The sequence below is a fragment of the Rhodnius prolixus genome, unplaced genomic scaffold (genome assembly GCF_049639745.1).
Source record: "Rhodnius prolixus isolate KJV_2025 unplaced genomic scaffold, Rpr scaffold_3, whole genome shotgun sequence".
Classification (NCBI taxonomy): Eukaryota; Metazoa; Arthropoda; class Insecta; order Hemiptera; family Reduviidae; genus Rhodnius; species Rhodnius prolixus.
In genome coordinates, this window is record NW_027411603.1 from 45,482,885 (window position 1) to 45,604,780 (window position 121,896).

At 31.9% G+C, this 121,896-nt stretch overlaps 11 protein-coding genes and 1 long non-coding RNA gene across 12 annotated transcripts; 5 read left to right on the forward strand and 7 right to left on the reverse strand.

The window, feature by feature from the left end:
- Positions 1-37,989: 37,989 nt before the first annotated feature.
- On the forward strand, positions 37,990-40,363 carry Polr2F (RNA polymerase II subunit RpII18). Its single transcript, XM_074125878.1, has 4 exons — positions 37,990-38,168; positions 38,274-38,337; positions 38,407-38,504; positions 39,539-40,363. Exons 1-4 carry the CDS (start codon positions 38,140-38,142, stop codon positions 39,747-39,749), a joined length of 402 nt encoding a protein of 133 aa, XP_073981979.1. The 5' UTR covers positions 37,990-38,139; the 3' UTR covers positions 39,750-40,363.
- Positions 40,364-41,389: 1,026 nt separating this feature from the next.
- Positions 41,390-44,357, forward strand: LOC141453108 (ribonuclease H1-like). The gene is made up of 3 exons (XM_074125871.1): positions 41,390-42,049; positions 43,590-43,887; positions 44,014-44,357. Exons 1-3 carry the CDS (start codon positions 41,602-41,604, stop codon positions 44,309-44,311), a joined length of 1,044 nt encoding a protein of 347 aa, XP_073981972.1. The 5' UTR covers positions 41,390-41,601; the 3' UTR covers positions 44,312-44,357.
- A 963-nt stretch (positions 44,358-45,320) lies between these two features.
- Positions 45,321-59,122, reverse strand: Obp73a (Odorant-binding protein 73a). The gene is made up of 7 exons (XM_074125873.1): positions 58,944-59,122; positions 49,134-49,230; positions 47,912-48,024; positions 47,679-47,714; positions 47,407-47,563; positions 46,407-46,471; positions 45,321-45,614 (listed from the first exon to the last, which is right to left on the reverse strand). Exons 1-7 carry the CDS (start codon positions 59,031-59,033, stop codon positions 45,594-45,596), a joined length of 579 nt encoding a protein of 192 aa, XP_073981974.1. The 5' UTR covers positions 59,034-59,122; the 3' UTR covers positions 45,321-45,593.
- A 1,727-nt stretch (positions 59,123-60,849) lies between these two features.
- Positions 60,850-65,268, forward strand: LOC141453106 (NAD(P)H oxidoreductase RTN4IP1, mitochondrial-like). Its single transcript, XM_074125868.1, has 6 exons — positions 60,850-61,638; positions 61,740-61,972; positions 62,434-62,631; positions 63,372-63,484; positions 64,461-64,743; positions 64,828-65,268. Exons 1-6 carry the CDS (start codon positions 61,368-61,370, stop codon positions 64,978-64,980), a joined length of 1,251 nt encoding a protein of 416 aa, XP_073981969.1. The 5' UTR covers positions 60,850-61,367; the 3' UTR covers positions 64,981-65,268.
- Positions 65,269-66,079: 811 nt separating this feature from the next.
- Positions 66,080-70,088, forward strand: TrpRS-m (Tryptophanyl-tRNA synthetase, mitochondrial). The gene is made up of 9 exons (XM_074125870.1): positions 66,080-66,517; positions 66,602-66,763; positions 66,853-66,951; positions 67,084-67,247; positions 67,348-67,469; positions 68,640-68,753; positions 69,016-69,175; positions 69,472-69,743; positions 69,826-70,088. The coding sequence occupies exons 1-8, from the start codon at positions 66,422-66,424 to the stop codon at positions 69,695-69,697; spliced, it is 1,143 nt and encodes a 380-aa protein (XP_073981971.1). The 5' UTR covers positions 66,080-66,421; the 3' UTR covers positions 69,698-69,743; positions 69,826-70,088.
- A 1,264-nt stretch (positions 70,089-71,352) lies between these two features.
- Positions 71,353-72,391, reverse strand: ATPsyndelta (ATP synthase, delta subunit). The gene is made up of 4 exons (XM_074125877.1): positions 72,240-72,391; positions 71,951-72,073; positions 71,711-71,878; positions 71,353-71,635 (listed from the first exon to the last, which is right to left on the reverse strand). Exons 2-4 carry the CDS (start codon positions 72,071-72,073, stop codon positions 71,438-71,440), a joined length of 489 nt encoding a protein of 162 aa, XP_073981978.1. The 5' UTR covers positions 72,240-72,391; the 3' UTR covers positions 71,353-71,437.
- A 140-nt stretch (positions 72,392-72,531) lies between these two features.
- On the forward strand, positions 72,532-106,747 carry LOC141453116 (uncharacterized). Its single transcript, XR_012457787.1, has 11 exons — positions 72,532-72,657; positions 73,098-73,175; positions 77,200-77,283; positions 82,646-82,852; positions 85,145-85,277; positions 86,003-86,169; positions 91,294-91,491; positions 94,421-94,621; positions 101,582-101,725; positions 105,724-105,938; positions 106,623-106,747. It is a non-coding gene; the product is annotated as an uncharacterized lncRNA (long non-coding RNA).
- LOC141453101 (myrosinase 1-like) lies at positions 74,310-81,011 on the reverse strand. The gene is made up of 11 exons (XM_074125864.1): positions 80,161-81,011; positions 78,801-78,934; positions 78,587-78,721; positions 78,059-78,181; positions 77,704-77,884; positions 76,592-76,686; positions 76,324-76,471; positions 76,084-76,232; positions 75,194-75,328; positions 75,012-75,118; positions 74,310-74,887 (listed from the first exon to the last, which is right to left on the reverse strand). Exons 1-11 carry the CDS (start codon positions 80,333-80,335, stop codon positions 74,779-74,781), a joined length of 1,491 nt encoding a protein of 496 aa, XP_073981965.1. The 5' UTR covers positions 80,336-81,011; the 3' UTR covers positions 74,310-74,778.
- LOC141453100 (myrosinase 1-like) lies at positions 81,162-87,232 on the reverse strand. Its single transcript, XM_074125863.1, has 13 exons — positions 87,050-87,232; positions 86,567-86,830; positions 85,540-85,673; positions 85,326-85,460; positions 84,698-84,820; positions 84,359-84,539; positions 83,958-84,052; positions 83,555-83,702; positions 83,316-83,464; positions 82,360-82,494; positions 82,178-82,284; positions 81,411-81,521; positions 81,162-81,342 (listed from the first exon to the last, which is right to left on the reverse strand). The coding sequence occupies exons 2-12, from the start codon at positions 86,739-86,741 to the stop codon at positions 81,413-81,415; spliced, it is 1,491 nt and encodes a 496-aa protein (XP_073981964.1). The 5' UTR covers positions 86,742-86,830; positions 87,050-87,232; the 3' UTR covers positions 81,162-81,342; positions 81,411-81,412.
- On the reverse strand, positions 88,387-95,740 carry LOC141453102 (myrosinase 1-like). The gene is made up of 13 exons (XM_074125865.1): positions 95,478-95,740; positions 94,998-95,258; positions 94,102-94,235; positions 93,888-94,022; positions 93,353-93,475; positions 93,016-93,196; positions 92,616-92,710; positions 92,221-92,368; positions 91,987-92,135; positions 90,940-91,074; positions 90,758-90,864; positions 89,020-89,130; positions 88,387-88,951 (listed from the first exon to the last, which is right to left on the reverse strand). Exons 2-12 carry the CDS (start codon positions 95,167-95,169, stop codon positions 89,022-89,024), a joined length of 1,488 nt encoding a protein of 495 aa, XP_073981966.1. The 5' UTR covers positions 95,170-95,258; positions 95,478-95,740; the 3' UTR covers positions 88,387-88,951; positions 89,020-89,021.
- On the reverse strand, positions 96,893-106,233 carry LOC141453104 (myrosinase 1-like). The gene is made up of 11 exons (XM_074125866.1): positions 106,055-106,233; positions 104,403-104,536; positions 102,781-102,915; positions 102,370-102,492; positions 101,754-101,934; positions 100,986-101,080; positions 100,676-100,823; positions 99,724-99,872; positions 98,873-99,016; positions 98,027-98,133; positions 96,893-97,159 (listed from the first exon to the last, which is right to left on the reverse strand). The coding sequence occupies exons 1-11, from the start codon at positions 106,134-106,136 to the stop codon at positions 97,045-97,047; spliced, it is 1,413 nt and encodes a 470-aa protein (XP_073981967.1). The 5' UTR covers positions 106,137-106,233; the 3' UTR covers positions 96,893-97,044.
- A 938-nt stretch (positions 106,748-107,685) lies between the features above and the next one.
- Positions 107,686-120,682, reverse strand: LOC141453109 (uncharacterized). The gene is made up of 3 exons (XM_074125872.1): positions 120,526-120,682; positions 115,382-115,687; positions 107,686-108,141 (listed from the first exon to the last, which is right to left on the reverse strand). Exons 1-3 carry the CDS (start codon positions 120,631-120,633, stop codon positions 107,776-107,778), a joined length of 780 nt encoding a protein of 259 aa, XP_073981973.1. The 5' UTR covers positions 120,634-120,682; the 3' UTR covers positions 107,686-107,775.
- Positions 120,683-121,896: the final 1,214 nt, after the last annotated feature.

Sequence of the window (121,896 nt, forward strand, 5' to 3'; positions counted from 1 at the left end):
AAGAAATAGCAGTATTCCATTGAAATTAGAGGACAACTTCCAGTTTTTCCATTGGTTTTTACTTCTTGTTTTTCAAAATAGATCGATCAAACATCTACAATCTAGCATTGACCTTTTTATCAACTATCAAATGAAGAAATAGCAGTATTCCAGTGAAATTAGAGGACAACTTCCACTTTTTCCATTGGTTTTTACTTCTTGTTTTTCAAAATAGATCGACCCAACATCTACAATCTAGCATTGACCTTTTTATCAACTATCAAATGAAGAGATAGCAGTATTCCATTGAAATTAGAGGACAACTTCCACTTTTTCCATTGGTTTTTACTTCTTGTTTTTCAAAATAGATCGACCCAACATCTACAATCTAGCATTGACCTTTTTATCAACTATCAAATGAAGAAATAGCAGTATTCCAGTGAAATTAGAGGACAACTTCCAGTTTTTCCATTGGTTTTTACTCCTTGTTTATCAAATTAGATCGATCAAACATCTACAATCTAGCATTGACCTTTTTATCAACTATCAAATGAAGAGATAGCAGTATTCCATTGAAATTAGAGGACAACTTCCACTTTTTCCATTGGTTTTTACTTCTTGTTTTTCAAAATAGATCGACCCAACATCTACAATCTAGCATTGACCTTTTTATCAACTGTCAAATGAAGAAATAGCAGTATTCCATTGAAATTAGAGGACAACTTCCAGTTTTTCCATTGGTTTTTACTCCTTGTTTATCAAATTAGATCGATCAAACATCTACAATCTAGCATTGACCTTTTTATCAACTATCAAATGAAGAGATAGCAGTATTCCATTGAAATTAGAGGACAACTTCCACTTTTTCCATTGGTTTTTACTTCTTGTTTTTCAAAATAGATCGACCCAACATCTACAATCTAGCATTGACCTTTTTATCAACTATCAAATGAAGAAATAGCAGTATTCCATTGAAATTAGAGGACAACTTCCAGTTTTTCCATTGGTTTTTACTCCTTGTTTATCAAATTAGATCGATCAAACATCTACAATCTAGCATTGACCTTTTTATCAACTATCAAATGAAGAGATAGCAGTATTCCATTGAAATTAGAGGACAACTTCCACTTTTTCCATTGGTTTTTACTTCTTGTTTTTCAAAATAGATCGACCCAACATCTACAATCTAGCATTGACCTTTTTATCAACTATCAAATGAAGAAATAGCAGTATTCCAGTGAAATTAGAGGACAACTTCCACTTTTTCCATTGGTTTTTACTTCTTGTTTTTCAAAATAGATCGACCCAACATCTACAATCTAGCATTGACCTTTTTATCAACTATCAAATGAAGAAATAGCAGTATTCCAGTGAAATTAGAGGACAACTTCCACTTTTTCCATTGGTTTTTACTTCTTGTTTTTCAAAATAGATGGACTCAACATGTACAATGTACACTAAGTCTTATTAATAACTATCAAATGAAGAAATAGCAGTATTCCATTGAAATTAGAGGACAACTTCCAGTTTTTCCATTGGTTTTTACTCCTTGTTTTTCAAAATAGATCGACCCAACATGTACAATCTAGCATTGACCTTTTTATCAACTATCAAATGAAGAAATAGCAGTATTCCAGTGAAATTAGAGGACAACTTCCACTTTTTCCATTGGTTTTTACTTCTTGTTTTTCAAAATAGATGGACTCAACATGTACAATGTACACTAAGTCTTATTAATAACTATCAAATGAAGAAATAGCAGTATTCCATTGAAATTAGAGGACAACTTCCACTTTTTCTATTGGATTTTACTCCTTGTTTTTCAAAATAGATCGACCCACCATCTACAATCTAGCATTGACCTTTTTATCAACTATCAAATGAAGAGATAGCAGTATTCCATTGAAATTAGAGGACAACTTCCACTTTTTCCATTGGTTTTTACTCCTTGTTTTTCAAAAGAGATCGACCCAACATGTACAATGTACGCTAAGTCTTATTAATAACTATCAAATACAGAAATAGCAGTATTCCAATGAAATTAGAGGACAACTTCTACTTTTTCCATTAGTTTTTACTCCTTGTTTTTCAAAATAGATCGACCCTACATGTACAATGTACGGTAAGCCTTATTAATAACTATCAAATGAAGAAATAGCAGTATTCCAGTGAAATTAGAGGACAACTTCCACTTTTTCCATTGGTTTCTACTTCTTGTTTTTCAAAATAGATCGACCCAACATCTACAATCTAGCATTGACCTTTTTATCAACTATCAAATGAAGAAATAGCAGTATTCCAGTGAAATTAGAGGACAACTTCCACTTTTTCCATTGGTTTTTACTTCTTGTTTTTCAAAATAGATGGACTCAACATGTACAATGTACACTAAGTCTTATTAATAACTATCAAATGAAGAAATAGCAGTATTCCATTGAAATTAGAGGACAACTTCCAGTTTTTCCATTGGTTTTTACTTCTTGTTTTTCAAAATAGATCGATCAAACATCTACAATCTAGCATTGACCTTTTTATCAACTATCAAATGAAGAAATAGCAGTATTCCAGTGAAATTAGAGGACAACTTCCACTTTTTCCATTGGTTTTTACTTCTTGTTTTTCAAAATAGATCGACCCAACATCTACAATCTAGCATTGACCTTTTTATCAACTATCAAATGAAGAGATAGCAGTATTCCATTGAAATTAGAGGACAACTTCCACTTTTTCCATTGGTTTTTACTTCTTGTTTTTCAAAATAGATCGACCCAACATCTACAATCTAGCATTGACCTTTTTATCAACTATCAAATGAAGAAATAGCAGTATTCCAGTGAAATTAGAGGACAACTTCCAGTTTTTCCATTGGTTTTTACTCCTTGTTTATCAAATTAGATCGATCAAACATCTACAATCTAGCATTGACCTTTTTATCAACTATCAAATGAAGAGATAGCAGTATTCCATTGAAATTAGAGGACAACTTCCACTTTTTCCATTGGTTTTTACTTCTTGTTTTTCAAAATAGATCGACCCAACATCTACAATCTAGCATTGACCTTTTTATCAACTGTCAAATGAAGAAATAGCAGTATTCCATTGAAATTAGAGGACAACTTCCAGTTTTTCCATTGGTTTTTACTCCTTGTTTATCAAATTAGATCGATCAAACATCTACAATCTAGCATTGACCTTTTTATCAACTATCAAATGAAGAGATAGCAGTATTCCATTGAAATTAGAGGACAACTTCCACTTTTTCCATTGGTTTTTACTTCTTGTTTTTCAAAATAGATCGACCCAACATCTACAATCTAGCATTGACCTTTTTATCAACTATCAAATGAAGAAATAGCAGTATTCCATTGAAATTAGAGGACAACTTCCAGTTTTTCCATTGGTTTTTACTCCTTGTTTATCAAATTAGATCGATCAAACATCTACAATCTAGCATTGACCTTTTTATCAACTATCAAATGAAGAGATAGCAGTATTCCATTGAAATTAGAGGACAACTTCCACTTTTTCCATTGGTTTTTACTTCTTGTTTTTCAAAATAGATCGACCCAACATCTACAATCTAGCATTGACCTTTTTATCAACTATCAAATGAAGAAATAGCAGTATTCCAGTGAAATTAGAGGACAACTTCCACTTTTTCCATTGGTTTTTACTTCTTGTTTTTCAAAATAGATCGACCCAACATCTACAATCTAGCATTGACCTTTTTATCAACTATCAAATGAAGAAATAGCAGTATTCCAGTGAAATTAGAGGACAACTTCCACTTTTTCCATTGGTTTTTACTTCTTGTTTTTCAAAATAGATGGACTCAACATGTACAATGTACACTAAGTCTTATTAATAACTATCAAATGAAGAAATAGCAGTATTCCATTGAAATTAGAGGACAACTTCCAGTTTTTCCATTGGTTTTTACTCCTTGTTTATCAAATTAGATCGATCAAACATCTACAATCTAGCATTGACCTTTTTATCAACTATCAAATGAAGAAATAGCAGTATTCCAGTGAAATTAGAGGACAACTTCCACTTTTTCCATTGGTTTTTACTTCTTGTTTTTCAAAATAGATCGACCCAACATCTACAATCTAGCATTGACCTTTTTATCAACTATCAAATGAAGAAATAGCAGTATTCCATTGAAATTAGAGGACAACTTCCACTTTTTCCATTGGTTTTTACTTCTTGTTTTTCAAAATAGATCGACCCAACATCTACAATCTAGCATTGACCTTTTTATCAACTATCAAATGAAGAAATAGCAGTATTCCAGTGAAATTAGAGGACAACTTCCACTTTTTCCATTGGTTTTTACTTCTTGTTTTTCAAAATAGATCGACCCAACATCTACAATCTAGCATTGACCTTTTTATCAACTATCAAATGAAGAAATAGCAGTATCCCAGTGAAATTAGAGGACAACTTCCACTTTTTCCATTGGTTTTTACTTCTTGTTTTTCAAAATAGATCGACCCAACATCTACAATCTAGCATTGACCTTTTTATCAACTATCAAATGAAGAAATAGCAGTATTCCAGTGAAATTAGAGGACAACTTCCACTTTTTCCATTGGTTTTTACTCCTTGTTTATCAAATTAGATCGATCAAACATCTACAATCTAGCATTGACCTTTTTATCAACTATCAAATGAAGAGATAGCAGTATTCCATTGAAATTAGAGGACAACTTCCACTTTTTCCATTGGTTTTTACTTCTTGTTTTTCAAAATAGATCGACCCAACATCTACAATCTAGCATTGACCTTTTTATCAACTATCAAATGAAGAAATAGCAGTATTCCAGTGAAATTAGAGGACAACTTCCACTTTTTCCATTGGTTTTTACTTCTTGTTTTTCAAAATAGATGGACTCAACATGTACAATGTACACTAAGTCTTATTAATAACTATCAAATGAAGAAATAGCAGTATTCCATTGAAATTAGAGGACAACTTCCACTTTTTCCATTGGTTTTTACTTCTTGTTTTTCAAATTAGCTCGATCAAACATCTACAATCTAGCATTGACCTTTTTATCAACTATCAAATGAAGAAATAGCAGTATTCCAGTGAAATTAGAGGACAACTTCCACTTTTTCCATTGGTTTTTACTTCTTGTTTTTCAAAATAGATCGACCCAACATCTACAATCTAGCATTGACCTTTTTATCAACTATCAAATGAAGAAATAGCAGTATTCCATTGAAATTAGAGGACAACTTCCACTTTTTCCATTGGTTTTTACTTCTTGTTTTTCAAAATAGATCGACCCAACATCTACAATCTAGCATTGACCTTTTTATCAACTATCAAATGAAGAAATAGCAGTATTCCAGTGAAATTAGAGGACAACTTCCACTTTTTCCATTGGTTTTTACTTCTTGTTTTTCAAAATAGATCGACCCAACATCTACAATCTAGCATTGACCTTTTTATCAACTATCAAATGAAGAAATAGCAGTATCCCAGTGAAATTAGAGGACAACTTCCACTTTTTCCATTGGTTTTTACTTCTTGTTTTTCAAAATAGATCGACCCAACATCTACAATCTAGCATTGACCTTTTTATCAACTATCAAATGAAGAAATAGCAGTATTCCAGTGAAATTAGAGGACAACTTCCACTTTTTCCATTGGTTTTTACTTCTTGTTTTTCAAAATAGATCGACCCAACATCTACAATCTAGCATTGACCTTTTTATCAACTATCAAATGAAGAAATAGCAGTATTCCAGTGAAATTAGAGGACAACTTCCACTTTTTCCATTGGTTTTTACTTCTTGTTTTTCAAATTAGCTCGATCAAACATCTACAATCTAGCATTGACCTTTTTATCAACTATCAAATGAAGAAATAGCAGTATTCCAGTGAAATTAGAGGACAACTTCCACTTTTTCCATTGGTTTTTACTTCTTGTTTTTCAAAATAGATCGACCCAACATCTACAATCTAGCATTGACCTTTTTATCAACTATCAAATGAAGAAATAGCAGTATTCCATTGAAATTAGAGGACAACTTCCACTTTTTCCATTGGTTTTTACTTCTTGTTTTTCAAAATAGATCGACCCAACATCTACAATCTAGCATTGACCTTTTTATCAACTATCAAATGAAGAAATAGCAGTATTCCAGTGAAATTAGAGGACAACTTCCACTTTTTCCATTGGTTTTTACTTCTTGTTTTTCAAAATAGATCGACCCAACATCTACAATCTAGCATTGACCTTTTTATCAACTATCAAATGAAGAAATAGCAGTATTCCAGTGAAATTAGAGGACAACTTCCACTTTTTCCATTGGTTTTTACTTCTTGTTTTTCAAAATAGATCGACCCAACATCTACAATCTAGCATTGACCTTTTTATCAACTATCAAATGAAGAAATAGCAGTATTCCATTGAAATTAGAGGACAACTTCCACTTTTTCCATTGGTTTTTACTTCTGGTTTTTCAAATTAGCTCGATCAAACATCTACAATCTAGCATTGACCTTTTTATCAACTATCAAATGAAGAAATAGCAGTATTCCAGTGAAATTAGAGGACAACTTCCACTTTTTCCATTGGTTTTTACTTCTTGTTTTTCAAAATAGATCGACCCAACATCTACAATCTAGCATTGACCTTTTTATCAACTATCAAATGAAGAAATAGCAGTATTCCAGTGAAATTAGAGGACAACTTCCACTTTTTCCATTGGTTTTTACTTCTTGTTTTTCAAAATAGATCGACCCAACATCTACAATCTAGCATTGACCTTTTTATCAACTATCAAATGAAGAGATAGCAGTATTCCATTGAAATTAGAGGACAACTTCCACTTTTTCCATTGGTTTTTACTTCTTGTTTTTCAAAATAGATCGACCCAACATCTACAATCTAGCATTGACCTTTTTATCAACTATCAAATGAAGAAATAGCAGTATTCCAGTGAAATTAGAGGACAACTTCCACTTTTTCCATTGGTTTTTACTTCTTGTTTTTCAAAATAGATCGACCCAACATCTACAATCTAGCATTGACCTTTTTATCAACTATCAAATGAAGAGATAGCAGTATTCCATTGAAATTAGAGGACAACTTCCACTTTTTCCATTGGTTTTTACTTCTTGTTTTTCAAAATAGATCGATCAAACATCTACAATCTAGCATTGACCTTTTTATCAACTATCAAATGAAGAAATAGCAGTATTCCAGTGAAATTAGAGGACAACTTCCACTTTTTCCATTGGTTTTTACTTCTTGTTTTTCAAAATAGATCGACCCAACATCTACAATCTAGCATTGACCTTTTTATCAACTATCAAATGAAGAGATAGCAGTATTCCATTGAAATTAGAGGACAACTTCCACTTTTTCCATTGGTTTTTACTTCTTGTTTTTCAAAATAGATCGACCCAACATCTACAATCTAGCATTGACCTTTTTATCAACTATCAAATGAAGAAATAGCAGTATTCCAGTGAAATTAGAGGACAACTTCCAGTTTTTCCATTGGTTTTTACTTCTTGTTTTTCAAAATAGATCGACCCAACATCTACAATCTAGCATTGACCTTTTTATCAACTATCAAATGAAGAAATAGCAGTATTCCATTGAAATTAGAGGACAACTTCCACTTTTTCCATTGGTTTTTACTTCTTGTTTTTCAAAATAGATCGACCCAACATCTACAATCTAGCATTGACCTTTTTATCAACTATCAAATGAAGAAATAGCAGTATTCCAGTGAAATTAGAGGACAACTTCCACTTTTTCCATTGGTTTTTACTTCTTGTTTTTCAAAATAGATCGACCCAACATCTACAATCTAGCATTGACCTTTTTATCAACTATCAAATGAAGAAATAGCAGTATTCCAGTGAAATTAGAGGACAACTTCCACTTTTTCCATTGGTTTTTACTTCTTGTTTTTCAAAATAGATCGACCCAACATCTACAATCTAGCATTGACCTTTTTATCAACTATCAAATGAAGAAATAGCAGTATTCCATTGAAATTAGAGGACAACTTCCACTTTTTCCATTGGTTTTTACTTCTGGTTTTTCAAATTAGCTCGATCAAACATCTACAATCTAGCATTGACCTTTTTATCAACTATCAAATGAAGAAATAGCAGTATTCCAGTGAAATTAGAGGACAACTTCCACTTTTTCCATTGGTTTTTACTTCTTGTTTTTCAAAATAGATCGACCCAACATCTACAATCTAGCATTGACCTTTTTATCAACTATCAAATGAAGAAATAGCAGTATTCCAGTGAAATTAGAGGACAACTTCCACTTTTTCCATTGGTTTTTACTTCTTGTTTTTCAAAATAGATCGACCCAACATCTACAATCTAGCATTGACCTTTTTATCAACTATCAAATGAAGAGATAGCAGTATTCCATTGAAATTAGAGGACAACTTCCACTTTTTCCATTGGTTTTTACTTCTTGTTTTTCAAAATAGATCGACCCAACATCTACAATCTAGCATTGACCTTTTTATCAACTATCAAATGAAGAGATAGCAGTATTCCATTGAAATTAGAGGACAACTTCCACTTTTTCCATTGGTTTTTACTTCTTGTTTTTCAAAATAGATCGACCCAACATCTACAATCTAGCATTGACCTTTTTATCAACTATCAAATGAAGAAATAGCAGTATTCCAGTGAAATTAGAGGACAACTTCCACTTTTTCCATTGGTTTTTACTTCTTGTTTTTCAAAATAGATCGACCCAACATCTACAATCTAGCATTGACCTTTTTATCAACTATCAAATGAAGAAATAGCAGTATTCCAGTGAAATTAGAGGACAACTTCCACTTTTTCCATTGGTTTTTACTTCTTGTTTTTCAAATTAGCTCGATCAAACATCTACAATCTAGCATTGACCTTTTTATCAACTATCAAATGAAGAAATAGCAGTATTCCAGTGAAATTAGAGGACAACTTCCACTTTTTCCATTGGTTTTTACTTCTTGTTTTTCAAAATAGATCGACCCAACATCTACAATCTAGCATTGACCTTTTTATCAACTATCAAATGAAGAAATAGCAGTATTCCATTGAAATTAGAGGACAACTTCCACTTTTTCCATTGGTTTTTACTTCTTGTTTTTCAAAATAGATCGACCCAACATCTACAATCTAGCATTGACCTTTTTATCAACTATCAAATGAAGAAATAGCAGTATTCCAGTGAAATTAGAGGACAACTTCCACTTTTTCCATTGGTTTTTACTTCTTGTTTTTCAAAATAGATCGACCCAACATCTACAATCTAGCATTGACCTTTTTATCAACTATCAAATGAAGAAATAGCAGTATTCCAGTGAAATTAGAGGACAACTTCCACTTTTTCCATTGGTTTTTACTTCTTGTTTTTCAAAATAGATCGACCCAACATCTACAATCTAGCATTGACCTTTTTATCAACTATCAAATGAAGAAATAGCAGTATTCCATTGAAATTAGAGGACAACTTCCACTTTTTCCATTGGTTTTTACTTCTGGTTTTTCAAATTAGCTCGATCAAACATCTACAATCTAGCATTGACCTTTTTATCAACTATCAAATGAAGAAATAGCAGTATTCCAGTGAAATTAGAGGACAACTTCCACTTTTTCCATTGGTTTTTACTTCTTGTTTTTCAAAATAGATCGACCCAACATCTACAATCTAGCATTGACCTTTTTATCAACTATCAAATGAAGAAATAGCAGTATTCCAGTGAAATTAGAGGACAACTTCCACTTTTTCCATTGGTTTTTACTTCTTGTTTTTCAAAATAGATCGACCCAACATCTACAATCTAGCATTGACCTTTTTATCAACTATCAAATGAAGAGATAGCAGTATTCCATTGAAATTAGAGGACAACTTCCACTTTTTCCATTGGTTTTTACTTCTTGTTTTTCAAAATAGATCGACCCAACATCTACAATCTAGCATTGACCTTTTTATCAACTATCAAATGAAGAAATAGCAGTATTCCAGTGAAATTAGAGGACAACTTCCACTTTTTCCATTGGTTTTTACTTCTTGTTTTTCAAAATAGATCGACCCAACATCTACAATCTAGCATTGACCTTTTTATCAACTATCAAATGAAGAGATAGCAGTATTCCATTGAAATTAGAGGACAACTTCCACTTTTTCCATTGGTTTTTACTTCTTGTTTTTCAAAATAGATCGATCAAACATCTACAATCTAGCATTGACCTTTTTATCAACTATCAAATGAAGAAATAGCAGTATTCCAGTGAAATTAGAGGACAACTTCCACTTTTTCCATTGGTTTTTACTTCTTGTTTTTCAAAATAGATCGACCCAACATCTACAATCTAGCATTGACCTTTTTATCAACTATCAAATGAAGAGATAGCAGTATTCCATTGAAATTAGAGGACAACTTCCACTTTTTCCATTGGTTTTTACTTCTTGTTTTTCAAAATAGATCGACCCAACATCTACAATCTAGCATTGACCTTTTTATCAACTATCAAATGAAGAAATAGCAGTATTCCAGTGAAATTAGAGGACAACTTCCAGTTTTTCCATTGGTTTTTACTCCTTGTTTATCAAATTAGATCGATCAAACATCTACAATCTAGCATTGACCTTTTTATCAACTATCAAATGAAGAGATAGCAGTATTCCATTGAAATTAGAGGACAACTTCCACTTTTTCCATTGGTTTTTACTTCTTGTTTTTCAAAATAGATCGACCCAACATCTACAATCTAGCATTGACCTTTTTATCAACTGTCAAATGAAGAAATAGCAGTATTCCATTGAAATTAGAGGACAACTTCCAGTTTTTCCATTGGTTTTTACTCCTTGTTTATCAAATTAGATCGATCAAACATCTACAATCTAGCATTGACCTTTTTATCAACTATCAAATGAAGAGATAGCAGTATTCCATTGAAATTAGAGGACAACTTCCACTTTTTCCATTGGTTTTTACTTCTTGTTTTTCAAAATAGATCGACCCAACATCTACAATCTAGCATTGACCTTTTTATCAACTATCAAATGAAGAAATAGCAGTATTCCATTGAAATTAGAGGACAACTTCCAGTTTTTCCATTGGTTTTTACTCCTTGTTTATCAAATTAGATCGATCAAACATCTACAATCTAGCATTGACCTTTTTATCAACTATCAAATGAAGAGATAGCAGTATTCCATTGAAATTAGAGGACAACTTCCACTTTTTCCATTGGTTTTTACTTCTTGTTTTTCAAAATAGATCGACCCAACATCTACAATCTAGCATTGACCTTTTTATCAACTATCAAATGAAGAAATAGCAGTATTCCAGTGAAATTAGAGGACAACTTCCACTTTTTCCATTGGTTTTTACTTCTTGTTTTTCAAAATAGATCGACCCAACATCTACAATCTAGCATTGACCTTTTTATCAACTATCAAATGAAGAAATAGCAGTATTCCAGTGAAATTAGAGGACAACTTCCACTTTTTCCATTGGTTTTTACTTCTTGTTTTTCAAAATAGATGGACTCAACATGTACAATGTACACTAAGTCTTATTAATAACTATCAAATGAAGAAATAGCAGTATTCCATTGAAATTAGAGGACAACTTCCAGTTTTTCCATTGGTTTTTACTCCTTGTTTATCAAATTAGATCGATCAAACATCTACAATCTAGCATTGACCTTTTTATCAACTATCAAATGAAGAAATAGCAGTATTCCAGTGAAATTAGAGGACAACTTCCACTTTTTCCATTGGTTTTTACTTCTTGTTTTTCAAAATAGATCGACCCAACATCTACAATCTAGCATTGACCTTTTTATCAACTATCAAATGAAGAAATAGCAGTATTCCATTGAAATTAGAGGACAACTTCCACTTTTTCCATTGGTTTTTACTTCTTGTTTTTCAAAATAGATCGACCCAACATCTACAATCTAGCATTGACCTTTTTATCAACTATCAAATGAAGAAATAGCAGTATTCCAGTGAAATTAGAGGACAACTTCCACTTTTTCCATTGGTTTTTACTTCTTGTTTTTCAAAATAGATCGACCCAACATCTACAATCTAGCATTGACCTTTTTATCAACTATCAAATGAAGAAATAGCAGTATCCCAGTGAAATTAGAGGACAACTTCCACTTTTTCCATTGGTTTTTACTTCTTGTTTTTCAAAATAGATCGACCCAACATCTACAATCTAGCATTGACCTTTTTATCAACTATCAAATGAAGAAATAGCAGTATTCCAGTGAAATTAGAGGACAACTTCCACTTTTTCCATTGGTTTTTACTCCTTGTTTATCAAATTAGATCGATCAAACATCTACAATCTAGCATTGACCTTTTTATCAACTATCAAATGAAGAGATAGCAGTATTCCATTGAAATTAGAGGACAACTTCCACTTTTTCCATTGGTTTTTACTTCTTGTTTTTCAAAATAGATCGACCCAACATCTACAATCTAGCATTGACCTTTTTATCAACTATCAAATGAAGAAATAGCAGTATTCCAGTGAAATTAGAGGACAACTTCCACTTTTTCCATTGGTTTTTACTTCTTGTTTTTCAAAATAGATGGACTCAACATGTACAATGTACACTAAGTCTTATTAATAACTATCAAATGAAGAAATAGCAGTATTCCATTGAAATTAGAGGACAACTTCCACTTTTTCCATTGGTTTTTACTTCTTGTTTTTCAAATTAGCTCGATCAAACATCTACAATCTAGCATTGACCTTTTTATCAACTATCAAATGAAGAAATAGCAGTATTCCAGTGAAATTAGAGGACAACTTCCACTTTTTCCATTGGTTTTTACTTCTTGTTTTTCAAAATAGATCGACCCAACATCTACAATCTAGCATTGACCTTTTTATCAACTATCAAATGAAGAAATAGCAGTATTCCATTGAAATTAGAGGACAACTTCCACTTTTTCCATTGGTTTTTACTTCTTGTTTTTCAAAATAGATCGACCCAACATCTACAATCTAGCATTGACCTTTTTATCAACTATCAAATGAAGAAATAGCAGTATTCCAGTGAAATTAGAGGACAACTTCCACTTTTTCCATTGGTTTTTACTTCTTGTTTTTCAAAATAGATCGACCCAACATCTACAATCTAGCATTGACCTTTTTATCAACTATCAAATGAAGAAATAGCAGTATCCCAGTGAAATTAGAGGACAACTTCCACTTTTTCCATTGGTTTTTACTTCTTGTTTTTCAAAATAGATCGACCCAACATCTACAATCTAGCATTGACCTTTTTATCAACTATCAAATGAAGAAATAGCAGTATTCCAGTGAAATTAGAGGACAACTTCCACTTTTTCCATTGGTTTTTACTTCTTGTTTTTCAAAATAGATCGACCCAACATCTACAATCTAGCATTGACCTTTTTATCAACTATCAAATGAAGAAATAGCAGTATTCCAGTGAAATTAGAGGACAACTTCCACTTTTTCCATTGGTTTTTACTTCTTGTTTTTCAAATTAGCTCGATCAAACATCTACAATCTAGCATTGACCTTTTTATCAACTATCAAATGAAGAAATAGCAGTATTCCAGTGAAATTAGAGGACAACTTCCACTTTTTCCATTGGTTTTTACTTCTTGTTTTTCAAAATAGATCGACCCAACATCTACAATCTAGCATTGACCTTTTTATCAACTATCAAATGAAGAAATAGCAGTATTCCATTGAAATTAGAGGACAACTTCCACTTTTTCCATTGGTTTTTACTTCTTGTTTTTCAAAATAGATCGACCCAACATCTACAATCTAGCATTGACCTTTTTATCAACTATCAAATGAAGAAATAGCAGTATTCCAGTGAAATTAGAGGACAACTTCCACTTTTTCCATTGGTTTTTACTTCTTGTTTTTCAAAATAGATCGACCCAACATCTACAATCTAGCATTGACCTTTTTATCAACTATCAAATGAAGAAATAGCAGTATTCCAGTGAAATTAGAGGACAACTTCCACTTTTTCCATTGGTTTTTACTTCTTGTTTTTCAAAATAGATCGACCCAACATCTACAATCTAGCATTGACCTTTTTATCAACTATCAAATGAAGAAATAGCAGTATTCCATTGAAATTAGAGGACAACTTCCACTTTTTCCATTGGTTTTTACTTCTGGTTTTTCAAATTAGCTCGATCAAACATCTACAATCTAGCATTGACCTTTTTATCAACTATCAAATGAAGAAATAGCAGTATTCCAGTGAAATTAGAGGACAACTTCCACTTTTTCCATTGGTTTTTACTTCTTGTTTTTCAAAATAGATCGACCCAACATCTACAATCTAGCATTGACCTTTTTATCAACTATCAAATGAAGAAATAGCAGTATTCCAGTGAAATTAGAGGACAACTTCCACTTTTTCCATTGGTTTTTACTTCTTGTTTTTCAAAATAGATGGACTCAACATGTACAATGTACACTAAGTCTTATTAATAACTATCAAATGAAGAAATAGCAGTATTCCATTGAAATTAGAGGACAACTTCCAGTTTTTCCATTGGTTTTTACTCCTTGTTTATCAAATTAGATCGATCAAACATCTACAATCTAGCATTGACCTTTTTATCAACTATCAAATGAAGAAATAGCAGTATTCCAGTGAAATTAGAGGACAACTTCCACTTTTTCCATTGGTTTTTACTTCTTGTTTTTCAAAATAGATCGACCCAACATCTACAATCTAGCATTGACCTTTTTATCAACTATCAAATGAAGAAATAGCAGTATTCCAGTGAAATTAGAGGACAACTTCCACTTTTTCCATTGGTTTTTACTTCTTGTTTTTCAAAATAGATGGACTCAACATGTACAATGTACACTAAGTCTTATTAATAACTATCAAATGAAGAAATAGCAGTATTCCATTGAAATTAGAGGACAACTTCCACTTTTTCTATTGGATTTTACTCCTTGTTTTTCAAAATAGATCGACCCACCATCTACAATCTAGCATTGACCTTTTTATCAACTATCAAATGAAGAGATAGCAGTATTCCATTGAAATTAGAGGACAACTTCCACTTTTTCCATTGGTTTTTACTCCTTGTTTTTCAAAAGAGATCGACCCAACATGTACAATGTACGCTAAGTCTTATTAATAACTATCAAATACAGAAATAGCAGTATTCCAATGAAATTAGAGGACAACTTCTACTTTTTCCATTAGTTTTTACTCCTTGTTTTTCAAAATAGATCGACCCTACATGTACAATGTACGGTAAGCCTTATTAATAACTATCAAATGAAGAAATAGCAGTATTCCAGTGAAATTAGAGGACAACTTCCACTTTTTCCATTGGTTTCTACTTCTTGTTTTTCAAAATAGATCGACCCAACATCTACAATCTAGCATTGACCTTTTTATCAACTATCAAATGAAGAAATAGCAGTATTCCAGTGAAATTAGAGGACAACTTCCACTTTTTCCATTGGTTTTTACTTCTTGTTTTTCAAAATAGATGGACTCAACATGTACAATGTACACTAAGTCTTATTAATAACTATCAAATGAAGAAATAGCAGTATTCCATTGAAATTAGAGGACAACTTCCACTTTTTCTATCGGATTTTACTCCTTGTTTTTCAAAATAGATCGACCCACCATCTACAATCTAGCATTGACCTTTTTATCAACTATCAAATGAAGAGATAGCAGTATTCCATTGAAATTAGAGGACAACTTCCACTTTTTCCATTGGTTTTTACTCCTTGTTTTTCAAAAGAGATCGACCCAACATGTACAATGTACGCTAAGTCTTATTAATAACTATCAAATACAGAAATAGCAGTATTCCAATGAAATTAGAGGACAACTTCTACTTTTTCCATTAGTTTTTACTCCTTGTTTTTCAAAATAGATCGACCCTACATGTACAATGTACGGTAAGCCTTATTAATAACTATCAAATGAAGAAATAGCAGTATTCCAGTGAAATTAGAGGACAACTTCCACTTTTTCCATTGGTTTCTACTTCTTGTTTTTCAAAATAGATCGACCCAACATCTACAATCTAGCATTGACCTTTTTATCAACTATCAAATGAAGAAATAGCAGTATTCCAGTGAAATTAGAGGACAACTTCCACTTTTTCCATTGGTTTTTACTTCTTGTTTTTCAAAATAGATGGACTCAACATGTACAATGTACACTAAGTCTTATTAATAACTATCAAATGAAGAAATAGCAGTATTCCATTGAAATTAGAGGACAACTTCCAGTTTTTCCATTGGTTTTTACTTCTTGTTTTTCAAAATAGATCGACCCAACATCTACAATCTAGCATTGACCTTTTTATCAACTATCAAATGAAGAAATAGCAGTATTCCAGTGAAATTAGAGGACAACTTCCACTTTTTCCATTGGTTTTTACTTCTTGTTTTTCAAAATAGATGGACTCAACATGTACAATGTACACTAAGTCTTATTAATAACTATCAAATGAAGAAATAGCAGTATTCCATTGAAATTAGAGGACAACTTCCAGTTTTTCCATTGGTTTTTACTCCTTGTTTATCAAATTAGCTCGATCAAACATCTACAATCTAGCATTGACCTTTTTATCAACTATCAAATGAAGAAATAGCAGTATTCCAGTGAAATTAGAGGACAACTTCCACTTTTTCCATTGGTTTTTACTTCTTGTTTTTCAAAATAGATCGACCCAACATCTACAATCTAGCATTGACCTTTTTATCAACTATCAAATGAAGAAATAGCAGTATTCCAGTGAAATTAGAGGACAACTTCCACTTTTTCCATTGGTTTTTACTTCTTGTTTTTCAAAATAGATGGACTCAACATGTACAATGTACACTAAGTCTTATTAATAACTATCAAATACAGAAATAGCAGTATTCCAATGAAATTAGAGGACAACTTCTACTTTTTCCATTAGTTTTTACTCCTTGTTTTTCAAAATAGATCGACCCTACATGTACAATGTACGGTAAGCCTTATTAATAACTATCAAATGAAGAAATAGCAGTATTCCAGTGAAATTAGAGGACAACTTCCACTTTTTCCATTGGTTTCTACTTCTTGTTTTTCAAAATAGATCGACCCAACATCTACAATCTAGCATTGACCTTTTTATCAACTATCAAATGAAGAAATAGCAGTATTCCAGTGAAATTAGAGGACAACTTCCACTTTTTCCATTGGTTTTTACTTCTTGTTTTTCAAAATAGATGGACTCAACATGTACAATGTACACTAAGTCTTATTAATAACTATCAAATGAAGAAATAGCAGTATTCCATTGAAATTAGAGGACAACTTCCAGTTTTTCCATTGGTTTTTACTTCTTGTTTTTCAAAATAGATCGACCCAACATCTACAATCTAGCATTGACCTTTTTATCAACTATCAAATGAAGAAATAGCAGTATTCCAGTGAAATTAGAGGACAACTTCCACTTTTTCCATTGGTTTTTACTTCTTGTTTTTCAAAATAGATGGACTCAACATGTACAATGTACACTAAGTCTTATTAATAACTATCAAATGAAGAAATAGCAGTATTCCATTGAAATTAGAGGACAACTTCCAGTTTTTCCATTGGTTTTTACTCCTTGTTTTTCAAAATAGATCGACCCACCATCTACAATCTAGCATTGACCTTTTTATCAACTATCAAATGAAGAAATAGCAGTATTCCAGTGAAATTAGAGGACAACTTCCACTTTTTCCATTGGTTTTTACTTCTTGTTTTTCAAAATAGATGGACTCAACATGTACAATGTACACTAAGTCTTATTAATAACTATCAAATGAAGAAATAGCAGTATTCCATTGAAATTAGAGGACAACTTCCAGTTTTTCCATTGGTTTTTACTCCTTGTTTATCAAATTAGCTCGATCAAACATCTACAATCTAGCATTGACCTTTTTATCAACTATCAAATGAAGAAATAGCAGTATTCCAGTGAAATTAGAGGACAACTTCCACTTTTTCCATTGGTTTTTACTTCTTGTTTTTCAAAATAGATCGACCCAACATCTACAATCTAGCATTGACCTTTTTATCAACTATCAAATGAAGAAATAGCAGTATTCCAGTGAAATTAGAGGACAACTTCCACTTTTTCCATTGGTTTTTACTTCTTGTTTTTCAAAATAGATGGACTCAACATGTACAATGTACACTAAGTCTTATTAATAACTATCAAATGAAGAAATAGCAGTATTCCATTGAAATTAGAGGACAACTTCCAGTTTTTCCATTGGTTTTTACTCCTTGTTTATCAAATTAGCTCGATCAAACATCTACAATCTAGCATTGACCTTTTTATCAACTATCAAATGAAGAAATAGCAGTATTCCAGTGAAATTAGAGGACAACTTCCACTTTTTCCATTGGTTTTTACTTCTTGTTTTTCAAAATAGATCGACCCAACATCTACAATCTAGCATTGACCTTTTTATCAACTATCAAATGAAGAAATAGCAGTATTCCAGTGAAATTAGAGGACAACTTCCAGTTTTTCCATTGGTTTTTACTCCTTGTTTATCAAATTAGCTCGATCAAACATCTACAATCTAGCATTGACCTTTTTATCAACTATCAAATGAAGAAATAGCAGTATTCCAGTGAAATTAGAGGACAACTTCCACTTTTTCCATTGGTTTTTACTTCTTGTTTTTCAAAATAGATGGACTCAACATGTACAATGTACACTAAGTCTTATTAATAACTATCAAATGAAGAAATAGCAGTATTCCATTGAAATTAGAGGACAACTTCCAGTTTTTCCATTGGTTTTTACTCCTTGTTTATCAAATTAGCTCGATCAAACATCTACAATCTAGCATTGACCTTTTTATCAACTATCAAATGAAGAAATAGCAGTATTCCAGTGAAATTAGAGGACAACTTCCACTTTTTCCATTGGTTTTTACTTCTTGTTTTTCAAAATAGATCGACCCAACATCTACAATCTAGCATTGACCTTTTTATCAACTATCAAATGAAGAAATAGCAGTATTCCAGTGAAATTAGAGGACAACTTCCACTTTTTCCATTGGTTTTTACTTCTTGTTTTTCAAAATAGATGGACTCAACATGTACAATGTACACTAAGTCTTATTAATAACTATCAAATGAAGAAATAGCAGTATTCCATTGAAATTAGAGGACAACTTCCAGTTTTTCCATTGGTTTTTACTCCTTGTTTATCAAATTAGATCGATCAAACATCTACAATCTAGCATTGACCTTTTTATCAACTATCAAATGAAGAAATAGCAGTATTCCAGTGAAATTAGAGGACAACTTCCACTTTTTCCATTGGTTTTTACTCCTTGTTTATCAAATTAGCTCGATCAAACATCTACAATCTAGCATTGACCTTTTTATCAACTATCAAATGAAGAAATAGCAGTATTCCATTGAAATTAGAGGACAACTTCCACTTTTTCCATTGGTTTTTACTTCTTGTTTTTCAAAATAGATGGACTCAACATGTACAATGTACACTAAGTCTTATTAATAACTATCAAATGAAGAAATAGCAGTATTCCATTGAAATTAGAGGACAACTTCCAGTTTTTCCATTGGTTTTTACTCCTTGTTTATCAAATTAGATCGATCAAACATCTACAATCTAGCATTGACCTTTTTATCAACTATCAAATGAAGAAATAGCAGTATTCCAGTGAAATTAGAGGACAACTTCCACTTTTTCCATTGGTTTTTACTTCTTGTTTTTCAAAATAGATGGACTCAACATGTACAATGTACACTAAGTCTTATTAATAACTATCAAATGAAGAAATAGCAGTATTCCATTGAAATTAGAGGACAACTTCCAGTTTTTCCATTGGTTTTTACTCCTTGTTTATCAAATTAGCTCGATCAAACATCTACAATCTAGCATTGACCTTTTTATCAACTATCAAATGAAGAAATAGCAGTATTCCAGTGAAATTAGAGGACAACTTCCAGTTTTTCCATTGGTTTTTACTCCTTGTTTATCAAATTAGCTCGATCAAACATCTACAATCTAGCATTGACCTTTTTATCAACTATCAAATGAAGAAATAGCAGTATTCCAGTGAAATTAGAGGACAACTTCCACTTTTTCCATTGGTTTTTACTTCTTGTTTTTCAAAATAGATGGACTCAACATGTACAATGTACACTAAGTCTTATTAATAACTATCAAATGAAGAAATAGCAGTATTCCATTGAAATTAGAGGACAACTTCCAGTTTTTCCATTGGTTTTTACTCCTTGTTTTTCAAAATAGATCGACCCACCATCTACAATCTAGCATTGACCTTTTTATCAACTATCAAATGAAGAAATAGCAGTATTCCAGTGAAATTAGAGGACAACTTCCACTTTTTCCATTGGTTTTTACTTCTTGTTTTTCAAAATAGATGGACTCAACATGTACAATGTACACTAAGTCTTATTAATAACTATCAAATGAAGAAATAGCAGTATTCCATTGAAATTAGAGGACAACTTCCAGTTTTTCCATTGGTTTTTACTCCTTGTTTATCAAATTAGCTCGATCAAACATCTACAATCTAGCATTGACCTTTTTATCAACTATCAAATGAAGAAATAGCAGTATTCCAGTGAAATTAGAGGACAACTTCCACTTTTTCCATTGGTTTTTACTTCTTGTTTTTCAAAATAGATCGACCCAACATCTACAATCTAGCATTGACCTTTTTATCAACTATCAAATGAAGAAATAGCAGTATTCCAGTGAAATTAGAGGACAACTTCCACTTTTTCCATTGGTTTTTACTTCTTGTTTTTCAAAATAGATGGACTCAACATGTACAATGTACACTAAGTCTTATTAATAACTATCAAATGAAGAAATAGCAGTATTCCATTGAAATTAGAGGACAACTTCCAGTTTTTCCATTGGTTTTTACTCCTTGTTTATCAAATTAGCTCGATCAAACATCTACAATCTAGCATTGACCTTTTTATCAACTATCAAATGAAGAAATAGCAGTATTCCAGTGAAATTAGAGGACAACTTCCACTTTTTCCATTGGTTTTTACTTCTTGTTTTTCAAAATAGATCGACCCAACATCTACAATCTAGCATTGACCTTTTTATCAACTATCAAATGAAGAAATAGCAGTATTCCAGTGAAATTAGAGGACAACTTCCAGTTTTTCCATTGGTTTTTACTCCTTGTTTATCAAATTAGCTCGATCAAACATCTACAATCTAGCATTGACCTTTTTATCAACTATCAAATGAAGAAATAGCAGTATTCCAGTGAAATTAGAGGACAACTTCCACTTTTTCCATTGGTTTTTACTTCTTGTTTTTCAAAATAGATGGACTCAACATGTACAATGTACACTAAGTCTTATTAATAACTATCAAATGAAGAAATAGCAGTATTCCATTGAAATTAGAGGACAACTTCCAGTTTTTCCATTGGTTTTTACTCCTTGTTTATCAAATTAGCTCGATCAAACATCTACAATCTAGCATTGACCTTTTTATCAACTATCAAATGAAGAAATAGCAGTATTCCAGTGAAATTAGAGGACAACTTCCACTTTTTCCATTGGTTTTTACTTCTTGTTTTTCAAAATAGATCGACCCAACATCTACAATCTAGCATTGACCTTTTTATCAACTATCAAATGAAGAAATAGCAGTATTCCAGTGAAATTAGAGGACAACTTCCACTTTTTCCATTGGTTTTTACTTCTTGTTTTTCAAAATAGATGGACTCAACATGTACAATGTACACTAAGTCTTATTAATAACTATCAAATGAAGAAATAGCAGTATTCCATTGAAATTAGAGGACAACTTCCAGTTTTTCCATTGGTTTTTACTCCTTGTTTATCAAATTAGATCGATCAAACATCTACAATCTAGCATTGACCTTTTTATCAACTATCAAATGAAGAAATAGCAGTATTCCAGTGAAATTAGAGGACAACTTCCACTTTTTCCATTGGTTTTTACTCCTTGTTTATCAAATTAGCTCGATCAAACATCTACAATCTAGCATTGACCTTTTTATCAACTATCAAATGAAGAAATAGCAGTATTCCATTGAAATTAGAGGACAACTTCCACTTTTTCCATTGGTTTTTACTTCTTGTTTTTCAAAATAGATGGACTCAACATGTACAATGTACACTAAGTCTTATTAATAACTATCAAATGAAGAAATAGCAGTATTCCAGTGAAATTAGAGGACAACTTCCACTTTTTCCATTGGTTTTTACTCCTTGTTTATCAAATTAGCTCGATCAAACATCTACAATCTAGCATTGACCTTTTTATCAACTATCAAATGAAGAAATAGCAGTATTCCAGTGAAATTAGAGGACAACTTCCACTTTTTCCATTGGTTTTTACTTCTTGTTTTTCAAAATAGATGGACTCAACATGTACAATGTACACTAAGTCTTATTAATAACTATCAAATGAAGAAATAGCAGTATTCCATTGAAATTAGAGGACAACTTCCAGTTTTTCCATTGGTTTTTACTCCTTGTTTATCAAATTAGCTCGATCAAACATCTACAATCTAGCATTGACCTTTTTATCAACTATCAAATGAAGAAATAGCAGTATTCCATTGAAATTAGAGGACAACTTCCAGTTTTTCCATTGGTTTTTACTCCTTGTTTATCAAATTAGCTCGATCAAACATCTACAATCTAGCATTGACCTTTTTATCAACTATCAAATGAAGAAATAGCAGTATTCCAGTGAAATTAGAGGACAACTTCCACTTTTTCCATTGGTTTTTACTTCTTGTTTTTCAAAATAGATGGACTCAACATGTACAATGTACACTAAGTCTTATTAATAACTATCAAATGAAGAAATAGCAGTATTCCATTGAAATTAGAGGACAACTTCCAGTTTTTCCATTGGTTTTTACTCCTTGTTTATCAAATTAGCTCGATCAAACATCTACAATCTAGCATTGACCTTTTTATCAACTATCAAATGAAGAAATAGCAGTATTCCAGTGAAATTAGAGGACAACTTCCACTTTTTCCATTGGTTTTTACTTCTTGTTTTTCAAAATAGATCGACCCAACATCTACAATCTAGCATTGACCTTTTTATCAACTATCAAATGAAGAAATAGCAGTATTCCAGTGAAATTAGAGGACAACTTCCACTTTTTCCATTGGTTTTTACTTCTTGTTTTTCAAAATAGATGGACTCAACATGTACAATGTACACTAAGTCTTATTAATAACTATCAAATGAAGAAATAGCAGTATTCCATTGAAATTAGAGGACAACTTCCAGTTTTTCCATTGGTTTTTACTCCTTGTTTATCAAATTAGCTCGATCAAACATCTACAATCTAGCATTGACCTTTTTATCAACTATCAAATGAAGAAATAGCAGTATTCCAGTGAAATTAGAGGACAACTTCCACTTTTTCCATTGGTTTTTACTTCTTGTTTTTCAAAATAGATGGACTCAACATGTACAATGTACACTAAGTCTTATTAATAACTATCAAATGAAGAAATAGCAGTATTCCATTGAAATTAGAGGACAACTTCCAGTTTTTCCATTGGTTTTTACTCCTTGTTTATCAAATTAGCTCGATCAAACATCTACAATCTAGCATTGACCTTTTTATCAACTATCAAATGAAGAAATAGCAGTATTCCAGTGAAATTAGAGGACAACTTCCACTTTTTCCATTGGTTTTTACTTCTTGTTTTTCAAAATAGATCGACCCAACATCTACAATCTAGCATTGACCTTTTTATCAACTATCAAATGAAGAAATAGCAGTATTCCAGTGAAATTAGAGGACAACTTCCACTTTTTCCATTGGTTTTTACTTCTTGTTTTTCAAAATAGATGGACTCAACATGTACAATGTACACTAAGTCTTATTAATAACTATCAAATGAAGAAATAGCAGTATTCCATTGAAATTAGAGGACAACTTCCAGTTTTTCCATTGGTTTTTACTCCTTGTTTATCAAATTAGATCGATCAAACATCTACAATCTAGCATTGACCTTTTTATCAACTATCAAATGAAGAAATAGCAGTATTCCAGTGAAATTAGAGGACAACTTCCACTTTTTCCATTGGTTTTTACTTCTTGTTTTTCAAAATAGATCGACCCAACATCTACAATCTAGCATTGACCTTTTTATCAACTATCAAATGAAGAAATAGCAGTATTCCAGTGAAATTAGAGGACAACTTCCACTTTTTCCATTGGTTTTTACTTCTTGTTTTTCAAAATAGATGGACTCAACATGTACAATGTACACTAAGTCTTATTAATAACTATCAAATGAAGAAATAGCAGTATTCCATTGAAATTAGAGGACAACTTCCACTTTTTCTATTGGATTTTACTCCTTGTTTTTCAAAATAGATCGACCCACCATCTACAATCTAGCATTGACCTTTTTATCAACTATCAAATGAAGAGATAGCAGTATTCCATTGAAATTAGAGGACAAATTCCACTTTTTCCATTGGTTTTTACTCCTTGTTTTTCAAAAGAGATCGACCCAACATGTACAATGTACGCTAAGTCTTATTAATAACTATCAAATACAGAAATAGCAGTATTCCAATGAAATTAGAGGACAACTTCTACTTTTTCCATTAGTTTTTACTCCTTGTTTTTCAAAATAGATCGACCCTACATGTACAATGTACGGTAAGCCTTATTAATAACTATCAAATGAAGAAATAGCAGTATTCCAGTGAAATTAGAGGACAACTTCCACTTTTTCCATTGGTTTCTACTTCTTGTTTTTCAAAATAGATCGACCCAACATCTACAATCTAGCATTGACCTTTTTATCAACTATCAAATGAAGAAATAGCAGTATTCCAGTGAAATTAGAGGACAACTTCCACTTTTTCCATTGGTTTTTACTTCTTGTTTTTCAAAATAGATGGACTCAACATGTACAATGTACACTAAGTCTTATTAATAACTATCAAATGAAGAAATAGCAGTATTCCATTGAAATTAGAGGACAACTTCCAGTTTTTCCATTGGTTTTTACTTCTTGTTTTTCAAAATAGATCGACCCAACATCTACAATCTAGCATTGACCTTTTTATCAACTATCAAATGAAGAAATAGCAGTATTCCAGTGAAATTAGAGGACAACTTCCACTTTTTCCATTGGTTTTTACTTCTTGTTTTTCAAAATAGATGGACTCAACATGTACAATGTACACTAAGTCTTATTAATAACTATCAAATGAAGAAATAGCAGTATTCCATTGAAATTAGAGGACAACTTCCAGTTTTTCCATTGGTTTTTACTCCTTGTTTATCAAATTAGCTCGATCAAACATCTACAATCTAGCATTGACCTTTTTATCAACTATCAAATGAAGAAATAGCAGTATTCCAGTGAAATTAGAGGACAACTTCCACTTTTTCCATTGGTTTTTACTTCTTGTTTTTCAAAATAGATCGACCCAACATCTACAATCTAGCATTGACCTTTTTATCAACTATCAAATGAAGAAATAGCAGTATTCCAGTGAAATTAGAGGACAACTTCCACTTTTTCCATTGGTTTTTACTTCTTGTTTTTCAAAATAGATGGACTCAACATGTACAATGTACACTAAGTCTTATTAATAACTATCAAATGAAGAAATAGCAGTATTCCATTGAAATTAGAGGACAACTTCCACTTTTTCTATCGGATTTTACTCCTTGTTTTTCAAAATAGATCGACCCAACATCTACAATCTAGCATTGACCTTTTTATCAACTATCAAATGAAGAAATAGCAGTATTCCAGTGAAATTAGAGGACAACTTCCACTTTTTCCATTGGTTTTTACTTCTCGTTTATCAAATTAGATCGATCAAACATCTACAATCTAGCATTGACCTTTTTATCAACTATCAAATGAAGAAATAGCAGTATTCCATTGAAATTAGAGGACAACTTCCAGTTTTTCCATTGGTTTTTACTCCTTGTTTATCAAATTAGATCGATCAAACATCTACAATCTAGCATTGACCTTTTTATCAACTATCAAATGAAGAGATAGCAGTATTCCATTGAAATTAGAGGACAACTTCCACTTTTTCCATTGGTTTTTACTTCTTGTTTTTCAAAATAGATCGACCCAACATCTACAATCTAGCATTGACCTTTTTATCAACTATCAAATGAAGAAATAGCAGTATTCCAGTGAAATTAGAGGACAACTTCCAGTTTTTCCATTGGTTTTTACTTCTTGTTTTTCAAAATAGATCGACCCAACATCTACAATCTAGCATTGACCTTTTTATCAACTATCAAATGAAGAAATAGCAGTATTCCAGTGAAATTAGAGGACAACTTCCAGTTTTTCCATTGGTTTTTACTCCTTGTTTATCAAATTAGCTCGATCAAACATCTACAATCTAGCATTGACCTTTTTATCAACTATCAAATGAAGAAATAGCAGTATTCCAGTGAAATTAGAGGACAACTTCCACTTTTTCCATTGGTTTTTACTCCTTGTTTATCAAATTAGCTCGATCAAACATCTACAATCTAGCATTGACCTTTTTATCAACTATCAAATGAAGAAATAGCAGTATTCCAGTGAAATTAGAGGACAACTTCCACTTTTTCCATTGGTTTTTACTCCTTGTTTATCAAATTAGCTCGATCAAACATCTACAATCTAGCATTGACCTTTTTATCAACTATCAAATGAAGAAATAGCAGTATTCCAGTGAAATTAGAGGACAACTTCCACTTTTTCCATTGGTTTTTACTTCTTGTTTTTCAAAATAGATCGACCCAACATCTACAATCTAGCATTGACCTTTTTATCAACTATCAAATGAAGAAATAGCAGTATTCCAGTGAAATTAGAGGACAACTTCCACTTTTTCCATTGGTTTTTACTCCTTGTTTATCAAATTAGCTCGATCAAACATCTACAATCTAGCATTGACCTTTTTATCAACTATCAAATGAAGAAATAGCAGTATTCCAGTGAAATTAGAGGACAACTTCCACTTTTTCCATTGGTTTTTACTCCTTGTTTATCAAATTAGCTCGATCAAACATCTACAATCTAGCATTGACCTTTTTATCAACTATCAAATGAAGAAATAGCAGTATTCCAGTGAAATTAGAGGACAACTTCCACTTTTTCCATTGGTTTTTACTCCTTGTTTATCAAATTAGCTCGATCAAACATCTACAATCTAGCATTGACCTTTTTATCAACTATCAAATGAAGAAATAGCAGTATTCCAGTGAAATTAGAGGACAACTTCCACTTTTTCCATTGGTTTTTACTCCTTGTTTATCAAATTAGCTCGATCAAACATCTACAATCTAGCATTGACCTTTTTATCAACTATCAAATGAAGAAATAGCAGTATTCCAGTGAAATTAGAGGACAACTTCCACTTTTTCCATTGGTTTTTACTCCTTGTTTATCAAATTAGCTCGATCAAACATCTACAATCTAGCATTGACCTTTTTATCAACTATCAAATGAAGAAATAGCAGTATTCCAGTGAAATTAGAGGACAACTTCCACTTTTTCCATTGGTTTTTACTTCTTGTTTTTCAAAATAGATCGACCCAACATCTACAATCTAGCATTGACCTTTTTATCAACTATCAAATGAAGAAATAGCAGTATTCCAGTGAAATTAGAGGACAACTTCCACTTTTTCCATTGGTTTTTACTTCTTGTTTTTCAAAATAGATGGACTCAACATGTACAATGTACACTAAGTCTTATTAATAACTATCAAATGAAGAAATAGCAGTATTCCATTGAAATTAGAGGACAACTTCCACTTTTTCTATCGGATTTTACTCCTTGTTTTTCAAAATAGATCGACCCAACATCTACAATCTAGCATTGACCTTTTTATCAACTATCAAATGAAGAAATAGCAGTATTCCAGTGAAATTAGAGGACAACTTCCACTTTTTCCATTGGTTTTTACTTCTCGTTTATCAAATTAGATCGATCAAACATCTACAATCTAGCATTGACCTTTTTATCAACTATCAAATGAAGAAATAGCAGTATTCCATTGAAATTAGAGGACAACTTCCAGTTTTTCCATTGGTTTTTACTCCTTGTTTATCAAATTAGATCGATCAAACATCTACAATCTAGCATTGACCTTTTTATCAACTATCAAATGAAGAGATAGCAGTATTCCATTGAAATTAGAGGACAACTTCCACTTTTTCCATTGGTTTTTACTTCTTGTTTTTCAAAATAGATCGACCCAACATCTACAATCTAGCATTGACCTTTTTATCAACTATCAAATGAAGAAATAGCAGTATTCCAGTGAAATTAGAGGACAACTTCCAGTTTTTCCATTGGTTTTTACTTCTTGTTTTTCAAAATAGATCGACCCAACATCTACAATCTAGCATTGACCTTTTTATCAACTATCAAATGAAGAAATAGCAGTATTCCAGTGAAATTAGAGGACAACTTCCAGTTTTTCCATTGGTTTTTACTCCTTGTTTATCAAATTAGCTCGATCAAACATCTACAATCTAGCATTGACCTTTTTATCAACTATCAAATGAAGAAATAGCAGTATTCCAGTGAAATTAGAGGACAACTTCCACTTTTTCCATTGGTTTTTACTTCTTGTTTTTCAAAATAGATCGACCCAACATCTACAATCTAGCATTGACCTTTTTATCAACTATCAAATGAAGAAATAGCAGTATTCCAGTGAAATTAGAGGACAACTTCCACTTTTTCCATTGGTTTTTACTTCTTGTTTTTCAAAATAGATGGACTCAACATGTACAATGTACACTAAGTCTTATTAATAACTATCAAATGAAGAAATAGCAGTATTCCATTGAAATTAGAGGACAACTTCCAGTTTTTCCATTGGTTTTTACTCCTTGTTTATCAAATTAGATCGATCAAACATCTACAATCTAGCATTGACCTTTTTATCAACTATCAAATGAAGAAATTGCAGTATTCCAGTGAAATTAGAGGACAACTTCCACTTTTTCCATTGGTTTTTACTTCTTGTTTTTCAAAATAGATCGACCCAACATCTACAATCTAGCATTGACCTTTTTATCAACTATCAAATGAAGAAATAGCAGTATTCCAGTGAAATTAGAGGACAACTTCCACTTTTTCCATTGGTTTTTACTTCTTGTTTTTCAAAATAGATGGACTCAACATGTACAATGTACACTAAGTCTTATTAATAACTATCAAATGAAGAAATAGCAGTATTCCATTGAAATTAGAGGACAACTTCCAGTTTTTCCATTGGTTTTTACTCCTTGTTTATCAAATTAGCTCGATCAAACATCTACAATCTAGCATTGACCTTTTTATCAACTATCAAATGAAGAAATAGCAGTATTCCAGTGAAATTAGAGGACAACTTCCAGTTTTTCCATTGGTTTTTACTTCTTGTTTATCAAATTAGATCGATCCAACATGTACAATGTACACTAAGTCTTATTAATAACTATCAAATGAAGAAATAGCAGTATTCCATTGAAATTAGAGGACAACTTCCAGTTTTTCCATTGGTTTTTACTCCTTGTTTATCAAATTAGCTCGATCAAACATCTACAATCTAGCATTGACCTTTTTATCAACTATCAAATGAAGAAATAGCAGTATTCCAGTGAAATTAGAGGACAACTTCCACTTTTTCCATTGGTTTTTACTTCTTGTTTTTCAAAATAGATCGACCCAACATCTACAATCTAGCATTGACCTTTTTATCAACTATCAAATGAAGAAATAGCAGTATTCCAGTGAAATTAGAGGACAACTTCCACTTTTTCCATTGGTTTTTACTTCTTGTTTTTCAAAATAGATGGACTCAACATGTACAATGTACACTAAGTCTTATTAATAACTATCAAATGAAGAAATAGCAGTATTCCATTGAAATTAGAGGACAACTTCCAGTTTTTCCATTGGTTTTTACTCCTTGTTTATCAAATTAGATCGATCAAACATCTACAATCTAGCATTGACCTTTTTATCAACTATCAAATGAAGAAATTGCAGTATTCCAGTGAAATTAGAGGACAACTTCCACTTTTTCCATTGGTTTTTACTTCTTGTTTTTCAAAATAGATGGACTCAACATGTACAATGTACACTAAGTCTTATTAATAACTATCAAATGAAGAAATAGCAGTATTCCATTGAAATTAGAGGACAACTTCCAGTTTTTCCATTGGTTTTTACTTCTTGTTTTTCAAAATAGATGGACTCAACATGTACAATGTACACTAAGTCTTATTAATAACTATCAAATGAAGAAATAGCAGTATTCCAGTGAAATTAGAGGACAACTTCCACTTTTTCCATTGGTTTTTACTTCTTGTTTTTCAAAATAGATGGACTCAACATGTACAATGTACACTAAGTCTTATTAATAACTATCAAATGAAGAAATAGCAGTATTCCATTGAAATTAGAGGACAACTTCCAGTTTTTCCATTGGTTTTTACTCCTTGTTTATCAAATTAGATCGATCAAACATCTACAATCTAGCATTGACCTTTTTATCAACTATCAAATGAAGAAATTGCAGTATTCCAGTGAAATTAGAGGACAACTTCCACTTTTTCCATTGGTTTTTACTTCTTGTTTTTCAAAATAGATGGACTCAACATGTACAATGTACACTAAGTCTTATTAATAACTATCAAATGAAGAAATAGCAGTATTCCATTGAAATTAGAGGACAACTTCCAGTTTTTCCATTGGTTTTTACTCCTTGTTTATCAAATTAGATCGATCAAACATCTACAATCTAGCATTGACCTTTTTATCAACTATCAAATGAAGAAATTGCAGTATTCCAGTGAAATTAGAGGACAACTTCCACTTTTTCCATTGGTTTTTACTTCTTGTTTTTCAAAATAGATGGACTCAACATGTACAATGTACACTAAGTCTTATTAATAACTATCAAATGAAGAAATAGCAGTATTCCAGTGAAATTAGAGGACAACTTCCACTTTTTCCATTGGTTTTTACTTCTTGTTTTTCAAAATAGATGGACTCAACATGTACAATGTACACTAAGTCTTATTAATAACTATCAAATGAAGAAATAGCAGTATTCCATTGAAATTAGAGGACAACTTCCAGTTTTTCCATTGGTTTTTACTCCTTGTTTATCAAATTAGATCGATCAAACATCTACAATCTAGCATTGACCTTTTTATCAACTATCAAATGAAGAAATTGCAGTATTCCAGTGAAATTAGAGGACAACTTCCACTTTTTCCATTGGTTTTTACTTCTTGTTTTTCAAAATAGATCGACCCAACATCTACAATCTAGCATTGACCTTTTTATCAACTATCAAATGAAGAAATAGCAGTATTCCAGTGAAATTAGAGGACAACTTCCACTTTTTCCATTGGTTTTTACTTCTTGTTTTTCAAAATAGATGGACTCAACATGTACAATGTACACTAAGTCTTATTAATAACTATCAAATGAAGAAATAGCAGTATTCCATTGAAATTAGAGGACAACTTCCAGTTTTTCCATTGGTTTTTACTCCTTGTTTATCAAATTAGATCGATCAAACATCTACAATCTAGCATTGACCTTTTTATCAACTATCAAATGAAGAAATTGCAGTATTCCAGTGAAATTAGAGGACAACTTCCACTTTTTCCATTGGTTTTTACTTCTTGTTTTTCAAAATAGATGGACTCAACATGTACAATGTACACTAAGTCTTATTAATAACTATCAAATGAAGAAATAGCAGTATTCCATTGAAATTAGAGGACAACTTCCAGTTTTTCCATTGGTTTTTACTCCTTGTTTATCAAATTAGATCGATCAAACATCTACAATCTAGCATTGACCTTTTTATCAACTATCAAATGAAGAAATTGCAGTATTCCAGTGAAATTAGAGGACAACTTCCACTTTTTCCATTGGTTTTTACTTCTTGTTTTTCAAAATAGATGGACTCAACATGTACAATGTACACTAAGTCTTATTAATAACTATCAAATGAAGAAATAGCAGTATTCCATTGAAATTAGAGGACAACTTCCAGTTTTTCCATTGGTTTTTACTCCTTGTTTATCAAATTAGATCGATCAAACATCTACAATCTAGCATTGACCTTTTTATCAACTATCAAATGAAGAAATTGCAGTATTCCAGTGAAATTAGAGGACAACTTCCACTTTTTCCATTGGTTTTTACTTCTTGTTTTTCAAAATAGATGGACTCAACATGTACAATGTACACTAAGTCTTATTAATAACTATCAAATGAAGAAATAGCAGTATTCCATTGAAATTAGAGGACAACTTCCAGTTTTTCCATTGGTTTTTACTCCTTGTTTATCAAATTAGCTCGATCAAACATCTACAATCTAGCATTGACCTTTTTATCAACTATCAAATGAAGAAATAGCAGTATTCCAGTGAAATTAGAGGACAACTTCCACTTTTTCCATTGGTTTTTACTTCTTGTTTTTCAAAATAGATCGACCCAACATCTACAATCTAGCATTGACCTTTTTATCAACTATCAAATGAAGAAATAGCAGTATTCCAGTGAAATTAGAGGACAACTTCCACTTTTTCCATTGGTTTTTACTTCTTGTTTTTCAAAATAGATGGACTCAACATGTACAATGTACACTAAGTCTTATTAATAACTATCAAATGAAGAAATAGCAGTATTCCATTGAAATTAGAGGACAACTTCCAGTTTTTCCATTGGTTTTTACTCCTTGTTTATCAAATTAGATCGATCAAACATCTACAATCTAGCATTGACCTTTTTATCAACTATCAAATGAAGAAATTGCAGTATTCCAGTGAAATTAGAGGACAACTTCCACTTTTTCCATTGGTTTTTACTTCTTGTTTTTCAAAATAGATGGACTCAACATGTACAATGTACACTAAGTCTTATTAATAACTATCAAATGAAGAAATAGCAGTATTCCATTGAAATTAGAGGACAACTTCCAGTTTTTCCATTGGTTTTTACTCCTTGTTTATCAAATTAGATCGATCAAACATCTACAATCTAGCATTGACCTTTTTATCAACTATCAAATGAAGAAATTGCAGTATTCCAGTGAAATTAGAGGACAACTTCCACTTTTTCCATTGGTTTTTACTTCTTGTTTTTCAAAATAGATGGACTCAACATGTACAATGTACACTAAGTCTTATTAATAACTATCAAATGAAGAAATTGCAGTATTCCAGTGAAATTAGAGGACAACTTCCAGTTTTTCCATTGGTTTTTACTTCTTGTTTATCAAATTAGATCGATCCAACATGTACAATGTACACTAAGTCTTATTAATAACTATCAAATGAAGAAATAGCAGTATTCCATTGAAATTAGAGGACAACTTCCAGTTTTTCCATTGGTTTTTACTCCTTGTTTATCAAATTAGCTCGATCAAACATCTACAATCTAGCATTGACCTTTTTATCAACTATCAAATGAAGAAATAGCAGTATTCCAGTGAAATTAGAGGACAACTTCCACTTTTTCCATTGGTTTTTACTTCTTGTTTTTCAAAATAGATCGACCCAACATCTACAATCTAGCATTGACCTTTTTATCAACTATCAAATGAAGAAATAGCAGTATTCCAGTGAAATTAGAGGACAACTTCCACTTTTTCCATTGGTTTTTACTTCTTGTTTTTCAAAATAGATGGACTCAACATGTACAATGTACACTAAGTCTTATTAATAACTATCAAATGAAGAAATAGCAGTATTCCATTGAAATTAGAGGACAACTTCCAGTTTTTCCATTGGTTTTTACTCCTTGTTTATCAAATTAGATCGATCAAACATCTACAATCTAGCATTGACCTTTTTATCAACTATCAAATGAAGAAATTGCAGTATTCCAGTGAAATTAGAGGACAACTTCCACTTTTTCCATTGGTTTTTACTTCTTGTTTTTCAAAATAGATGGACTCAACATGTACAATGTACACTAAGTCTTATTAATAACTATCAAATGAAGAAATAGCAGTATTCCATTGAAATTAGAGGACAACTTCCAGTTTTTCCATTGGTTTTTACTCCTTGTTTATCAAATTAGATCGATCAAACATCTACAATCTAGCATTGACCTTTTTATCAACTATCAAATGAAGAAATTGCAGTATTCCAGTGAAATTAGAGGACAACTTCCACTTTTTCCATTGGTTTTTACTTCTTGTTTTTCAAAATAGATGGACTCAACATGTACAATGTACACTAAGTCTTATTAATAACTATCAAATGAAGAAATAGCAGTATTCCATTGAAATTAGAGGACAACTTCCAGTTTTTCCATTGGTTTTTACTCCTTGTTTATCAAATTAGATCGATCAAACATCTACAATCTAGCATTGACCTTTTTATCAACTATCAAATGAAGAAATTGCAGTATTCCAGTGAAATTAGAGGACAACTTCCACTTTTTCCATTGGTTTTTACTTCTTGTTTTTCAAAATAGATGGACTCAACATGTACAATGTACACTAAGTCTTATTAATAACTATCAAATGAAGAAATAGCAGTATTCCATTGAAATTAGAGGACAACTTCCAGTTTTTCCATTGGTTTTTACTCCTTGTTTATCAAATTAGCTCGATCAAACATCTACAATCTAGCATTGACCTTTTTATCAACTATCAAATGAAGAAATAGCAGTATTCCAGTGAAATTAGAGGACAACTTCCAGTTTTTCCATTGGTTTTTACTTCTTGTTTTTCAAAATAGATGGACTCAACATGTACAATGTACACTAAGTCTTATTAATAACTATCAAATGAAGAAATAGCAGTATTCCATTGAAATTAGAGGACAACTTCCAGTTTTTCCATTGGTTTTTACTCCTTGTTTATCAAATTAGATCGATCAAACATCTACAATCTAGCATTGACCTTTTTATCAACTATCAAATGAAGAAATTGCAGTATTCCAGTGAAATTAGAGGACAACTTCCACTTTTTCCATTGGTTTTTACTTCTTGTTTTTCAAAATAGATCGACCCAACATCTACAATCTAGCATTGACCTTTTTATCAACTATCAAATGAAGAAATAGCAGTATTCCAGTGAAATTAGAGGACAACTTCCACTTTTTCCATTGGTTTTTACTTCTTGTTTTTCAAAATAGATGGACTCAACATGTACAATGTACACTAAGTCTTATTAATAACTATCAAATGAAGAAATAGCAGTATTCCATTGAAATTAGAGGACAACTTCCAGTTTTTCCATTGGTTTTTACTCCTTGTTTATCAAATTAGCTCGATCAAACATCTACAATCTAGCATTGACCTTTTTATCAACTATCAAATGAAGAGATAGCAGTATTCCATTGAAATTAGAGGACAACTTCCACTTTTTCCATTGGTTTTTACTCCTTGTTTTTCAAAAGAGATCGACCCAACATCTACAATCTAGCATTGACCTTTTTATCAACTATCAAATGAAGAGATAGCAGTATTCCATTGAAATTAGAGGACAACTTCCACTTTTTCCATTGGTTTTTACTCCTTGTTTTTCAAAAGAGATCGACCCAACATCTACAATCTAGCATTGACCTTTTTATCAACTATCAAATGAAGAGATAGCAGTATTCCATTGAAATTAGAGGACAACTTCCACTTTTTCCATTGGTTTTTACTCCTTGTTTTTCAAAATAGATCGACCCAACATCTACAATCTAGCATTGACCTTTTTATCAACTATCAAATGAAGAGATAGCAGTATTCCATTGAAATTAGAGGACAACTTCCACTTTTTCCATTGGTTTTTACTCCTTGTTTTTCAAAAGAGATCGACCCAACATGTACAATGTACGCTAAGTCTTATTAATAACTATCAAATACAGAAATAGCAGTATTCCAATGAAATTAGAGGACAACTTCTACTTTTTCCATTGGTTTTTACTCCTTGTTTTTCAAAATAGATCGACCCTACATGTACAATGTACGGTAAGCCTTATTAATAACTATCAAATGAAGAAATAGCAGTATTCCAGTGAAATTAGAGGACAACTTCCACTTTTTCCATTGGTTTTTACTTCTTGTTTTTCAAAATAGATCGACCCAACATCTACAATCTAGCATTGACCTTTTTATCAACTATCAAATGAAGAAATAGCAGTATTCCAGTGAAATTAGAGGACAACTTCCACTTTTTCCATTGGTTTTTACTTCTTGTTTTTCAAAATAGATGGACTCAACATGTACAATGTACACTAAGTCTTATTAATAACTATCAAATGAAGAAATAGCAGTATTCCATTGAAATTAGAGGACAACTTCCAGTTTTTCCTTTGGTTTTTACTCCTTGTTTATCAAATTAGATCGATCAAACATCTACAATCTAGCATTGACCTTTTTATCAACTATCAAATGAAGAAATAGCAGTATTCCAGTGAAATTAGAGGACAACTTCCACTTTTTCCATTGGTTTTTACTTCTTGTTTTTCAAAATAGATGGACTCAACATGTACAATGTACGCTAGGTCTTATTAATAACTATCAAATACAGAAATAGCAGTATTCCAGTGAAATTAGAGGGCAACTTCCACTTTTTCTATTGGATTTTACTCCTTGTTTTTCAAAATAGATCGACCCAACATCTACAATCTAGCATTGACCTTTTTATCAACTATCAAATGAAGAGATAGCAGTATTCCATTGAAATTAGAGGTCAACTTCCACTTTTTCCATTGGTTTTTACTCCTTGTTTTTCAAAAGAGATCGACCCAACATGTACAATGTACGCTAAGTCTTATTAATAACTATCAAATACAGAAATAGCAGTATTCCAATGAAATTAGAGGACAACTTCTACTTTTTCCATTGGTTTTTACTCCTTGTTTTTCAAAATAGATCGACCCTACATGTACAATGTACGGTAAGCCTTATTAATAACTATCAAATGAAGAAATAGCAGTATTCCAGTGAAATTAGAGGACAACTTCCAGTTTTTCCATTGGTTTTTACTCCTTGTTTTTCAAATTAGATCGATCAAACATCTACAATCTAGCATTGACCTTTTTATCAACTATCAAATGAAGAAATAGCAGTATTCCAGTGAAATTAGAGGACAACTTCCACTTTTTCCATTGGTTTTTACTCCTTGTTTTTCAAAATAGATGGACTCAACATGTACAATGTACGCTAGGTCTTATTAGTAACTATCAAATACAGAAATAGCAGTATTCCAGTGAAATTAGAGGACAACTTCCACTTTTTATTGGATTTTACTCCTTGTTTTTCAAAATAGATCTACCCAACATCTACAATCTAGCATAGACCTTTTTATCAACTATCAAATGAAGAGATAGCAGTATTCCATTGAAATTAGAGGACAACTTCCACTTTTTCCATTGGTTTTTACTCCTTGTTTTTCAAAATAGATCGACCCAACATGTACAATCTAGCATTGACCTTTTTATCTTATTTTTACTTATTTGTTGCAGAATCGATGCCTTCTAGGAAAATTTAGGAGACTATTTCCAATACTACAATTCCAATTGCTACGACTATTTTTAGCTATTTAGTACAACTAGCGAGTTCTTTTTTGAAAACACTTTTCGATAAACGATGGAAAAAGATACTCTTCTGCTAGTTTAGCTGGATGGTAATATTAATCGTAACGCAGGCTAGATCTAAACATTTCAAGGATTCAGTTCTATTCTATTCTAATTCTCTTTTTAAAGAAAATGTGGTGCAGCTCTCTTTCTCTCTGTAGATTGCTGTTGAAAGGGTAAAAGTTTGGGAGGGGGTCTTCTCATTATTCCATCCAGGAATATTAAAAAAGAACCGAAGAAATTCACTCGCTCATAAGTAAAACAATTTTTACACAATCAACTTATATTTATTAAGGAGCTATCATTCTTTACCATTAAAATCACTATTCATAACTTGTCTTTGGCAGTACAATTATTGTGGCAGAACGTGTGTATTATAGTAGACCTGATCCTAACCTCTACTGTGTTTCTTGTTACTTCTGTACGCTGGGTGAAACTAAGCATTCTTTTGATTTTTGTTTTGAAAGTCTTGCGATATAAATAAGCAGTTCAAGTTCTTGAATTGAAATAAGAATGGCTGACGATGAATTCGAAGGAGATGAGTAAGTTTTTCTTGTAACCGGAAATTTACGTTATGATTAAGTTACTGTTTTAGTAGTTAGCGACATTACGTTTCATTAGATAATTTTAATATTTGTTTTTTTTAGTGTTGGAGAGGATTTTGATGAAGTGGATGATGATGCAGACATGGAAGATATAGATCAACAGGAGGTCTGTTATGTTTTGTTTGTCTCATGCTATAGTTTGTGATTGTATTATTAAAAGACATCTCGTACTTAGGATGAAGGCGAAAACATTGAACTGATGAACGTTGGTGATAGTAGAGCAGGTGGTGGTGTCCAAAAAATTAATAGAATTACATCGAAGTACATGACAAAGTGAGTATTTTTTCCAGATTGAAGTGAGATTTGAAAATTGGTTTCATTCTGCGGTAATTATCAACCATATTTATGAAGTGTGAGATTAAGTAGTCTGATCATATCTGTAAAACAAAAGAGGAATTGAAAAGGAATTATTTACTATTGGCTATTTTGAAAAATGAACAGCATAGAAAGGCGTTCCATTCAAAGCATCCCTTCTTAGCACCATCTAAAAAACTGGAGTTATTTAAAAAATTGCATAATTGGTTTTCATTTAGATTCCTGGCTATGGGCAACAAATTTTGGTGTCATTACTGCTAGCAAACAACTCGATATTTGAACGAACTAATCCTTAAGAGTCTTATTTTGCTATTTTTATAATTAAATGTTTCTTTTTTATCTGGGCGGAAGTACCTTACACATTTACTATAAATTCTCATATTGGCACATTAAATAAAATCAATTTTCAAGAGGTTTATCGAATCTAAGTGCAACGCTATGAGGTCTACTCAACAGGCCCAAATCTCTAGTGCTGCGCGAATGTTTTTTTGGTCGTAGGCTAGATCTGGCTACTGGTCATTCAAACAAAAATTGAACATGTTGAACGTCCGACGGATAGTAAATCAGGTTAGGGACTTCAGTATAGCCTAATGTTGAACTGGGATGCTTGCAAGTTCCAGAAGCAGCAGTTAGTTGACTTGGGTAACGATTCATAAACCTATTTCATACAACCACTTTGGCAATACCCACTCAACAAGACCGGCATATTATTCGCTTAATCTGATTTTGCCCATATTTAATGGAAACATATATTCTATTTATAGGTAACATACTGTAGAAGTCCGTTTTCAGCGGACTGAGGAAAGATAGTTGGAATTGCTCAATATTTAAGTTTATCTAAATATATTTAATTGTTTTAAAGAAGCCAATAAAATGAGCAGCATTTTTACAGTGATAAAGTTAACATTGTTGACGTTTGAGTTGATCCTCAGATTTGTTTCCATTATAACAACTTGAAACTTTTGTGTAAGTTTATTTTTGTACGTTTTTAGGTATGAAAGAGCTCGAGTGCTGGGCACCCGTGCACTTCAAATAGCCATGTGCGCTCCTGTTATGGTAGAATTAGCTGGTGAAACTGATCCACTACAGATTGCCATGAAAGAATTGAAACAACGTAAAATACCTATCATAATCAGGCGCTATTTGCCAGATAACTCTTTTGAAGACTGGGGTATTGATGAACTAACAATTACCGATAGATAAACTGAAGTAAAATACTATTTGTATTGTTTACTTTTATATACAGTGATAATTCCCAATGTTCTTGGACCAACGGTATGAGTGAATTATTCATCAACTTCACTGATAAGTATTTTGTCCTGCCTAGATAGGCATATATTTTATTTTTTTATACCGGCGATACTCCTGTTAACCAATAAAAAAAACTTTAGGCGATGTCTGTTTCATGTATTATTTATCTCGCTTTACAAGTTGTTAAATCTTTCTCTTATTATTTCAATTTTGGTTAACTTTCTTTCAGACTGGAAGAAAAGTTAACTAACAATACAAAATTGACAATTACCTACTAATTAAAAGCATAGCAATAAAAGTTATCACTAAATGATTATGTGCTCTCTAAAAAAAAGGGGTGTTATGTGAATGAATATCTAGTACAAGAATCTCTCAATCCTCAGTTTTGACAAGTTGTAAAATGAATATATGTTTTTTGTACTAGTAAAATAAAATTAGGAAAGTGGAATAGATGGGAGTCAATGGTTAGAATGTAATTTATTAAATATTTCCAATAAATGTTTAGATACATATTCAAATGTTCTTAGAAGTTAAATGTTTAAGCTATTAAATGTTTCGTTACAATATTTTACTTTGCTTAATTTATTAACTTAACCAGTTATGGTTTATATTACTATCTTAATTTTTGTTGTAAACTTATTCTCTTTTAAAATTTAATTGACCGAATCTGCTGCAAAGCTTACATTTATTTATTATTTTATAACTAACATGGATAAAGGTACTGAAGAAGAAAAGGAAAGATAATGTCTTCACCTCAAGTTTTTTTCATTTTCATTTTAAATGACTTTTCGACAATTATCTGAAATACATGACTGAAATAATATCAAGAAGACGAAATCGTATTTTCCACTATGAAGGTAAAGATGAAAAAGTGAAAATGTGCATAGAGATTACATTCAGCTAGTAATAGAATAATTTTGCTTGAAAGTGAGTTTTCATTAGTTAAAATATTATTCTAGTTAGATTTAGCCCTCGTAGGAGCCTATAAAACTCACTCAGACCTGTGATGGGAGTGATGTCTATAAGAAAAATACACTATTTGGAGGGCGACGATGCACGGAGGAGACTCTTATGAATAATTTAATGACCTCTAATGCAACTTTAACAAAAAAAAAAGGTAAGAACATTTCACTTAACTAAGGGAGGTAATAAGTGAAATATATTCAGGGAAGTCCAGCATGTCAGTTTTGCCCCGCCGAATTTATGGGCCAGTAGTATTTATAAAAAGAATATTGTTAAATTTTGCATCGTGTGTCACTGGCCTTCAATCCGGCAATAACTATCATTTTTTTTTTTTTTTTTTTTAATTATGCTTGCAGAGATTACTACTATGAGATTACTTCGTTGGACTTTGATGATAGGATTTACGGTTAGATTATGTTTAAACTATTCAATAAAGTAATTAGGCTTCCAATATTCGGCATGAATTGGCTCAAAGATTACTTTTTACAAATCGGATACTTCTTTCAAGCGTAAATAATTGGAAATATCTCCGTGTCACCATGGTGTTAACCTCCTTCAAGTGTATTCAATCAAAAAATAAATCAATATTTACGTATACTTGAAGCTTTATTTTAGTACAAGATTTCACAATGAATTAAACAAACAAGTTCTTTTTGTTAATTTTTTCATGTTGGAATTAAAGTGAATGTCCAGTTTCAGTTGTCAGCTGTTTAGGGAGGCAAAATCAAAATACTTAGTGAAGGTTATGTAGTTTTTTAAATTTCGTTGTTCGTGGTTTTATAAAACTCCAAATTTGTGGTTTTTGTATTTGTGGATCGATGGTAAAATTTTATCTCAGTTAATGTTGCTTAGTACAAGAGCTTGGCTTTCTTCCACTAACTTCCATTTTGGTTACGTTTATTTATTTATAAATCAGTCTCAGATGCCAAAATACGCTGTAGCTGTTGGGAGAAAAGTTGGTATATACGATACTTATGATGAATGCAAAATGCAGGTTATTAATTATCCAAATGCTAAGTTCAAAAAGTTCAATACTGAAATAGAGGCTGCAGAATTCATCAGAAAAATGTCAATAAGTGTTCCTACAGATTCTATTCCAAATGCTCCTTTAACTAAAGAAAACACATTCAAACCTGAACTCTTCAAAGTTGAGAATATATCGCCAAGTAATACCGCCTTAAATAGTCTCAATAATAAGATATCTATATTAGAGCAAAAACTGGATACTTTTATTGCCAGGGCGACCGAAACGATGGAAGGTCTCTCATCAAGAATGAATAAAATTGAAGGTACAATGATGTGTTAATCTCTGTAATACTATTATAAGTTCATGGAGTCAGAGCACTACAAATTTAGAATTTTTCTTCTTTCTGTTGCTTTAAATAAGCTTTTAATGCAGCTTAAAGTACAGAATGTGACCGTTTTTGTGTATTGCTATGATACTTTTCTAAGGGCGAAGACGAAAGGTGAATTCTGATTTTGACTGCTCATCATCAAGCTTCTCTTGGGTAAATTTTTAGCACTTCCTTATTCAGTATATTCATCAATCATGCCACATAGGTGCAAGAGTAGTGTCTCTTTGATAAAGCTTGGGGAAAATGATTTTTTTTTTTTAACGTTTAGTATGACTTTTCTTTCCGTCATTTTACAGTTGCAAGGCTTTTTAAGGCCAGAAGAAAGCTAACTTCCTGGCTATTAGTTACAGTGGAATGGTACAGTTCTTGACAATGTGCTTGCGACTGTTAAACTATCCGAGATTGTTTACAACCTGAACAGCAGCATTTTTTATTGCTAGAAATCCATAGGAAGCAGTGGAATATTTTATTTTTTTGTAAGTTCAAAGATAACTTGTTGGCAAAGTCAAGAAACCTTTGCAGAACTACTTAAAACAAAATAAAATTGTACCATATGGCTGATGTCAATAGCAATTTCATTCAGAAAGTTTACTCTACAAATTTTCTAATAAGTCCTTTATAATTGAAACTAAAAAATATTTGGTAATTAATTTGATTTTGCTGTTATACTTTAGAGAAGAGATCTATCAATTTTAGTAGTGATCTTAGTGCCCAGATATATTGCTACAGGAACAGCACTGTGAAGGCACAGTATCTGTAAAGATTAGATTGGATAAGAATGTTCGGTGGGTCTTGTTTCCTGAAACTGCACCTTAAAGAAGCTTATACGAGTATGTTGACTTCTAGGTTTTGGTGTATTATCTCCTTTCGCCTTCCGTGCCAATGGTTGCATATTGTAAACATCGAAGGTCATTGGCGCTCGGAGACTTTCGTGCACTGCTGGCATCCTAACAGTATACTCCTGTCACAAACAACACCTAGAAAAATAGCTATCGTTTCGCTATCAATGGATAAGAGAGCGATTCTTTTCAATCTTCCTCACAATGATTCATAGTACATCATCAAGTGATGATTTATCATCAATCTAATTTGCCCTACAAAAAAGCGTAAGAACAGGTAGAATTAACAGCACTTACCTAGCCCGCAGCCAGTAATTGGCTGATGGACTGATTTCTCACATGTTGCCCTGAGCAATTAATTACCCGCCATCCCAGAAGCTGATTCTCGGAAACCGCTATCGAGCATCAAAGATTGACCAGTGCGAAAAGCGGACCACCACATTGTCCCAAAATAGATATAGCAACTATTCCAGACTAAAAATCATAACTCTAAAAAAAACTCCTGCGGCCTCCAGCTGAGTAGGATAGCTGTAAAGAAAACAAATTGATTCTCGAAGTGAATGACCTCTTAGAGGAAAGTAAATCATCTCGAGGAATATTGGCATTACTCTGGATATCAAATATACGTTTTACAGAAAAGCTGAAAAGACGTGGGGATCAAGATGAAGTTGCAGTATCTGAGCCTCCGAAAAAAAAACCTAAAGTGCAAGACCAGACTGGAACTGGGAATTTTTTATATTCAGATATCGGATTTGTTAAGGTGTACACTGATGGAGCTTGCACAAAAAATGGCAAAATGGGTGCAAAAGCAGGAATTGGTGTTTGGTTTAATGAAGATCACCCTTTGAACGTGTCAGCACCTGTAAAAGGACCTCCCACAAATAACACTGCCGAGATCCAAGCAGCTAGGATCGCAATAACCCAAGCATATAGGCAAGCATTTTCATTCTTTATTGTAACTTTAGCTTTTGTTATGTTTTAAAAAATCTATATATTCTTAGGACCTACACTAAATTGTAACTACCAACTTTCGTAATAATTTCTTAAGGTCTTTTTCAGAGCTGGTGTTACAAAACTATCTGTGCACACTGATTCTCAGTTTTTAATAAATTGTATAACACAGTGGATTCATAAATGGAAAAAAAACGAATGGAAACTTGCATCCGGCGGCCCTGTAAAGAACAAAGATGAGCTGATAAAACTTGACACCGCACTGCAGAATATTGAAGCTGTGGAATGGATTCATGTCCAAGGTCATAATGGAATATTGGGTAACGAAATGGCAGACTGCCTAGCAAGAAAAGGGGCATTACAATATAAAACAAATGTTACTTACTCCCTAACATCGGATGATTGATTACAAACCAAAAAAAAAAGCTTTGTGCTCTCAGCTGAGCTAAAACCCACAGACGGTCTATGGTACAAAATACCAAAAAATTCGAACCCAATTCCACAACCTGGTGGACCTTCCAACTTAATGTCGAATGCGTTTTATCGAAATTGTGATTTTTTTTTTTTTTTTTTTTAATTTGTACAATATTGTATATTAAAATTGTTACAAAAATTTCGTTTCTTTTCAAAATCTATTTTTTATTGTTACAAACTAAATAAGCAGAGATAAAAGTGAAACTAAATTATTGCATGGGAGTTCTGAACCTCATGTTCACCATCTTGTAGATATAACTAAACATTTTAGCTTTTGTTTCTTAAAGCAAATTATTATAATTGTTTACTTTTTTACGAAAAACCTTTCATATTAATGGTCCCCTCCGGTTAAGAGACTGATAATGAAGAGGTCAGTTAAAAGAATAATTTTCATTCATCTATAGATAGTGGAGGGTGAAAATAAATTCACTATTACAATCATTTTCTCAAATATTTGTCTAAATATTGCTGTAACATTGTGTGAAATGGAAAAGCGGAGATTCTAGAAAGTCAGTCAACATTTAAGGAGATTTTAAATAAAATTATTTCGTTTTATTAAATGTAAATGGTAATATGGCGAAGGTTCCTAGAATCATATAACGTCTCAAATAGCTTTTTAATCATTTTAATGTGGAAAGTATCCTTTCTGCTGATGCAAACCTTTCTTGAAGTGATCAATATTACTTTAAAATGTTACTGTAATATTTGGATAATATCTGATCAAGTTATTGTAATTGAGAATTTAACTATTGGTTTATTAGTTTAAAAGAGAAAAAGGCCTAGTTAATAATTAAAAATATTTTATTTACATTTGTGAATTTTATCAATTTGATGGATGGTTGATAATTAAAAAAAAAAATACATAATGTGTACTACATTATTACAAATTAAAGCAAATTGCAAACAAAACATTAACTTATACTCTTCACACTGCAGTTGAGTGTTTCAATTTAAAAGAAAAGATCAGTAGAAGTTAGAATTATATAATTATTAAATTTTATTAAAAGATCGTGGCTACTGGATTTGATTAAATTAATTGAATTGAACAAAAATCCTTATACAGTTCATCATTAAACACCTTTATACAGAATTTCAAATTTGATTTATCTTTTAAAAGACACTATTAACGTTAAAATCAAACCACATTCATTATTTAATTAAATAAATAATATACTACTTAGATAAGATGAGGTAGCTTGTTATCTTGACTTAACTTACGGTGTACTGCCGCACAGCTGAAAAAAATATTAAAATTAAAAATTGTAATGTTTATCTACCTAAGGCAGTCATCATTATTTGTAAACAGATGGATAGTAATAATCTACCAAGTACACATGTCTAAATATGAGTTAATGTTATAACAAGAAGATTGGCCGTGACTTCCTCACTCTGTGGATATAGTAGACCCCATATTTATTGTGAGAATAATGGGGATGTCCTTTCAAATGATTGGCAAGAACGCCATTAACCCTGAAAAAGAGGCTGGTCATGAATTCCACTGGTATAATTTCTGCAAAACCTCCACTACTTGAAATGTAGTCCAAAAAAAAATCCACAATTTGCTTAGGAAGTCGAAACTTTTCGTATATTAGATCTTACTGAGACCGTTAATCATATACCGATGCAAAACTTTTTTTGTCAAAGCCAAATCAAAAAGTTATGCCTAGACATTATATGGAGCGGTGTGTGAGAGCAGAACCTGAAAAATGAGGAGCAATGCGGAGCTCAATGAGTTGTACTCCAAGCTGTAAATAGGTTGTGCAAAGTAAGATACACAGTTTGCTGAGGCTGGGACAATTCCCATACATACCAAATGAAAGGATCCCTAAAGGGAAACCAGATGGAAAGAGAAGAGAAAGCAGCCACCAAACCTACGTTGGGCGGGCGTTGATGGGCAAGATTTGGCAACCGAAGAAACGCGTAAGCCCAGGTAAGGGAAGAGTAAGAGGCTAGTGTCTTTGCAGGGACGTACCAAGCAGAAAGGAAATATTAAATCTGATCAGGGTAAAATTAAAAAAAAAACTTACTAGTTCTATTTGATCACTGATGCAGTTGAACATATTGTAAGCTACATCACAGGTGTACCCTTCGGCTGAAATAAAAATTAAATACAATTTTACTGGAACTAGGCAACGTTTTCTCCTAATAAATTACACTACTTAGTCTTTAGGAAGGTTAATGTTGTTGTTAGGTCTATTGTAAAGTAAGAAAAGTATTTTAATAATTCAGTAAACAAACTTAACGTAACTATTTATTTGAGCTAAATAAAATAACTTCAGACCAATAAAAAAAAACTTATTTCAACAAAAAAATAATTTCTATTAAGAATTTATAGAACAGTTTTTTAACTATTAAAAAATTAGCTGCCTCCATGGGAGACACATCTTTTAATACCCGGTAATTTTAACTTTATAACAAAAAGTAAAAATGTAAACGAATTTTTTGGTTTATAATTTTGCTTTCATTTTAATCCCTTTAATCGCAACAAATTCAGCACTGTTTTCGTTCAACAGTAGTTGAATAATCAATGTGAACAGTCAATAATATGTGATTTAAAGAGTAGTTGAAACATTGTATCTAATGGGTTTTGAGAAAGATACTTTTTTAGAACAGACTTAAACGTTCACATATTGAAAGGACTTGGTAGTTTTACTCGTGAGTAAAGAGCAGCATTTTTCCACAAGATGGTGGTAAATAGGAGATTTTTAAAAATTTGTGACCCAACGATGTATGATAGTCTGTTTTTACACGCCTTAAATATGTAAGTAACTAAATAGTTAAAATTCGTCTCCATAAACACATTGAAATTTAAATAAACATGTCCAACTAAGTATCTTCTTTTTAAATAATAATGTAATTAGTAAGAATATTGTAAAATAAATATTTAACAAGTATTACTTTTCTTAATATACACATAAATGTATTATTTGTATTTTCATCAATTTCTTACAGCCAATAAATTAGGCCTGTATGTCAAAATAAATAAATAATGTGAGAATTCCCAAATGTTGATTCTAAAATATTTACCTTCTACAATTTTTGGATCATTATTTTTATTCTGTATTTCACGGGAGAGACATTGTTGTACTGCTTGTATTGTAGCTAGGTAATAGTTTCTATCTTTCACCCCTTCTGAATAGATTTTCACAAGTCCAGTAGCCACCGGAAAACCGCTTTCATCAACCTAAAATAATTATTTGACAATTATAAAAATAAACAGAAACGGAGGTCAAAATATTTCGGATAGATTTCAAGATTCATAAGAACTATGAAGAATGAAAAAAAATTTCAGTACTTACAGCTTTCATTTTGCGGTAAACGCACTGGAGAAGACACTAAAAAAATTTAAAAAAAATGAATAATGTAGAATGTTTCCAGTAAAATGTAACTGAATGATTTAAATAGTTCAATTAGCTGTAAAAATTACTTTAAAGTATATTTTCTGTCGAAATTGTTATGTAAGCTTATTTAATGATCACGTTAAATGCTGTATGTATTCAAGATGATAATATTTTTTCCTACATTCACTTACCCCAGCTATTCTCCTTTCTTCGCCAGTGAAAGCTTGTCTTTTACTTCTCAAATGAGCTGCACTATTTCGAGCTTGACTCAGTCCAACTGATTCTCTTAATACATTCAGCGCTTCTACAAACAAAAAAAATGTGATTATTTTAGTTTTTACACATAATTAGTTTAGAATTAGAGAAAATTACTGTTAACTTTGGAAACAATCTTGTTTTCAGCGAAGAAACTTGGGGTTAAACACTCATAGACGACATATGCATTGATTCAATATTCTATGTGAAAAATATTCTTCAGAATTCAAGTTTCAAAATAACCTTTAGTTTTCTTCAATATTTCACAAGTGGAGGAATCAAAGTCTTATTAAATTAAAATTAGTAATATCGGTAAAATCCTGTTGCACTATCTTCCCAGAACCCTGATAATTTTTTCAAAGTTGTGTGGTGATGTTTTCAGATTGGACAGAAGACCTGGAGCTGCTGATTACTTCAGTCACTGGAGAACACTTTCTTTTTTTTATGACAACCTAGTCTACGTTGCGTCTTTTATTTAAATCTATCTATCTGAAACCTCATTGGTTTCAGGTAATTCTCTTGGATTCTATGGCATTTCTGAGAGAACTGGCAGTTAGGAATAACCACTCTCTTTCTTTAAATATTCTTAAGAGAGTTATAGGAAGGGTACGTATATTCCCCTTCATCACTCAGGTTCTGTGGGAAGCCCCAGATTGGTCAGCTATTGGCATTCTAGGCGAAACAGCTTTGCAGCATTCTTATCTACAGATCAGCTCAGTGACTTGTCAGGAGCTAAGGTGATTAAAAATTGGTATAGTGATATGTAGTGGTTCTTACTTGGACCTCTATTAGGCAGCAGATAGGATTCTTCGATATTATTCACCACTTGATCACAAGGAGACACTGTCAGATAAGGGGACTCTCAATGGTCAATGATGGATTGATTAAGAATACCTTATGAAGGTTGTTTTTGTTGCAAAGAGATTAAGTTCAAGAACTTTGGACGAAACCAATAGAAAATGCTTACTCGTACGGGCTGCTTTAAATTTTAGGTGGCTAAAGTTCGCTTCTTCATTTTTGCCAAAGGAAAATCTATTTATCCCAAATAATGATTAATAAATTTAATTTCTCTACGTATTAACTAAGCATGCAAATCATTAGAAAAATCTAGTGCTTACTTTTTCCAGTTTACAATTTTATAAATATTTGTAAACAAACCTTGAATTAACGCATACTTGATTTCTTCCTGGCACTGTCCTATAACTTTTTCAAGCTTGTGAGGGGCAGCTGTCGGAGGTTGACATAGAGGGGCATTCTGAAAGATAACACATTAACATATGTGTATTTTTTTACATTTAAATCAAACTTAGAGTAACGTAACGCCAACTTTACACTTATTTTCACTATTAAACCAGATATTACTAAATATAATATAATCATCAACATTATGTGGCAAATTATTAATAATATTCACAAATTATTTGGAGCATTTCCAATTAACTATTACATAAGGAACATCAACTATTTGTGTAAAGACCATAACTAATAACACTACACACAAACATTCTCAGTATAATTATAGTTCTTTCCTCTTAATCCCAAGTAGTACATTTCAAATAAGGATGGGAAGGTTGCAGTGCATGTGTTTTTTTAGTCCAAGTTTAATGGAAGCTGAGAAAATTGGGAAACCTATTCAAGAGAATGGTATTTACAATTTACTGATCGCCTTCAAATTCATAATTCTAACTAGGATAGACAACCATAAAAAATATGTAAATGATAGAACGCCCTTTTTACCGAAATGTCATGATGGAAGAGCTACAAGAACCACAATTAAATTAATCAATTCCCTTTTGTCCGTTATGTATTCTATACTCGTTTCGGCGGTACATATACTAAAATTGGAATGGTCTTGAATTATATTTGATTTATTTGTATGAATATTGACATCAAAATATCTTAGCAACCTAACTCCGACAAGACACCTGATCAATAGAAGGACATATAGCCTTCTGAGATTGCAGTCCTTTTGCTACTTCACTAAAAGTCCTCTTATCTATGCATTGAGCACATTTTATTCTTTGAAAATAAATAATAATGTGTATGCTTCTACTTGAAAAAATATTTAAAAAACGAAATATCCCGAAACTGAAGCTGGTTTTATTCTTTTTGGGAACCTCAAGGGGATCTGACGGTTTCATAATGTAGAAAACCCTTCGGGGAGAAGTTCCGTCCTGCTAAGTGGATCTTTCAATTTTCAGAGAAAATTTTTGTAATGGCTGCTAGGATTTCTTAGTTACAGAATTATTTATTTATTTGTTATACTCCTTTCAACTTTAAAGATCTATAATAATTCAAAAGGTACCCGCAAGAGTATACTTTCCATGCATAAGTATATAAATTGAAAACTATTTCAATATAAAATGTAAATAAAAAGGTTAAAGGACAAAAGTGAAAGTTAGTACATTTAATTATTAGTAATTCTGTAATGAAAATTGGTTAGAGGTTGCAATAAAATAGAGGCACTCCGGAAAATTGTGCAATAGAGGATTGCATCCTTCACTTGCATTGATATGAACGGACAAACCGCTCTAACTGCTTGGCAATCCTTTAATTCTGTGCTAGTATTATACCTGTAATGTTGGTAAATGCCTGTTTTATCTGATTTTTTACTACTGGAAAGGGTAATGAAATGTAATCATATCCAATATTTGAGAAATTGAGTTTTCTCTGCAATTAAAACCAGTGGTAGCGCGATTTTCTTTTATCCGAAGAGAGTAGTTAATCTTGGAGATGACTTAGGAAGTGTTACCTCTGGGGTAACTTCCCCCCTCAATTAGTGAGTGTGTAGTTAGTGTCATTTTTACTAATAATAGCGCAGCTAGCATTGGTGTACCTTTTAATTTTTTTTTTTAAGTTATTTCTTTCGAACTTTAATAGCATTCACACCCAGAAACCAAGTAGAAGAACTCACAAAAGATTATTAGCCTAACAAAACTTCATCATCATCTTCTTCTTCTTCATGTTCCTTGCTCGGCCATTCGAAGATGGCAATTAAGATATGAGCATAATTCCACATTGGCCATTCTTAAACAGGTTATTGTCCCTCTGTGAAAAACCTTGGTATCACTTTCGATCAAAACCTATCCTGGAAAAACCATGTTTCCCAAATCTCTCGCCGTTCCATCCATATCCTTAAGCAGTTTCAATAGTTCCCGTCACCTTTTTCCAATTAAGACCCGGCAACTCCTAGTTTCCTCTCTTATATTCCCCCATTTCGACTATGGTTGTTTAGTGTATGGCGGTCTATCTGGTGATATTGAAGCTAAGCTTAAGCGCCTCATGAACTGCTTCATAAGATTTATTTTCAGCATTTCCAGAGACTCTCGCATTTCGCACTGCTACGATGAGTTGAAGTGGCTTTTTCCTGTCTATCGCCGCCAATATTTTTTGGCTTCTTTCCTTTTTCAAGTCATCCAGTCTCAAAGGCCTTCCTATATTTTTCAACTCCTTAAGTTTAAATCCTCCATCCATTCCCGTAACACTAGATCTCGCTCATCTGATCTTTATATTCCCTCTCACCGTACCTCATCCTTTGACAAGTCCTTCCTCATACGTGCTACCTCTCTATGGAACTCCTTGCCTTCATCTGTCCGCCATGCTCCTACCCTATCCATCTTTAAATCCCGTCTATTCAGTTATCTCCTTTCTATTCAGCTTCCTCCGAAATTCTAATTGTTTTAATTCATTTCCTTAATTTCTGCTGTTTTATTATTTTATTTTTACTTTCATTTTCACTTTTTGTAAATACTTATTTATTTATTTAATTTCTCTATAATCACAGGCCAAACTATTAAGGCCTCTATTTGTACCTGTATTTATTCTTAGGGGACAATTGTCCCAGAATAATAAATTTCTTTTCTTATCTATTCTATTCTATTCTATCTGTTCACTAGAGACTTCGTAAGACCGAATTTTGTGCAGATAAGTCAGTGAATTTCTTCCTCTTAAATTAATATTCTCAAATAATTCTAGCCACAAGGTTTTGGTACCGTATTCGTTGTTAAATATTTGAAATTTGGTAGTTTTTCGATTATTAAAATGAGCTTCCATCTTACTGGAGTCCATTTATTTCGTATGTTTTTTTAGGAAAATTCTATCTTCTGGCAAGCATTGATAAACACAAAAGTTTTTTAGAAAAATAAGTATAAAAAAAAAAGAAAAGAAAAACTAACTGACAGATATCGATTTGATTTAACTTCTTAATCTCAGATATGCAACTTTTTCGTGTTTTCCTCTTATAATTTAAGATTATTAATTTCAACTTTCACTTCTGATTCTATTTTAATAAACATTATGAGACAATTCTAGATTTGTTTTATCATAGCATAAAATACTTGAACTTAGGGACAAGATAAATATTCTTAAATTACCTAAAATGTAGGGCCAGATCAAAATTAAATAATAGTATAGTTAAAAATTACCATGTGATTTACATATTTTTATTAACAAACCATCCTACATTTCTTCCCTAAAATGAGCATTTTAACATAGTAATGAACATCTCTTTTCAAGTTCAAATTACTAATTATGCAATAGACTTGTGGGTAATGTGAAAGTAATCTTATCTAAAGAGATGCTTAGTGCTTTGATTACAATACCACTCTTCTTCCGTTACTATTTCCTTTCCTATTAACCGCCAGTAGTATGAAGAGGGGAAAAAATGAGAAAGTTACTTACTTTTGATTAATTGAATTAATTTCCTACATTTCATCAGGTAATTAAATAAACTTTAAATAATGGAATAAGTCAAAAGTCAAGTTTTTTAAATTGAAATTAAAATTTTGTTTAATTAAAAAATAAATGGTATAATGTTCAAAATATAGTTGCGCGCAACAAGTTCTACAGTTGATTCCGTGAAAGAGTAGTTGGATTGCATGCTGCTGTTATTCCTTATAAAATTCTTAACCTGCCACTATGATTCCTTTAAAGTGTTGAATTGTCTACCACATAGGAAATGCATCACTGATTACAACAAATGACGATCCAAGGAAGCTCGATAGGGCTGTATACAAGGTAACAATTACCATGAATGTACTCGGTGCATTATGGAGCAAAAAGGAAGAGTACTCGTTAAATTTATTTTTAGTGTTTAGTGTGTATTTATCCTCAGATCATGTAAGGAGCGTTAAGAGGATGCATGAATTTAACCAAGGAGTCGCTATCCCTAACAGACAACTACCCGCTATTCCCGGTGTTGCTTATCAGTAGTTATCAGGGAGTTTGTTCAGAAGAGCCTAGGAAGAGTTTAGGAAATTAGTGGGAAGGAATGGCGAAGGCAAAATCCACAACTCCTACTGAAAGTCTAACTGAACTTGTTTCTTTTAAATTGATGTACAATCCCATACAACGTCCTCTAAAATTTCATAAATTTTGCTGAGTGCTAGGTTTTAGCATACATTTTCACATTGTGCCTTCATTTAGTAAATCTTTAATAAGCCAATTATTTTAATAATTAATTTTGTTGGGATCTGTTATTACAATAAGAATTGTTTACTATATTTTCCAAATGTAAAGCCATTGAGGGAATCCTATTTAAAATCAGGTCGTATAAGATATTATACTACAAGGCTTTTTAATTTGTCTTAATTAATCAACGTCATATTTTTCATAACTACCAAAGAATTACCATTAAAACATGGCGGTAAAAAAGGAAAAATCTTGATTTCACATAGAGATAGTGCAGGTCTTTTTGTGATGTCTAAAATTAATTATAATACTTGGTTACTTTAAATAAATAACAATGACAAGTTTGTTATTACAGCATCAGACGTGAGACCACAATAGTTGAGGTCCTAAATAACTTAAATGAAACCTAGAACAGAAGCTTAGAACAATCCAGGAATGAAACAGGCTGACTTATTACAGCTCTTCCTGGTAAGTATTTGTGGCTGATTGTGAATGTGTGTTTATTACAATAGCTGAGTCCAGTCATTGGCGAGAAAGTTAGAACAAAATGCCGAAAGCCTGGAAAGCAGAACCAGATGGTCTTCTATCTATGTCTGCAGCAAACCATCTCTGTAAGTTCAAAAGCTCTTAAGAATCGCAACTAAAAGGGCGCCTTCAACAGCTATCATGACGTTTTGATGATGGATATGAGTGTATTTCCAAAACCTAAATACTGGTAAGTCCAACGATCGCCTAAGAGACTCCCATATCAGCTAAATTTAGGTATCAGGCAACCCATTCTAAAAAAAAATCAAACTCTAAAATCTAATCCTTGCAACATCTTCATGATACACCACAGGGCATGGCTTACGGAAATAAAAAAAGAAATTTAGACATGAAAAGAGAATTTATCTTTTATTCTCTTGAAAAATTTAAAAAGCAATGAAGTTATTTAGAATTAACTCAGAACACATAAATTTCCAGTTTGCAACACTATTATAAAATTAACTTTATAACAAAGTCAAATAATGGAACTTTAAGTTTTTTTTTGTTTTAACCAAAACTTAACCAATTATACACTTAGGGGGAACAAAATCTTCCTATTTGCGGTCAAGGATATGGCTCCTTCCACTTTCATTCACAACCAATCTTTAACTGGGTCGCATATAGATTTGTTCTGAACGAAATTATCTCACCGCATATTTAATAAGGAAATACGTATTTATGAAATAGTGTATTATGTGGGAAATATTCCAAAGGAAATGTTTTTCACAATGTTCTGGATAATGATGTATTTATTTAGGAATAATAAATAAAAATAGATTTTTCCTGGATAATAATAATGAGCGAAGTTCTACTTAAAAATCACCTTTCTAAAGCTTCATTGAAATGTAATATTTCCTATACATAATTAGGATCATTTGTTATATAATCTTTTTTTTTATGTAATTTTTCACACTCAGTACAATAAAATGACAAACATAACGATAAGTGATCTTAATTCTGGGTACAAATTATTCTCACGGCTTTATAAGGTAAAAGCTTTAATTAAGAATGAATGGCTTAACTAGATTAAGGTCTAAGAAGAGCTCTTTATTCGTCACGAAAAGTTAGCAGAGTTTGGTATCGTCTGAGTAGAGGTTATCTAATTTTGGGGTCAATAATAGGAGCCACTTCAGACATTTATAGTACTGGTCGAAACTTTGGAAACACTGCCAAAGAACCAGGACTATGTTTCCGAGGGTATACTCCTAGAACGAACGCCCTAAGTGTTTTGAACACTAAGTGTGTTGCTTAGAGCCTGAGTGCGACTTAACAAACTCATCCCTCAAGCCTCTGCTAGCACACTACCTAGTAGTACTTCTGGCAACTACAACCTTATGCAAATTTATGAATCCCGATAAGTTAAAAAAAAAATAACACCCAGGATATGCAACAGAGGGTGAGTAGGTCTAGCACTTCTGTAAACTCATTTATTCCTCTGATACTCTTGTGAAATAGTTGGTTTGGAAAATAGGACATCAGATACATTGAAACCAGTTCAGATTATTCGCCAAAATGATTTTGTGGGAAAACTAAGGAGACTTTGTAGTAAAAAGAAGTAAAAAAAAGAAAAGTATAGGGCTGCCCTGAAGAATACATATTAACTATTGGGAACCAGAAGTGAAGTTGAAGGACATCTAGTCGTCACATTACGGCACTTTTACATTGCCTTCTTATCCTAATAGCTACGCAGATAATGCTCGCTAATATTATAAATTTGATTTGATTGTACACTTCACTAAAGTGGTCCTGTTTGGTCGGAGGATTTTAATATTTAAATTCTCGGATCCTTCAGTAAGTGATACCCAAATATAATACAAGCTTCTATTTTTTTTTGAGCATGAGTGTTAAAAATAAAAATAAAAGATTCATAAGATGTCAAAAAAAGAACTGGAAACGCAATGTTGAAATTTGATACAATATTATCCCATACCAAAAATGAGAAGTAAAAGCTGTTCTAAATTAAGTATCCAACATGAATGAAGAAATGTTTCTCAAAATAGATTTCATTTGATGATTCCAACAAATATTTTAATGAAACTAAAAGTGAAATGTGAGTTCAAAAAAGAGAAGGACTAATAATCTGAGGACTCATTTCACAACTTATTCCTCTTTAATACTTTGGTAGAGAACCTGAAACTGGTCAGAGTTAAAGAAGAATTCTATATTAATATTATTCAACTGAGAAGTTCTCAGTATTATTGCATAAAATATTGATTACTTTTGCATGTAATATTGAATAACACCTGGAAATTATGAGACTTCACAACAACCTAATTCCCGCTGCATAAAGTTAGAAAACTATTGGAACCAATAAAAAAAAGTTCTAGTTGTTTATTAATAAAGTTTGTTAAACCTAATACATATATAAAAAAAGATTGGTTATATGAACATAGCGGCTTGGATAAAGATGGTAGATGTACAGCACACAAACTCTTGAAAGTAAATTTACTTTCAATTAAAATGAAAGACACTTCAGATATAGTTCTGAACGTTCTCTGCTAAAAAAAAAAAGAGTATTAAAAAAGGTGATGATCAGAGAGAACTTTAATTTACATCTGAAGGAAAAGTTTGAGGTAAGATCAGTAGCAGAGTTTGTCGCGTAAGGTTGCAGTTGCTAACTTCCGGACAGCCACGGCTTACGACTTTCTGTAAGGCCATTAACACCGTATCGGGATGCAGGACTCCCCGACTTGTCAGATCTCTTTGAAACCATCTAACTCGTTAGGTACTGGAATTCGAGCGGCTACTGACTCTCACTAATTGTAAGGTAAATTTTTTTTGATCTGTGAGAATACGTCTAATAACCTAAACAGCTTCAAGAATCAGGCATTGGTGGAAAAAAAAAAAACAATGAATAAGATGTTTTGCTGCCGAAGCACAAAAAACATAATAATAATAAATCATGAATAAAATGTATTAATTTCATTTCAAGAGTATAATACCAGAAATCATTTTTTTTCTTTATTGTTTTTCTTTATTTAAGCGTGTTTCTATCAGTCATTCCGTCAGCGTGTCATTCCGTGTTGGTTAGTCGGCCAGCCAAACTTTTCCACCGTGAATAATGCCTATACGATTATCCGAAAAGACCAAAAAAAAAATTAAAGGAAAATCCAACAACTTCGTGTATTTCACATTCCCTCAGTAACTTGCTAAGCTCAAATAAATTAAATTTATAGTAGAAATAAAAATATAAGCATTTAATTAAAATTCATTTAACAATGAATTATAATAACTACTCGGATGAATTAAATTCTTTTTTAACTCTGACCAGTTTCAGGTCCCCTACCAAAGTATTAAATAGGAATAAGTTGTGAAAGCCAATTACTTAACTAATTAGTTGTTAAATTTGCTTAAAGTAAAACCTTAAAACAACAACTTAATTCTGTTTAATAGTAACGTAACGAGATACACAATCCTGTAATGATTAATAGTTCAATTAATGTAAAAAGGTTAACAAACTATTAACTATAATCGATAATTCTCAGGAAGAAAAATGTTAAATTACATGTAGGTTCAGAGCTGTTATTTATTCATTTTTTTTAAGTTAACTTAAAAAGTCCCTAAACTACTTCGTCTTTCTATTTAACAAATGTGTCATTTGCAAAGAAGCATAAGTTTCACTCTGACACCTCTTCAAAAAGAAAAAATGAATGAATGAAAAACAAATATAAATTTGTTTTTTCCTCTATTAAGTCGATTTAAACAACGGATATCAATTTAATTCGAGTATAGCAGTACAGCACATGCCAATCTCCCGATATTGTTCTCTCCACAGGGATTACACTAGTCTCGTCGAGCAGAGGACTGTGTCAAGGAGACAAGGTCAGCAAGCTACCTCAAGCCCAGGGCCTTGTGTACAACACTTTATAGTAAGCATTAAGAGGGGTTACTAATCTCCAGAGAGCTGTTGCAATTCGTGAGATTTCATTTCGTTAATCTCTAAAACCGCTACAATTACATATTTTTAATCTTTGTTTGTTGGTAGGTAAATGTTTTTTTACAATTTTGTTTTTCTTCACGGCAAATACGTTTCTATTCATTTAAACCCTCTTTTCCCGGCAATTAGAAGTAGCATTTAGTTTAGTCTAATTACGTTTACATTTACCTGATAATCCGCTTTAAAGACAAACAAATTATTTTATAAATTAAAGTAACAAAATTTAGCTATAAAATAATAATCACTTATTTTAACATTCTTAACTGTAAATTAAACTGGTTTTGCAAAATTTGCCTAAAAGGCATTTAGGTAAGATACCTTTTTTTTTATTACTAATAATTTTCCAGGGCAAGTGGACTAATTTAATACTCGAAAAACGCTTAAAATGATGTTCCAAATTCACGAAGAGTTTGTAAAGTTAGTTGTATCTATTTGGATTTAACAACCCCAAGAAATTTTATAGCTCACACAAACCTACAAAACACCATCACCTAAAAACAAGTACATTTAACACTCTACAGTCACAGCTCACATTGTATGCATAAACATTGTATTTTGGTGTGCCGTAATGTAGAGGAATTATCTTATAGCAATTAACTTGACAATCCCCCATCCGTATTTAAGTTTAAAGTGCAATACACTATTAGGAGTGCAAGCCAGAAATCGATCCCACTCAATATAGGAACATCCTAAGAAAATAATTTAAAAAATAAAAATAAATCCCACTAACTTATATTTATATGGTTTGGAGTTCAAGTTGAAAAAATTGGATTAGGATAGTAATTACAGTGAATCCGACAAAGTACAAGTTCAGGGGATGGTCGAAATATTTAAACTAATTTTAGTCCTAACTTGAGACTCAAAACCATTTAAACCGTTGAAATTTTATGTTCATTGTGAACAATAGAAGAAATACGTATTAAGAACAATAAATACCCATCTCATTTTCATTTCCTTAAGGGCTACGAAAGAAACAAGAGTAATCTTGCAAATCTTAATGAGATTACGAACATGTAAACCACATGCTTAATGATCGCAAAACTATTACCGACATTAAAAATTAGAACTATTCATAAAATTAATCAGTAATTATTAACCTGAGAAGTCTTGAGTGAATCGACAATCAAGGCAGCCACAGCTAGTAGAACACCAGCTACTATAAATACTTTCCGTTGTATTCCAATCATTTGAGAGATTGTTTAAATGAACTTTAAAGCAGATACTAGTCTGGCGAACCGCAAGAAAGTGAAATCAAACTCCGCCTCTTTAGCTGTTAGTTGGATTCAAGTTTCGTAATGCTTGCAATTTCATTATATTTACTAAAGTGGGGATACATATGCACATTTTGGAAAAACTGTTAGAAAGTATTAATTGCTTTAAACAAAATGTAATTAAAATTTTTCTTTTCTTTACTCCTAGAAGTAATATTAAACGAATTCTCTTCTTGTAAATGAATTCATTTTGACTTCATAGTTCATTCCTCTTGCTTCCTACTAGAGGAAGCCTTGAGATCCTTGATTACAATCAATTTAGAATTGACAATATGGTTTTTACTTTAAGGTTTAAAGGCAATACATTAGGTGATCAATCTAATGCTCATTCTTATAATGTTTAACCCGAGAATGGAAATCCTACAATCGTATCACCAAATTGAACATTTTGTTTATTGTATCAAATTTATGAATAAGAATTTACTAAGAAAATAGTTCAATCTATTAATATTTTTGTTCGTTATTTTATAGAGTGGACTAAGTCACTAGATAATTTACAATTTTGGTAAATCTTTACAATAGCTCCCCAGAGGCGTGGCCTAATTCGAAGTGATTCTGATTCGCTGTTACTATAGAACCCGCCAAATTCAAATGTAAATATAAAAATATTTCTTTATTTTATATTTACATTTAAATCTGGCGGGTTATATGGTAACAGCGAATTAGAATCACTTCGAATTATTAATTCAAGATTGAAAATTTTATTTAAAAAAAAATTTCGTGGGGGCTGTGCCCCCCACACCCCCCCTTTTTGTGGGGGCTTTGCCCCCACGCCCCCTGATCTATTTTTTGTTTTTATGGGGGGCTTCGCCCCCCACACCCCCCTCACTGCCCCACTAATCCACTAACACAACTCTAATTTGTAATTCAGACACATGAAAAACAAAAGAAAAGAAGCCTACCTTATTCAATGCAATCCCTATCCTTCTGTTTCTACACTTTATGCACTCCCTTAAATAATGCTCTCATTTGATCGCCCATGGAAAAATGACTCCTTTTCATACTTATCTCACTTCCACACTTCGGACCTACATATCTATTACTAATTAAACCAACACTTATTCAAAATGATAAAACTTTCATCTCTTTATCCTCCCTCAGACTACATTCATGCTTTAAATTAAAGAAAAACTGTAAATTCAAAACGCTCATCTTTTATGAAGTTTCAAAAAAAAGGAACCTAAAGTTACACACTGGCACTAGCGGGAACTGATAATACGTTGAAAAAGAAGCAGTTACTATGCAGTAAGTGTACTGCGCATGCGCGCTCAACATAAATAGCTAAGAAATTCAAAAAAATTATATACAGCACATTAGCGGGAAGTTGAGAAATTTAAAAAGAATATATTGAACATTGGCGGGAAGTAGTTTAAAAAGTCAACGGTAACTGTGCTGTACTGCGCATGCACCAAAAATAAACAGGCCACGCCTCTGGGGAGCTATTGTAAAGATTAGCCACAATTTTTAATCTCTAGGAATTAATCGATATCTTGATGAAATATTAATTAAATTTCATTTAGAACCATTTTCAGTTAACAACATACCTTCACTTTTTACTTTCCCTCAGTACTGGTTTTTCTTCTGCGACTTTGAATACTCTCCATTTTCAGAATTATTTCGCACCTCCATTTTTTAGATATCTATGTAAAATCAGGTAGTTTAAATTATAAAAGAAGAAGATGAAGAAAACTCAAACACATAATAAGACAGTGAACTTGAATTTACTTACTTTTGAATGTTTAAATTTGGTGATCAACATTTTGTTATTCTATAACTTTTAGTTTTAAATAGAATGTTTCAATTTGATTTTTAAAAAACCCTAACTAATTATTCACTTTATATTAAAAAAAAACAAAAAAAAACAATAAAGTAGCGTAAGTAAATATTTCGGCAATCAGCCAAAAACAATTTCAAATGCACTCTTCCTTTGTCACTGACACCTAGCCTTGATAACTTACATACATTATGTAAGTTACATATAGAATTAGAGCACTTATTTATCGAAAAAAAACATTTATTCAAATTCAACATGAAAAATTAGTGTGCACAAAAATTAATATTTAAATTTTATTTGGAGAACTTCAGGTCTCAAGAACTTATTTCGAGAAAGAAAGAAAGTTGCAATGTAGCAGGTTATTGTTTGGTAGCGGTATGTGCCAAGCGGTAATTGAACGTACAAAGGGGCAAATATTTTTGTACATTTGACTTAATCCTGCAGTCTTGCGACATAATTGTTCGTTCAAGTTAAAAATGGCTCTCTCAAGTAAATTACGACTGCTCTATTGTTCGCCCTACAAAGTGTTTAAAAAGACAGTAACTAGTGTTCCTACAACAACAGCATCGAAAGACCGATTTTATTCCGGTAAAGAACATATGTCAGCTTGGGTGGTACCTTCTTTTGGATCACTTGAACAATTGCAGTTGTCTGAGTCTGTTCCTATTCCAGTGATTAATAATCACAAAGAAGTCGTTGTGAAAGTTCGGGCAGCTTCCATCAATCCTATTGATGTGTCAATGGTTGGTCAGTATTATCTTCTTCTTTTTAATAAAATAAATATTTGACTCATCTTAGATGGTAAAAAGCTTATAAATTCTAATTAAAATATTCATTACTTGTGCCAGGTGGTTATGGAAATGTTTTATTAAGTGCGATCCGACAATGCGAGAGTTTCCTTAACGTGGGTGATGAATCACTTCCTTGCCCATTGATTCTAGGAAGAGACTTTGCTGGAGAGGTCGTTGCTAAAGGAACTAGCGTGCGTCCAGATATTAAAATTGGAGATATAGTTTATGGAGTTGTACCGGCCCAGCAACAAGGCTGCCATGCTGATTTGGTTGTTGCTAGCGATAATTTGGTGAGACATCTAAAATATGAAAACCCTTGTACAACTGTCCTACCGGTCAGTTTTAATTATTGTATGTTTCTTGGAGATAGCTTAGTTTAATTTTTATCCTATTTACGATGCTTATTTATTACGAGCTAAACGAGAGCCGAGTGTTACCACTCATATCAGTCCTACGTCATAATCATTTAACATTTAAACCAAAACTTTTATCGTAGAGTGTTCACTTCGGTATCTTTTGTGTTACCGTATACAGAGGAGACCAACCAGTCTAAGAATAAACTTAATGTTTTATTTTTACATTTCATTAAGGCCACTAGTTAGTACAAATTAATAAAATTTGCGTTACTATCCATACCCTTGATTACTCGCGATGTTAATAACTTTTTTTAGTTGATACCTTATTTACTTTAGTTTATAGAATGATTTAAATTGATGCATATCATAAACAAAAACTCGAAAATATAAACAAGGTGCGACATGTCCCAGAAGGAGTACCTCTCTCAGAAGCAGCCTCGCTTCTATATTGCGGTATGACTGCTTGGTGTGCCCTCTGCATTACTGGTGATCTTTTGTGGTCGAATAAGGAAGGGAAGAAAGTTTTGATAATTGGTGGAGCCGGCGGCGTTGGATCTATAGCTGTACAAATGTTGAAGGCTTGGAATCTTCAGGTAAGCAATATTATTGTTAGAATTAATTCTTAAACTTTATCTACAATATCTCCAACACATTAAGATTGATTTTAAAACAATCTATTTTATATGAAAGTTATTCATTGATAAATAAATCTCGTTTACGGACGCAGACCTCTTATCTTCAACAATTCAAACTCCTGATCTCTTAATGTCATAAGGCAGCTTTAGTAGTTGTTGATTCTTGTAGCATCCAGAGAATGTAGCTTCTCTCCCGATTACACTGAACTTAATGTTGGCGCGAAAGGGCATTGAGTTTCCCCAATTTCCTCATAGCAGTTTTTAAAAAACTCTCCCACTTTTTTTAAATGAGAGGAAAAATGATACATTTTTGGCCACCTTAGCTTGCTTAGAAATGTTTGTTGCATCCTCAAAGAGAAAGAGAGAGATGATCTAACCCTTCCTATTCTCTGTATTGCTTTTCTAATTTCCTTATTCTTTAAATCCTAATAACTTTAACACAAAATTGCTTTGAGATGGCAATCGCTGACTGTTAAAAATTCCATTTAGTAACTCTCATTATCCTTCCCGTCAACACCAGGTTACTCCTTGAAGTTGTCGTTGAGTCTTTTGCTACACCCTCTAATTTGGAGCCCAAACGTGCCGTGCGAGTCTTCTTTATAATCTGAAAGTTAATATTTAAAGTTAATGTTGAAATTTCTTCAAGATTATAATACAATAAATTCTCATCAGTATTTATGTTTAAATGTATTTTGTAGGTCGTTGCAACCTGCAGAACCGATGCTATACATCTACTAGAAAGATTGGGTACCGATGTAGTTATTGACTATACAGCACCAGATGCTATGAAGAATTTAGAACATTCTGGAAAGTTAGTATTTTATTCTAAATAATTAAATTGAATCTTCTGTTTACCCTCTTTTGGGGAATAGAGCAATCGTGCCGGTTTTCATCGGCAAATCATGTTTAGTGTTTTCCTGAAAAATCCCAGATAGTTCACATTTGATATTCAAGTAAAGTGCTTCCATGGGAACTAACATGAGCATTTGGACGACGAGATCAATCAATCGAAAGTACTAATTTCTGAACCGATTTTTCTGTTTTCGGCGGTTTTCCCAAAACGGCTCCAGCGATCCTTAATGCAATATTGATTGCATTTATTTAGACTATAACTTTTACATGTAACATTTTCTCAGAAAAATCATTTAAGGTCATTTTTGGGTTAAGGGTATGCTAGCATACTAGTGGTTTAACAGAATAATCTACAGCTTTATCACATATCTTATTAATAAAACTAAATTTTATGGTAAAATTCCAGTTTTGCAATAAAGCGTTTTTCCTAAAGTGGCTCTTTACAGAACAGAATTTACAATTACAAGCGGTTATTTCATAAAATTGTTCGACTGATTTTGTGAGTTTCGTATTTCTCTCAACATTCATATATGTCTATTACCTTTATGTGCAACATTTTTCAATGGAACTTCATTTCTTTGGGTGGGTCTAAGTTAAACTATCCTCTAATGGAATCGTCCCAATATAATTTCGTTTTTAACTGAGTAATGTAGTATTTATAAGCTTGAAATGTATAACCAAAATTTGTAGGGAAAGAAAAGGTAGGTTTCCTATTGTCCTGTATTTTCGATTAGCTGAAAAGTATAATTTTTATCTTTAAAATTACTTACGCGTGAAACTTTTTCCAAGTAATTCGAGGGTTCTGACCCTCAGAAACAACCCAACAGTTGATGCAGAAACAACCCAATCATTTTGTAATAGTGAAAATGCATAATGTTGAAGTCATTGAAATGAAATCATTGTAAAATCATTAATGAGGCTTCTTTTTTTTTCAGATACGATATAATTCTTGATTGTGCCGGCAATGTAACCCACTACACATATATTCCATTTCTTAAAGATTGGTCAAATTCCAAATATATAACATTGAGATCGCCATTACTAGCCAATACAGATAAATTTGGTTTAATGGCCGGTATGGTAAAGAATGCAACAGAAATAGTGAGATCAAATGTTATAAGCGGAGCACCGACTAGAGGGTCAACTATAAGATGGGCTTATTTTCTTCCATTGGAGACAGGAGTTGAAGAACTTCACACCTTATTCACCCAAAAGAAGGTTATTGTCAATATAGTTGGCAATATTTCTAAAATTATAAGAATTTAGTGACTTTACGCTTGTCCGTCATTTGTTTTGTTGCAGATAAAACCGATAGTAAAAGAAATATTTCCGTATCAAGAACTACCTAAAGCCTATGCAAAAGTAGGTGAAGGGCATAACAGGGGCAAGGTAGTGGTAGTAAGGGATAAAGAAACTTCTACTTCACAGCCGTTCAAGAGTCCATTTGCAATCTGATATTGGCAATGATATTTATTGTTTAGAATTTATTGTGAATACACCGTAAAGTCATCCTTAACATCATCTTTTTTTTTCTTTATGAAGTTAAGAATATTTTTGACGACTTTACGTTTTCTCTGAATTATATATATTTTAATAAATTTTTATTACATTAATTTAACCAGAATTATATCATGGATCTAGTCATATACTCTTGAGAAAGCAAATTACTTAATTTTGTAGTTTTTTCTTGTACTTGTATTATTATGTGATAGCCTTCCTTGATTACATTATTTTCAACCTGTAGTTGTACTTTTCGTCTGTGCTTTCAGTGTACATTTATTGTCGGCACCTATTTCTCAACAAAATGAGTAGTTACTAGTAAGATACAACTTCAGGGCAGCAAAGCTCCTTTAATAAGTCAATAAGCTGAAAATAGAAACATGAAGTGTACCCAATGGTACACTGCCTTAGACGTCGGATGTGGTTGTCAGGAAGTGTTAAGGATGAAAGCTGGTGGATCGAAGACTAGTAGGTTCGAGAGAATGAAATTTTTTCGTTGCGATTGCCAGATCTCATGAGTCTGACGAATGGAATGTTAAGATAATTATGAATTTTAAGTCGAATTTGGATTCAGTAATGTACTCTATGATGTTGGCTGATGCCCATTTCGTTTTGAATATCAAGTTGTCGCGCTAGTAAGTGGAAACGTTTCTTTCATTTGAGTCTTGTTAGCGCATTCGATGTTATTTGTCTATTAAAAGTCCTAGGTATTTTTCTATGTAAGTTCTACTTCTGGGAGTGAACGTTATGTTCTGGCATTTCTTATTTCACTTTAATTTTTCATTTTTAAACCACTTTTCTAGAGTGAGTGTTGTTGCAATATGCGAGGTGACGGAACAGCTCAGAATAATCTTATTCTCAAAGAATAAAAATACAATAAGTAGATTTATTAAAATTTCAATAGTAGTTATGATTATAATCTTGAGACATAAATAAATTACATGAATGCAGAAAAATTAAATTATTTTTATTTTTACTAGAGTACATGATTTACTGGTATTTAAAATGTTCTTCGACTATGTTGAAAGACTTCCTTGACTATCTTTAAAGTGCACTCTCCTGTCATCTAGCGGCAATTATTAAAATTAAGTTCTTTCAAGCACCGCTAGATAAAATTAGCAAGCACTTTTAAACTTTTTCTAACTAGACAAAGACAGTATCGTGATCTTTACAAATCGAGTTTTAGCGCAAATAGCCGATCTCCAGAGCCTAAAAAGTTGTTTTTAAAAATGTTCTTTGAGTGAAAATGCAATTTGATATTTTGAATTGGTCCCAGAACCTTCTGGGAATTGGTAGGTTTTGCGATGGTTACGTTTAAACCATATAGGTTGGTGAATTTAAACGAGGAAAAACTAAAACCTCGAGGTCCCTTTTTAGATTTCGTTTTAACATCCAAATGATTAAGTATTTCCGATGTTATTCATTTCCTCTGAGTCAGAAATCATGGGTTAAATCATCTGAGATTCCATTGAGACGGTATTCCCAGAATACTGTAGGTTGTTTAGTTTGCGATTAGCTGTTTATACTCTTGACGGAAGTTTTTTCTTTTTATTATTCAATTGAAAAACTATTTTAGGATTTTAAACGCCCCAAAACAATATTATCTGGCATTCAGCCTACCGGAACTCTGCATATAGGAAATTACTTTGGTGCAGTTTTGAGGTGGAAAGCTCTACAGGAAAAGAATGAAAACGTAATATTATGTATTGCAGATCTACATTCCATTACATTGCCGCAGGTACTTTATTAATGTTAATTTCAATCGTATCATTGATTTGAAGTATCATTTTTAGAGCATCAAATTTCAATATTTTTTTTTACAATTAGAATCCAGAGGTTTTAAAATCAAGTGTTTTTTTGATGACAGCTTCTCTTCTTGCCTGTGGAATAGATCCATCGAAGTCCACAATATTTCAACAATCTAAGGTAAACAATAATTTAATACTTATAAACGTGCTTTATTGCTCGTTAATAGCAAATAAATGAATACATAATTAAGTTTTCAGCTAATAAATATAAAGTAGTAGAAGCAGTTCACCTCGCATTTTTAATATACAGGTACCTGAACATGCAAGTCTTAGTTGGGTTTTAGGAACATTAACAACAATGACTAGATTGTACCACTTTCCCCAATATAAAGAAAAATCATCTGTACTTAAAGATATTCCACTTGGATTATTTACTTATCCGGTTCTACAAGCTGCTGATATTCTTTTGTATAAGTAAGATAAATAGTTCCAATTGAAGTTTTTTAAATGCATGAGTTGAATTAAATGTTTCCTGGAAGATATATCATTTCCTTGTGTACTTTTTTGTATTTAGAGCAACACACGTTCCAGTAGGAGAAGATCAAGTACAACACTTACATTTAGCGCAACATTTAGTGCATACGTTCAACAATAAGTATGGGAAAACGTTTCCTCTACCGGAGTGTATTGTAGAAGGTAAGGTGCGAATTGAGATTCATCCCTTCTTAGAGAAATTCTGTGATCTGAAATTCATAAAAACATGCTGAAGAGCAAAAGAGAGTTTTAGCTAAGATGCGAAGAGAACTTTGTTTGTTTGTTTTTTGTTTTTTTTTTTTGTTATTATTATTATCACATGATTAGAAATTTTACGAGGTAGCCCACATGATGGTAAATGAGAGGAGGACTTTTGACTATTCTTTAATGGCCTTTATTTTTAAAAATTGCTTGTTGAGCTATTAAAAAATATCTCACATGGTAGTACACTCACTCTCAAGTGGAGAAGTTCGGTTAGGAATAAGTTAAAATATTTTTTGTAGGGTCTTGAAAAGATTCGCCATTCACCTTTGGGCAAAACAAACTCTAGATTAAGGAAGATTGGTCTCCAAGACCTTCGTCCTGCTTCGAAACATCTGCGTTAAATGGAGCTAGTTAAGTTGGTAGGAAACATGGCCAGGAGATAGAAAACATTCCAACTCCTTGAGAAGTATGTCATTGCTGAGCAAACGAATCCTAATGTGTCGCGCCTTTACCTGGAGTCGAACTGAAGATGCTAAGCTCTTTTTCGCTTTTGTTTTCGCATATTTGACAGATACGGATAGTTTTATATAAAAGGGACATCGTGGCCAAAATGTATTTTTTCTTTTAAGGAGTTCTCGGCCCTAGATTAGATTGTATGCTGTTGAATCGTACATTATACATTAAGATTTCAAGATTCCTTTCAGTTCGTGCAAAATGAGTTATTTTAGGTGCCCAATAGGAACAATCGAGCAAGCTTCTAAGGCTTAAAGATTCCGAAATACACTTTTCAAAGATGTTTATCGTCTTATATCCTCTAAAATTTTGTAAAGTCTTGGTTGTTTTTTTATTTTGAAAAATTTCCCAAATAAAATGCGCAGAAAAGAGGCCTAATTATTTTTTTTTGCAAACCCTTTTTTTTGAGATGATTTCTTTCAATCAGAATTTATATAAAATAAATCAAAAAGATTTAGAAGTTGTGAAACCACAAATGCATTCAAATAATGGTTTTAAGGGGTGTTCCTCTTTAGAGCTTCTTCAAAACCCTTTTTAATGTATGAAGGTATGAAGTTTGCCGGAAATTGTTATACTTATTGACTGCTTCTAATATACTCGTATGAACATTTTTAGAGAACATGGGTGGCAGTAGAATTAAAAGTCTCCGAGAACCAGATAAGAAAATGTCAAAATCACACGGTGATCCTAAAAGTCGCATTGAAATTACTGACTCTTCACAAGATATAGGTAATAATTATTTTGTTTTTTTCATACATTTTAGAAAAATCATAACATGGAGTGGTTGATATGTCGCATCATAGATTCATAATCGCTATTTCTTTATAAATATATATATGTACACATATCATTGTCAAATATTAATAATATTAGAAAACGTTCTGTCCAAATATCTTAAGAATTTAATTGAAGGCACTTTTTTTTCATTTAATAAATAATTTTGATTTTGTGCTCGTACATCTCAACATTTTAAGTTGTTTTTTTCCCTTAGCTCTTAAAATAAAGAAGGCTGTAACAGACTTCACATCTTCATTGTCATATGATCCAGAAACACGTCCAGGAGTGTCCAATCTGATAGATATACATGCATTATTAACTGGTAGCCTTCAAGAGGAAATTTGTGAAGAGTATGCACATTTGGATACCGGAAGGTAAATGTTACTTTTAAAAGTCATTTGTATTTAGGATAGAATCTGAAAATGCTCTATTTAAAAAGTCTAGTTCTCATTGCTTTATCTCTTTTTAATTTAAAATTAAAAATATATTGGACTGTTGTCCTCAAATTAGTATAACATGAAGTTCCTCATAATTTATTTTCTTTCACAAAAATAGTAAAAACAAATATATTCTACGGTTAATCTATATTACAAATTCAAAGACTAAAGTCTTATTCACTGATATTTTAAATTCTAGATCACATTTATACCATAGACTTTCCTTTTTCCAGGTATAAATCTGTAGTGGCTGAAGCACTAAATGAAAAACTAACACCCATTAGAAATGAGATAACTAGGTTGCTAAATAGTCCTGATTATTTGGAAAATGTTTTAACAAATGGAAATAATTTAGCAAAGGAGATAGCTGAAGCTACTTGGAAAGAAGTTTGTTATAAAGTTGGTTTGTCCAGAGAATTACCTTCTGCTAAATCCGAGCGACAGATACAATCTGCGTAATAGAAGTTATTATAATAGCTTATTAAAGTTTGTCGCCAAGATTTATGTGAGTTATTTCAATTTATATATTCTAAGTTTTCACTAACTTAGTTGAGCTACGTAAAATGTTTGAATTATTTTTTCCTTAGGGTACGCGATATTTTGGCTTTAAAAAAGTCAGAATAACTGATGATCTCGAAAGTAAAGTTTTACCAGTGTAGTTGAAGACTTCGATCTTGTGTAAGTTTGGTGGACGTCATTCAGGAAGTGGAATTTAATAAACCATTTTTTTTTTTTTATTTTATTTTGTAACTCTGCAATATGCAAAGAAAACGCAAATGGTAAATTACATAAGTTTATGTAAAATAAAATCGATATGGAAGCTCTATAATAAACTGTTTTTCTGTTTGGATTATTTATTTATTTAAGATTAATCTTCCAAATAAGTTTTTAAAAAGATTTACTTAATGTCGATCTTAGTATACAAACATTTTTAGACATTACCTACAAATCGTAAAATAATATTTAAGATTTAGTTGTACAAAAATAAGCACAATTAGTCTCAAAACTCATTTATTTCTTTATTTTTTTACTCAATGAGAGTGTGCAATATAAGCTAAAAATAACAATTAAAACGAACATAACTTAACACTATGACATTATTATTGGTAGTGGAAACACATTTCATTTGGTAGCTTGAAAATAAATATATCTTCTTTTTTAGACACGGTTCGGAACTTTCACGGTTTATTTTCTGTTTAATATTCTGATATTGGAAGTACGTTGTATGTTTGTTTGGATTTTAAGTTGGAGAGAAGTGAGATAGATTTTGTAGTGGAAGAAATGTTAGGGTCAGTCTTTAGCCTGTAGTCCTAGAAGTTAAAAGGATGTTGTAGAATTTGTAAAGAATTTACTAGATCTGATCACGAAGTTGAAGTAAGACTCTGGAAGGTGCAAAAAGAGGTCCTCCTCCTAATCATCACTTGATAATGGTTACTCAAGCGCATCAGAGCTACTGTTATCACCAGATATCTGTGGAGTCGCATGATAGGAACTCGTTTTTAAGGGTGTAAGGTCCTTGCCTGTTTAATTAGACTGCCTCAAAGGACATTAAAACTGAAAGGTGTAGAATAATTTTCTTAAATCCGTTCCCTGGATTTAATGGAGAAGTGATGCCAAAAATAAGATTTTCTTACTTTTTGTATTTGTTAACTATTGAATAGGACCTGGGCCTAGAACATGTAAGTGGACGGTTATTTCACTAAGAACTACTGAGTTAAAAAAGATCAGGATAGAGTAATCGCTAGTAGCAATAAAACCAACCGTAACCTTAATGCAATGGAATACTTCATGATTGTGTCGTTGAAATGAAAATAAGAGTGGCATAAAACGTGGCTAAAATACGAACCAATTAAGCAGAAGAAATAAGGATGTCGAAGAAAGAAAGATTAGTTAGCTATGTTGGAAAGTGCGACAGAGATTGATTTCAAAGAAAAAAGGCTTAGGGCCATTTTACGTGAAATATTATAATGCTAAAAATGACAGAACTTTAAAGAAGGTAATTTTGAACTTTTATTTAATTTATGTTAAGTTGTTACTGTACTCAAACTGTGATTGTACACAAACTTAATTCACCACATAGAAGAATATGAAGGAATATCACAGAAACAACCAAATTATTTTACATTTATATTTTTAATAACTTAAAACAATATTTTTATCTACAATTATATATGAATTGCCACTGGAATCACAAAAATTTTACGTAGTTGCTTGAACAAGAGCCTCTGCTGTTTCAATTGCTATTTGTGCCTCCGCTTTTTCCACATCAGTCGAAGCTCTTGAAAGATCACCCTGAGCTTTACTTAACTGTTCTCTAGCTGCTGCCCCATCTAAATCTTCTACAGGATGGGCTTCTTCAGCCAATACTTGCACTGAAGAGTCATCGTTGATAGTAATCTGCAGCGAATAGAAATCTGTTTAGTTTGTTCTCATGCCAAAGCTATTAAATTAGAAAAATGAAGTAAAACTTACTGTTCCACTGGACACAAATATCTTCTTCGAATTGCCATCATTCTCGAATACAGTGACTACTCCAGGTTTTAGTACAGCAAGTGTCGGTACATGTTTTGGAAGTATACCGAAGGAACCACTGAATGATGGTACATCAACTTGTCTCACGTTAGCGTTGTTGTAATACACCTAAAATTAAAACGTAATTACTAACTGGAAATACAATTACTATCATAAATCATTACGGAAAAGTTGTCTGACCTGATTAGCCGCTGCGAAGGTAAAAGACATTTCATCTGCGTAACCTCTTTTAACTGACACATTTCTTGATCTGGCAGACAATAACATAAAAGTAGTGCGGGATGTTCTAGTAAAAGCAGACATCTAGAAAAAAAAAAATGAAAAATAAGTGTATTTCTCAACCAAACTGACCAAGTCCGTAACCTTTTCTGCACTTCTAAATAAAAAGCGTTGTTCAACATATTATGACTAGGATCTGAAATATCTATCAGTAATGTAAAAATAATTCAAGAATGAACAAAAATATTACCTTTTTTTAAAAAAAATTAATAGTCTAAAGATAGGCAGTAGAAGAGGTTACACAGGCCCGCAAGCAGTCTGAAGTCTGAAAAAGAATACAGTGTGACCAACACTAGAAGAATGAGGTTTAATTTCGTTCAAAAATATATATTTGAATTAGTTTTTTAAAAATGTCTATTCAATAATCCGAAATTACTCAATTCCTTTATTAAATTATCATACAACTCTTCATGATTAATTATTTCTTAAACTTTGAAATTAAAATTTGTCTGCGCCTCCATTAGAAGTTAAGGTTTCTCTTCCTACAATCTGACGATACTGAGTGCTGAGCTCTCGTCCGTACCCCCTAAAAGGCTCAAAATAAAATTTGTTTTTCTAAGAGAACACTGAATAAAAGAAAAAGTTGGTGTGTCGCTTTTTTTGGAAAGGTATTTCAACATTTTTCCACAGCATGACCGTATTAATCTCTTTTAATATATTTAATATAAATTAAGTTGATGAGATTCGTTTTCATAAGCCTCAATTTGGGCCGTACTTATGTTAATACTAAAATATCTTTCTAAGTCAAATAGTTGATTTTTTCTTTGGAACTGGAATAGGTAATTGCCAGAGAACAGTTTTTAAATCATGTTTAGCATTTCCTATCTTCATTTGTCTAAATATTTAATTATAATCTAACAATAAACTCAATCAATTAACTATCATGAAGAACCACTAAAACTAACGTACTTATTTTCTGCAATAAGTAGCAAGAGAGCATAAATATACATAAACTATTACATTTACAGAAAACAAGTAAAAATTTTCAGGTTTATAAGTAAAAAGTATTAATTTTAGCATGATATGAATTAATGTATCAATGTTACAGGGGAAATTAACTGGTGACTGACTTCTCTGGGCATCCATAACGAAAAATAAAATCTTTTTAATACAACACTTGAAAAAGGTAAAGTAAAAAACTACTATCTGATTGTAACATTAAAAAATAAGTTTATATCAAATTTTAGAAAATACGTTGATCGGAGGCCCCGATTGTTCAGACTTCGAAATAAATTCAATTTGATGAAAGTTTGTTGAAAAAGTGGTCAGGCCCGTAGTTATAGATAATATCTTTTGATCTTATCCTTCGTTGTACGCATGTTTATTATTTGCCTGACCTGTTTTAGACTTCCATCGTCATCATTGGTAGATTAATGAGTGTGGTATTTCTACTTCAAATATGTTTCCGTCTTGCACTATAGAGTCAGCCAGGGTAACGCGTTTTCTAATTAATTGTTATCTTAACATCTCTAAAAAAAAAACTAAAAATACATAAACTTTTCAGTACACTATCAGAGAAAAATGCCCCACTACACCTCCTAATTATTAAACTTCTGTAATAAAATGTAAAAAAAAAGATTATTTGATAATGTTTTATCAAACTGTCAATTAGTGCTTGAATTAGAACGAACAGTAATTACATTGCTGACAATGCTTGAATTTATTTTCCAAGGTTGAATGAAGTTAGCATCATTAGTTGTTGATATGTTATAATGAAAAAGTGATATAACTATTCACATGACTTTGTTTTATGTACAGTTTTCTAGGTTTTTTTAAATATTATTTTCTCTTATTAGGGTGAAGTAAAAGTTTGTATCTTCTTTCACTAGGGTTGCTTAGTAACTTTCATTTATGAATTTTTTTCCAGCAGAATTCGATTAAGAAGATTTTAGAAAGAGAGGTGTGGGTATTCTTCCCTTTAAAGTACCATTTCAGTGTAATAATGAGGGTGGCTTGATTGTTTTCGTAAAATTCCATATCATAATGTACTTCATGGATTTTTCACTTTTCTTATTTTTTGTTTGTTTTTTTTCTTGAAAATGTTTCCTATGATTTTCTGATGAAAATAAACTTCGTATATAGACGACGTTTATTTTGAATAATTTTTTTGTGAAAATTCGTTTTTAGCCTTTTGAGATGTTCGTTAAAGATTATTATTTAAGTAAGGACTTCGAGAATTGGAGTGAAAGAAAGACATGTTAACGTGATCTTTTTAATGGTCACAAATAAATTTTAAATCTTTTTAAAAATTCATATTTATTTTTTATCAGTAATGTACATATTATTCCATTGACTTATTTCTCTGATAAAGAAATGATATATTGTATGAGTAGTCATTCGCATAGAACTATGAAGAAAACACGACTATAAATAAACATGTTTTAAATTTACTGCCAACTGTTGATAAGCACTATTATATGCTTAAAAGAAATAGAGTTCCACCTGTAACCTCTAAAGTGCTACTTCAACACTCAATGAACAATTTTAGTAACTACCACATATAATACAGAAATCTCAAATAAAACAGCATATTAATATAAAAAAAAAAATTGTTCACCCTTTAAAAAAGTACATTATGTCAACATTATTTAATTCTTAACAAATATCTACTTTAAAATAAATTGTGTCACTCAAAAACTATAATTTTCACTCTATTTTAGTTAAAAATAATGTTTTCTTAAATTAGTAGTTAACTGTATTAATTTTTTTAATTAAGTCTGGTTTAAATTTTAAATTTTCTGACGCGCTATCAGTTTTCTGAAAAATTCTGCTGAAGCTTTCTTTTTTCTTGGCCTGTTGGGGTCATTAAAGTCGACATGTACAAGCCCAAATTGCTGACTGAAAGATTAATTTAGAGTAGTTTAGCCGTGAAAATATAAATTAACTCTTTTTTTTTTATTTTTAAGTAAAGTATCAAAAATTTCCAATTTATAATATTTGACTTATAACTTAAGAAGATTACCTGTAGCCAGCTCTCCATTCAAAATCGTCTAATAAACCCCAGGCTGTATATCCAATTACATTGCATCCATCTTCATAAATGGCAGCACTTAGATTACTCAAATAGGTCTAAGAAATCAATATATTACAGCTATAAAATGAAATTTATAACTCTACAATTAAATATTATTTATAACGAATTACCTGATAGTAAGAAATTCGGCCATAATCTTGTGTTATATTTAAATCGCTAAAACCATTTTCTGTCACAAACACCTCTGGATTATTGTAATGATCTTTCACCCAATTCAATACTCCTCTAAAACCAACTGGAACAACCTTTAACAGAAAAAAAAAGTGAATATATTCTGGCCTGTTATTTATTTAGATGATAAATTAGGCACTTGGTGTTATAGCGCAATCAAATCAAGCAATCCATACTAACGTTTCTAAATTTGAGTTTAATTGTTAAATAAAATGTAGACTTTCCCTCCTGAGGGATATCTGGTGTGAAACCTTGCACTTTACATGCTCTGTTAATCCATTTTACTTAATTTTCAGTTTCTCTTGAAAGAATCATAGAAAGAGAAAATCGTGTAAATCGTTTCTCACCAGTATAAATTAAAAAAAATATATATATATGGAATCCAATGCGGGAGCTTTAAAGCAATAATTAGAACAATAATTAAGCGGTTCAACGACTTTTCTGTGTTAAGTTTACTAATAAATACGAGTATTATTCAATCGAAGTAACCTGAAGAGACGAACACGACATGAAGGTTATGAAAAATAAACGATATGAAGGCAAGACCTCCGTAGGGTTGTAAAGGTGGAGAGAACTTCCTATGTTATAGATAGGTTTAGGATGAGCAGCTGAATGTAATAGGCACTTATATTTAAGTAGATGTTAGAATTTAGATGATACTATTCGCAATAATAACGAGTGCTCAAAGACAATAAATAAGTGTTGCTGTCAGGATAGAAAAAAAGGTGTTGGCTCAAAAAAATAAGACTATTCTATAATAGTTGAAATCGAAATCATCACATTTATTCTGTTTCTACTATTATCAGATTCAGATAAAATAAAATGTTACCCTAAGCCATGGAGATTGTGACGTTGGCCAATTAATATCAACAAATAGTTTTACATTCGCATCTCTTAATCGAGACGGCTGTTGTCCAGAGACACCATTTGTGGCTAAAGATGACGTGTAATGGTTCAATGCCAGAAAGTCATAGGTTCCTGTAATTTAAGGGAAATATTTAATGGGAAAAGAAAGAAATATTTTGACTAATTGGGTAACTAGAGTTTCAGAGAATTCATCCACCAATACCTTGTATTTCATTAATTTCTTGTTCAGTAAAGTAAGGTAATCTGGAGATTGGCAATCCTTCATAAGCGCTGTTTCTGTCAACGTAGTCGCGCATTACCGGAGGGTAATCTCCTGTTACACTGTACACAGGATGGAGAAACCATCCTAACTGTTGCAGACAGAAAAAAATAAAAACTCCATTAATGAATAATAAGTAGAAATAAATAAATAAATATTAGATTCAATACAGGAATCGATAATAATTTTTAAAACACTGAAGTAACCTTACTGAGAATTGATTCCATCTTTCAGCCGCGATTTTATCTTCTACTGAATCACTTAGTGGAAATGCAAACGGTCCATTCATAGAGAAGCTTACTCTACCTGTAAAAATATTCACTCCATTAGCGTTCAGTATTCAGCTTGTATTTTAATATTAATTCCTTAAAACTAGTGAATTATTACTTTCACTTATATAGCAATGATGTAGAATTTCAGTTTTGCCTAATTTCTTAAATTAAGTTTTTTTAAAAAAGGAAACTCACGTTTTGAGGAAAAATGATTTTTAGAAAATGACCCATGTAGGCCAACACTAAGCTCAAAAGCAAAAAATCAAAGGGAACTCCAAGTTTATATTTAGGTTGAATAGCCTTACGAGACCGCACAGACAGTTGGTTGTAGGGATATTTTATTTCTCAGGAAAAATGTCAGGAAATGATAAATTTTCTAGATGGTTCCAATAAGTGGATTCCATTAATTAATTTTTGTAAATATGCTTGTGGATATCTATTTCAATAATTACTTTTTACAAATTATATTTGAAAATTTTAGTAATTACTTATGTAAATGCAAATATATAATAATATAATTGTTATAATATTTTTTTTCTTTTTACAGGACAGTTGTGGAGGAGGGATGAGACTTTGAGAGCTTCCCTCTTAAACTATATCAATATTTTACAGTTTAACAAATTGGATGTTGGTAAGTAGTAAATATATTTCAAATATTCTGGGTTTGATATATTAATCTCTCGAGAATTGTAATTGTAACATAAAAATCATGATAATGGTAACAACAATTTTTTCCCAGTAATTTGGTTTATTTATTTTTGTTATCTCTCTTAAAAAGACGTATTGAAATCGTAGAGATTTTCTAATTTGTTTTTTCACTGGCAATTTTTATTTTTGAGGCTTCTGACTACGAAAAAGTTAGTTTTACAATTTGTTTGTCCTCCCAATAAAATTGGAAAACTTTAAAAAATAACATCGTTTACTCTACATTATAAGCAAACACCTCTCTCATCCTCTGTTAACTCCGCTATCTTGAACTGTTCATCGATAAAAGACTTAACATGGAACTCTCTTACACTTAATTCTAATTTTAAAAAAAATATGTTGCAACCTTTTTGCTTGGGTTTAAACAATCTATCGTACAGACGATAGGCTGTAGCATGTGCCCTTAGCAGATTGTGGCCTGCCAAATAATCGCCAGTACCGTGCAGATTCAAGGCAGGGGCCAAATTTGTACCTCCGTAGCCGTCACTAATGGTTATAGGTTCATTAATTGTTAGCCACCATTTTACCTTAAAAAAAAATATATGATAATAATAGTTAGTCAATTTTTTCAACTCCAACACCGATTTTTAGTAAAACGACATTTTGAAAATGCCCCAGTCAGTGATTCTGTTGTAGGAATCATAATTTAAATAATTAACTACATCACTGCTTACATATATTGAGATAAATTCATGACTTACTCGATCTCCAAAAGCTGAAAAAACTACTTCAGCGTACTCCTCAAAATATAGTATAATTAATGAATTCAGCCAACCTCCTAAGTCTTCTAAAGGTTGAGGTAGATCAAAATGGTATATTGTGACCTGAGTGCAGAAATATGCATAGGGCTAAAACTGTTAATTATATCCACGGAAATTATTTGTAAAAGTAAAACTTGTTAGGAAAGAGGTTTTAGTCATTTCGGATCCCCATGTAACTACTTTTTATTTGTTAGAAAATTAGCGGCGTTCGAAAAAATAGAGGATTACTTTACTTTTACTTTTTTTAAACAATTCTAGAAGGAGTCAGCTCCTCTTTTTAATTAAACATTTCAATGTATGAATCTTTGAAGATTTATTATTATTAAATAAACTTTATTTATCTTGTCTTTTTATTACATTCATTTCACTGATGCGTCATTGTTCATACATCCGGACTTACAAAACTAAAATAAATAAGATTAGTTGGAAAGATTAATAAAATCATATTTATGCGAATAACAATATTACCATTGGTTGTATGCTATTAGCCAATAACTCGTCAATTAAATTATTGTAATAATCAATTCCTGCTTGATTGATATATTCCTTGGTACCACTGGGTAATATTCGTGACCATGACAACGAAAATCTATAGAACTCAAACTGGAAAATATAATAAACAACAAATTAGGGATGAAATTTTAAAACAAGAAATGACTTACATATAACGCAACGTAATTACCCCAATATCTTTGATCAGTTGAACATCCTCTTTGTATTTATGATAGGAATCGCAGGCCACATCGCCGTTCTCTTCGTTGTATACAAAGGAAGGGTTAGTATGCACCATTCTATCCCAAATATTTTCACCTTTACCTGTGAAGAAAAAAAAAGAAGGGATTTGAAGGATTATCGCGTAAAACAAAAAAGAATCCTTCAGGAAGTTTGCATTTCCAGACATGCTATTTTCTTGTATTAATAATAACAAATTTGTTTGTTTGTTTGTTATTAATAAATTCTTATTAATTAAACCATAAAATTTAATTCGATTAAAATACGGATCAATTATAACTGATTCAATATTGAATTTTCCGAATAATATCCATCTCAATTTATATATATTTGTTTGTGTGTACATTTGCTCAGAAACGAGAGGGAGTCCAAACTTTCTTTGAACAAACAAACTTTGAAGGAGTCAAAATACATTACTCGAAATACCACGTCACTTAATGTTTTTTTTTCGACTAGTCCTGAGGATCACTAGGGGTGCAGTTCGTGAGACTCTCAGAGACTGGATCTGGAGAGAACATGAAAAGTACTGGGTTATGCTTCCTGGGGTCAAACACAGCAAGAAGGTTATGCCCTTGCTGTGCAAACAAAGAACCAAAGTGACTCTAGGTTTGGGCAGGAATCAGATCACTCTGATTACAGGCCTATTCACGGGGCACGGAAGGTTCAGGAAGCACCTGCACAAGGTAGGGCTTATTAGCTCGGAACCGATGTGCAGATTGTGCCAGGAAGAGGAAGAAACGGCCTCTCACCTGTTATTCGATTGCGTAGCACTCGAGAGACTGCCCTACGAAATCTTTGGTACCTTGAGACCAGGGGAGATTGTAGCGCAGAAAGAACTGGTAGGGAAAGCCCTCTACCTTCTTAGAAGGGGAGGTTTCACCTACTAGACTCAAGGGAAGACACAATAAGCCTCTTGGTGGCTGCAGTGCCGTGGGGCGTGGGTCCCGTCCCGCCGAGTAAATCTAATCTGTTTTTTCAAATTTGTTGAGATTCTTTGAGAATGGCGGCCACGATTTTCTTTACTCTTTCTTTTAACATTACAAACCATTTTGCCGCTTCTGAGGTAGGGAGTAGGCTTCTACTTAAGTGTAATTTAGGATCGTACACTTACATACAATTGAGAAATGAACAAGACTTAAAAAAAAAATTAATAATAATAAATTAAAATAAACTGTTAATTTTTCCCTATGTAGTTTTTCGGGAACTCCACGACAACTGTAATTATTATACTTTCTCGGCTAAAAAATAATAAATATTACTGAATTTATTATTAACATAAATCTAACAATAATTCCCTTAACATAACTTACCACTTTCATTCCAAGCACCTTCAATCTGATATGATGAAGTGGCGACAGAAAAATAAAAACCGTTCGGAAAAGGAATATTTACATTCATTGTGTCATTATGATTTAAACTTTGCGTGCAATAGATGCAACTAATTGCAATAACTATAAGTAACGAAAGAATAATGTAATATTTCATGTTAAATTTAATGTTCAATTGAGTTATTGCTGTGCAACAACAAATTTCAATGGTTCAAGTTGATTGCAAAGTTAACTAAAATATAAGTAAATTTGCCAGCAAAATTTATGAAAGCATTAGTTGATCTTAGATTTTTGATATAATAATGCTACCAAAAGCTTTAAAAATTCAATATACAACTAAATACAATTGCAATCTTTAACAAACACTATTAACTCAGCAGACTGTTAATGGTTTACCACTGAACGATACTTCTTGCAAGTTAGGGGGTTTTATAAGCGCTCTCATTACCGACATGTGAATGCTACAGATATGTCCTGTGACTACCATCAAGTTCGGTCAAGCGTATCGTTGCTTTTTGTTCTTGTAGTGAGTACTATAGCTTCCTGTTCCAATGCTGAACATACACAAAATGTTTTTCCAAGAAGTTGCATTTCTTTTTTTTTAATAATTAAATTCCAGCTTATGAATGCCACGTTTATTAGATTATCATTTTAAAGTTCGTATTCTTTTACGGCATAAAGAAAAGGTTAACAAACTACTCGAAAGTATGCCAATTTCTTTTTCGGCTTCCTGCAGACATGTCTTAAGCAAGTGAAATTTCATGTTGAGTTGTTCCTAGATCGAAAGCTTGGCAAAAAAATTATGTCGCGAATTGGCAATAATCTTTCTTCTTTTTGGAAAATCAAATCCTTACTTTATTTAATTAATTAATAATTATTTCATACAATAAACAATAAATAGTGTAACAAGTACAGATAAATTTAAGTACCTCTGGTGTTACTAATATATCATTAACTGCTCCAAAATTGTACTACTACAATGCGATAATTGTAAAAATTTATTTTTTATTGGGTTAACCAGTAGATTATAGTAAAAACAATGTTATTACAAACTCATTTGGTAAGCAATTATACTTTATAATGTATTAACTAAAATAAAGGTCCTATAATTTGTTCCTCTTTTAAACATTTCTGCTGAAATTTGTTTTTCTTTAGATCGAAATTCTGAAATTAATAAAACATTAAATTAATTGAGAAGTTTTCCAATAATCCAAAACTGACAAAATGTTTACCTTCATGTTTTCTGACTTGCTATTAGTTTTTTGAAAAATTCCGCTGAAGCCTTCTTTGTTCTTGGCCTGTTGGGATCATCGAAATCGACCTGAACTATTCCAAATCGTTGACTAAAAAAAAATTGAAAAATAAAAAATAATTAAAATTAATTTTGGCCATGTATGCAAACAGAATGTTCCTTTAATTTTGAGAATGAATTCTAACGAAGCTACAATTAAGTCTAAAAACTAGTAATACTTACGTGCATTCACAGTATTACAAAATTAACTAACACAAACAATAATCAAGATGCTAAAACTTAATGGCCCTGTTGACCTTGCGGAGCAAAGCTTAGCTTATATAATCCTTTTGGAAATTCACGTCCTAGTTCTCTTACTGAATTTAATCGAGAAAGATATTTTGTTTTTTCAATAAATCCGATTTCCCATAGATAGCTGTTAAAAGTGGCAAACTTATACAACACCAGCCTAAAACTCAAATAATGGTTATGAGGCAAATTATTGAAAATGATGTTAGGTCCACATTGTTGGATAATATATTTAATTTTATCCATCGCAACCCGTATGTTTATTACGTCCCTGATTGATTTCCGACCTTCATCCATCATTAGATGTAGACTTATCAGTTTGGTGAAGAGATTTCGACTTCACTTACGTTATAACGTCTTTTTTTTTTTTTTGTAATTCCACCATCAGCTAGTAGGATACCTATCCTTAAATCAAACATCCAATTTCACAAAAAATAATCCTTTATATGTTTATGTTACCTGTAGCCTGCTCTCCATTCAAAGTTATCCATTAAACTCCACGCAGTGTATCCAATTACATTGCATCCATCTTCATAAATGGCAGCACTTAGATTACTCAAATAGTTCTAAGAAATCAATATATTGTAGGTATAAAATGAAATCTATAACTCTACAATGAAATATTATTTATAACGAATTACCTGATAATAAGAAATTCGGTTATAATCTTGTGTTATATTGAAATCGCTGAAACCATTTTCTGTCACAAACACCTCTGGATTATTGTACTGATCTTTCACCCAATTCAATACGCCTCTAAAACCAACTGGAACAACCTTTAACAGAAAGAAATGAATAACTTTTATCATATTATAAGAGTTAGTAAGCACTTTCTGAAAGTAAAGCAGCAATTTCGCGAAATATACAACGATTTTTTATGTTATTATTATTGTAATAATATTTTTCGTTTTGTTTTCTGTACGTTAGGACTCGCCAACCGCTGAGGACATTGTCGCCTGGAGCTTTTTTCAATGCGCTATCGGCTTCCGCACATTGTTCTCTCATCACAGACAACACTCCCCATTAGTCAATAGTGAGCTGTAAAGACGCTCCTCAGAAGACAATGAACTAAAGGCTAGCAGATTGATCCGAACCCGGGATCTCCACATGGAAGTCCAGAACACTAATATTGAGGTATCGCTTTCCTTTTGATCTTTATATTACTATTATTAATCAAAATTTAAAAATTAATTTTGCCCAGTAAGATAAGTAATAGAGATCACGTGAAGTGACAAATTTTCGTTTTGTGATACCCGGAATAAGTTGTTTTCAGAAAATTATCTGAAAAATACTATCACATTAATAACAAAAAAAAAATCACAGCTTTATATTTTGATTGGTTTGAATCAAGCTACCCCATGTAAATTAACGATCAAAATCCCTTAACCTGGATTACACTTTTATTGAAAATGGTACATGGCCTCTAATGTACCATTTCATTAAATGTATTTTTTTGTGGGTCTTAATTAAAAGATCTTTACATGAATTGCCAAAATTTAGGGTTTAAAAAAAATGTTACTACGGAATTTTCAGAAAAGGTCGTTACGATCATATTTCTGCCTCTCTTAATATCAAATTCAGATAATCAAAATTTTACCCTCAGCCATGTAGATTGTGACGTTGGCCAATTTGGATCAACTGATAGTTGTACATTTGCATCTCTTAATCGAGACGGCTGTTGTCCAGAGACCCCATTTGTGGCTAAAGTTGACGTATAATGATTTAAACCCATAAAGTCATAGGTTCCTGTAATTAAAGTGAAATATTTAAGAGGGGAAAAAGAAATATTTTGACTTACAGGGTATCAGAGTTTCCGCAGAATTATTCTTCCAATACCTTGTATTTCCTTAATTTCCTGTTGAGTAAAGTAAGGTAATCTGGAGTCTGGCAAACCTTCTGAAGCGCTATTTCTGTCAACGTAGTCGCGCATTACCGGTGGGTAATCTCCTGTTACACTGTACACGGGATGGAGGAACCATCCCAACTGTTGTGAACAAATAAAAATTATTCGTATTCAATTTGGTTACCACAGCATTCTGATCATTTTTTTTCATCAATAAAGGGTAATCTAGGTTCATTCAAATTACTTTTTTTAAATACTAAATCAGTGAACATAGGATTACCTAATTACAAAAAGTATACTAGCCGATTTGCATGCAAATATTGTGCTTCATTAATAATGCTAAAGCTTTCTGGGAATAATTAAATTGAAAAAAACAAACAAATCTAGTAGCTATACCGAGAATTGATTCCATCTTTCTGCTGCAATATGATCTTCTAATGTGTTATTTTGTGGAAATGCGAACGGCCCATCCATAGCGAAGCTGACTCTACCTGTAAATAATTTGTTGACATTTTTCAATTGATAGATTATTGCATAATACCAGAATCATTTTTCTTTATTTTGAAAGTAGCTCTAACTGCTTCATTAAAACTCTCTAAATTGTTTGAATATATATTTCTCTCATGAATTATGTGATATTCTGTTTGCTGAAAATCTTTAGAACCTATAATAATATGCCTTAAGAATATTTTACACAGTTTTTCAAAGAAGAAGTAGATTCATGTTATTTTTTGAAATCAAGAATTAAGACAAAGAATGATTTCTAATTAAAGACAAGAATAAAGAAAAAAATAAACCTCTTTGCTTAGGTTTAAACATTTTATCGTACAGACGATAGGCTTTAGCGTGTGCCCTAAGCAGATTGTGGCCTGCCAAATAATCGCCAGTGCCGTGCAGGTTCAAGGCAGGCGCCCCTTCTGTATCTCCGTAGCCTGCCGTAATGGATATAGGTTCATTAATTGTTAGCCACCATTTTACCTTGAACATAAAATCATATTGTTAATTAGTAATTTTTGTAATCAGTTTTTATGTCTATTTCTTTTGAATGTCTGAAATTTAAAAAGATTTAATCAATTGACATGCTACAAGAATCATATGACTTCTGGTTCTTGCAATTAAATGAATTAATTACTTACTCGATCTCCAAAAGTTGAAAAAACTACTTTAGCATAATCTTCAAAATATAGTATAATTGATGAATTCAACCAACCTCCCAGGTCTTCTAAAGGTTGAGGTAGATCCCAGTGGTATATTGTAACCTGAGTGCAAAAATAGTTCACAAGTTTAGAAGTACTTAACTAGTTTTGGCAAATTAATTCCTGAAAAAAAACTTCGGGCGCCAATAGTCTTAGATATTGTCCACCTTAAATATAAAAAATAATAAAGACAAGATTAAAATCGTTACATATTTGGCAAAATTATTGTTTCAATGTCATTTAATACGATATTAAAACATAATTATTTCAGCTAGCATGGCTGGCCGCTGTTCACAGAACAGAAGGTGCTTCCTACGCTGAGTTCTTTGTTTTTTACCCATAAAATAAGATAACATTTATTTATGGTAATAATTCTTTATGTTAAAGGTTATTCCAGTTGGTTTTAGAAGAGTATTAAATTGGTTGAAAGATCGGAACAATAATCCAGAGGTGTTTGTGGCAGTAAGTGGTTTCTGAGATTTCAATTTAACACGTTTATGGATGAATTTTCATCTACCAGGTACTGCTCATATAATAATAAAATGTTCTCAAAAATATAAATAAATACCATTGGTTGTATGCTATTGGCCAATAAGTCGTCAATCAAATTGTTGTAATAATCAATTCCTGCTTGATTGATATATTCCTTGGTACCATTGGGTAATATTCGCGACCATGACAACGAAAATCTATAGAACTTAAACTGGAAAATATCATAAAGAACAAATTAGGGATGAAATTTTAAAACAAGAAATGACTTACATATAACGCAACGTAATTACCCCAATATCTTTGATCAGTTGAACATCCTCTTTGTATTTATGATAGGAATCGCAGGCCACATCGCCGTTCTCTTCGTTGTATACAAAGGAAGGGTTAGTATGCACCATTCTATCCCAAATATTTTCACCTTTGCCTGTGTTGAAAAGATAGAGATTTTTTTTGGTATTTTTTTGTCTTTATTTTTATGTTTTTGGCACAATAATAGCATAAACATTTTTAGAAAGGTTGTAAGAATATATTTTAGGTGGGAATGTATTCCTTAGCGTGCCTTTATTTTTATTCTTCTATCAAAAATATAGTGTAGGCCAGAGTTGTAATATAAAACGTTTATTAGGGCTACCTAATGATAAACTACTATGAAGTTTTGCGGAATGGGAAGCTTTAATAGTCATCTCTTTAAGCTATAAAATAAACATTAATGAGTGGTAGCCGTAAATAAATTTAAGTTTGTGACTCTGTTAGGTTCTCGGAGGGCTTTAAGACAGAAAAATTGAAGAGTCGAAGAGTAAGGCGCTAGGCAAGTTACATAAGCCTTGGCAAACTGGCCACAACTCTTCAGACACAGCTAGATGTAATTCTTGTGCTGCTGAGATTAAGAGAAAGATCGAAAGGTCTACTTCATTTAGAAGGTAAGTTATACGATTGTGTATATTGTATTGTGACAGATTGAGAAGAGCGAATGAGGGATTAGGGTGAGTGTGTAGTAGTGTTGAAGAACTCGAGTCAGTGATACCCTGAATTAAAGTACCAGACTGATGTTATTGACCGAAAGACTTACAAACCTAGGCGCTGTAGCGCACATAGCATTACCGTACTGCACAAGCATTACACCGGTTACGGAGCACTGACCTAGAGGATGTTACTATCCTCTCTTGCTGCAGTGCATTGCATAACAGGACTCGCCCCTTGATCTTGAATTCTAAGTTTAGGTAGTTAAGCTTACTGGAAGGTGCCCTTATTTACAAATATGTTTACAAAATAATTATTGAAATACATGCCAAAAATAATTCGCGAACATAAACTTACCACTTTCATTCCAAGCTCCTTCAATTTGGTATGATGCAGTCGCAGCAGAGAAATGAAAACCTTTTGGAAACGGAATTTTTACATTTATGGTGTCATCATGATTTAAACTTTGTTCGCAATAAATGCAACCAATTGCTATTAAAATGAATAGCGAATGCATGATATAATCTTGCATGTCAAATCAATTGATTTCTATCAAAATCTCTTAACAAAGTTATTTACAATATATCCCTTCACAAAGTTGATAGTTCCCTCGTTTGCTAGCTGTAAATAAATATTCGTAATAAATGCGTCAGCTAATTAAACTTTGCCTCTAGTTTTGCACGACAATACCGCCGTAATAATTTCAGAATTTGAATAATTACATAATCGTTTTTTATTTTTCAAAGCTATTCATTCTTTTTTATAGTGATATATTTTTAATAAATCTATTGCGTAAATATTTGTAAATTACAATGAATAGGTAAAGAAATAAATACCTACTTAACGAATAAACGCTCTTTAGATTGCCAATTATTTCGACAGTTTGCTGTTGTAGACGTTCCTTAACTATAGTTAAAGAAATTTTGTCTAATTTAAGCACTTTTTCTATAATTCAAACTTTTATATAAGACTACGCGCAATATACTGACTGTCTTACACTAAACTGTCATCTGATGGAAGTTGGAGTATTTATTGGTGGACCAACATCAGAGCCCTCTCTACCGGCAAGCAAGAGAACGAAGGTTTTTTTTTTTCCTATCTGATCAATTATAGTTCATTGAAATATTGAAATAACTAATAAAGTGTGGCGCATTTATTCAATTTTATTTAGTTCCATTAAGTATCATTTCCGCTTGATTGATTTTTTTAAAACATGCACTTTTGCTGACATACTGAATTCCCAATGGTATAAATGAGTTAACATTACTCTTAATGACATAGAGGTCATTCACGGACGCGTAAACTCGCTTCTCCCCAGAACCAATTTATATTGTATACTTGGTCTAACATCCTCATTAACCAAGTATTGTTTTTGAGCGCTAATATAACATATTGGTATTCGCAGCTACTATTGGCTTCTAAAGGACTCAAATTACTAAATTCTCTAATTTCAGATGTACATAGAATTATCTTAAGAAGCATTTTTTTTGTTTTACAATTTAAAAAGTATAGATTAACGCGTGAGCAATGCAAATGTAAAGTTATAGTAGCCTTATTCAAGAGAACCCCCAAAACTAGTCAATAAATAGTCCCTACCGGTTTGCTAAATTTTGTCCCCGGGGATCTTCCATAAGTAATTAACACCATATAGCCATCCAGCTTGATTCTTCTGTAGTGTTCATGTTTACAATAAATATTAATGATTTTTTTTTTTAATTAAGATATTTTTTACATAAAACACTTCATTCAATTTGTTTTTTTATCCCTTAGGTAAAGTGAATTTTGAACCTAGTACTTGAATTTTTCAAACTAATGATTACAGTCAGATAAATAAACCCCTGGAAGCTTTAAAAAATAATTTCGGAGATATGCAGATTAATAAAACATCTACAGCTACATTTCAAAATGTACGTATATAAAGAATTAAAATTAGAATTAGGTTATTATCATTAAATCAATAATAAAAATACGAAGTACTTTAAATTTTTTCTGTTCTTCATTTTATTAGTAATTAAACATATTTAGTGCATACGGGCAAACCGATTGAGTCCGATATAAACTTAATATTTAAAGATTACATGAAAAAAATTAATATTATATGAAAAATACGATAAAGTAATGTTATTTAAAAATGATAACAAACATAAGTCATAAAGGAAAAATAAAAATGCCTAACATAAATTTTAAACTTTTATTTCTCATAAATCTTTCAAAGCAATCGGAAATCCATATATTCAACCGACCAATTATAGATCACTGCTTTAATAAAAATACTTTAATAGTAGGTTAATAAGAATAAGCCCTGAAGATGACCTAGTTCCTGGGTCGTAAGCTTGTCAAAAATTAAAAAAATTATGTCTCAAATTGGCAATAATCTTTCTTCCTTTAGGATTTAAAATAGTTCTCGTAGGAACGGCATACTACGCCTTACTTTATTTAATTAATTAACAATTATTTTATACAATAAACAATAAATAGTGTAACAAGTAGAGATAAATTTAAGTACCTCTGGTGTTACTAATATATCATTAACTGCTCCAAACTTTTGCTACTACAATGTGATAATTGTAAAAAAAAAAAAAATTATTAGGTTAAACAGTATATTACAGTAAAAACAATGTTATTACAAACTCATTTGGTAAGCAATTATACTTTATAATGTATTAAGTAAAATAAAGGTCCTATAATTTGTTCCTCTTTTAAACATTTCTGCTGAAATCTGTTTTTCTTTAGATCGAAATTCTGAAATTAATAAAACATTAAATTAATTGAGAAGTTTTCCATTAATCTAAAACTGCCAAAATGTTTACCTTCATGTTTTCTGACTTGCTATTAGTTTTTTGAAAAATTCCGCTGAAGCCTTCTTTGTTCTTGGCCTGTTAGGATCATCGAAATCGACCTGAACTATTCCAAACCGTTGACTGAAAAAAAAATTGAGTAATAAAAAATAATTAAAATTAATTTTGGCCATGTATGCAAACAGAATGTTCCTTTAATTTTGAGAATGAATTCTAACGAAGCTACAATTAAGTCTAACTAACTAACTAACTAAGCAGCTCTACAGCCCATAGTGAGCCTTGGCTTCCCCAACAATGCTCCACCAGTCCTCTCTACACATGGCCCTTCACTTCCAGTTCTCCACCTTTAGCACTCCAAGGTCCCTCTCAACATCCTGGAGCCCACGTTTTCTCGGTCGCCCTCTTCGTCTCGTACCGAAAACGTCTGCAAGTAACATTTTCCGAGGCATTCTGTCCTCCGCCATTCTCGCAACATGTCCTAGCCAATCTATCCTCCTCACTTTGATGAACTGTACAATAACACAGGACCCGTATAACTCATACAGCTCTTTATTACTTCTTCTTCGCCATGCACCCTCCTCCAGCACAGGTCCAAATATTCTTCTTAATATTTTACGCTCAAAGGGTAGCATGAGCTCTTAAGCTGTGGTGAAAGCCGTCATGCTAGGGGACGAAAACCTCGATAATAAAGGACCTGGCCCTCCAAGTTAGGGGTTGAGCATAGGGTTAACGCCCCTACTTCGTAAAAACAACTTTGTTCCGAAACCCTACAATTAAGTCTAAAAACTAGTAATACTTGCGTGCATTCACAGTATTACAAGATTAACTTTCACAAACAATAACACGATGCAAAAACTTAATGGCCCTGTTGACCTTGCGGAGCAAAGCTTTGCTTATATAATCCTTTTGGAAATTCACGTCCTAGTTCTCTTACTGAATTTAATCGAGAAAGACATTTTGTTGTTTAATGCCGCTATTTCAATAAATCCGATTTCCCATAGATAGCTGTTGAAAGTGGCAAACTTATACAACACCAGCCTAAAACTCAAATAATGGTTATGAGGCAAATAATTGAAAACGTTGTTAGGTCACAGTGTTGGATAATACATTTAATTTTATACATTGTATCCCGTATGTTTATTAGGTCCCTGATTGATTTCCGAACTTCATCCATCACCAGATGTAGACTTATCAGTTTGGTGTAGAAGTTTCGACTTCACTTACGTTATACCGTCTCGCAAGTTGTCAAAATTATCTTTTGAACTCATTCTTTCCATCAGGAGTACTTTAGCCTCCATACTCCTTATCGTTTCTAGCCATTTATACTCCCAGAACCTTCACAAAAGAAAGCTTTACTAGAAGTTCCATTCTGAGTAAATTACCTCTAAAAATATCCGATTAAGTGCAGACTACAGGAAAACCATCATCATTAGCCGTAACGTAATTCTCAAGTATTTCGCTTAAATGTTATTTCATAATAAAATTTAATTCTCATAATAGAAAAATCGCAATCCTATTGAATTTGAAAAGGTAAGTTTACTTTGTTTTTTCTTTACATTTTTATCTTGAAACATTCTGCTCTCAATGCGTGTGGGCGATGCAACAAAACTTATTAAGGACAAGGGAGCGGGACTAAATAAAGATTCAATAACTGTCATTTTCTATAATTCCATCATCAGCAAATAGGATACCCATCCTTAACTCAAACATTCAATTTCACAAAAAATAATCCTTTATATGTTTACGTTACCTGTAGCCTGCTCTCCATTCAAAATTATCTAGTAAACTCCACGCAGTGTATCCAATTACATTGCATCCATCTTCATAAATGGCAGCACTTAGATTACTCAAATAGGTCTAAGAAATCAATATATTACAGCTATAAAATGAAATTTATAACTCTACAATAAAACATTATTTATAACGAATTACCTGATAATAAGAAATTCGGCCATAATCTTGTGTTATATTTAAATCGCTGAAACCATTTTCTGTCACAAACACCTCTGGATTATTGTACTGATCTTTCACCCAATTCAATACTCCTCTAAAACTAACTGGAACAACCTTTAACAGAAAGAAATGTATAAATTTTATCATATTATATGGGTTTGTAAGCACTTTCTGAACGTAAATAGCGTCTAGCGATGCTTACTGATTTAATTGTTTTATATGTTAATATCGAATTAAATGGCATTTAAGCAGCAATTTCGTGAAATATACAAAATATTTTTTATGTTATTATTATTCTAATAATAATTTTCGTTTTGTTTTGTTTACGTTAAGACTCGCCAACCGCTGAGGAAATTGGCGCCTGGAGCTTTCTTCAATTCCCTATCGGCTTCCGCACATTGTTCTCTCATTAAGACAACACTCCCCAAAACTGGATAGTGAGCTGTGAAGAAGCTCCTCAGAAGATAAAAATCTAAGAGTTTGATTCGAACCTGGGGCCTCTAGCTGGGAGACCAGAACACTAGTATTGAGGTAATCCCTTCCTTTTGATCTTTAAATTACTATTATTAATCAAAATTTAAATATTCATTTTGCCCAGCAAGAAAAGTTATAGCGATCACGTAAAGTGACAAATTATCGTTTTGAGATCTCCTGAATAAGTTGTTTTCAGAAAATTAATAGATAAATACTATTATATTTAAAAAAAAAAAAAAAAAAAATCACAGCTTTATATATTGATTGGTTTCAACCAGGGAACCAGGGATTAATTTCTACCTAAATTAACAATCAAAATTCCTTAACCTGGATTTCACTTTTATTGAAAGTGAAATATTATTACTTGCCTCTAATGTATTATTTCATTACAATGTATTTTTTTTTGTGCCAGATTTAAAGGATCGTTACATGTGTTGCTAAAATTTAGGGTTTAATAAAAATGTTACTACAGAAGTACCTAGTTTTTGAAAAAATCGTTACGATCATATTTCTGCCTCTCCTATTATCAAATTCAGATAAACAAAATTTTACCCTAAGCCATGGAGATTGTGAGGTTGGCCAATTAGGATCAACTGATAATTCCACATTTGAATCTCTTAGTGGAGACGGCTGTTGTCCAGAGACACCGTTTGTGGCTAAAGTTGACGTGTAATGATTTAAACCCAGAAAGTCATAGGTCCCTGTAATAAAGTGAAATATTTAAGAGGGGAAAACTGTTTTCACTAACAGGGTATCAGAGTTTCCGCAGAATTATTCTTCCAATACCTTGTATTTCCTTAATTTCCTGTTGAGTAAAGTAAGGTAATCTGGAGTCTGGCAAACCTTCTGAAGCGCTGTTTCTGTCAACATAGTCGCGCATTACTGGTGGGTAATCTCCTGTTACACTGTACACGGGATGGAGAAACCATCCTAACTGTTGTGAACAAATAAAAATTATTCGCATTCAATTTGGTTGCAACAGCATTCTGATCATTTTTGTCATAAATAAAATTTAATCTAGGATCATTCAAAATAAATTTTGTTTAATACTAAGTCAGTGAATAGGATTAACTAGTTACAAAGAATATACTTGTTGATTAGCTTGTAAAAATTATCCTTCATGAATAAAGCTAAAGCTTTTAGAGAATAATTAAGTTGGAAAAAAATTCTAGTAGCTATACCGAGAATTGATTCCATCTTTCAGCCGCGATATGATCTCCTAATGTGTTATTTTTTGGAAATGCGAACAGTCCATCCATAGCGAAGCTGACTCTACCTGTAAATAATTTGTTGACATTTTTCAATTAATAGATTATTCCCTAATACCAAAAACATTTCTCTTTATTTTGAAAGTAGCTCTAACAGCTTCATTAAAACTCTCTAAATCGTTTAAATATATATATTTCTCTCATTGAATTATGTGATATTCTGAGTTGGCTGAAAATCAGAACATATAATAACTATGTCTAATTTTAGACAGTTTTTCAGAATAGAAGAAGTAGATTCATGTTATTTTTAGAAATAATGAATTGTGACAAAGAATGATGTCTAATTAATGACGAGAATAAAGAAAAAATAAACCTTTTTGCTTAGGTTTAAACCATTTATCGTACAGACGATAGGCTTTAGCGTGCGCCCTAAGCAGATTGTGGCCTGCCAAATAATCGCCAGTGCCGTGCAGATTCAAGGCAGGCGTCACTTCTGTATCTCCGTAGCCTGCTGTAATGGATGTAGGTTCATTAATTGTTAGCCACCATTTTACCTTGAACATAGAATCACATATTTTTAATTAATTATTTGTGTAATCTGTTTGCATTATTTCTTTTGAGTGTCTAAATTTTAAAAAGATTTAATTAATTGACATGCTACAGGAATCACTTGACTTCTGGTAATTGCAATTAAAAAATTAATTACTTACTCGATCTCCAAAAGCTGAAAAAACTACTTTAGCGTAATCTTCAAAATATAGCGCAATTGATGAATTCAGCCAACCTCCCAAGTCTTCTAATGGTTGAGGTAGATCCCAATGGTATATTGTGACCTGAGTGCAAAAGTAGTACACAAGTTTACAAGTACTTATATAGTACTGGAAAAATGATTCCTAAAAAATAGTTCGGGCGCCAATGTTCTCAGGGCAACTTAGGGAAGGGAAGGTTATGCGGTTAGCGTAATGGTTCTCACGCGGAGTTCCCGGATTCGAATCCAGCTGCTGGTCGTTAGATTTTCTCTTCCTTGGAGGTTCTTACAGCTCACTGCTTGTTGATAGACAGTGTGGTCTGTAACGAGAGAACACGAGAGAGAGACGGCAGTGCACCCAAAAAACCTCCGGGCGCCAATACCCTCTGATGTTGTCGCGCCTATTTACCAGTTTAACACATTTTATGGATGTATTTCTTACTACCACGTACTGCTAATAAAATAATTAAAATGTTATCAAAAATGTAAATAAATACCATTGGTTGTATACTATTAGCCAATAAGTCGTCAATTAAATTATTGTAATAATCAATTCCAGCTTGATTGATGTATTCCTTTGTACCACTGGGTAATATTCGTGACCATGACAACGAAAATCTATAGAACTCAAACTGGAAAATATAATAAACAACAAATTAGGGATGAAATTTTAAAACAAGAAATGACTTACACATGACGCAACGTAATTACCCCAATATCTTTGATTAGTTGAACATCCTCTTTGTATTTATGATAGGAATCGCAGGCCACATCGCCGTTCTCTTCGTTGTATACAAAGGAAGGGTTAGTATGCACCATTCTATCCCAAATATTTTCACCTTTACCTGTGAAGAAAAAGTAGTTTTTTGTTTTTGTTTTTATTTTTTTGCACAAAAATAGCATAAACATTTTCAAAAAGATTGTATGAATGTATTTTAGGTGGGAATGGATTTCTTAGCGTGCCTAAATTTATTATTCTTCTATCAAAAAAATTGTGTTGTCCAGCGTTGTAAACTAAAACGTTATTTAGGGCTACCAGCTAGATCTTTATATGGTGCGGACTGCTATGAAGTTATGCGGAGGGAAAAATGGAAGAGTCGAAGAGTAAGGCGCTAGGCAAGTTACGTAAGCCTTGGAAAACTGACCACAACTCTTCAGACACAGCTAGATGTAATTTTTTGTGCTGCTGAGTTTACAAGAGAGAGATCGAATGGTCCACTTTATTTTGGAGGTAAGTTATACGATTGTGTATATTGCATTGTGATGGATATAGAAGAGAGAATGAGGGATTAGAGTGAGTGTGTAGTAGTGTAGAAGAGCTCGAGTCAGTGATCCCCAAGTACCAGACTCATGTTATTGGCTGAATGACTTACAAGCCTATGTCAAGGCGCTGCAGCGCACATAGCGTTACCGTACTGCACGGAGCATTACAGGATGTTACTGTCCTCTCTTGCTGCAGTGCCTTGCACAACAGGACTTACCAGTTGATCTTCAATTCTAATTATAAGTTTAGGTAGTTAAGCTTTCTGGAAGGTGCCCTTATTTACAAAATAAAATTAATGAAATACATGCCAAAAAATTACAATAATTCGCGAACATAAACTTACCACTTTCATTCCAAGCTCCTTCAATCTGATAAGATGCAGTCGCAGCTGAGAAATGAAAACCTTTTGGAAAGGGAATATTTACATTCATCATGTCATAATTTATACTTTGTTCGCAATAAATGCAACCAATTGCTATTAAAATGAATAGCGAATGCATGATATAATCTTGCATGTCAAATCAATTGAGTTCTATCAAAATCTCTTAACAAAGTTATTTACAATATATCCCTTCACAAAGTTGATAGTTCCCTCGTTTGCTAGCTGTAAATAAATATTCGTAATAAATGCGTCAGCTAATTAAACTTTGCCTCTAGTTTTGCACCAGAATACCGCCATTATAACTACATAATTTGAATTATTACATAATCGTTTTTTATTTTTCAAAGCTATTCATTCTTTTTTATACTGATATATTTTTAATAAATCTATTACGTAAATATTTGTAAATTACAATGAATAGGTAAAGAAATAAATACCTACTTATCGAATAAACGAATAAACGCTCTTTAGATTACCAATTATTTCGACAGTTTGCTGCTGTAGATCTTCTTTAATTGTAGTTAAAGAAATTTTGTCTAATTTAAGCACTTTTTCTATAATTCAAACTTTTATATAAGACTACGCGTTGTATATAAGCACAAGAGGCTGTCTTACACTAAACTGTCAGCTGATGGAAGTTGGAGTATTTATTGGTGGACCAACGTCAAAGCTCTCTCGACCACAAAGTTGGAAAACGAATGATTTTTTTTTCATCTTATCTTATCAATTCTAGTCTATTCCATTTTATAATATTGAAATAATTAATAAAATGTGGTGCAATAATTCAAATTAATTTAATTCTATTAAATATTAATAATCAAAAAAAATTGGTCGCACTCTTTATATGACTTTATCTTATCAAAATTGACATTCCCAACTTTTTTTAGTCTCTTTTTGGCGAAAAATTGCTAAAAGTAAATGTGTTATCACTCCAGCTTAACCGATCTTCTTCAAACATGGACTTTTACTGACATACTGAATTCCCAACTGTATAAATGAGTCAGCACATTATTTTTTAGGCGTCGTAGAGGGAAGCGTTAACTCACTTCTCCCAAGAACCAATTTATATTGTATACTTGGTCTAACTTTCTCAATAACCACGTATTGTTTTTGAGGGCTAGTATAAAACCGACATATTTGTATTCGCAGCTACTATTGGCTTTTAAATGCCTCAAATTACCAAATTCTCTAATTTCAGATGTACATAGAACTATCTTAAGAAGCATTTTTTTGTTTTACATTTTAAAAGGTATAGATTAACGCGTGAGCAATGCAAATGTAAAGTTATAGTAGCCTTTTTCAAGAGAACCCCCAAATCCAGTCAATACATTGATTCCTACCGGTATGCTGAATTTTGTCCCCGGGGATCTTTCATAAATAATTAACTCCATATACTCATTCAGCTCGATTCCTCTGTAGTGTTCATGTTTACAATAAATATGAAAGACTTTTTCTTTTAATTAAGATATTTTTTACATAAAACTTTTTATTCAATTTGTATACTTTAATTTTTCAAACCAGTAATTACAGTCAGGCAAATAAACCCCTGGAAGCATCTATTTAAAAACATAGGGAATCTTAATCATGCAAATTACCTCACTCTCTTCCTCCCAGCTCTAATCTATCAGTACAAAATATCGTCTTAACTACAAATCCGGAAAATTCTCCTCTGCTAATAGAAATTTTTTATTTGCGAATGTACTTTGATGGAGTAAAAAAATGCTTATGCACACAGATTTGGTAATTTTATTTAATATTAATTGTGCTATATGAACCTTTATCAATATTGCAAATTTTAAAATTTAAAAGAAAAAATGGAAACTTAATTTTTAATGAAGAAATGAATTTATTAGAAATAAGGATTAAATCAATAATTTATTTCTACAAACAAATGACAGCAACCTTTTTACAAACAAATACATTACAAATGTATTAGGAACCGTAAATAATACTATATACAAATTTATCAAACATTTAAGCGAAACAATGTTAAAATAAGCTACATATTTTATGAACTAATTTTTCTAGTAGAGAGCCATTTCTTAATGTAGCTAACTGATTTCTTGGGTATTCTCTTTCTATTTGGATCTTTAAAATCAACTTTAAAAATCCCAAAAGCAGATCTGAAATATTATGAAAAGTTAAAAGACATATTTAATAGTTATTTATTAAGTGCTAAATATTAGTTGATTAAATTCTGCCCCGACTAAATTATTGTAGCGTTAGGAAAACAGAGATAATGTGGTATAATTTATAAATTGGAAAAGTGTTTTTTGGGAGGCTTAGAAATAAATGAAAAATGATCAGTAGCGCTTTAACAGTAGGGAATCCCACCCTCTCTATCCTATCCTAGTTCGCTTTGTACGAAACAATCTACACTGCAGCACCATTAGTATTATTCATCATTACAAGTTATTGTACCGTTTAGTCATATTCTTTTATCTTAAATTGTTAGTAAGTTCCCCTAGTTTAGTTACTGTAATTATCTCTTGTTTGTTAAGTGGTGTTAATGTTAGTCGTTTAACTATAAATTACCTATTCACACTATCTTTTCTACTAGCCCTTTCTATTAGTCTGTTACTTAGAAGTTACTGCTCGCAGAATTGGTCAGCTAACCGTATCTATCAAGCCTGTAAACCATTCCTCCACTCAGTTTAACTAGCTATTTGGAATATAATAATTCTTGTATGTTTTGAAATTCCGTTTAATGGGGGTACGTTCTGAAAACTTATATTTCTTTACATGCCATACGTTTCGGCATGAATGCGTGTGCTTATCAGTGACTGCAACTTTAATGGCGTGAGCTATGTATTACATATGTATGTAGTGAAGTTAAAAAGAAAAAAATTCGAAGCACATTCGAGAAGACCTTACTTTTCAACTCATCGAATCGTCTAAAAGCATAATGATGTTTTCTTGATGATAGTATTTACACTTAACAATTATACATTTAATATCAAGAAAAGTTATGCGACAATTAAACTTCTTACGTATATCCATCAAGCCATTCAAAATTATCCATCAGAGTCCAAAATATGTATCCTTTCACATTGCATTCATCTTTTATGACAGCATCCAGTACTGCCTTAAGATAAGTCTGCAAAAAATTAGGAGTATCCAAGTGAAAAACCCAAATAAAAATACAAAATTTAGCACACGCAGTATTATTTGTTTGCAATAAATAAAAATAAAGTAAAATCGGGCTTTTTCTTGTTGCAAACATTTGTACATAAGTAATAAAACTATTTGGTAGGACAGTTGACCCAATTTGGGTCTTACTTTTACATTACTTTACTTTTTTTTTTTACTTCATTATATTTTTTTAGTTCTGGAGAGCTAAAGATTTTTTTATTTCTCTGTCAACGTTTCGATCGGTTATTCAAACATCTTCAGAGCTGTAAAAATGTATACACGTTAACTAATTAAAAAAATATTATAATAATCATTCCATTTTTTTACTTTCTACTTCATGAACCTTTAATTCTGTATCTTAGCTGAAATTTATTTTAAAAAAATAGCTTTTAATTAGTTGAATGTGTTCATGATACTAGCTCTGCTAATGATTGAATAAAAATATGAAACTTAGGCTAAGTAAGCAAGAATCTTTATTCTTTCCTGACGAACCCTCCAGAACCGAACATGGCCCCAGTGGTCCATAACAACATTATACTTATGTCACGGGGTTATTGAATAATAATAATTTTTGTATTTAAAAAAACAAATCAAAATTGTGTTTTTTTACGAAATTAATAGTACTGATTTTCAATTGTTTTGCAAAAGTTCAAATTACTCAATTATCGCTGCCACATATTTACAAATTACAAATTTATGCTTACCGATAAATATTGTATTCTTTTGACGTCATTTAAACCATCTTCTTCTACTATGTCGCCGTATCCATTTTCAGTGATGTAAACTGGTGGATTTTTATAACGTTTTCTTATCCAATTTAGGGCGCTTCTTAAGCCTTCCGGTACTACCTGTTTTTTAAATAATTGTACAATATATTATATTTAAGGAAGCCAATAAAAGAAATGAATTAGATTGATTCGTTTCTAACAAAACAAGGCATAGAAAACTAAAGATTAAGAAGACATAATTTCTTTCCCAAATAACGTTGCTACGTGAGTAACTGTTTATTTAGGAAGAAGTACTTTAATAATTTTAATCATTATTTTATTTTATGATTTAACCGTCGTAGTATGCATGTTATTTGTATTCCTGGCTGGTTTTGGACTTTTATTCATCAACAGATATAGATTAATTAGAAACCACAGAATCTGTAAGTTGGTTTCTTATTAGACACTATTGACGCCAGAGTTTTGAACCGAAATCTGTCAATTAAAAATTCAAGATTGATGAATTTTTAATTTCATGAATTTCTTAAAAATAGCTCCAACGATATCCACCTTTTAGTTGAATCATTTTCTCACTGGCAACTGCAACTAAACCTTCAAAGTTTCGTTTTGCCGTATAGCAACATCTTTTAACGCTGTTAGTCCAGATTTCCGACCCCAAATCTTATCCCATTCTCCTTATCGACTTCGCTTCTTTCAGCCCAATATTTCTCTTACTAATTTTCCAAGTTCATCTTGTTTACATCTTCCATATTTTACCTATCAGGCTAGTGTTAATTTGCAATTTAGTATTAACAGTAAAGTAATAACACATTAAATATAGGACTTACCTTTAACCAATGTACATTAGATGATGTCCAGTTTTTGTTGATTGATGTTTTCACACCACTATCTCTATATACTGATGGAATTTTTCCTGACTCGCCAAATTTAACTTCACGAGAAGTATAATGCTGATAGCCAAAAAAATCGCAGCTACCTGGAATTAAACAAACAGTACAGTCCAACCGTTCTATGTTGGGATTTTTATTATTAGCAGGATTATTATGACATTACTTGTATGTACCTATGTAACATAAAACATATGTTACATAAAACTTTAACCTTAAACACTGGCTAATGGCCACAGGCATAGGCCAAAAAAAAAAAAAAAAAAAAACCTTAAACATAAACAACTAAAACCTTAGGGGAGGGATTAGCTATGTGGTTAGCGTACTCGATTCCCACGCGGAGGTCCCGGGTTCGAATCCAGCTGCTGACCCTTAGATTTTCTCTTCCTAGGAGCTTCTTACAGCTCACTGTCCGGTGATGGACAGTGTTGTCTGTAACGAGAGAACACTGTCCGGAGGCCGGCAGTGCACTGAAAAAAGCTCCGAGCGCTAATAACCTCAGCTGTTAAAAAAAAAAAACTAAAACCTTATAGTGGTGACCTCTTGTGGCATCTAGGCGAAATATCAAATTTCAACTACTGCATTTTGAATTACGGTTGTTACTTCCACGAACCAATTTGTAATAATGTAACCAGTAAGAGGTCTTCAAAATTGATATCTCCTGCGAAAACTCAAATTAGAAAATCGACGTGATTCCAATCATTTCTTGTAAACAGTAGAAGGAAGTAAAACATAAAATTAAATAATAAATCAGAGTCGTCAGCCATCTGGGCAGAGTCCAGCTCAGAGGTTCTCTAATAGAGGTGTTCTAGGTTGCCCGGTTAAATAATGATTAGGGTTACAATTTTTGTGGTTTAGCAGATTACATGAATGTTAAAGAGATCACACTTACCTTTAATCAAAGAAATCTCTTCTTCAGTGAACACTGGTAGACGAGATACTGGCCATCCTTCCTGTTTGGAATTTGCATCTATCTTTTGGCGCATTACTGTAGGATAATCTCCAGTCTCGCTAAAGATAGGATCGGCAAACCAACCTAACTAGTAACAGTAAAATATGAAAAACTATTTATTCCTTGAATGAAACTTGTATCAATTAGATTACAAGAAAATTAATGAAATATGAGACTTTAATCCGTTGTTATAGTTAACATCTGATAATCCATAATTTAATATCTTTTAAAAAAACATTAATTCATTTACTGAAAATAACATAGCTATTTCGGCCGCTTCCTTGTCTTCTGTTGACTCGGTTACTGGGAAGAAGAACAGCGAATTCAGTGATATGGAAACTTTCCCTGCGTGTTAAAAATAGATGAATGAATAACAAACTTAAACTGAACTAAATAAGATATTTGGTTTAGACGGGTCTAGGGGAGACAGAGGATAAGCTCCCAAACTTAACAAGCGTGTTCGTATATTTGTTTTTCTCACTCTTCAAGTAATTATTAAGTAATAAATAAACCCTTCTAATAAAATCATCTTGGTTCAGCCTTATTATTTGGAGTAGTAGTACCCACTGATTACATCGCTTAAGACGGTAAAGTTAACAAGCGGGCTTTGTTACACCTCTTTAAATATTTCTTTACGTGGAAAACATTCAGTTAGATGGGAATATACTTTTGGAATATAGAAAATTAGGCCGCCAAATTTGGGGAAGAACTTTGTTGTGATGTAGATAAGAACAGGTGGCGGAATGCCGAGCCCTTAAGTAATAAGATGTTCTCCATCATTTAAGTGGCTATAGGTTTTTAGCTGTTACATGACTTTTGGATAAGACGTCTGTATTGTTTGCATAGCAAGCCGACTGATGCAGTTTAGAAGTCTGTAGTCTACACAACTTGAAAGAGGCCCACACCCTGAGGCACCTCATATTGTCAAGACTGAAAGGAGAGCAAGACGTGTACCAGTTTAGACTAGAAAGCATCTGTCCCACAAATAAGGTAATAGTTTTAAGATTTCTTTATATACCATTTTGTTGCGCTTTGAATTTCTTTTCGTAAAGTCGGTACGCTTTTGCATGAGCTAGCAAAAGATTATGACCAACTATATAATCAGCCGTGCCATGCTGGTCCAAAGCAGGCAGTACCATAGTATCACCATAACCATAAGTAATGTGCAGTGGCTCGTTTATTGTGATCCACATTTTGACCTGCAAGCAGATTTTGAATTAATTAAAAACTTAAATTCAAAATATTGATTGAGGGGAAATTAAAAAAAAAAATCCAGAGGCTACATTCAAATTAAATACGAATTCCAACGAAAACCTTTCGCGACTATCTAGAACATTTCAGAAATCTTTGACTGTTATTCTTTCAACTCGGAAAAGTTAACCATCTTCGAATTTCAAATAATTCTTAAAGTTCTAACGCAAAGTTCCTTAAAATTTGGAATTTTAGTTGCTTCAATATTGGAATAGTTACAAAAAAAAAAACGACTGTTTTCCTTCCTCAGAATACTCTAAAATCAATTTTGTTTGAAAAAAGAAAAAAAAAAAAAATACCTCGAAAACCTGCAGAAGCATAATGTCTTGCAGAAACCAGCAATAGCGGATAGTAAAAAAAAATTGCATTAAATATTTGATTACCTTGTCACCAAAATGTGTGTACAATATTTCAGCGTAATCTTCAAAATATTCTACAATCTTTCTGTTTTTCCAACCTCCCTGTTCTTCTAGTGCCTGAGGCATTTCCCAATGGTACATAGTAACCTGGAAGTACAGAGCTTCTTTTATTGAAGGAGAAACCAATCTAACGACTGCAGTAAGGCCCATTGTGTAAATAGGGTGTCTCAGATATTTAATGCTCTTTCGATTGATGCAATTTTATTTTTTTATATAGCCTCAGCTCATTTGAAATTATTAGCTATTTTAGCAGGATTTTTCGCTAAATTCTTTCTAGATACTTTTAGTTGCATTTGAACTGTACAATGATTCCCAGAGATTGGTTATTAAGAATTGAGATACCCTATATATTTGCATAAATGTTATTTATCCTACCATTGGTTGAATATTGTTACTCAGAAGTTCATCAATTAAATTTTGATAATACTTAATGCCTTGAAAATTAACATAGTCTTTCGTTCCTTTAGGTAGAACTCTCGGCCAATTGATTGAAAATCTATAGCAGTCAAACTGTAAACAAAATTTTGTAGAGTTAGGTAATTAAATATTTGAATTTTTAATTATTTATTTTTAATACCTGAGACATAGAATTAAATTGCCCCGTAGAGGAAACGAATAGATTTCTTTGTTTCTATCTGTCAGCGCGTGAACGTTGACACCCCAAAGCGTAGCGTTAGGCGGGGCGCTATGCGCCAGCGGATAAAACCGGAAGTGACGAAGCGGGTTACAATAATCGTGAATAGGTCACACTTGAATACATGCAAATATATATAGAGAGTAGAGCAGAGGTAGGAATGAGTAACACTTACCCTTGCGGCCGGATGTGAAGCTCCTGAAGCGCAGTGCTAGAGGTATAAGGGCGAATGCCAGGACAGCGGATATGGTAGAGGTATAAGCGTCTCTAAGGAAAGCGGAAATAGTACATGTATATGCGTCTAGAAGGAAAGCGGAAATGGTAACTGTATATACTAGTCTGATGGTTAAGCGTAGCGTGGAGGAAGAGAGAAATCTCAGGAAAGGCATAAGGAGAGAACGAACCTTGCACCGGAAGCGGGTCCACGGAGTGGCCCGCGAAGCGTAGAATTATTGGGGTGATGTCCCTGGATGTCAATCGAGTGATGGTACGTGTATACCACCAAGGCGGAAGCGAAGCGTAGCAGCGTAGAGAAGCGGTAAGAAGCATAGTAAAACCAGCAGGCTCAAAGGCACATACAGCAGACCAAGCACCGTACAGGACGCTGGTCAGTAGCGCACTCCCTAAATAGATAAGGAGGTGACCCTATGGTCTAAGAGAAGGTAGAGGGGGTAGTTGGGTAGCGTGAAAATGGCATAGAATAACAGAAACTACGGTAAAATATATTCAAAGCTTCAGAGAATAAGAATAAGGTTTTAAATATACACGAAAAGCTGAAAGTCCAACCAGCGGAGGCGAACGTCAGTACGCGCGCGGGCGATGGGCCGACCAGCGCGAAGTCATAGCCAGCCGAACTGGCCGAACGTTCCCGATCGCGACCGAACACTATCTAATAATTTAATTTACTACCTTCTACCATATCAAATGCGATCGTATCACATTTCAATTTTGAGTCTTCACATTTGAATTCCGTTTTGAGGTTCTCTTTGTCCAAAGAAATATTTTCCACTTTGTTTTTGAAGAAAGTGGTATATGTGAGTGAATTAATAAAGTATCTCAAAAACTGCTTATACCGTGAGTTCCACTTTAATGAATGTTCTTTTTCACTTTTTCAGATTTTTCTCGAAAATGCCTTCCCAAAAAAATGGTTTTCCCTAAACTTCGATCTAGGTGAACAGGTTTTTTTAATGAAAATTTTCCTGAAAAACTTTGTTTTGGAAATATGTCAGTTGAAATTTTCTCATAAGTCAGCTCATCGAGTACCAGTTATTTTTTAACTAGTATGCTCGTTTCAGTTTCCTTTTAAAGCAAACTTAGAAATCAAAAAATATTTTCCTTGTTCACAATTTATGGAAATACTTACCCCAATCTCCTTAACCAATTTTACATCTTCTTTATATAAATGAAACGAATCACACGCTACATCTCCATTAGATTTATCTTTTACTAATTCAGGTCTGTTGTGAAGCATTCTATCCCACATACTTTCTCCTTTGCCTGAAAAATTTAAAAAAGGTTAAATTTAAAAAAAAAAAAAATCTCACAAACAAAATTAAATAATTGTACAGATACAACAGAGAGTTTTTGGTCATCATTTTATGAAATGTACATTTAATTGTTTCTTCACTAGAAGACAATAATTAATAATAATGTTTGGGCACCCCTAACATCCATAGGCATCCCACGGATAACTTCCATCCTGGCTTTATTGCCCCCCACGAACTTAAAAGATAGTGTTGCCGGTTTTAGCATTTCAGTTGGCAAACCCTTGGCTCCGTCCAGAGAGAGCACATTAGGATTGCAAAGTGCCCGTTCGCTCCTTACAGAGAAATAATAATTTTAAAAATATACTAAGGCTGGTTTGACGTAGTGGACTTGTTAGAAACCCGGGGATGTCCACTACATTTTTATTCTTTAAAAAAATGTTAATAGTAAAGTGTATGCTTTCTCATCTTCATGACCAATTTAGTAGTGTAATAAAGACATCCGAATCTAAAGGGACGGTATAAAAGCGGTATAAGATAATATAATGCGAAAAATATAGAATTGGTAATTAAAAATTGATGTAGACGCTTAAGCTTACTAGAATGACAGCTAAAAGGTTTTCGTATGTGTATAATTGGATAAGTTTAGCTTAGTTTTAAATATCCGGGAATTCAAACTGTTGAACCACCCTATAACTAAGAGCTCTGGTGTGCTAAGCGAGTCATTAGCGACGCTGAAGAATTTAAGAACTAACGGCGGGATCCAGAGGGAACAGCTGGTATTCTCGTTAGTATAGTCCTTGTGAACTGATAAGGAGTCGGGAAGAAGGAAATTTAACAATAGAAAGGCATAAAAATTAAGAAGGAACTTGGAACTTATGAATAATCAAATTAAGAATCAAACGTCACCTCTCTCACTAATGAACTATAATTTAAAAAGCTGAATTCATCTGCGATCTGTCGGTATGAACTACAACTACACGATCTCTCGTTTATTATCCCGACAGAAAAAATAGCTGATTGTTTTACTTTATAGTAATAAAGTAGAGGAAGCCTTTATATTAAAATATGAATCAGTTAGAGATGATGAGTCGAATAAAATCAATGACGATTGATAATGATTAATTGATTACCTAAATGATATTTTTATTTAAATAGAAAGTCCTCTGGAATTATTAAAGCCAATTTACATTTTTACAGAACTGTCAATTGTTTTCATCTTTAAGGAAACTTGATGCCCTAGTCAAAAGGATGCAAGCAACTTTTAAGTTCGACACTGGAAATACAGGATCTGCAGAAATAGTTGATTAGCGAAACTATTGTCCATCATCAAATACATCATGTTCTTCTTCACTAAGTTTACTTTGCAGACAGTATAAACAAAATCATACTCCCTGACTGCCGCTTAATATCTGGTAAATACCATCCATTTAACTTGTTTCATACATTTGATTGTAGCAATAAAAAAAATCTGACAAACTATATTTGACATAATTATATTATTAGATTATAAACGTCGTTATTCTCTTACCTTCTTCATTCCATCCGCCTTCAATTTGGTAAGAAGAAGTGGCAATACCGAATAAAAAATTTTCTGGGAATTGATCGTCCATACTCCTTATTTCCAGCGAACTTATTTATTCAAAACTCACAGAACAGACTGATATTTCCTTCCCAAGGTGCAGGATATACTGCAAGGCCGGCACCTAAATTGCTCAGTTATTAGATAAAGTTTTTATCAACATACATTCATTAAAGCAATTTATCTAAAGTAATTAAAAAAAAATTGTTTATTTGGCATTGTCAATTTGATTAGCGTTTTCTATTTATAGCCAGGTAAATTATTTTAGCTTTAAATTATCTTTTGACTTAAATGTTGTATTTTAAATTAGATTTATATATCTTTCGCCATTTTTGTGTTGTCATTTTCATATTTATTTTATTAGTATTATGAACATGTAATATTTTAATATATTTATACGAATTATTGTTATCTTGCTAAATAAGATTATCTCTCTTTATTTATCTATTAGAATTATCTAAAGTTAATAGTAACTTTCTGTGTGATGATACAAAAACTACTTTTTTTTAAATTACAGAATGTTCAGTGATAGATGGCAGTGCTACACCTAAAATGTGTTGGAGCAATTATTCTATCAAATTTTAATGTAGCCTTGCGGATATCCTGGCCTAACAACAAGGAGAACAGTTGCAGATCATCTGGGTAGGTTACCACTGGCTTTGTTAGAGAATTATACAATTTGTGCTGACCAATTCGATCTTTAAGATAAGAGCAAATAGGTATCTCCAGCGAAATAGATTCTTTTCCTCACCAATAACATTTTACACATCTCTTCTCCTATATTCAACTTCTCATTAATGAAGTCCAATCATTGTGTCTGGTAGCTTATTAATAGTTACAACAGCTTGTGGAAGATTGTAACTTTCTATGTACAAGAATCTTTGATTGTTTTCAGTACGCAGATTACATGCTTTGGGCCTGTTTTTGAAAAATGTCCTCCTTGGCTTAGTGATTCTGGGCAATAGTAATACTGCGTAGGTGAATAACTGCGTCATTTTTGTTTATAAGTAATAACGGGTAAAATCCAAAACCTGATCACCTGATCTTCGTTGCGCTGAAGAAAAGAGGAGCCCCTGGGAATCTTGTTAAGTTTTAAGTCTGCCTTTATTTTAAAAGGATCTACATGGTGCTACCATATATCTCACAATGTTTCTATCGCGGAGATTTTATATGTCTGGTCTGCTTTCAGTCGGGTACGTAAAAATGTTTTCTCAGGTTGGTATCTTAAGAGAAGAGAATTAAAAGAGGAAGTTATGGATTTTTTTAAAAAAAGAAAAAAAGTTTAGTGTTAATTGCAAAAAATCTTATTTATTAATAAATACAGAATGACCACATTCATTTCATCATCACCATCATCATCAAAAGTATAAAAAAAACCTGGAAGTATTTAACGATTGAAATATCACAAATGTAAAAAAGAAAAATTTGTGTGATTTATTTTTTAAATAATCGTTTCTCCAGCGATTAAAGCCCAACAAGGAAACATATCTTTGGCTTTGTTAGAAAAATTCATCGTTGAGCCTTAGTCGTTTTGCGTTCTTTAAATTAATTTAATTTATTTTCTACTTTTTTTTTTATTAAAAAAAAAATTAAGAAACTTTTTGTCTTTCGTTGATAGGACCGTGGTTTTTTGTTTTATTTTCCAAATTGTCAATCCCGGTGTAGACATTCTATTTCTTATAATGATATGGTGCATGATGTTCCAGACCGTAATGAACTGGCAGTGGAGCAGCAACATGCGCTGCTACTGGCGCAGCAATGTGATGAGCTATTGGAGCCACTACTGGTGCAGCGGCTACATGATGAGCTACATGTCCAACATGAGTTGGATGATGAGCTACACCAATCTTCTTCACGACAGCGTTGAAACCATTGTGATCATCAGCTGTGTATTCTACAACTCTGATAGTACCATCTGGTTCAACCAAAGAATAAGATCCTTTGACCACATCACCATCCCTTTCTTCGTATTGTGATTTGATGTCACCTGTGTGAGGATCGTTTACTCCATACTCAAAGGCATATTTTGGGTAAGACTGAAACAGAGATTTCCACATTTAGTTGAGCCCAATTTTTTTTAATAAAAATGTAAATTAGTTAAAGTAAGCGTATACATAGTTAAATCAATGAGTTTCAAGTTACTGCCTTGGAAATCTTTATTAAAAATTATTTTATTTCAACGAAGGACTTTAAGCAAGAAAAACTTCACCTTCTTAAGTAGTAAATCAAAACAATGTTTGACTATTGTGTGATCTAACTTAATAAAACTAGATTTATACTATTTTATTAAACATTAAAACTTAATATTTGTTAAGATGAAGATTTCGAATTCAAAATAGTCTTATTAAGAATTATAATGCGCTGTTAATGTTTTTGTGGACAGGTTTAAACTCTGATATAAATTCATCTCAAGAAGGCCATTCTTATTATAATAATGCTTAAAATAATCTTATAAGAAACACTTAAGTGATAATAGAAAATTGAAAAATGAAAATTCTGATATGTTGGCAAGACTATGAAACAAACTCTACCTTCAGATAGAGCTAGTTGCAGTATTTATTTCTTAAAACAAGGAATCATTTGTTTCAGAGTTTGATCTTCTCAACACTCAGGTACCCTACAAATCCTGCGAGGTTAATAGAATCTAAAGGTGTACGGAACTTTCTGGATATCCTAATGAGAATGAGTAACCAAACAAAGTCTTCATTGTCTGAGTAGCCGTACATTCAGTTGTGTTGAGTAGGAGGCAGATTGCCGTGAAGTACAGGTATGTACGGATTTTCAATTGTTAATATTTTAAAATTTTCGTTCACAAAAAATATAGGAAAATTAATAAGAGATCAAAAGTTCTCTCATGACGGTTGCCAAACTTTATCAGAAGTTTTCATTTTTGAGTTATGCTGATCCACATGCAAACGCTTTCATATTTGCCCTTATTAATTGGTATCAGATTTCCAAAATCCTTCAAAAGGGACATAAAAAAACGAAACTAGTAAAATATAAATGTTATTATCTGAAATATTGTTATTATTAATTAAAAAAAGAAAAAGACAGTTGTGACGCGAACAATACAAATGAACATATATAGTTCACAACTTCCACGTTAATATTATGTAACCAGTGACTATCCATAACAGTGACCTAATAAGTACGTTAGAGTACTCAGTACACGCTTGAGTGATCTACGTACAACTGAAATTACCCAATGCAGGTACACATTGGCCGCGCCAGGGATCATTATAGTATTTAACTAAACCATGTCAATGTTTTGTTACAAAATGTACATTTTTTTTTTTTATTTTATCTTTAAACACATGTTATTAATTGAACTTATTTAATTACACCATTTCATCTTTTTTAAACCTTTACTAAAGTCGAGTAATTGTTTGTAACTGCAGTTGGAATTTTATTGCAGTAATATAGTTCACTTAAAAGAATTTCATGCTAGTCTCAATTTTTTATAACAGTTTTATCGAAGTACTTGTACAAGGAATTGTAGGTAGACCTATCAATATATTTGTCCTGGTCTTGGTAAGAGATATTTATGTACACCTTTACGGATGGAACAATTATTAATAACCTGATTTACGGAACAATTTTTTTTTTTTTTGTGGTGTTTTGCATCAGCAAATAGGTACTCGTTGAGATAAACACGAGATCAAATAAGAGACAAAAACAAAGCATTCCCTAATTAGAATAATCCGCGATTTAAACAAGAACGGAAACTTTATAAGATTTGTAAAGTTGAGAAGGATGAAATCGTGTGGACTTTTGACAACTTACATAGGACATTGTGGTGGAAGAACGTAATTGACAAACGTCGTTTAAGATGGCTACACTTCTGGAGGGAGAAAGATTAGGTCATGGAGGAGAAGAGAAGAGGTTGCAGAAGATAGAAAAGATTTGTAACCCTTGATGTTTGAAGGTCGTCCTACAGGAATGCAAAGCAGAAGAGAAGAAGGAAGAATTAGATTAGAAGTTATCAGTTTGAATCTCTGCAGTATGTCGAGAGTGTACTATTAATGGACTAATGTACAATTAATAATACTCGACTTTTTAGAATTAGCAATTAACAAAAGTTATATTAGTTTAATTAAATGCATTAAAACAGTCCTACTCTTAAGAAGTACTTAATAAAAATAAGTCCAAGTTAATGAATTTAGATGTTGAATAATTCTAAAGTTTCATTTCATTTACAGAAGTTACTTTTTGCTTTATTGATTAATTATTTGTATAAATTAATAAAAATAAAATTAATAATCTAATGGATTAATTTTATTTATGTATTATTATTAATTTATGTTAAACGTTTTTAAAGTTATATTTAGTGAATGTACAAGCACGTTAAAGTAGAAAAAGGCAAAGGCAGAGTCGGCTACTATTTAAATTTGAATCACGGATTTAAAATAATATTTCAGTCTAGAATTCGTCTTTCCGAAGTATTTGTGAGCACAAATAACGCGTAGGTAATATCAAGTAAATTATTCAACAATAATTATTCATTTCTCAATTGTAATTTAATGTAGTCCCTCTAATTTTACTTATAGTAGGTAAAATACTGGAATAATTATGTTAGCTGTCCTAAAAATATGCATATCTTATTTATCTTATATTCCAAATATATAACACTGTGGGAAGAATACCTAGATTGAGAATGTAATTGAAGAAAACTATATTATTTGCGATAAAGCCAGATAATTATTACCTATTATTATAAACGTTTGACTACTACATAAAATAACAATTACTTTAATCGAAGAATGAACTTAAACCGACGATTTTTATTTAAAAATAAAAATAAATAAATTAAATCATTGATGAATGTTGGTGTAAGCTTTTTTTTTAAAAAGTTTTTGAATTTTTTAGCCTCATAATTATTTTTGATTTTTTAAATAAAGTTTTTATTTTAACCTGTGATTAATAGTTTGTTGATTAGATATTACAGTCAATCTAAGTTAAATGGTGTTCTTGATGAATGTTGGTGTACTTGAACAAAGATTTTGTAGATTAAAATGGCCAGCATAAGGGTCTGTGACATCTAATAAATTCAAAAAAATATTAATGAAAATTAATGTAGTAAAATTACTTAAAATAATATCAATGAAGTATTAATGAAATGATGGGTACTTGCTGATTTGTGTACCTTTTGGCGTTTAATCAACCCTTATACTTAACATTTTAAACTGTAAGTTTTTGTTAAAGAGATATTTAGTGAATCTATATTTTTTTAAGGCCATCTCTTCTCGGAAAATGCAAATGCAAGAAATTTTTATTTATGTATATATTTTGAAAAACATTATAATTAATCATATTTTTATTATTACATTTTAATGAAGAAAGACCATCAAGAAAACATATAAATGTGCTCAAGTTAACATGAAATTTGAATTAAAAATAGATGAATATTATTTCATAATTTTTTTTTTTCATAATAATAATTATGAAATCTAATAAGTAGAGTAATAGATTATTTCTCTTATTTTTACAAATTTTCTTGTTTAATCTTCATTATGTTTCGCTAAACCTGTCTTCCTACAGTCTATACAAATTAGTAAACTATGAGAATTAATTTATTGAGGTTCTGATGAAATTTAAGGAAGGTTTACGACACTTTATTTTTTATTCATTTTCTAACTTATATTTTTCGTTATTAAGCTGTGCAATAATTCATGTTTGAGAACAAAAAGTAATAAAATATAAAGGGAGAATGCTATTGTATTCTTTGTGCACTCTTACGTTATATACGCTCTTAAAATAATTTGTTCGCTGGTAAAGTTCCCTTGTGAACAACTTCGAGTTCAATGAATTCATTTTTATGTAAAAGGTTTTATTTTTTTTTTCTATTTACTTTTTATAATAACAATAAACCGATGAACTCACACATGGAATATTTTGTTTACAAAAGTTGGTGCATTATTGCATAAAAGATATACTTAAGTTTTAAGCATTTTTTTTTACTTCACGATTTTAAAATATCCAATTTAAGATCCCCCGAGATTGAACTTGTAGTTTTTTTAAATTGGTCTATATGTGAGTGAGTGGGAACAGTATAACTCAAAAACGGAAAATCGTGGAATGTTTAAATTTCGAATTGGAGCCACGATATAACCTGGTTATCATAGTTTTTGATTAAATACAACCAATCAAAAGTGATAACCGAATCGATTTTTCTATGTTTTGGAATTATCTTGTAAACAATTCTTTCGCACAAGTAAGATCATTGCACAAACATAGACCTGTAACTTTTAATTACATTCAGATGACTAAGAATAAGTAGAAATTTCGATTAAGGGATTCGATCGTAAACATTGATTTGTACTCCCAGTTGGTGCCAAAGTAGATAATACCTTTATTGAGCACATACATACAAAGGACATACTAATACACAGTTTTCTAGTAATTACTTCTTTCAGATTTAGAAGATCTCAGTATTTATTTTGGGAGGTAACTAACTCACTTTCAAAAATCTTACACAATTTCAAAAATTGAAGGGAATCTGTAGAATAAACCATTGCATAATCCCCCCCTAACTGATTGTCACTTTTGCTCTTGCTATTAGAAAATTAAAATTTTGAAAATTTTAAGAGTCTCAATGATGACATAATTCTAATTATTACTTTTGATTTTATTTCCTTTGAGAAATGTTTTTTTAAAAACATGAGTAGCTATTAAATCTGGTGGGAAATTTTGTCACGAGATTGTCTGAATGTCCGCTCATTTGTTTCCAGGCGAAATTAACATGTTTAATTGCTTATAAAGTGGTAAATAATTTCTGAACTTAAAATTCTCCCAGGCGGATTATGAAATTAATATTTCCTGATTTATTTTGTTTAATATCCTGTTACGATTTGTTCGATTCAAAAAGAGTTAGAAATTTCGTTCATAAAACAAAGAATTTTCACTTCCTCTTAGTGTGCTAGATAAAAGGATGTAATTTAATTCAAATTTTACGAAATTGAGTTTTTTGCCGAAAATAACCGTTTTGATGTACCTTCTTGAGTTTTAAAAAAGTGGTTTTTATAAATTATTCTGAATGTTTATAGTTCTCTTTGGAGGTCGTGGACAGCATTACCTAAATTAGGATTCTCACTGTAGCTGTTCGGCATCAGACACAATATCTTGCCTAGCAAGATGTGGAGGACCGTCAGGTGACTAAAAGGATTCCATACTTATAGGCCATCGGTCCGATCGACCGGAGGACAATGGACCCTTGGTAGTGTCATCATCCTCTTGTAAGCCATCACTTTATTTATCCACAATGTAACTATGACATCGATATTAATGACGAGCTTGCCATTATTAGGTTTCAATCATTTTATATTTTCATTGATTAGCCGAGGCTTTTTGCAAATATTAGTTTAGAGATTCTACGAATATTGCTTCACCTGCAAACTGAACTAAGCTCCAAATTGTAGGTTCTGGGGTATATAGTATTCCTATGCTCCTCTAAATATTCTTATCCCAAAAACATTTATACCAGCTAATAGCAGCTAGGTCTGTATTGTACATTTCTATAAATGGAGAGAGATTAAAATATACTTGTGGGGGAAAAAATATCCAAATTATTATCTTTTATAGCGAAATTCCAGAAGTATTGTTTGCATGTGTCATGCCGTAAATTATATAGTATTTTCTGCGCACAACTTCCGGCTGATTACAATTTTTTACTTTCTCTTATTGCCCAAAAGAGGAAGTCCCTACTGCTCATTGTATTTTGGAAATTGTTTACACCGGAAACATCGTTTTGAAATCTATGTCAGTGTTTGGTTTTTTGTTTTATCATAAATCAAAACTAAATTGCAGGAAGCTAATGGTCAAAATTTTTCATTTGAAAGCAGTCTTTAATAAATAGGTGTCATTATATTCACTAATTAAAATCTATTTTAAACATTTTAAATTCAAAGAAAATTATATATCCTGTCTAATACTTATTCCCAACTCTTTCCGTTTGCTTCTATAATCCGATATATTGAACATAACGATTTTTAATGAGGGGTCAGATTTTGATTTATTTTAGAACATGAGACTAGTTTCACCATTTTTTTCCCTGATATTTTAATAAATATGGGGACTTATGGTGTCGATTCTTTGAGGTTCTGGAAGAAGAAACCTCTTACTTTTACAGGTTCCATTGGTTTTACACCTCTCGTTTTTGTGTTTTATCTTCTTGGGAGTCCAAGAACCCGCCGTCTCATATCGCATACCAGCGACTTCGACTTAATCAGACAGAATGGATAGAAGAGATAGAATCCTTGTGTCATGGTCTGCAAACGGGGCATCCACCCATTAAGCGAGGTCTTATGGAGATATCTTCTAAACATATATGACTATAAAATGCAGGTAAGATTAAGTCGGCGTGGACTCTTATCCTGCTTTACTGATTATACCTCTAGGAGGCCTTTTGTCTTGACCAAAAGATGGACTTGTAAATTGCATGCTGGCCCTAAGTAAGTTTTCTAACTCAAAAACTTCAAGGCTCACAGATCGAAAAGTGTAGCCTATGGCATCCGCTAGGCTTGAGTTTTCCCTAAAACCAGTATTGGTAGAGTCTTCATCGACTGTTCACGTAGCTGGCACTCCATATTAGATACCTAGTTCTGAAAATTAGTCCCTGCTCTAGAACTCATCGCAATCCCACCACAATGTTCGTAAATAAAAGAGAAACTTGTATATAGAGAGGTTACGACATTATCGCCTTAATACAATTTGGATTTAACAGAGAAGTTTTCGGCAGTTTCATCGTAATGAGTGCAAGTACTCGTAACGAACAAAATACTGAAGACAACATCTCAAAGGGAGTACCTCTCCCACCTTCTCCGTATTGGTGGTGATGAAATAGCAGTTTCAGACCTAAAGTTTTTATCAAATATGTTTGTGTATATAATGGGTTCTTTATCTGATTGTAGACATTCAATACTTTGAAGTCTTTGACAAGTAAAAAAAAAAAAAAAAACTATACTCGTCTACATCATCCTATCATGTTTGTTTGAGTATGAATGTCCATTGTTGTCACCATCACTTAAGTTCTTAATGAATGTTTCCAAACTGGAATTCTTAGATGGGACACTCCTATTGTTATTTTTTTTTTATTAAAAAAACGCCATATTAGTTTCAGATTGCCCAAAACATCATTTAATGCATTTACAATGTGATTTAGCTGAATAATTAAAGCAATAATGGCCGTTTTACTTGTTTTCAAAGATCAAACGGAAAGATCCATGCTTAATTTTATCAATAATTTATTCTTACAAGTTAATAATAACTAAAAATACTTACGTAGTGTTCATGATCATGATGAGGAGCATAACTGGCGTACTCAACTCCTTCATAAGCGGGAAAGTGAGCTGCTATAGGAGCAACTGGTGCAACTGGAGCTACATGTACGACTGGAGCAGGACTAACATGTACAGCTGGAGCTGGAGCGACATGCACCGCAGCAGTAGGAGCTATGTAATTACTGTAAGGAGCTGCTACATAGTGAGCACCGTCCAGGTAACCATCCTCATAGCTGCCGCTATAGTAATCTGGCTCAATGAGGCCTGCGCTCACGGCTGCTATGCAAGCCAGTACCGCGGGTAATACCTTCAAGACAAAGAACAAAGTGCTGTTATTTGCTTAATTCAGTGTCCACAGTTAGAAAATCTACTCCAAAATGCTTAATTTATTTAGAGAATAACAGCTGTGAAAATAACATTAAAAATATTTCTTCGTATTAGGAAAACTACACAATTCGTTGCAAATTCGAATTGTTTATGACCCATCTTTCAAAAAAAGTTAGCTCAATCAGAGTATATATATCAAAAGGTTATCTTAATTTAAGTCTGGCTATCTTTAATTCATAAATAGTTCTTTATTAAAGCAAAAGGGTTCATGGCGTGAAGCGTATCCTAAACTTTATTTATTAATTACTAGTCACACATAATATATAAGCAATGGAGATTATGATTGGGCTTATGATTGACCTGATTGTTTTTAGTGTCACTGTACACGTTTGCTGACTCACTAGTGGGAGACGGATACATGAGTAAAGTAGAAATATGCTCACGAAACTGATTAATCTACTTCTGGTGATGATAAAAACTCTAATCCGATCAGGGATACCGCGAGTGATAAAATCAAAGCTATTAATTAGTGATTGCTTTTATGTAGGAAAGATTGATTCAGAATGCTAGTTGATGTATCTCGCCAATTTATTAATTTAGTAAATACTTGGAACGTATCACGTAATTTATTTTAAGAACTAGCTGTGGTTCAAGGATTTTTACAAAAAAAAATTAAGAAAATAATGATAAATTCATTTTTGAAGTAAAGCTGGTAAAACAGTGAAAGAAAAATAAAAATATAAACAATGAACAGTTAGGTTAAAGTTGTTTGAACCTGAAATTGTTAATGAAGCAGGTAAACATCTGAACGTTAACAATGGAACGACTAAAGCGTTGTCTTGTTTTAGAGTAAGAAATAGCGCTAATTGTTTTCCTCTATATACACACAATAAGTACTAACCTCAGAGATATGATTGTGCATCTCAACGCACGATCACATGCATACTGTAGCTCACAGATGCAAGTACACTTACATGTACAGTGTTACCTTTCATACAGTCATCTTTTCATTATCGCTTACTGATATCTAAAAGAACTTTAATTAAATCTTAAATGGGAACAAAACCAGTCAAGAGTATTAAAACAGTCTATAAAAACCACTCTATAAAAATGTCTCCTATCCAATTAGTAGACAAAACAAATTGTTATTAAGGATTTCGTAAATTAGAAGAACAGTTTACATTTTTAATAAGTTTTGATAAAATTAGTTAGAAAATGTATAATTCGTTATTTAACAGCAGTTAAAGAATTAGCTCAATGGAAATTCAAATCCATTTCTTGTGAGATTATTAGATTCCATCATTATTATTTAATAATTCAGTTCAGTACTTTAAAGATTTTATTATTCGTCTTCAATGAAACATTTTTTTTCAATATTATTTTGGTATCTCAATCGTTATACAATCACAGTAACGATTGTATAGCATATTAAACGTTCAGTTGAACAAAACCAGTCAATCGAGGTCAACCTCTTTATATGGAATTAATTGATTTATGAATATTTATTATATATTTTGGTATGTTTCAGAATCTTCATTTTGGTGAAATGAGTGTAATAAAGATGAATTGAAGTTACATTTAACACTTTTTTCCACAATAATTTCAAATAGAGGATGGAAAAAATTGTTTAAGCCGTAAAACATTGAACGTATAGTTTATATGATGATTTTCATGATGTCTTCTTATTGGCCAATCACAAAATAGCATAATGGTTAAATATGTTTTTCATTAAATTTTAAAAAAACTTTGTTTTTACTGTAAAATTTTTGATTTGTAAACAATCTAATGAGAAACATAAACGATTTTCTCTTAATATAATTTTCAAATTTCCAAACTGAAATTTGCAAAGTATTTAAAAGCCTTAAACATTGTAGGGGTGAAGGAAAAAATTACTTAAAAAAATATTGAATGAAAAAAATCATACGTTTTCTTCCTACAATATTCAGCTTAACATAATCTTCCCAAAAACGAATTTCACTGGAATAATTTATTAAATAATAGTGATAGACATGATTTTACTTAAAATTTTTAGAGTTGTTTTCTGGAAAACTGAAAAAAACAATTCCTTCAATCCTGGTTTGAAAGTTCGTAGTTATCAAGAAAATAAATAAATTAGATCTCAAAAATTATAGACAGAGGAAGTGGTGTGAATTTTGCTCCCGATTTTGTTTTTATTTAGTTTAAAAAAAATATGTATAAGGAGTGCAAAAAAATTCAAAAATAAGTTAATTACATTATTATACAATATCCTTTTCACTCCATGCAATTATGTAATAAATCGAAATGATTTTTGTTTTATTACAAATCAAAAATAGGCTTAGCAGAACATCCGATTGAAATTAAATTAATACCCCAGCAGACATTGGTTAACTTTTGTTTAAAGTTGCGAAGTTTATTTTGGTTTAAAAAAATAAAACTCTTTCAGGTACCGCTGGAAAATAGACCGTAAAGAGGAAATAAAATAACTGCCTGATGACAAACGTGTTTCCAGTTTCCAAATGAATTGTTTGAAACAAGGACCCGAACTATTTATATTATTATTTGAAGACCATCTATTGAACAAATTCTTTGGAAAATGTTAAACTATTTTCAGCTAAACGTTAGTACGTATAATATATCATTATTTTTATTTTTTAGATGTTAAAACATAGCAATTGAATACATGAATAGTTTTTTTTACAACTATTCTTCTAGCTCTATTAATTTACTTTTAACTCTGTGTAGTGACAACATTTTTATTCTCTCCATGTACTGGTTAAAAAAAGTGTTGTATGCATTGGAATGGAACATTAGAGGCAAGTTTCGAAGTATTCTTACCCCAGAGGAACCTATTGTATTAAATTAAAATAGACATAGCGGTTAAAAAAAATAATAATAATCTTGTGTAACTGGAAAAGCCCTTAAAGCAATTTGCATTTAGTTTATGAGATTTTCTTCTATTTCGAGATTTTAGCAATGTATTGATTCCCGTGTGCATTGTATTCATATCAGATTTCTAAAATGGTAGTTGGAAGGAAAGCCTAGCCTTACTCATCCACACTTCCCTAATATAAATTTCATTAATATATTATTCAAATAAATGTTATAGTTCTATTTGTGAAAACAAAATCTCAAACATATTAAAAAAATCCATTTTATACCCTTTATTTTGCAATAGTTACAATTAAAATCTCGTGTTAAAAAGAATTTTCTTCAAACTTCGAATTTTAGAAACACTTTCAATCCATTAAAAGAAGTTTTCACCATCCCCTTACTCCGAACGTGCAGTAAAACAATTTTGTCGGAAAAATTTTCTAAAGAAAGGCTAAGGTTTAACATATTTATGATGAATGCTTAAAGTTCACAGGATATCGTATGAGTCACAGCATTTTCGTGGAAGTCTAAAAAATTAAAAACAAAATAAATAGTTCTGCAGTAAATGGAGTTTGTAATAAATATTTTTCTTTTTTAAAATTATGGTCATTTTCATGGTGATAAATAGGATTGCATAACGGACGGCACCCTTCCTGAGAACGCAAGAAGGTACTACCAATTTTCCTCCGTCCACCCCTCACCTCCTAAGGGGCGCCAGGACTTTATTTAGAAGTCCGCCCAAGATAGAGTGGCTAGAGAATTAAAGAATACCGTATGTAAGGTGGTAACCAGACTTATCAAGTTGAGACTAAAATTTTTACCATTTGATATACCCTTTCTCCTTCTAACACACACATTTTCCGATTCAATAAAATCACTCTGTTGGAAACCAACTGCGCTATGGGCAAGGAATTTCTCCCCAAAATCTGTCAATCGTAAGTGTGATTGTATTTACAAAAAAATAACGTTGAGAAATTCACTAAAATGGCTCTTTCGAGAAAAGAGGAACCACTTTCTTATCTTGAAGTGTTCTAATTAAAATTATAGATCTCCAAATATGGTTAGTGTGCAAATCAGATACCAAATTTAAAGACAATATAGGAGTCATTTTTGAGGAAAATCTTTTAAACAGAAAATGAAAAAATAGATTGGATCAAGATTTCTGGTTGTTCTGGACCAAAATCCTATTTGAACGTTCCTGGATGGTGGCACGAAGTTTCTGGGGGTGTTTCTGTTAAAAATCATTTTACTCTCAAAACCTTTATTAGTAGTAAGAAACTCAAAATTGAAATTGTGCAATATTTACGAGAAATAGAAGAAAACTAAAATCTTTAAAAATTCCATATTTTTTTTTTAGTATCGCAACACAATTGCACTAAAGTTCTTGTTAAAGCGGTTTAAAAGACTAGAAGTAAATGGAATTAAGATAGCCAGTATTAATGATATAACATAGACAATTTTTACATAAATAGTTCATTAAAGACATATTCTCATTTCCTGATCTACATTACATTAACCACTAATATTAACTGGAATTCAAGTTTTTGATTTTGTTATATTATTTTTCTTGAGAAATTATACAAATTTGTAATCGCTCGACTCACTATTGCCATAACTTTTTCCCAACGAAAGGTAAGAGCGAATAAAAATGTAAAGAAAAATATTTTTTATTTCTTTTTGACAGAAAATGATGGAGAGGCACTAAAAAGAAATACCAGTGGTGAAGGAGTTTTGAACAAGAGAAATCCAGTTAATATAGTAGGTCCATGTTTTGCTCATTTGATCACTTGAAGTTGATAAGAAATAAATAAAACTGCACTCAAGATTGATTTTAATTCTCGAGAAAACAACACTTTTTGTTAGACAATCCGGCCAAACATAAAATTGAACACATTTTTGAGAAACTTTAAAAAAAAAAAAAATTAATAAATAAAAATAATAAAAACATGATTATGAATGGAATACCTTTAAGATAGCCATAGTATGTAGAGGAAAATTTAGTTTACTTTTACTAAAGATAATAATTGTGCAGAGTCTGCAAGCCAACTGTACATGGAGTGAGGGTTGATCCATTCTTTTATATAGGCGGGGGTTTCAGTCTGCACAGGATCTGCAAGGTCACTACTACTACTACTACTACTACTACGCACACTACGGCCCCATAGAAGGGCTCCTTTTGGGTTTGGTGGGGGGCACACTCACTCATACAACAACCACCAATTTTTTTTTTATCATGATGGTTGTTGATGTTTTTTTATCTTATGGTCATCCAGGGTGTTAGATCTAGGTGTTAGCTTTTTATTTGTATGTTTATTAGTTTCTTTTTTTTTAAACAAATAAAGTTCCGTGAGTAAATGAAAACATTTTAAAAAAATCGATTGTAATAAAGGATTGTTCTGGTCATTGTTTAAAGTTAATGTTTAAATTGCGCATAATTTAATTTAATAATTTTAGTAAGTTCCCTAATTGCACAAACCAGGAAATTGTTGATCATAAGACATTTTAATCATTGATTTGTCAACGGAAAATTTTATTTTTTTTTTAAATTCTTTTAAGTATCTTGAAGAGGGTTTCAAAAAAATGAGAAGCTAGGTCTAAGGATGTTTTGTGAGACTAAAATAAAACCTGACCGTTGATAGCGTGTATATTAGATGGCAGTAATTAAAATGGGCTCCTTAACTTAAAAAAAATATTGCAACAGTTTGGTTAGCGATAAAATAATCACCTCATTAAACTCATAATACTTATAAAAACATTACTTCTCTGCAGGTTTAAAGCCTGAATATTGTTACTGAATAAAGTATCTTAATCCTAAACAATCTTTTAAAAAAATATGTTCCTTTCAGCCCGAGACAGCTGCTTCATTCGCACAGTCCTGAATATAGTTATAACATCATAGTTAATTCATTAAAATTGACAAGTTCGTTAAAAAATTATTACCTGATACCCAGTTATGTTAACACACCCAACTAAACGCATACACTCTAGCGGCACCTTCAGTGGCTTCCGCAGACAGTATCTGAGTGGTTTGCACCATCCTTGCTATCGTGTCCTGTGTAATTGAATTAACTTTGAGTTGCACCTTCTCAAGCTGCATATTCACATTAGGGAAACACTGTTTTAATTAAAATCTACCTGTTTGTGTGACTTATATTAAGTAACTTCCAGTCTGATGAAATAGTTTCAAAACTGGCTCGATCATTTTCTCTCTTAAATGTTGTGTTAAATTTATCACTTTCATTAGTTTTTCTAACTCTTGCTTAATTAAAATCGGTTGGCCGGAAGTGTGACTTAATTGATTTTTTTTTTTCTTAAATTGTTTGTAATGTCCTTCTT

What these genes read in the sequence shown, in the direction of transcription:
- TrpRS-m (XM_074125870.1), top strand. Translation starts at nt 66,422, where the DNA reads ATGATTAAGTATTTCCGATGTTATTCATTTCCTCTGAGTCAGAAATCA. An exon ending in GCTGATATTCTTTTGTATAA is followed by an intron (nt 67,248 to 67,347) that starts GTAAGATAAATA and finishes TTTTGTATTTAG; the next exon opens with AGCAACACACGTTCCAGTAG. An exon ending in TGACTCTTCACAAGATATAG is followed by an intron (nt 68,754 to 69,015) that starts GTAATAATTATT and finishes TTTTTCCCTTAG; the next exon opens with CTCTTAAAATAAAGAAGGCT.
- LOC141453101 (XM_074125864.1), bottom strand. Translation starts at nt 80,335, where the DNA reads ATGAAATATTACATTATTCTTTCGTTACTTATAGTTATTGCAATTAGT. An exon ending in AACTGATCAAAGATATTGGG is followed by an intron (nt 78,722 to 78,800) that starts GTAATTACGTTG and finishes TATATTTTCCAG; the next exon opens with TTTGAGTTCTATAGATTTTC. An exon ending in AGAAATTAATGAAATACAAG is followed by an intron (nt 76,233 to 76,323) that starts GTATTGGTGGAT and finishes CTTAAATTACAG; the next exon opens with GAACCTATGACTTTCTGGCA.
- Polr2F (XM_074125878.1), top strand. Translation starts at nt 38,140, where the DNA reads ATGGCTGACGATGAATTCGAAGGAGATGA. An exon ending in GATGAATTCGAAGGAGATGA is followed by an intron (nt 38,169 to 38,273) that starts GTAAGTTTTTCT and finishes TGTTTTTTTTAG; the next exon opens with TGTTGGAGAGGATTTTGATG. An exon ending in ACATCGAAGTACATGACAAA is followed by an intron (nt 38,505 to 39,538) that starts GTGAGTATTTTT and finishes GTACGTTTTTAG; the next exon opens with GTATGAAAGAGCTCGAGTGC.
- LOC141453100 (XM_074125863.1), bottom strand. Translation starts at nt 86,741, where the DNA reads ATGCAAGATTATATCATGCATTCGCTATTCATTTTAATAGCAATTGGT. An exon ending in AGGAGCTTGGAATGAAAGTG is followed by an intron (nt 85,674 to 86,566) that starts GTAAGTTTATGT and finishes TTTTCAACACAG; the next exon opens with GCAAAGGTGAAAATATTTGG. An exon ending in CCAATAGCATACAACCAATG is followed by an intron (nt 84,821 to 85,325) that starts GTATTTATTTAT and finishes TTTTGCACTCAG; the next exon opens with GTTACAATATACCACTGGGA.
- LOC141453106 (XM_074125868.1), top strand. Translation starts at nt 61,368, where the DNA reads ATGGCTCTCTCAAGTAAATTACGACTGCTCTATTGTTCGCCCTACAAA. An exon ending in TATTGATGTGTCAATGGTTG is followed by an intron (nt 61,639 to 61,739) that starts GTCAGTATTATC and finishes TACTTGTGCCAG; the next exon opens with GTGGTTATGGAAATGTTTTA. An exon ending in TGAAGGCTTGGAATCTTCAG is followed by an intron (nt 62,632 to 63,371) that starts GTAAGCAATATT and finishes TGTATTTTGTAG; the next exon opens with GTCGTTGCAACCTGCAGAAC.
- Obp73a (XM_074125873.1), bottom strand. Translation starts at nt 59,033, where the DNA reads ATGATTGGAATACAACGGAAAGTATTTATAGTAGCTGGTGTTCTACTA. An exon ending in TGATCCAAAAATTGTAGAAG is followed by an intron (nt 46,472 to 47,406) that starts GTAAATATTTTA and finishes TTTTTATTTCAG; the next exon opens with CCGAAGGGTACACCTGTGAT. An exon ending in TCAGTGATCAAATAGAACTA is followed by an intron (nt 45,615 to 46,406) that starts GTAAGTTTTTTT and finishes TATTTTTTTCAG; the next exon opens with CTGTGCGGCAGTACACCGTA.
- ATPsyndelta (XM_074125877.1), bottom strand. Translation starts at nt 72,073, where the DNA reads ATGTCTGCTTTTACTAGAACATCCCGCACTACTTTTATGTTATTGTCT. An exon ending in CCTTCGCAGCGGCTAATCAG is followed by an intron (nt 71,879 to 71,950) that starts GTCAGACAACTT and finishes TTTTAATTTTAG; the next exon opens with GTGTATTACAACAACGCTAA. An exon ending in TATTTGTGTCCAGTGGAACA is followed by an intron (nt 71,636 to 71,710) that starts GTAAGTTTTACT and finishes TATTCGCTGCAG; the next exon opens with ATTACTATCAACGATGACTC.
- LOC141453104 (XM_074125866.1), bottom strand. Translation starts at nt 106,136, where the DNA reads ATGGACGATCAATTCCCAGAAAATTTTTTATTCGGTATTGCCACTTCT. An exon ending in ATTCAAAGCGCAACAAAATG is followed by an intron (nt 101,081 to 101,753) that starts GTATATAAAGAA and finishes TTTAACACGCAG; the next exon opens with GGAAAGTTTCCATATCACTG. An exon ending in CTAATGTACATTGGTTAAAG is followed by an intron (nt 99,017 to 99,723) that starts GTAAGTCCTATA and finishes TTTAAAAAACAG; the next exon opens with GTAGTACCGGAAGGCTTAAG.
- LOC141453102 (XM_074125865.1), bottom strand. Translation starts at nt 95,169, where the DNA reads ATGCAAGATTATATCATGCATTCGCTATTCATTTTAATAGCAATTGGT. An exon ending in AACTAATCAAAGATATTGGG is followed by an intron (nt 94,023 to 94,101) that starts GTAATTACGTTG and finishes TATATTTTCCAG; the next exon opens with TTTGAGTTCTATAGATTTTC. An exon ending in CTAATAGTATACAACCAATG is followed by an intron (nt 93,476 to 93,887) that starts GTATTTATTTAC and finishes TTTTGCACTCAG; the next exon opens with GTCACAATATACCATTGGGA.
- LOC141453108 (XM_074125871.1), top strand. Translation starts at nt 41,602, where the DNA reads ATGTTGCTTAGTACAAGAGCTTGGCTTTCTTCCACTAACTTCCATTTT. An exon ending in AAGAATGAATAAAATTGAAG is followed by an intron (nt 42,050 to 43,589) that starts GTACAATGATGT and finishes TACGTTTTACAG; the next exon opens with AAAAGCTGAAAAGACGTGGG. An exon ending in GCAATAACCCAAGCATATAG is followed by an intron (nt 43,888 to 44,013) that starts GCAAGCATTTTC and finishes GGTCTTTTTCAG; the next exon opens with AGCTGGTGTTACAAAACTAT.
- LOC141453109 (XM_074125872.1), bottom strand. Translation starts at nt 120,633, where the DNA reads ATGGATCAACCCTCACTCCATGTACAGTTGGCTTGCAGACTCTGCACA. An exon ending in ATACTATGGCTATCTTAAAG is followed by an intron (nt 115,688 to 120,525) that starts GTATTCCATTCA and finishes TTTGTCTTGAAG; the next exon opens with GTATTACCCGCGGTACTGGC. An exon ending in ATCATGATCATGAACACTAC is followed by an intron (nt 108,142 to 115,381) that starts GTAAGTATTTTT and finishes TCTCTGTTTCAG; the next exon opens with TCTTACCCAAAATATGCCTT.